Source organism: Populus alba, chromosome 8 (assembly GCF_005239225.2).
Source record: "Populus alba chromosome 8, ASM523922v2, whole genome shotgun sequence".
Lineage (NCBI taxonomy): Eukaryota > Viridiplantae > Streptophyta > Magnoliopsida > Malpighiales > Salicaceae > Populus > Populus alba.
This window is the reverse complement of record NC_133291.1, coordinates 9,800,377-9,917,630: the sequence shown is the minus strand read 5'-3', so window position 1 is coordinate 9,917,630 and position 117,254 is coordinate 9,800,377. Positions and strand designations below refer to the sequence as shown.

Sequence of the window (117,254 nt, the reverse complement as noted above, 5' to 3'; positions counted from 1 at the left end):
CTTCGATGAAGTTAGGTTTCCAAACATCCTAAATGGAAATCGCATGTCGATGCATGGTTTTCAAGGTTGGTGTTAACTTAAACATATTTTTATGTTAATTTGGACTGATTATTAAAATTACTAAAAAATTTCTTTTAAAAATTTTTATTTCAAGGTAAATTTTGAATAGGAAAGAGCTAATGATAATGTTGCAACGAGAGTTTTGAAGAATCACGCTACAGTTAGGTCAAATCGAATAAAAGATAATTCTTTTTTTATTCTAAATATTAAAATTTTATTTTTCATTTACTAACATATAATTAATTTGTACCATATAGGTTGCATGATTTTTGGTACAAGACACAAAAAAATATAACAATATAAAAAAAAAAAAAAAAAAAAAGCTTCTAGACTGGAATGACATGGTGGTCTGGAAGCATTTCAGACCATCATACGTCTCAGAGGCTATATGGGCGGAATACTTTCAGTATGTGATGTCCGTGCATTTCACTCAATGATCACAATCCAATATGAATAATTAGAACAGGCGTGTTCACGGTTCCATTACCATGCACACCAACAAGTTTGTTCCGTTCGTTTTGCATGCAAAACGAATAGTATGATTTTTTTTATTGCTTACAAACATATTTAACTGACAATATTTTTTATTGCATGCTATAGTTCTTGGATACGAGTCAAGCCTAATGTAGCTTTTTGTTGAAATACATGTGTAAAGTGATGACTGTCAAAAAGGAGGGCAACACTTTGTTGATAGCCGAGCTCAGCACTTTGTTATATGTTGGTTTTCAATCTTTTTTTCTTAAGTTATTATTTCTTTGAATTTGATGAATTTTTTTTCCATGATACATATAATAGTCAATTGAATGAGAGATACTTGGACAATCATTTGACTCGTCTAAATATCAATCCAGATTTGTGATTAAAGGCATGATCGTCTGGTGAGCCTGATAGAAAATTGGTTGTACAGTCTCTCTAATATTATGGCCAAGAACTTGTGAACAACTTGTAGTGCTTTAATAGTTGGATGCTCGCGATTGATTCTAAATGTTCAAATTTTAGGGTTTGCTGTGATGTTAGACCAACAGGTATAGGATCAGATGGCTCATCTTATTGATAAATATGAACGACTCACTACTGATTATAAATAATTTTACCGATTGATAAAAAAGACAAGATCATAGATGGGTGGTTCGTGTGCACCCCCTAATTATCCCCATAGTTTTAGTGCCAACCAGCCTCCTCCTTCAGCGTCGTCTCTATTTTATATTTATTGTATTTGAATGTATAAATGTTTAAATTTGTAATAAGTATTTGATTTTTTTACTAATTTATTTTAAAATTATAAAATAAATTTATTTTAATTATTTTTCTATTTCCGCTCAATATATTTTTAAAATATTATTAACAGGGTTACTGATGAAACTAAACCGTCAGTTTATTCCAAAAAGTTAGAAAAGAATTACTAAAAATGTTATTATTACTAGTAGGGTTACCGAAGAAACTAAACCGTCAGTATATTATAGAGAGTTGGAAAATAATTATTGTAGATATCACTGCTACTATTAACGCACTAATGAAATTATAGATAGTATTTTATTGATGATATGTTATATTTACTGATGGATATACTAATAAAATAAAGCAAGTAATTTTTTTTTTGGTGTGCCTTGTCTGTTTGTAAATTCATCAATATTTTTATCACCAACAGACTCACCGACAATCCATAAATTATCAACCAAAGTTTTTCTGACAAACCATTTCTATTCTCTCTCTCTCTCTCTCTCTCTCTCTCTCTCTCTCTCTCTCTCTCTCTCTCTCTCTCTCTCTCTCTCTCTCTCTCTCTCTCTCTCTCTCTCTCTCTCACGTGAGCGGATTGACTACTTTCCCTTATTATATTCCATTTCCTAAGGCAGCACACACAAGGAACTTACAAGTAAACCAGTTATAGAGATTGCGACTAGGGTTGTTATTTCCATTATTATATAATAAGAAAAAGATAAGAATTTCCAGACCACAATAAATCTATTATAAGATCATTTATTTACAACGAAATGGTATATAAAGTCAACAGATCTCAGTTAATACAAAAAAAGACACACAAAGCGTTGAGGGGAGTCCTAGATCTAGTCCAAGACAAACTCTATATATATATATATATTGTTGAATCAAGATTATTACTTTATATATAACAATGTTCATAAAGCATAAATTTAGAATATGCTTTCAATGTTCCTAACTATACTCTCTTTAGCCAAGTTATCAGCTACCTGATTAGCTTCTCTAAAAACATGATTATAGCCGGCTGATTTCAATAGACTTAAGTAACATAGTTATAGATTAAAAACACTACCTTAGAATCTCTCAGAAATCCTCCAAAACCAGATAAACCAGGCTAATTCCCAAGAGATGAGCCATGAACATTCCAGTTTTGGGTACCTGCTGCCGGCTTCTCCCATTCTACTACCCCCCTATTTCTGACTAGATTACTCTGACACTTTATCCCTTATGAGTTTCTTTCCAAATCAATAGCCATATAGACAAAATGATAATCTATATTCGTATGGAACCCATAAAGCAACTCTGTGACGGATCAAAGAAAAACATCCATCCCATTGTGGTTCAGCATTATTGAAAACTTTGTCATTGCTGACTTTCCAAAGAGACCATTTATAATGCTGAATATAAAACCAAACACCACACCTTTTCTGCACATCACCATGGCTGAAATAACAACAATTTAGGAATAACTCGTCTACAGAACCTGGTATAGCCCAATATACACTCCACCAATCTATAATTTTTATCCACGCTGCTTTGGCAATGCAGCAGCAAATGACTTGCCGTTTCTGCATCTTCATCGCAGAATGTGAAAATCAAGGTTGTCTGCAGCTCTAATGAATCCTTTCCGTGCTAGAAAATGCTCGGTACACAATCTTCCAAGAACATCTAACCATGCAAAGGAATCTGATTTTGGAGGAGCAAACGCTTCCACACATTAGCCTTGATTAATTCATTAGCAAGTAGAACTCCATCCAACATTATCTTACATGACTTAACCAAATAGCAGCCCCTGGCATCATGAGTCAAAACCAACCTGTTTATCTCATCACAGTGGAGATATACACTTGATACCAAATCCAGCAACTGTTTTTCCAGCATCTACTCAGAATTATGCAAGTCCCTTCTCCAAGAAAACCTTCGGGTCCAAATTGAATCAGCCCAATCTCCCATCTTAGCGGCCCTAACCTGCTCATTCACTGAAAGGGCATAAAATGAAGGAAAAGATTGATGTAATGGCTTAGAACTCACCCAGAAATCTTCCCAAAGAGGACTGAAATTCCATTGCTAGCAATAAAGTACCCCAACCTATCTTCTTTGAGCAAATGGTAGAGCTGTCGAGAGTTGAGCAAATATCCAGCCAGCAAGGAGACAACCAACCTCTAAAAAATAGTAAAATAATTCCATGCAAGTCAAATACTCGTCTTTAATCAAATATTGATAAACTTTGTTAAATTTAGTTAAACAATATCTTAAATTGATTGATGAGTATGGTATGAATTTAGCGAGTTTAATACGATATGAATGTCTATTTAGATAATAAATGGGCCATAGATGGATAATAAGTAAGCAACACCCATATTTAACTCCACGATAAACCCACACGCATCCATGTATTCTTAACATCTACGTACCAATTTATTAAAGGTGGGGTTAATTTTCTTTAGTAGATATCCTATTAATGTACTGTCCACTCACTCAAGGTTATACGTAGCAAGGAATTTTTCTTTGCAATGGCTACCCAATCTACTTGGAAAGTAGGCGATACCATGCTAAGGTCATTGCTATTGCTCTTCGAATTATATTTCAGCGTTTCCTTTTCCTTTTTCTTTTTTTTTTCAAAACTCAAGATCCAGTCCAATTTGAGCTCTACAACGTACAGAGATAGAATTTCCTCACCTGTGTTTTTCAAAATTTGAATCTGATAAATCAAAATAAAAACGTCAAATTAGCAACCACTCGGCCGTTCTGTTAGGGGCATATATCTCAGAACTCTAGTCTACACACATACAGATCGGTCAACTCAGTGACTAATAGGCGTAATTTTTCAATTTTATTGTGGGGCTTCACTTTATCCGTTGTACTGTTCTTTCTGGCATCTTCTGATGAAATCTAGACTTGCTTTAGGACTGATGACTCAAAAGATGTACGAACAAATTATTATTGATGCCTCTTGAGTTCTGTCAAGAAAAAGTGTTCTCTTAGGGCCTATGTGTTTTGACAATGGATCCAAAGAAATCCAATAAAACGGTGTTTTGCTTTCTGAAGAGATATTTGAAATCGACACCGCAAATCTAGAAAGGGTATAAAAATGGTGACATTTCGGTCCAGAAAAAATGCACTCATTGTAATTGCTATTTAAAAAAAAAAAACACTCAAGGTTTCATGTCTACTGAATGATTCTCTAAATCAAATCAGATAGAAAATACTATAAATTATATTTTAAAATTTTATCTAATAATTTAAATTATTAAATTAAAATAATTATTTATTATGATATCAGAATTTTATTAATTAAATAATCATAAATTTAAATTATATTTATACTAAAAAATAATATAAATTATAATTTAGAATTTCAAACTCACCAGCATTATCCTGCAAAATTTTCTCTAGGAAAATTAAGCTACAACTTCCAAGCATATGTATGGCATGTATATAAGTTGACCCACTATATCATCTACGAAGCACACATTTATAAATGAAAGTTCGTGAACTGTTCTATAATAACATTACTGCTAGCTATTAGAAATCCAAAGTAACTACTGCACCATGTTTCCGAAAGGCCTTTCTTCCATGAAACAAATTACATTCCCTCCTGCCCTGCAGAAAAACCAATCCAAACTTTGTTGTTAATGTCCATTATCATCATATATATGTTTTCTTTCTTTCTTTTTTTTTTTTGTTCCTAATTAAAAAAATTGCAATCAGAATTAAAAAAAAAAATCCATTCTAGATTGGGGTTGGAGCTTTTGTTGGCATATATATGAAGAATGAGTTTACCATACAGCGGTGGAGAGTGTCTCTTGTGGTGGGGCTTCTTGCCAATAAATAAATTAAAAAATTGGTGAGACTTCGAATATGTGACAATTTCGATTTGTAATGTTGCGCCTAGTAAACACAGAGAACTAGGAGAGTTACTGTCAATGCATTGCTCCTACCATGATGCTTATCCATGAGTCCCTTTTTTATTAAAAAGAAAAAAGAAAAAAGAAAAAAAAGAAAAATGAGAGAGAGCACTGCTTGATATTCATAACCCATAATTATTTTGTGGATGCATAGCCAAACAGAAAAGACATTTCGTTAGAGCATCCTAAGACAAGCAGCTCCCGTGACTCTGGCAGGTATATGTGTCGGGAAAAAAATAATGAGGAAATAAAAACAAAAGGACAGGAAAAGAAACAAAACCCCATGTATGGACTCCCCTCTCATGACTGCTCCCCTCATGCAAAGAAATTAGCTGGCCAGACAGACGCCCAATATATATAAATATAATAGAGAGTAGAAATTCTTTTTTCCAAAACCCAAAAGGAAGGTAAAAACATCAAGGACACATTTACCAATGGAATCAGGAAATTTTACTTTTTAATCATGAGGGTTCTAATCATTAAAAATGTCACTGGACTGTAGAAGAGGGTTTTAGTTCATGTACCGATACTTTGTCATCTAGCATTTTTTTTCTTCACTGAAAACTCCCATTTCCTCCGAAAGATTGGCTTGTCGGCGCCGCAGAAATATTAGTATTGTGCCTCTCTAAATCCAAGGAGGAGTCACCCATATCCATGCCATGATGCTGATGTTGTAGCTGCTGCTGCTGCTGCTGCTGTTTTTCTCTTTGTGAAAACCCCGATGATCCACTCATGCCTCTCACTGTTTGAGGACCAACACCCAGAAAGTCTCTTGTCAGTCTATCAGATCCACCGATATTGCTTGCATTGAGACCTTGGTGCAACTTTGCTTCATCCATATTAATATTGCCAAAATTTGGGCCATGGTGTTGCTTTTCTTGCTCCAGACTAGTCCTATTTGCAGTATATCCACCGTAGGGGTTTTCTTGTGCATGTCCAGAACCAAAAATGGAGGGATTCCCAGGAGAAAATGAGTTCATTAGTTGATGAAGATTATTCTCGTTGTCGCTGACCATGCCACCAAAGTTCCCACCAACTAGCGCCCTATCTGATTTGGTTCCACTTGAAGAAGAGCTACCAAAACTTCTTAGCAATGAGGCACTATTGTTGCTTGAAGTGGTACCCATTTGAGCAGCCTTTTGAAGCAGCGCAGTGGCAGACATGTGAGAGACCATGTTATCATTCTGAACCGCAGAGCTAAAGAGAGAAGGAACACCAGAGGTCATTTGATTACCCCTTACATTGTTTGAGAAGTTATTAGTCCCTTCACTCCCACCACCAACACCATTTTGGTTATTGAAATGATCGGATATTAGCAATCCTGAAGTTGGTAAGTTGCTGTTGGAATTGTTTGCGTTGTTACTGTTTGTGATGCTACTGTTGGAAAGAAAGCTAAGGTTGAATAGATTGCCAGCAGAGGGAGGGTTGCTTGTGGTGTTGTGAATATCAGCAAATTGCATCAGTCCATGATGAAATGGCTTATTTTGCAACAACTCTTGCTGAGATTGGTTTTCATCATGATAAATATTCTGGCTTGTTTCTTGCATGAAGAAGGCAGATGAAGGCACTTGCTGTCGAAATGAAAGATGATGATCCAATTGATGGAGGGAGAAGATGATCAAATTGTCCAGTCCGGACACCACCACCAAATCGTAAGACGTCAGTAGACTGGTTACCGTGGTCTTGTAATGAAGAAAATTGAGTACCTACTTGAGATAAGCCTAAGGTCATGTTGCTACTTCCATACAAATGACTCCCAATTGTGTTCAAGTTGGGAGGAGGGTTTCTTGCACTTTCTTGAGCCAAGGCGTCACAGAATGCCCTGTGAGTGATAAAGCTGTCACGTCTGCAACAATTATTAGGTATAGAAGCCATTAGATCACCTCAAAGAGACGGTAAAAGTACACATTGACGAAAGGAAAGTTGAAAACAAATATAACAGGAATTTATGTCTGCTAGCTCTACGACATCAAATTATACAATCTTGAAAAATATATAGTTTTAGATATGAATGATTGTGAAATATGATGCCAGCTACGTCAAGGAACATGTGCATGTCCTCTACTGTTATAGAAACTATGATAACATATACGATTCTAAAACGTTTATATAGTTAATCCAGATTATAAAGCCACTAAAGAAAATGATGCCCATCTCCTTGACTGATGGCGTATGAAGATTTCACGAGTTCCTTCCATTTTTCTTGGCTTTCCCCTTTTCTTGATGCGTCCCATCTTCAGTAAAAGGAGCTCGAAATGTTTTTTTTTTTCCAACAATACAATGGTAATGGCTGCGTAGCTCCTGTACTTACAATAATTGTCACCTCAAAATAATAATTAGGGTTCCACTTTCCCTGCTAAAAAAAAAAGATATATGGAAAAATCGGTACATAATCTTTTGTGTGTTTTTTTGGCAAAAAGATGAAGCATGCGGGAGGAGATAAAGAGAGAGATTTAGGATGGACGAATCATCAATAATGGATGACTTAAGTGAGTAAAAAAGGAAGAGTGTAGAGAAGAAAGTGAAAGAAAGTTCAACTATAATTTCCACAGAAGACAGAAACATAGGGTAGTGATTATGGAGGGGTGGGTGAAAGAGGTTTGGGCAGAAACCGAGTATTATTAACCAATCAACCATGTAATACCATTTCAAGAACTGGCTCTTCAATAAATGCAACAAGAGGATGTGTTTATCATCATGAAAAGCCATCAATCAAAGAAATTCCACTTCAGGACTTATTGTTAATGCGAGCCTCATGATGCGTGCTGATTTCCCACTGGGAATTAACTGTTCTAAAACGAGAAACTGGTCTGAAATCATCACATCTGTTGAAAGCCTTTCCTTGGTCAATCAACTCTAAACACCCCCATATATGTCACTGCAATTCTCTCTCCATGTCGTTAGACCACGTAGCTCTAGCAGAACTACAGCAATGGAGGGAGGGAGGGAGGGGGAGAGAGAGAGAGAGAGAGAGAGGAGAAGGTTGGTTATGGCCTAGAACGTTATCATGAAAAGGAGTACCTGCAAGAGCACAGACCTGATCACATCTAGCCAACCCATAAGAGAACAAACATGGTAAAACACACAAGCAAGCTCTACATGGCATAGCAACACGTGAATTGGAAAAAGGGATAAACAGCCAAAGGGGCGGTGGTTTCGAGGAGAGAAAAAAAAAAAAGCACTCTCTCTCTCTTCTTTTCTTTTTCTTTTTTTTTTTTTTTTTTTTTGTTCTTTTTTCTTTTCTCTTTGTTAATCTGCTTCTCACTGAAACCTATATGACCTTGACCATGGACGGCAGTTTCAATAGATTGATTGTTCACGTGCAAGCATGTTTTCTGCTCTCTCACCATCTACACTACAGTAACCAGATGAAAAGAGTTCAGCAAAAGAAAAACTGAAGAGAAGGAAGGGTAAAAGAAATGGGGGAAAAGTATCAAAACTTTTCTCCTCTCTTGTCGCTTGATCGAAGAATCTTAGCCCGAAAACAGACAAGCCAAGTAGCCGTACTAAACTCATAACGCTTCTTCCGTTTCTTCTCTTTCAACCTTTTTGTTTATTGTCGTAAATGAATTGAAGGAGGACAGTCATCCTCGTCTACAAGGAAGAAGATATACGTACAGAATTAACGAGAAGATTGGGTTATATAATTAATTAGCAGTTACCTTGAGAAGAGAGTACCACAGTCACATCTGTATTCTCTAGTGCCACAAGTCTTAGAATGGGCTTTCCAATCAGATTGAACAGCGTATCTTTTTGAGCACTTCTCACACTTCCATTTCTTCTCACCGTGTTTCCTTGAGTAGTGTTTTTTGATTCCAGTAAGGTCGCCAAGAGCTCTAGAAGGGTCATGGTGGACGCATGTGGGCTCGGGGCACAGATAAACCTTCCTCCTCACTTCTTTTGTAGTCTTCTGCTTTAGCTTCCAAGGTAGGTTGTGTCCTCTTCTGTGGAGCTGTAGGTTTTGCTCCCTTTGGAACCCTTTGTTGCATACCTCACATATGAACCTGTTTGTTGCCATTAGGGTCTTGGGAGATAGTGCTATCACCTCTGCGTCTGGGTCTGTTATGAAAAATGACAAACAACAAATTATAAGAAAATTCAAAATTTTAATTACAAAGGAAAAGGAAACTTGGGGGAAGACGTTTAAGACACAGTATCTGTCTATATAAAACCATGTCAATTCCACTATAAAATTTAGATTTCTTTCAATTGGATTTTTATGAAAGAAGCAAAACCGGAAAAGGGGAAGAAATTGTAAGAGATTTAGTTGAAGATAAAATCATCCTGTCACTTGTAATAGGTAGATCGGTCTTTAGATAAAATTGATGATACTTGCTTGGTGTTCCAGGTTGGTTTCTCTTTTTCTTTGGTGGCGGCGGAGCCTGGGCTGAAGATGAAGTTGGGGTTGAGGAATGCTGTTGTTTCATCTGGTTTTGATCCTCTTCCCTAATTCCAAAGAAAGGCACGGATGAAGAAGCCGCCATCTCCAACGAAGTCTTCTACCTTTTTCTTCTTCTACTTGAACTTCGCTTTGCTTCTTCTGCTGTTAGTCTTTCCAATCCTTTTCTCCTCACACGGAAAATAACAGTCTTGAAACTCAATACAGCCCCACATACAATTTAAGTACCTGTTAAATAGTCTCAACTCAAAAAAGCAAGAAAAAAAACAGCAAATTCAGGTTCTTGGGTATTATTGATTATATATTGAGAACCCTAAAATGGAAAACAATATCTGGGAGAGAACCTGAAATCAAGCAAAAGATGAAGAGAAAGAAAGGAGTTACAGCAACCCATGGCATTTTCTTCTGTTCCCTTTGTTTTAAATGCCAGATTTTGAAGGAGTGAGGGTACTCTGGTTCTTCTTTGATTCGGTGTCATGTAGATATACTAACACATATACATGCCATAATTTCCTTTTCTTTTTTGCTTTTTTGGGTCTTCCTAATTTGTTTCACAGTTGTTTCCTTTCTTGATTTTGCTCAATAATTTCCTACCTTAAAATGATGTTGTAAGATTAATTGAGAGAGTGGGGAGTAAGGCTTCCAGGTCGGTGGACCCAATCCATCACACGTAACGACATAGGATGGTGCGTGAAGGTAGCATGAACAGCTACACCTTCTCTCTCTTTGTATTTCGTATCTTGTTATTCACTTCCAGACAAAGCGTCCCTCATCACTCTCTCTCTCTCTCCCTCTCACAGTGGACCTCACAGTCAAATATTTGGTATTTTACTTAACTAATTCTCCCAACGGAATCCCATTACTGCATAAACAAAAAAAATTGGAGGTTTTTGTTTTCCTTTTTTTACACAAACAGTGAAGTATATTTGTTTTTTAATTTTATCACTGAAGATTTTTTTAACTTTAAATTAATTACAGTAAAAATTTAAAATGAGAATACCACAATATAAAATACATAAAAAATATATAGTTAATCTCAAAAGTTTATTTTATTTATTTTCGGTTCTTGAATTAAAAGAAAAAAAAAACCTGCAAAAAAAAAAAACTAGGTTATTGTTTGGCCACAATCCAGCTACCACAAAAAAACAAATGTGCCAAAGGGTTCCTTTTTCATGAGAAGAGTTTAATGGAGGTTTTTTTTCTCTGAACATGGTGGAAAAAGTTTATTAGAGTTGGTTTTGATTTTTTGAATTCGATTATTTTTTTAGCATTTTTACAGTATTTTAGGTTGTTGGATGATTTATATAAGTTTTTATGATATTTTTAAGATATTTTAGATTTCTTAATTTTTTATAATGGCCAAATTTTGGTCAGCAACCTAGCAGGCAATCCGTAGCCGAGTTTAAATTAAAGAAAAAAGAGAGAGGATAACGTGTATTTTGCTCCTAAGAAAGACAATTAGGCACAAGCTTAGGCTTACAAGCTCGTATTCATTTTCTCCATAATTAACAAAAATTACTTCATGTACATTAAATTTTCAGTTTATAGTGACGTCAAAATCTCACACTTGCAAATAAAAAATACATTAGCACTTACATATTTTTTTCACGTTTAAAAAGTATTCTATCTGATATGTAGCAAAGCATAGATCAAAATATTAACACGTTTTTTTACTACGAAAGAAATTAATGAACATATATAAAACGGTTGATTGATTTTGTGTTCACTTCGACCACATCCTTAATAATTCAGTAACAATCAGTTAGTTTCAACAAGATATTTGTAACATGTGAAGTCACTAATACCAATTTACTCATTTTTAAAATATGATGACCAGAGAAAGTAAATACCTTTTGTCTCTCTGGTTTTTTTTAATAGCCAGACATGGAAGGCAATAATGCTAGTGCAAAAGTGAAATTAAAAAAAAAAAAATGGATCCGTGCTCGGTTTTTCTATGTATCTGAAAAACCAGGGTAGCCCACCTGAAGATTTGGCTGGGGAACTCTGCAGGCTGCAGCCTTCGTTAAGGTGTTATCCGGCAGTGAATCAGCTCAGGAACTGCTTGGGACTTCCAGTTGACTGGCGTGCGAAGGGCGGAAAAGGGTCAGCAGCCTGGCCTTTCTTTCTAAGGCACACGCGCGGGAGTTTATACAGTTACATGCAACGGAGATGGCTATCACATCAAGGTTTGTGAGGGTATTTAAGTAGTTTCGAAAGAGGTAAAGAAAAGAAAAGGAATCGGACCACCGTAATAGACCATCGCAGCCTATACTTTTATCAAATCCCAATATTCTTTGCTAGCTTCTCTCTCGTCCCCATAATTCCTAGTCAATTAGTTACCACTGGATTTTGGCCATGGGGATTTAAGAGAGATATTCACATAATTCGCGTACGTAGTCAGGGAGATGATGGTGTAATAAAGAGAATTTATCTGGTTAATATGGAGTTTTGAAGCCTGGACTGCGACAGCTCCATTCTATTATTTTTTTCTCGAACAAAAACGTATAGCGATTAGGATTACAGCTGTCATTCTTTGTAACAGTGACAGCTTAACTATACCCATGCATTTCATTTTCATGTTTATATCATGCTGATAATGTCATATTGCAGTAATCTGTGAGGATGATGCGTTAATTTGAACTAGCAAGAGTCGTTAATTAGCTGGCACCTCTAAATTAGACGGGTGGAAACTAGTTTTCATATAAACAGTGCTACTGGGCTGCTGTTGATGTTGACTTCGGTTATTGGTAGGGGTACTATTCAGATACGGGGGCTGCCCAGTGCCGGAAGGTGAAGGATGATGGTGACCTCATGACAGGGGGGCCGAAGCCTCGGTGAACGGCGGCGTAGCTATAACGGTTCGAAGATAGCAAAATTTCTTGTCGATTAAGTTCTGGCCCGCACAAGAGTGTAACGATTTAAGTCTTGTCTTGGAGGGAGGCTAGGTGAAATAAACATGACTCGGCTAAAAATTCAAGTTTATATATATTATGTAGAAGTATGGTAAAAAATTTATTAATTTTTTTTAAAAAAATTATTATTTTAATAATTAAAAATAATTGAAAATTTATGTTAGCCTGTCCAGCGCTTGACCTACGTTAATCGAGTTTAATAATAACGCAGGGAACTTGGATGCCAATTCATAACCTTAACCTGGTGATAATATTGCATGATATCCATGGCGGAAGAACCCATCGATGCATAAACACAGGCAACAATATGGCCACTTGAGACGAATTGAGTTGCGTGATTAGGCAACTTGTAATTAATATTAGTGGAAGTGGAGTACTATAGTTATGGTGGTCAAATAGCTCGTTTTTTCGGATGTGTTTGTTTTTTGATAAGTAATTTTTTAAAAATTATTTTTAAAATTTTTATGTGTTTATTTATTATTAAAAAAGTTAGTTAATAGAAAATACTTTTCAAAAAATTTAACTTGATTTAAAAAAAAAAAATTTATTTTGGACGGAATACTTTTTTTTTGAAAAATTTAGAAAAATTATATTATTTGTTAATTATATCAAATTTGATTCTCAAACTTTTAATTGTTATATATATTTTTTTTTTGAATATTTGTTTTTCAATTTCATCCCTTAGAATTTAATTTTTATATTAACTTTGGTCCTTAATTTTTATAATTATTTTTTCTTTTTTCTTATTATTTTTTAATTTTAATTTTTTATTTATCAAATCTGATTTCTCATTCTTTTGATTGTTACTTATTTTATTTGAAATAATTTATAAAATATTAATTATTATTATTATTTTAATTTCTTCATCTTTTTATTTTTTTTATTTTTAGATTTAATCTTTATTATTTTGATTATTATTTATTTTATTTGAGATAATTTATGAAATTATATTTTTTTCAATTGTATTCTTATTCAACATTTTAATTTGTAAGATTTACTTCTCGTTGTTTTAATAAACTTGAAAAAAAAAATTATTTTTCAGTTTATTTTTCTTGACATAACAAAATACTGAAAAATATTTTTAATTTATTTTCTATTATACTACCAAACACAAAAAATTATTGTTTTTTTTTATAATTTATTTTTTAAAAATTTATTTTCTTGAAAAGAATTACTTTCAAGTAAATAAACGTAAGACAGATTAAGAACAGTTATCCGTAAACAAAGAAAAACAATTAACCCTAGTCTAGGGCTAGTCTATCATTCACTGTAGCATGCAGTCTACTGATTAAGATTTAAAGCCTTCAAGTTAATACAATAGGAAATGCAAAACGTAACAATTATATCAAGGAGAATAAAAAAGAAAAAAGGAGAATTCTTGGTCACTTTGACGATGGAGATAAATATAGATTGTCAATTGAGACGAGGATTTGTCCAGACAATAAGACCATCAAGTGACAACACAACAGCGTGTTGGCATCACGAGGATGATAGTTCTGTTAGAACTGGACACACTGTGTTTTTCATTTTCAATAACGGCGGCATAGCACTATCTCATCCGTTTTTATTTTATTTCTTTATGCGCTCTCACCAACCCTTTTAATATTTTTTCTTTTTATACTGTCGGACGTCGAATTTGAAATGACAAATCCACCCAAGTGAACCAGAAATGCTACATTTTTCTTGGTTTGATTGGGGTGGAAGAAAACCCAACTTCATCGAGTAATTGTCTTACAAATAGCCAATCGATTTGGAAAGTTATATTTTTATTAAATAGGTGATATAAAATCAAGATTTTCATCCAACAACTTAATTTATTATATCAATATGGTTTTTAATTTAACAAATTTAATGATAAATGGGTTTATAAATAAGTTTATAGTTTGAATTTTAGACTGATTAATATTTGAATTTGTCTTGTTTTATGATTATTGTACCAGATATAATTTGTTATTTTTCATAAACTAAAAATAACATGGTCATTATTAATAAAACACAGAACATGAAAGTAATGTCTATAATTATGGGGTGATTGTTTTTTAAAGTATTTTTTTTGAGAATATATGAAAATAAAATATTTTTTTTATTTTTTAAAATTTATTTTTAATATCAATAAAATTCAAAATTAAAAAAAAAAAGCTATTGAAATCAACTAATTATTTTTATTTTAAAGCCACGCCAGAGGGCAAAAGGTTGACAAAAATAAGTTACCGGTCTCATAATTATGGGCAAGTTTTGACACGGTAACGCAGATAGTAAGGAATGTTGTTATCTAATTTGGGCTTCTCATAAAAAAAAAATAGAAAAGAAAGAAAAGAAAAAATAAAAAAATATTTAAAAAATGTTGGAAGAAAAAAAAATATATCAGTATTTGGAATACACCCCTTAAACTTATTTTTTGTAATTTTATTAAAAAAAAAAAGGTTTTTGCTAAACAAAGTCTAGAAAAATAAAAAGTATTTTCCCTATTTTTTATATGGCTAAAAATCCTAAAGTTATTTTTGTGTTTTTTTAAAATATAAAATACTTTAACATGTTTTTTTTTAAAAAAAATTGTTTGGATTTTACAATAAATTTGTAAAATTCCAAAGGATTTTAGTCTATATTTCAAAAATACAAAAACACACAAAAAAAAAACATTTTTGTTTCTTTTAATATATAGAATTATAAACTTATACATAAGACATGTTTTTAATATTAAATAAAAAGATAATTTATTTTATTTGTTATGTTAGCATCAGATCATGTAGGTTTTTAACCTGATAAAATAAGAATATCCTTATTGAGAACTTTTCTTCAACCTTAAACAAATCAACAATTAGAAAACACAATATTTTTGTGGTTTATATCAAAAAAATAAACAATATAACTTACCTTACATAAAGTATATTAGTGGTGTTAATATATTTTTTTTACACAATCAGTCCCCTTAACCAAATTTCAAGACTAAGTTAGAGTTTTTATTGATTAAAATACTATGCGACGAGTTTCATTTCCTTTTTTCTACTTATAAAGAACAATAATTTCTTATCTTTTTCATTCAATATCATTCATGACATCAGGAAGGATAAATCACCACAATGCAATATACATAAAACAAGTTTTATTATCTAGACTCTAAAATCAACTAGAATTTTTATGATAAAAATATTAGGTAATAATTTATTTATTTTAACTGATAAAAAAAATAAAAATTGATTGTTATTTTAATTGATATCATTCTTGAATATCCTAAACTGAAAAAATAATCATCTCGCAACGCCATAAACTTCCAACAATGAAATTCTTTTATCTTACCTATTGAGATGTAGTTTTCTGGCACGAGGGCGAGGGTACGGTTCAAGAATCAAAATGAAGAGCTCTGGGTAGCACCGGAAGTCAATGGAAAACAAGGACAATAGCTTCTCCCATCCCGAGAAGCCTTTTCTTTTCTATCATGGGACGGTCCTCGTGTCTTCAAAAACTCTACATGAGGAATTCAATAAATCACTTCAAATTAAAAAAAGTTCCAAATTTGATTATCTGTTGAATCCAAGAAGGTTTGGAACCCTAGTAGAAATATATACGAGTGGCTTCGAGTCAGATGCAAAGGAAACTTCCTGGGAAGGACCAAATAAGTCCAACTAGTACGATGCATGTACAATCAGGAAAACAAAAATAATAAAGGTGACAGGATTAATATGAAGAACAGCGGGTTTAAGCTAATGACGGAAAGGGTTACTCGGATAATGATCCATGATTCTTATTTAATTAAATATTATAAAAATAAATATGATATATTTATCATTTATACTTTATAATAATAATAATAATAAAAAAAACTTCAGTCGGTTATGAAATAAGGGATAAAATTAATGTAGTATGCACACCACCTCAGGAAGAAATAATGTCGGCAATGCAAAGGTCGAGATCGAATATACTATGGCCTTGCATATTTATATATATACACACAAGAAAAATTCAATTAACATCAGCATAAAAACCTGACTGAGGATTATCAGAATCTTGAGACCAAATTGAAAAACTCTAAAAGTTTGGGATCTAATTGATATTAAATATATATACAAGTTAGAGGCTAAGTTTGAGGCTTGTTGACATTGTTGTAATCTTGAAGGAACCGGGCCGAGGTCCAAGCGGGTGGTGAAACCGTCCCGAAAGAAAAGCCCCTCAATCTTACATAAATTACTCTCAATAGCTGAGTAATTGAGTTGAGCGGGCAACAAACAAAAATCTCTATTCCCTCCTCATTTTCTAAAATTCAAAACCCTCGCTGATTTAATTACATAAATGCAATAAATTCTTTTAAAAAAATAAAAATAAAATTGTCCATTTCCATGGATGTTCCTGTATAGACGAGCTGTCACTCCGTTTCTATCTCTTCGAAAACCGCCTAACTCGCTGCTGCTGCTGCTGCCGCCTCGTAGGAGATTGAATTGCAATGAGCGTTGTCGTCTTCCATTTAAAGCAAGTCCATAGAAGGATGGCGACGATGATGGTTCATTGAGTTTTAAAAGCGACGGTGTGAGTTTTTGGAAGGAGAACAATCCGGCAAAGACTTTGTTCATGTAACAAGCACTGGTAGCACGAAGGATGCCTCTGTTGATTTATTCTTCGACTCGCCTTTCCAGTTCTCGCCTTCGCTCCTCCGATCTTGGCATTTTTTTTCTTATTTTATTTTATTTATAGATATTTTTGTGTTTCTTTAAAAAAAAAAAAAATCGTGTTCATGCAGGAATGTTTAGATCAAAGATTCCTAGAATGTTCAATTACAAGAAAAGGTTTGTGTTTCTAATTTTCTTATGCTGGTACTGCTTTTCTTTTCTTTTTTTGCAGCACAAAACAAATAAAGAATAATCCAAGGGTTATGGAAGTTTAGCAGTTTGTAAAGTTTTGTTCAAAGGCCATTATCCTTGTTTGTACATTCCTTAACTATCACTCTCATATGTTCGGGCTGCTGTTAGTCTGATTAAATTGTTTTATATGCTAAAACTAAGCAATGAAGGGATTTTTAATAATGTATCTACACTGTTAAAGGGTGAAGATGCTGAAGTGCCTAAGAAGTAAGGAATTCTTTCTGTTTGTGCTGCATCTATGCTGGTAATCTTCATCTCATGAAAACAGGTTAAAAAACGCAAGTCGAGTTTTGGGTTCTTATTTTCTGGAAAGCCATTTATTTGAAGCAAGACACTCTGCTTGTACTGGTTAATTGTTGGAGTGGTCAACTTTAATTTTAAATGGAAAATCCTGTCCATTATCTTGTCAAACTTATCGTCTAAAAATGCTAGTTGTAAACTGGGATGTGTGGTTGATGCAGAAACGATAATTTCACTTAGATATTTACAGGCAACCATGAACCTGAAGAATTTTAGCTCTTCCTCTTTCTTTCTGGTAATCTTGAAACTTTCCTCTAGATCATTGAGATTATTTGATCTATTTCTGATCTGATTGTCTGATTTTCACACAGGGAGCTGAGCGAGATTCACTAAATAAGTGGATTCCTATTCTGGAGATGCAGTACAGCGGAGCTGTATACTGGGATTGGTGCCATGGAGGTCTTCCAGAAGGGAAGGTACTGATAGCCCTGAATTGTTCAGAGAATTGGTGATATTTGTTTCATCTGCAGTAGAAGAAATCAGAGCCCGCTTGCTTAAGTTAAATTTACACAGGGTCATCTGATCCTCGAGGATGGAAGAATGTATGATGGTATGTGGTGCTATGGTAAGAGATCAGGTCCAGGTACATTCTACTTCAACCATGGGGATGTATTCCAGGGATCGTGGAGGGATGATGTAATACATGGCAAGGTTGGTCCCATGTCATCTCCCTCATCCTCCTCCTAACTTGACTGAAGACTTTCAAATGAAGAGGATTTCTAATTTTCTATGACCAGCTTCATCATCCTCTAGCTTAGTACGAGGCACCATGTTTTGAGTCCTTTTCAGATAGAATCGTTCTTAGTGACTGCATTTAGGTCATATGGTGGTTATGTCTAGCACTACAATCTCCATTTTTGGATGGCTCAATAACATTAACCTTTCGGAAGCATTTCAAAGATTAAACTATACATATTTAGGTGCAACTTAGTCCTTAGAGATGGTGATTTTTGGTACACATTCTGACTGCGTTGGGAATCTTTTAGGAAGTTACTTTAGAAAGAGGCAATATATCCACTTGTGCCTGTGCGTGGTGGGCGTGTGCGAGTGGAGGTGGGGGTGGTGAGGGTCTATGCACTGTATCCTCTTCCCATTCATTTCCTCAAAAAAAAAATTCCCAATAATTTCAATCAGACCACCATAGATGTAGTGCACTTTTTTGCTCTACGTCCAGGGCCGTTTTTTTCTGAACTGCCATTTTACTTTTTTTTTTTAATTAACATAGATATCTTGACTAGCTTGTGTGTATGTTAATAACTATGTAAGTTTCTAGTAATCTTAATATTTATAAAATTCAAATTAATTATTTCTAAAACATAAATTTAAAATCTAGAAAATAAATTTCCAGTAGTCTTAATAAACTATACTTTTCAGGTCGCATTTCACCTTTTATTGTTGAGGATGGTGACGGTCTGCACTATATCCTCTTCTTGTCCATGTCCCCGCAAAAAAAAAAAAAAAAAAGAGAAAGAGAAAGAGAAAGAAAAGGTTCCATAATTCCAATCAAGACCAAATGGATGTAGTACATTTTTTGCTCTACATCCAGTTCTCATCTTTCTAAACTGCCGCTGCGCCCTTTATTGTTGGTGAGGAAATTATTGCAATTCAGACTTTGTTTTTTGAGCATTTCTCTGTTTCTTTGGACATCTAGGGTTGGTTTTATTTTCATACCATGGGATGGATGGTTTGCAAACTTTTGGAAGGGAAAGGCCAGTGGAAAAAGTTGCTTCTATTCAAAGTCTGGTGATCTCTGTTTTGGCCATTTCCAAGATGGGTGGTGATATGATCACTTCGTTTGTATTGATTTTGATGGAGCAAGGTCCGTGTACTCGATTCGCTATGGAACTCTTTTCAATCTCAACAGATCTACAATAGCAGTGAGATTTGGTATAGAAATCTAATTCCATGCCAATTCTCCATGTGCATGGGTGTGCTGAACATGGGATGAGGGTGTTCTTGCAAGCCGTGAGTAATTGGATCTGATGGTGGCTGTGGATAAAGCTTATGTACTCATAGAATATTAGTTAGATTTATCATTTTTTTTTTACTTGCCTGCGAAGCCTTTGTTTGATTCTCGAGGTTCAGCAGGTATTCCTTACATTTGAAAGTTATTTTCAGAACATTGCTACAGCCAACTCCGTTATCTGGTGGTATTCTTCTATCTCTCCCCCGGTAGCGTGTTCACTTGAAGGTGTAGTTTGTAAAGCATTTGTGCATTTAGTTTTTGAATAGTCAAAAGTTTTCTTCAGAGTTCGGACGGCTGACTTCGTATAAAGCAACCGGAGGCTGTTTTTTTTTATTTTTTTTTTATGGTATTTGCAGATTTGGTTGCTTGGTTTCGTGTGATTTCTGCCGGAATTTCACGCGAGATAGCGAATTCTTGAAAGCTTTGGTTGTAGCATAATCAGCCACATATATTGGGATGAAACAGTCGGGGTTCAATTCAGATTGCGAGAGAACTGGGGATTTATTCAAGGATTGAACTAGGGATTTCTGCCGGATGAATGATCTCTTGTGATATGTTATTTTATGTTCGACGATGAGTGGTCTCATTAGATCAACTCAAGACCTCTTATTGGTTGATTTCTAGAATGCAATTTCATCAGTTTAGATCCAAGATTACAACTTGGATGCTCGTACTTTGAATGAATGGATTTTTTAATGTGCTATAGAATTGATCAGAAAGATTTTGTGAGCCCGAAGAAAAGATTTTCACGAGCTCCATGCTGCCGAATTCCTCATCTTCCGTACAATTTTTGTTTGTTTATTATAAGCTTATAAAAACCAGAGTCCAAATGGGGGGGAAGAAGAAGAAAATCAATCTTTGTTTGAAAACTGCCAGCAGCCCCAACGCGAAGCTGAAAATCCATTCAACAAAGCAAGGAAAGCAAGCTGTCATATCCCCATATCAGTTGTCCCTCTTTGCATATTGAAGGGCAAAGATATAGCACGCAGGGGCAAGAACTTCGCCGAAACACAGAGCTTCAGAAGGCAGGGGGGAAATACCATTGCCCCTCCAAAACTTTACTACAAACCATTTACGCAGAGCATAGAATCAATCGACCTCGACTTCAAGCAAAAATGTTAGCTAGCAAGTTCTCCAAAACACCATGAAGAACATAATTAAACGCAGCCTGATAGCTCCTGAAGCGAGGAAATACATCAAACTAATTAACATGACTAGCCACCAATGATTAAAGCAATGTTCTATGCATGCCTAGGCCTATCTACTGGAGTAGATGACGAGTGAAGACAAGATTGGTTGCCTTGGACCAAATGTTCAAATGAAGACAGGAAATCTTCCTTCACAAATACTTTCCTTCCAACATTTTAGCAGCAGATTTTATCACAACAAACTTATAGATTGATCAGTTCAGCTTCATCAAAAGTTTTTCCAACTCCAGCATAGAATCTGTCAATGCACAAGGAAAATAGTTGGATATTGTTTTTAGCCATAAGGTTATAAAACCAGATGCTATCCAGTTTCTTGAAAAAGAAATGATCGTTCCGTAAAAAAAAAAAAAAAAAAAATGTTCAGAGCTTAAACAAACAGATTGACCCGGTACAGATCTTTACTTTTATTATTATCTTTTTATTTTGGAAACCCATCAATGTATCCTAATATATTACACATTTTCTCAATTGTACCTTGTCCAAAAAAATCAGTACTTTTAGTTTATCCACATTCTCTAAAATATATCCATTTGTCAATTTTTTTCTTTAAAACATTTCTCATTTAGAACAATCGTTTGTTTCTTTTACATGCTCTTGAAAGGGCACTCAAATGAATTCATAACAACATTATCATGTGCAATATATTATAACTGATTGATTTTTTTTACAACAGTACCATCGAGAAAACATGTTTGTATAATAATAGATTCCCCAGCACACCATTGACATGAAAACCAACATATCCTTCACTAAAGTTGTAGCAAGATGGTAAAGGTCATAAGAAGATGGGAAAAACAACAGCCTTGAGGATTCGATCGGGCCTTCTAATTCTGGATGAAAAGGGAGGCAACAAACAAGGTCATTGGAGTCCCGCTAAAAGAGAAACTAGTCACTTGGATCTCCTCTAGATCATAAAGATAAAGAGAGTTTAAACATGCATTTATATTTACGATCCATGATTTCCTATTCTGCCAATGCATCAATTGAAAAATTGGGATTATTCTAACTAGTGGATGACTTCATTAAATTTGGATTTGGCATGTCATTATATTGTAATGCAGGTGGTTGAGTTGTTATAGTCAAAGAGATTGAATGTTTTAAACGGATAACCTTTTGGGAGATGGCAAAGGATATTAGGTGATTGTGGAGGATAAAAGTTGTTGATAATTCTCATTGTTAGGGAGCATGCCATACTGGGTAGGAAGATTTCGTGACATAGATTGGTTTTAAGGTAAAGGATTTGAGGGAGATGCTGTTACGCCTAGTTCATGTTGGCCCACTAACAGTTTGTAGTTTACTCATTCGATTTTGGATGCTGAAAACAAGAAATGGGCAACAGAAGATCTCTCATTGTGGTATAGGGATAGTGGAATCATGGATCAGTCTTTTGTTGCCAACAGAAAGCAATTATCAATTTTCTGTTGAATTCATGGCATAATACATGGTGTATGGCAATGAAATGTTTGTTGGCTATTTAATTGAAGTATATATCAGCCTTGTAAGCTTTGAACAGATATCAGTAGGCTGGCGCTGATGAAAAGTAGATGATTAGATGGGGAGGTGTACAAAAAATGTCAGGTGAGACTTGGATGATAGTCCCACTATCTGTGCTTCAGGATGCCTATTTGACAGGAACTCCAAAGCCTTAAAGCGATTATGCATTATGCTATCAACCTCAAACATTCTGCAGAGTCTTCTTTCGTTATCGAGATTCAGGTAGGGCCCATTTTCTCTCTTTCTCTTTGATGTATCTCTTCTATACTTCCTTTCAGCTATTTCAATGCTTTATCACCCAACTATGTAACATGCAAAACACAGGAACATATATGTAAGACATCACTTGATGCATTAAAACAAGAAACCTTACCTTCTCATTCTGCTAGCGAAGGGGAAGTGTTCCTCAAAGTATCCCACGCAGTTCAATGTCCCACAGTTTGTTGAACACTCTTTTCCGGAGAATCATGTTGATGTAGAGAATTAAGACTGTATGCAGTTAATTGACAAAAAAAGTCCATCAAGGGGATGCTAAAAGGTCAAATTCAGACAGGCAGAGTCCGGTCTACTCACCTGCAGTTCTGTGGTACCCTCCAAGACAGAGACAGTGATCGTTTCAAGATTGGTGGCAAAGATAAAAAAGTTTTCCAATCCTGAAGCATAATTCCAAGATCATGGAGCTTGCTATCCAAACCAAAACAGCAATTTGCATGCATTGTACAAACTAAATTCAAATCCTTGCTGGGTTCACAAAGTCCCCCAAAGAAAGCAGTGTCCAAGAATCTCATCTTCAATCCAAGGCTCTCAATGAAAGGATCAAATTTGATAAAATTAAGGACATCCTGATCATGGAAGCCAGGATAGGTCTCCCGTGAAGAATACCAGAACTTGTAAAATTCTATTGAGCGTTTGTTGGACTTTACATAGTTAAAGCCTCCATTGGGTCTGTTTTGCATGTCACTGGAGTTGCCTGAGAAATGATCGCATGCAATCTGGAAATCAGCATCCAGAAAAAACCGTGGAAAGGGGTCCCTGAACCACATGATATCAGCATCCTGGAGGAAACCAACCAAACACATTGAATGTGCAGTAGAATAATTAGGAAAGGATGACCAGACTAGGATGAGACATGAATATGCATTCAGAAATGAGTATCTGCATACCTAGATTAAAGAAAAAAAAAAATAGCAGCATTGTTACAGGAAATGCCATTCTATTTTGAAAATACACAAAAGTACAGTTCAACCATTTGAGCAAAATAATTAAACAAAAACCAACCTTTCGTGATTGAAGAACAAAAAAAAGTGTTGCATTTCACAATGTAACATAGAAAATGTTTGCAGCATCACACCATCCATCTTATTCCTTTCTTTTACTATTGAAAAAAAGGTTGCCAAGACACCTCGGACAGCCCAAATAACCCCTAAAACCTTAAAACTAGTTTCAGTAAACTCTCCAAGTAAGCAGTGCACAAACATTTCCTTTTTCAAAATCCAATTAACTACACGTTGACTGTACACCTATTTCAGCAGAGAACTAATTTGCTTCAACAGCAGTAAAGTAAAACAACGATCCATCTCAATTCTCAGAGAAGATGAATTTGCACAAGCAAGAAAATCCCAGCCTCGAGCAAAATAAAGAGATTAAATGATAATAATAATTACCGTGAAAACAAAGTTATACCCCATTTCAAGAAGAGAGCGCAAGAAATCAATGCGTCTCCACATCATCTCCAAATAGACATGGGTCATAAAATAAGCCTCGTCATGAAAGTCAAGTCCTCGAGTAACAAGAGCAAAGCAATGCGTATGTAATTCCATACACCGCCTGTACGCCTTTTCATCCAACGCAACAAACACCAGATGATCCAAGAGCCTGCGCGTTCCCTGACCAATTCTAAAGCTTTCAAGGAATAAATCAATAACTGTATTTGGAGCTGCCCATGCTTCATTTAATGTAGCAATTATTACTGTCTTATCTTCCATTGCAGCTTCTTGCAGAACTTTCTCCAGCTTATTATAATCATCACCACCATTAATCTACATAATCAATCACATTCAATAATCCATCAATTCAATGCAAATAAACATGTTTGTTGCCGAGCTAAAATGAGTCGTCAGTCATTTGATTTGTGCTAAAATCCGCTGAATAGTGATTTCAACATTATTATTATTATTCACTCACTGGGATTTTAGAATCGCTGCCGCCGAAGAGAGAAGGGAAGATGTTAAAGGAGTAACCGGAGGAGGAGGAGGAGGAGGAGTGGAAGCGGGGAGAATCAGAAGCGCCGTAGAGGAGCAAAATGAAGACGGAAATGGAAGCGAAGACGAGTACGGCACGGGGCACGGTGGATTCAGACAACATGGAGGCGTCGGTGGCAGGGAAGCTAGTGGTGGGATTGTTTGGAAGCTTACTAATGAAGTAACTGGATTCATCAAGTAGCACGGTTTTTAATTATATTTGAGCTCCTTGTGAGCTTAAAGATGAGGGATTTGTGGTTTGGAAATCAAAACAACGTTGGATTGGATAATGTGGGTCCGTCTATTTCTAATTACTGTGTCCCTTGCTGTCCTCCTTTCTTGTTTTAAGTGACATTCCAAATTAGGGGATTTCTCCCGGCACTAAAGTCTAAAACAGCGTGCAGCTTTCCATCTCTAGAACACTAAATAAATTTTAAAAAATAAAAAAATATAAGTTATTTTTATATATTTTCTAATAAAAAATCAATTTCAAAAACAATTTTTACTTTTTTATTTTATGATGGAAAGAACAGTAATATATATCAAAAACTCTTTATCATAAGTCATTCACAATTCAAGATGGTAATTTTATTGTTCACAAACTAAGGTGTGAGTGATGGTGTAATAATGGAAGATCCACATCTGGATAATATTTGAAGCACTCCATCCCTTTTCGCTTCTCTTATTGAATAGATAAATGACCTTAAAAGAACCATGGAGCCGCACATACACCTTTGCTAGGTGACGGTTTTGTTCAAATAAATTGTGAAATTAATGTTTTGATTTCATGCTTTTAATAAATTACTTAATATCTAAATTTATAGTTTTTAAACCTGGTTTGATGTTTAACTTGGATTCGGATTCAGGTCACGGGTTTTCACTAGATCATTTTAGGTTAATCACCGATTATTCTTTTTATTTTTTTAAATAAAATAAAATAACATCGTTTTTGTTAAAAAATAATAATTAACAAGTTACAATTAAGTAATTTTTATTTTATTTATCTTTATTTAAATTTAATTTAAATCTTTGTTTTTTTCAGTTAAATATTAAATGAATCCGTTAAATCTTAAATCAATTAACAAGTCAAGTTTTAAAACCGTAACCAAATCAATACAAGGGGGTCAAGACTACAAAACAAGAAAATAAATTAAAACAACAAGAAGCGGTACGTAATTATTAAAATGAAGCTGTGAAAATTGTACAGGATATTCCACTTTTTGAAAATAGGTAAAGACTTTTATTTATTTAATAAATAAAAATTTGAGGAGAACATTTTTTTGAGAAGCCGCGGGATTTCTCGATGTATTCCAAATTGTTAGCCCACCACCATCAATAGTCAAAAGCTTTTATTTATTTATAAAAACAAAAACAACTGATCTCTTAAACAAAAAGCCACCCAAAAAAACTTCACCGGTCCAAGATGCAGGAAGTATTAGAGTATGTTTGGGAATATAATTATAATTATTTTTTTAAATATTTTTTTTATAAAAAAATATATTAAAATAATATTTTTTTTATTTTTAAAAATTATTTTTAATATTAATACATAAAACTTAGAATCGAAGTCTAAAAGAATTCACACCTCCTATTCCCATTCCTATTCTAAGTTGTAGTATTATTTAATATGAGCGTCCTTCTATACAGGGACGGAGCTGTCAGTAGTTTATACGAGAGGTAAGAGTTAATATAACAAGTTATATTATTAAAAAATTATTTATTTAAAATAAAAAATATTATATATTTCATATTTAAATACTAAATAATAATAAAAATTCAAATGTTTTGCAGGGCCGGCCCTATTGGCCCTATTGCCCTATTGGCCTCCCCTTCTATGTCAATTTTCTAAAGGAGTTTATTGGTAAAACAATTAAAAAGTACGACGGATTTACCCGTTCATATAAACAATAAATATATCTTTTTACTTATTTAGCCAGAAGCTTCATGTTATAGGCTTATAGCTTGGTGGTTAAGACATGAAAAGACATCGAGGTAACGGTTCAAAATTGGGAGCACTTGAGGTCTTGATCTAGCGATTGAAAGAACTTGTTTCCTTTCTCTACATCCTAGATTCAAACCTCACCGTGCATGTTTGTCATCCCCGCGGTATCTTACATGCTCACTGGGTTTGCAGGATGTTCAGTGAACCATGGAATTAGTCGTGGTGCGCGCAAGCTGGCCCGGACATCCACATAAATTAAAAAAAAAAAACTAGGGGGGATGCCCATTTTAAAAGCAGAAAACAATATAAGTCTACGTGAACAGCCTACACAGCTCAACTTTTTTAACAGACAACATAAGTATTTTTAATTAATTTTTTTTATTATTAATATAAATATTTGCGTCACACAACTCCACTAATCTCACAAATTTTAAAATTAATAAAAGTCTTAAAATTAATCATATATAGTAATCGACGTCATTTTCTACCATTATGTTTCCTAAAAAATAATTAAATTTTGGTTCTTTATTAAACCGGTAAAGGATTGAATCTGATTCTTAACGTAACCACACGCAATTGAAAACATGGTGAGAGCACAAACCAAAGCCCTATCCTATACTAATTCCTCTTGCCAGTAACTCCTACAGAACCGACGAGCATGATTTCTTGTTCACAACATGGTAATTTTCTAAGAAATAAGCCTCCCAAGGTTGCTCGTAAGTACTGGTAAACATAAACACCACGCGACCATTTTGCACGTATATCTTCTATGAACTCAACAACTAAATCAAAATGAGATTAACAAAGGCTAAGAAGAATAAAGAAGGGCGAATGGAGATATCTGTGGAAAATGAGCGCTAGAATATTTAATTTCTAGAGAACAGACTTTTTTTTTCAAATATTGATTAGGCACCACAAAGAGCAATAGACAAATCTAAGTTGATGTCCCGTTTTCCAGTAGAAAAGCCAGAACAATCTGTTAAGTTAGACCTGGAGTATGATGAGAATGTCTCGCTGATCTCACTCGTCGAAGAAGCATTGCTTCTCTGCGAGGAAGGAGGAGGCAGGGAGAGTGCAAGTGACAATTCGCAAACACCAGGTTCTTCATCTTCTGCTCTTTCACTTTCAGTAACCTCGGATTTGTACACCTTTCCTGGTTTGCACATTCTATCCTCTAGCTTGGCGATCTATGTAAGGAAAAAAAACCTGTCATCTATAGTTTGCTGCATTACTGACACCAAAATGCAATGGAAAGATAGGACAACATTTATCAATGCTATTGAGTAGTAGCAGATATGAAGACCTGAGAGCATAAACAGCCATTGCAGCTGTCACCGGAATCTCTCAGTTCATACTAGTGTTACTCCATAACAAGTTGGAAAGGCATACAAATATCTACATAAATGGGGCTGGTGGTGGGCATCCCTCTCTTCTACTTATCCTGATAATTAATTGACACGAAATATCGTGGCCGTATTACAATCAAGCCAAGTCATATGTGGGCAGTCCTGCCACTGCTTGTACTGGCTCTAAGAATTTATGTTTCTTCAGTGCACTGAACGGATATTTTGAATCCCCTCCCTTTTACCCTCGAGGCGACCCCGTTTATCGAAGCGACAGAGGACCACAGTACGTTAAGATTACAGTAACACAAAGATTATACTGCATGCTTACCCCAGAACCTAGCAAAGAAAACCCTTCAAATTAAATCTCGAAAGGGAGGTTGAATACAAGTCCATTTTAAAATCCCCACAGTTTTAAAGAACAGAACAACCAAGGCAGGCAGCGGAGTTGCCGGTCAATTACCACCATCTAGGGAACTAGACAGGCCTACAAGGGTGGTTTTGATCCCAAGACATGAGCTTATTTGTTTTTGTATTTAAAAATTATTTTTTAAAAAAATTATTTTTATTTTTTAAAAAATTAATATTTTTTTTTATATTTTAATGTATTGATATCGAAAATAATTTTTTTAAAAAATATTATTTTAATATATTTCTAAATAAAAAATAACTATTACCCATGAGACCAAAGGTATCACACAGCCGGTCCATAAGGTGATAATAAAATATCGCCCTATTAGATACTGTACAAGTCCTAAGACTTTGCAGTAGCATGAGATACCACTACACACGTTTTTTACCTAAATTACGGCAATGAAAACACTGTAGGGCTATAGAGTGACGTAAGTTGACCAAAAAAGCACGGATATTCCATCCTACCACTGGTCATAAAGCCCAATGCATAACTATTTATATACATGTATATGGAAAACTAAAAAGAGGCCAACCTTGCAGAAGTCAGCAGACTTGAAAAAGATGAAACCAAAAACCAACGTTACACTCAACCCCATTAGAAAGGCTGGCAAAAGAAATAGAGAGAGAGTTTGGTTTAAATTTTCTACCTTGACGAGGTCAGATTCTTCCGCTTCACGTTTCGAAGTGTTGAAGTAATACAGGTCAAGTGATAGGGAGAAGGCTGTCGATTGAGGCTTAGAATGGGCTTGCTCCCATTTGAAACCACCTCCATTACCTTCCTCCATTATTCCCATATAATCATCATAAGAGTACGGATTCGAGGCTGTCTCACATGTTCCTTGATGACTGCATTGCAGGTTCTCCTCAGATATTGAACTCCTGGTCTCGATTCTGGCCCTGTAGAAAAGAGAATTTAAACAAAAAGGAGCTTGAAAAGAAGAAAAAGTAAAGGGCTGAAAGGAAAAGATCATGCAATATTGCTAATCTTTTGTTGTTTGTTTCTACATGAATATATCTACTTTTCTTTTTTATATTTGGTACGTCTGAAACCACAAGGTAAAGCTAAGCTGACCTTTTTGAAGAGAAAGGCCTGTACATCAAGTGAGAATCTGATTCTTCAATGGGTTTTACGTCTTCAACACACTCATCATGGTCATCAAAAGATCGTCTCTTTTGATGGGTGGAGCTACTATCTGTTCAAAGCGACCAACCCAGCAACATAAACCCAAACGCATACAAAAAGATGTCAATTCCATCAAATTTGGCTCTTTTATAATTGAAAAAAAAAAAAAGGGTAAGGGAAAACAAATGGGCCTGTAACTTATAAAAGCAGGAATTCGATGCAAGTGATGCTGTGAGTTTCATCAGAAATGCTAATATTAGAAGATTTGCAAGAGATACGAGGCTTCTTTTGTTCTCAACGCTTTTGGCATCAAACTCTAACAGTAAAGACAGGTAATAAATGAAGGGAGGCAAATACCCTTTTCCAAAATGTATGTTCACATGGGAACTTCACAATTCTTGACTTTGAGCAGTTGATAAGAACCACTAGAGGAAAGTATAATAGTGTCTGTCATCAATGCATGTACAGACCCAGACAATTATGGATGACATAGAGCTTGAAGGTTAGAAAATTGGAAGTTTTGGGATTCCTGGACCTATATGTGATAGTTGAGAGATAGAGAGCCAGAACTATTAACGTGTACCCATCAAACAAAGAGGGTGGAAACTAAAAAGCTTTGGATACCTTGTCCCCTCAGGTCACTCCTCATGCTTCTATACATCTGATCAAAACAAAGAAAGCACATGTAAGCAAACCAGTAAAACAAACGGTGCTTGAAGATACAAAAGACAAGAATTTTGAATCGAAGGAGTAGGAGAAAAACAATACACCCCAAACTAAAGTAGCATGGAGAAGAGAAAGACTAACCTGGAGATGGCTTTTCACATGTGAAATGGTGAGTCCTTTCACATCCATCAGCTGAAGAACCAGTTTAGGCGTAGCCTCTACAAAGAAGAGACGGGAAAAAGAAAAAAAAGAAACAGAAAGGAGCAAAATAAGCACATAGTCAACATAAGTGCCAAAATGGAAGAACCACAAAAAACTAAAACAGAAGAAAGCAATAATCCAACAAGAACTGTGCTCACTATCTTGGCCACCGAGCCTCTCAATGGCATGAACAAAGCAGCGATGAAGCTCAGGAGTCCATCTCAAACGAGGCACCTTTGATCTTACATATTGCCTCACAGCTCCACTCCTCCCACAACTACCCATTTCTTCAGAATCTAAATGGGTATCCCAAAAAATAAAAATAAAAAGTTCCTTTCCTCTTCTAGACAAGGTTCCACCAGCCGGGCTCTCTTTAAAATTTCTCCCTTTTCACTCCCCTTTGGCTTGTCTTCTCGAAAGGAGTTGTTTCTTTCTTTCCTTTTCTTTCAATCTTGTTGGAAGTGTCCAGGTATAAAGGAGCAATATGCACAGGTCGCAGAGGCTTAAGACAAACTTACACATATATACTCACTCATGAGCGTAGATTCTTAACAATGACGGTAGATAAAACAAGTTTTAAGAAAGAGAAAGAAGGATCACGCGAAAAGGAATAGACGAGGCTGTAAATTCCTTAAGAAGGACTGATAATACCTGACTGCTGGCTTTTTTCGGGTGTTTTGTATTGAGTTCGCCTGTATTTATTTCTTAGAAGGGTTTTTTGTTATTTTAAATTAATAATATTTTGATATTTTTTTTAAAAATATCTAAAAAAAAATTAAAAAAATTAATTTCAAATATTTTTTTTAATAAAAATACTTTAAAAATAACCACAATACAAATACATCTATTTATTTTTGTATTATAAAAATGTTTTAAAAAAATTAAAAAATTTTATTTTTTTATTTATTTTAAATTAATATTTTTTAAAATAATTTTAATATATTAATATAAAAAATAATTTTTAAAAAATAACCTCAAACATAATTCAACTGACCTGCAGCGGGGAGGGAGAGAGAGAGTGTTAAAATAAATCTGATCTGATGATCACGAGTTTCTGTCTTCTGATCTTCACCGAAAATCATTACACCTATGTAATAGCAATACTACCAATAACATATAATAGTAACCAACTCTGCACGCGCAGCACCAGCCAACTGCTTCGCTTTGACCTTTGTTCTCTCCACTAATACGTGTGTTCTTGTTGTACCTTTTCGGGCGTCTGATAAAGTAAATTTTATTTGAAAAAATATTAAAATAATATTTTTATTTTTAAAATTTATTTTTATATCAATATATTAAAATAATTTTAAAATACTAAAAAACATAATTATTTAAAAAAAAAAACATAGTTAAATTAGACACACTTTTCAAAATTATAGAGCCCTCATGGTTGGTTTGAAATTACATAGAAATTATTAGATTTTTTCGAGTAATTTAAAAATTGTAAACAGGTTGACATATTCAGAGAAATAAACCCTACAGCAATAGCTTCAATGAAAAGTTAAAGAAAAAATCGATGGACCTTAACCAAGAGCTATTCTATAAGATGAAGGATTTTTTTACAAGTATTCTCATACTAGCCTACGTATTGGTCAAAATTAAGTTTTTTTCCTGGTAAAATGCACGTCTTTTATGCTAAAATGATGTGTTCAAAATAATTTAATAAATTACTATATATAGGTTTTGAATTATAAAAATTAAAGAATGAAATATATTTAATTACCAAGAGCATGTTTGAAATTGCTTTTCTATATGCATTTTGGATTTTTAAAAAATATATTTGACATTAAAAAATTAATATATTCTTTTAAAAATTATTATGTATCACAGAGTTAAAACTCCTAAAATAAACACGTAAAATTATTCTATCAAGGCTAAAGTGTTTTTGAAAAATTTAAAAATATTTTTTTGTTTTAAATTAATATTTTTTTTTAGTGTTTTCAGATTATTTTTATGTGTTGATATAAAAAATAATTTTAAAAAAATAAAAAAAGTATTATTTTAATATTTTTAAAAAAACAATATAACTACATTCAAACTCCCAAATGGATCCAAATAAACTTGGCAGCCACTTAATGCGTCCATGTGAAAGGAAATAAATACATAAGCAATAATAAATGAGTAAAATGAAAAGAAATAAATTCTCCTTTCCTGTACAGTACAATACGCCAACGTCGTCATGATCGCAAAACGCTCGTCAGCTATTATTATTTTCTTGTTTCCAAAACAAAGCACAATCGTTTCCTCAGGCAGCCCATTCGATTGCACTGTATTCAGAGGGCACCCTCTTTCGCTTGAGTCCATTTTACCCCTCTTGTTTTTTACCATAACGAAAAGACTGATTATTTATGTGAAAAATAGGGATGATTATTTTTTATTTGGTTTAATTTTTATTAAAAGAAAATTTTGTGGGTTGAGTCAGTTTTTTAATTTTTTTCTTGCCTCCATTAAAAAAGAATCTAACTGCATCTATAATTACACTAATCATATATACACTCAATTCATTTGCATGAAGATAAAGTTGCAATTATCTAAACTTTAAACAAAGAGGTTAATAAAAATTAAACTTCCGGTATATTCTGAAAAATAAAATTATATTAGTTATAGAGATTAAAATACTCGTAAAATATGGCCCACGTTTCAAAAATAATTATTGGATATGAGATTTATTGGGCTGAAGGTTGCCTTGTAATAATTTAACTCGAACTTATTTACATAGAGCCAGCCATGATATCATAAAACTTACTACAGCTTCCTACGTGCATCTCAATCCTTGTAAATATTGAAAAAAAAAGTTTTTTTTACACAAATAAACACTTTTATAACATGTTTGAAATTGTAATAATAATAATTATTGAAAGTATTTTTTACTTAAAAATATATCAAAATAATATTATTTTATTATATTTAAAAATTAATATATTAAAATAATATAAATACGTAAATAAAATAAATTTTAATAAAAAATAATTTAAAATTTTTAAAAAACACGGCTTTCACCGCCTTCGAACGAGTTTTGAAAAAAAAAAAAACGTGATTTTAATCTTTCATGTCAACCATTTTCAATAAAGTCAACTCTATGGGCACGTAAATCAATGGTGAAAAAGCGGGAGCCACATTATTAAATATTCTATTGAATCCATACCGTCCATTTCTTGTTGTCAGGAGGGTTCCAAGAAGACAAGTCGGAAAGCGGGATTTCCGTACATGGAATTGGGGGATTAGGAATTGAGAAATTCCACATTATTAAATAATACTCGTTTTTTTCTTTTGGTAAAGGTCTTTGTAGCCCCATGAGCGCTCACCTTATCTTTTCGATTAGTTGAAGGACCCGTAGACAGGGGCGGAGCTAGAATTATTTATTAGAAGGAGTCAAAATTCATATAATAAAATATAATATTTTATTTTAATTTATTATACATGAGTTATAAAAAAAACCTGTATAATTTAGTTTTATTCAAATAATTTATTACAAAACATATAATGACTTTGTATAAAGTAAAAGGTTCAAAGCAATATCAAATTATGTCAAAGCAACGAAGTTAATTTCTTCTTCATAATATTTCATCACTTTAATGTCATATAAAGTATATAAGAAACATTAGTTAAAGCGAATCGTTATTTATGTTTGATAAACTTTGAAATAAAGCAAAAAATAATAAAGAATGATTCTCACTGATCACGCAGGTTTTTTTGTAAACTGAAGCGCATTGGAGTTGCTCAACCATAACTTTAACATTACACATTAGAGTTGGTTCATTAGGCTACAAGTTATCAATATTTTTTTAAAAAAAAAAATCAAATTCTTCTGATTTTGTTTATGGTTTAACCTAAAATCAAAACATATATCGTGAGAAAAAATTGATAATTTTGATGGCTTTGCTAAAAACAAAACATTAAAAAAAATCCAAGTATAATCAAAATAAACCAATAAAATATATCTAATTAATTAGAAGAAAAAAAAAAGCACTATAACAAGAATTCAAAAAACAATTGGTAAAACTAGCATATCTGAGAAAAAAATAAAGCAAAAATGATAGAATTATATAAAAAAAAAAAACTCATTAAATTATTAACAAACATCTCAAAAACAAACAAAAATATATTTTAAATTTAAGTTACCTTATTTTGTTTGATGAAAAATAAATTAATTAGTGATTCTGTTTGAATTTTTCCATTGAAAAATTTTACTTGTGATTTATATTTATATTTTAATTTTTGACCGGTTACAGAATTTATTGTGCAAAATAATAATTTTATATTTATAGGATTTATATTAGGGTTGCGTAAAATAATTCAAAGAAAATTAAATTAAAAAATCACATTTAATTATTGTAAGAAAACTCACCTTTTTAAAATAAAAAACCTCCTCCACACTTAATTACCCCAAAACACACACACGTATGTATATATATATATCTCTTTTTAGGGGGGGCCCGGGCCCCTGCCTGCCCCCCTTCCTTCCGCCACTGCCTAGAGCCGGTGCCGACTATAAAAATTATTTTATTTTATTTTTTATTATTTAATATGCAGTCTATATTGTTTTTTTAAAAGTACTTTCTAAAAAAAAAATATTGTTTAAAAAAAATATCTGACATCAACAAATAAAAATCATTAAAAAAACTAAAGACAAACAAATTTTTTTTTTAAATGAAACATACTTTTAAAATCAGAACTCAAAATTATTCTTCTCTATTTCACAATTTTTTATATTTTTGGTTCAGTTAAAAAATTAATGATCGACTTGGCTGAAGAACGGGTAATGGATTGGGGATTGATTCCTGGTTAATTCAATCAACTTAATCTTTAAACTCTTGTAAAAAATCCAAAACAACCTTGTCTTGGAAAAATTAGGTTTCTCCATTGATCTTACACAAGTCAAGCCTCAAGTCAACAAATCAATATATTGACCCGTACAAATGGCTAGACTTCCGTGTGAAATACTTTAGTAATATATCAAAAAATGCATCCTGTAATTTTCTTGAGATCTCACATGTACTATGACATTACATCACTCCCAAAGCTATGAACCAGTCGTGAAAGGCGGGTTAAATTGTTAGAGGATCAAATTAAGAATATCATGAAGTTTTTAGATATATCGAGAAATATTTTAATGATCTCAGGGGTTGATTTTTGAGGGTGTGATCATAAACTTTATTTTAATCCTAGAATGCATCTAATTTGGTTCTTAAAATAACATTTTCAGTTTCAAAAATATTAACTTAAATATTTTAAATCATGCATGAGAAGGGAGGGGAAGATGCTTTCTCTTAGAGGCAGAATTTGACCTGTCAACGTTCGCTCTCCTATATCTTGTTCATCACCTTTCTTTCCTTTTTTCCTAAAATATTGCCAAAAGGATTGGCAAAGAAACTGACTTCTTTTCAAAGATGGTTTCTTCGGAGTGGAGAACTGGAAACAAAAAAGGCTTGTGATGTTGCTTAGAGCTTTGATTGCTCATCCCGAGAGAAGAACTGGGTGGACTCTGCGTTAACAAGTTCTTCTTTCTCAGGTTCGTATATTACTGGTGCTAGAAACGGGTGAATGGCATGCCTCTGCATGGACATGGAAGCTTAAGTGGACAGTACAGTTGTAGGTCTGGGAACTGGTTCAAGAAACCGATGATGTATGGATTTGGATTCATGATGCAACTGGAAACTCCTCCGTCAAGTAATGGTGCTTTGTCTTGGACTTGGTTTTGCTGGTTAGTAGATTAATTTGTTCGGAAATTAATCTTTGGTTTTGCCAAAGGTGGAAGCATTCGTTTGGTTAGCAGCTTCAGGAAAACTACAAACTAGAGATTATTTTCGCTCTCGCTCTGGGTTAGTTGATCAACAAGTAAACATGCGTTCCTTTTGTAGCATCTGCCAAGAGATCGTACCGCATATCCTCCTCCTACACTGCCATGGGGCTTGGCTACTGTGGTCTCCAATTATCAGCTGCTGTGGTTTTTCTATGGCCATTCCCTTGCTCAGTGGATGGATTGTTTCAGAAATGGAACTGCTTTACGTATAGAGAAAGGCAGGAAAAGTTGTGATTCTTACTCCTCTTCACGATTTTATGGTCCATTTGACTGAGCATCTTGTTTGTTCACGTTTTTAGAGTTTATTTGAGAGTATAGTTGATATTATTTTTTAATTTTTTAAAAAATTATTTTTAAAATTAACAAATTAAAAAAATGATTTAAAATACATCAAAAACATATTAATTAAAGTAAAAAAAAAATTTAAATTTTTTTATAAACGCTTTTAAAAAACACTCCCAAAATGCCCTTTTAATCTTATACGAGAGCTCTGAAGGAATTGAGAGGGAGTCTTGCCTTGTTAGAATAACACATTGTTCGTTTTGTGGCCATGACATGTTTTTTTTTTTTAATTTTAAAGCTTTTTTAAATCATTTTAAGATCATATATCATGAATAAATTTTAAAATTAAATAAAAAATATTATTTTTAAAAACAATTATTATCACAATATTAAAATATTATTAATTTTTTATTTAATACTATTGTAATTATTTATAAAATATTTTTTGTTTAAAAAAATTAAAATAAAAATTTATTTTAAAAAAATATTTTTATAGTATCACATCAAAATAATTTAAAAAATAAAAAACAATATTCTTTCAAAACATAAAAATAAAAAGTTATAACTAACGAGGATTTGAGACGTGCTGACCGCAGGCAGATGGCTGTTTTTAAAAAACAAAAATTATTGTTAAAATTTATTTTAAAAAAATTAATACTTTTTAATTATTTTAAATCACTACTATTAAACAATTTAAAAAATAATTTCAACGCGATCTCAATCAAGGACCAGTACTAGGCTAGCAGCTACTACAAGTAACAGTGGTGAAAAAAAAAAAAACTTTCTCTCTCTCTCTCTGATTAAAAGAATATCCAAATATTTTCTGTCTGACAAGTCAAAGGGAATTATCATTACTATCTTTGGGATACGCGCACTTAAAACGTTGTCCCACTCTCATTTGTTATTTCTTTCGTTTTCAGCCTGCACCTACTTTCGAATGCCACCCTTACCCTCCCCATGACGCGCGGCATGTCACGCTCTCGCTCACTGTTCTCGAACCAGAAGCGTTTCCTGACTCTGCTTTTGGAGCTACGGTGTCAACTGTGGTGCGTCTTTTTTTTTAATTAATATTAATATAAATATCTGTGTCATTTTATTTGTCCCGCAATTAATTTTATAAATTTTAAATTAATAATAATATAAATTTTAATTATCTTGAGATTTATAAAACTTGAATTAATAATTTTTATTAAATAAATCCATTAAACTTCACCCCTTATACAATTATTTTTTATATGAATAGGTACATGCCATTTATTGGATTTAATTACGATATAGGATTTAATTACGATATCCAAAAATAGTAAAATACGTCTTGGCTTTAAGTTGGTTGATGAATGGTACATGTTTTCGTCGCTCTTCCTTCCAATCGTGTGCTTTTAACATTAAAAAAAATCCCTAAATGAACATTTTCCTAATCCAAATCCATTTATAAAATTAAAAAAATGAAGTTAATTAAAGCAGCGAGGACAAAAAATCATAAATGATGATTTATTGGAGCACCAAAGTTGGCCCTTGTTGCAAAAAAAATAAAAAAGAAAAAAGGTAGAGAAAAGAGCATGGGTAAGAAAGGAAAATAAAATGTTGGACCAAGGAGCACGCGGAAGGGCAGAGACTGCAGAGGGTCTGTGCAGACATGGGAGACCCTATGAAGTTTGTTTTCGCTCCCACTGGTCCATTATGATGATGATGATGGGATCAGATGGCAGGGAAAGGGAATTATGGAAATTCCTGCACAGATTGAATGATTCAAAAGATATACATCAGAACGTACAAAGTCTGGGTGTTTTTGGTAACTTTTTATCACAATTAACAGATATTTTTAGTAAAATAATATAGGTGAAAAAATATTTAGGTATCTAGTAAATAGCATATAGTATTAGTAATTGGTATACGAGACATTGCATGTGTCAATTACTAGTCGTGTGCTTTAAATACGACCTGTGACTGGATAATCTTTCCTACCATTAACTATTTATAAATAACAAAAACAACAGTAATTCATCCCATTTAAATAGCTAGTTTTCTAGCATTAAAACAAAATTCACATAATCAATACATAATATATTCAATCATAAGTAATAAATTTAAACCAACAAATTAATATAATATGATATTTTATTAAAATTAAACTAATTATACATCTATTCATAATTTTTATAACATATAATAATTATCTTGACTCGTAATAGGACCTGAAGCACTTTGTATACGAGTCTGTTACATCACCCCAACTCGATGATAGATCTGTAATACCCATGTAGGTGTGAGGAGGACCTGTATTAGTTAGTGGATGGACTTGGATCACTCGTTGACAGGTCTAAGACACGTTCATGGACAAGTCTAAGACACGTTCGTGGACGGGGGGCTGTGATGTTCCTGGACGGATCAACATCCCAACATCCACCAAGCAATTTCATCTCCCACTGATGTTATTTTAAGATGCTCAACCTCTCTAACCTTTTAAAGTCCATCAAAACATAAATTAAGTATAGTGTTGGTCACAATAAGTCTCATTTCATTGATATCTTCATAGATAGTTGTTGTTACTTTTCATTATTCAACATAAATAAACACCACTCGAAAACATAGTTTTATTAATTCACAATCAACAATAAACTAAAATAAATTGATTATTTAACCCAAAATATAATTATAAATCAATTAACAGCTTAAATAAATAAAAACATATAATTAATCTAATTCATTATTCAAAATCTTAAACATTAAATAAAAATCAAATTAATTAAACATAAAATTTATATTAAATTAATTAAGGTAAAATTCAATAAACCTCAAAATCTTAACACCTTCGCGTTTCTTAAATAAAATGGCCGTTTGTTATCAAATGGCTGAAATTAAAAGCACAAAATGCGGCAGGACACACTTTTAAACATAAATTATATTGAAACTGTTCACTGGTGAACAGTGCAATTCACAATTAATGTATTAATTTTACAGTAAAAAAAATTTTAGAAAAATATTTTTCCAAAAAACTTAGTATAAAGTAAATAAACCTCTAATTTAATGATTTTATTTACACGCTCAAAAAATTATGAAAAAGAGTCGATGAATTTTGACGCAATGGTTAAAGAGAGAGGGAGATGGGTGCTACCGTAAACACACTCTTAGTGTTGCTATTAGTGTTTTTAGCGGTGGGAAGAGAGAGAGGGGGGAAGGTTCTGGATGGTAAAAAGAGGGGAGAGGCCGTGGCTATTGGGAGAAGGAAAGAAGAAAAAAAAGGAGAAAAAAAGAAAAAGAAGTATTAAGGTTAAAATTCAAATGAAATCATAAATGTTATCTATAACACGATGAGTATGAGCTATGTTCTCTATGCCTAAAAAAATATATTATTTTTGAATTGTGTCCCTTTATTTATTTAAAAAAAAAACGTAAAAAAAAAACTCTAGAAAGAGTTCACATTTCACGTAAATACAAAACCCGTATTTATTTAGCTATCTGAAATCTGATTTTTTTTACACCAAAAACGCTTTGCCACACAAAATTCGTTTTTATTTAATTTAAGGTGAAGAAAAAAAAGATAACAGGTCATGAGAACGAGGCCTACCTTCGAGGCCGCCGGGTACTTTTTGGCGTTTGCGGCAGAGAAATTTTTACTGGCTAGCTTTTCCTCGAAGAATGCAACAAAAATTTCTGAGGGGATAAAAGGATATTGCGAAATCTGCTTTGATCCCGATGAATTTTGATTTTGGCTGTCTCTCCCTATTTTTCTTTTCTCTCGTCAAATCGCCCAGCTAAAATTAAAGTGCATGCGGGACGCAGACCGTGTTTCGGGTATTTCTGTTGTATTCCTTCCTTCCTAATTCAGCTAGCTAGCTGTATACGTATCTTGAGTACACACTAATTAACATTATTTGAAAAACAAAACTAAAAGAAAATGGGATTTTACTGTTCTTGTCTTCACATTACAATATTTATTCTAACAATGTGTTTTTTTTCCCCATATATATATATATATTATTTTTAATTTTTATTATTTCACATTAAATTTATTAGAAATTGAGATTCATAAATTTTTTAATTTAATATTTACGAGATTATCCTGAATCATAAATTGACTAGAGATTTTTTTATTTTTATTTTTTTAAAATTTTATCATTTAATATTAAAGTTGATTAAAAATTAAATTTTGTGTTTTTGTTTTAGTTTGCTTTCCATGAAAGTATCATTGTTTTTTGACTCGAGTCATAGGTTTGGTGGGTTAATCATGAATGATTTAAGTTGTTTTTTATGTTATTTTTTTATATCTTTTTTTCAGCTTCATTTTTCAACTCTAAGTTGATTAAAAATTGAACTCCATAGATCATGAGTGGTGCAACTCAATTGGTCAGGTCCTAAGTTTGCTTTTTATAGATCACCAATTCAAGTCCCACAAACCTCAGAACCACTGGAGACTTACATGGTCGTTAACTTCAAGGCCTGTGAGATTAGTCTATGTGCGCGCAAGCTGACCTTAACACTTATGTTAATTTAAAAAAAATAATTAAATTTCATAATTTATTTCAATTTGTATTTTATTGAGTTATTTTAGTTTTGCAACCCAGATCTTGGGTTTCACTAGTTAACCAAAGCTGATTTAGGTTATTTTTTGGGCTATTTTTAATTAATCTTTTTAATTTTATACTTTAACATTAAATTTTTTAAAAATTTAGCTTTATAATGACCTGTCATCGATCCAATATGTTTTTATTTTGATATTTATTAAAAAATATCATTTTAAATATTTATTTTGAATCAAAGTATATTTTTACATGTCATTTAGGTTGCCATTGTACCTGTCAAGATGATCAAATCTCATCGAATTAATTCCCTTACAATTTAATTTAATTTTTATTAGAAAAAAATTGTAATGCCTAGATATATTTTTATGTTAAAAAAATGATCTGCCCACAGCACATAAGCCAAATAATCTATTCATTACAATTTCAAAAGAATTAAAAGAGTTAGAGCAATTAAAAAAATAATTCTTAAATTAACACAGCTAAAGCACACATGCAAGTTGCATCTATGTGAGACAATACGTGCAGGTACTACGAACTACACGCGTTTCATTTTTTTTTTTCCCTATATACATGTTTAATGAAGTTCAAATGCCTATAAAAAACAAAAAAAATAATTCAATTGCTAAAAGAAAAAATAAGATGACAAAAAAGAGAACAAAACATGAGAGATATATTAGAGCTTTGATGGTGACACTCCTAACAAGAGAAAGATTTTGACATGATGAATCCACATATATCATAAAAAGCCAGTTTTAGAGTTGGTGTTGAGATGCTAGTAGGTGAGTACGTGGCTGACTTTAGACAATGCGTCTAGCTCACCAGCAGCTTCAAATGTGCTGTCTATAAATTCATCCCATCAAAATCTTTTTTATTGTTTTAGAAATGTGTATTGCGTAAATAGTGCATGAACGTCTAGGTATATATATATATTTTTTTTGGATTTGAGGAAACCCACTCTCTGGAAAGCGTATTTTATAAGCCCAGATAAGTAAGTAAAACCCCAGCTGTCCCAGGCTCTTACAAGAAGTGCACGCCCTGACTCGAACTCAAGATCTGCTGTACAGATCTCAAGTCCTTTGACACCACGCTACACCCCACAAGTAGTATCCACATGTATTGACTCGTACAAATGTGACATGCGTGAGTGTTTTGACCGAGTTAATTTAAGAATTTTTTTTTTTCAACTTTGATAGTTTGAAAAATATTATTTCTAGCTATGCCAGTCAGGGAAAAAACTCTAATTAAAATATAACGAAAATCACATGTGTTTCTGATGAAGACGGATGATACTTGTAGGCAAGCCCTTCCAACAATTCACTTCCAGGTTATTTGGAATGCATTAAAACAATTAAAAAGTTCGATGAGCTTAATTATAAATAAAAAAGCTCTATCCACTACAAAATTTAACCGCTAACATCCGTCAAAGCGTAGCCTTTGCCATAGCAGATCAGCATTCTGGCGAAGTCAGATCAGCATCCGTCCACACTGACATCCTCTTCAGATGAACCTTCTCTGACCAAACGTGAGCCCTTGCCATGGCAGAGACCCAAGGCGTGGAGTGGGCTCCCTCATCAGCCAGCATCAAGTTAAAATCAGGAAACCTCGGCTTCTCTTTTAGCATCACTGATCGGATTCGAGTAAACCGTAGCTTGTTCTGTTTTGAAGACACTGCGCAGCAGTTGTTGACAAACAAATCAGACCGGTCTCAGCCTCGACCTGGGACCATGACCTATTAGTTACCAACGACAAAAAAAATTTCACATATAATTTAATTATTTTATTTTATCAAATATTATTCATGAGATTGGTTTTTCTTTTGTGTAATTTGTTATAACAAATACGAGCCATCCACGTATGTCTAATCTGACCATTTATTTCTTCGTTACTGACAAGGTGGGATGCAGGGTCAAATGTGATCAAGAATTGTGAGTACAAGGACTGTTATGACCAAGTCAAAACCGAAGGGGTCAATATGATAAAAAAAAAAAAAAACCCGATCCACTGAAGAATGAAGCTAATATATATACCGACTTGTTATTTTCTTTTCCTTTCTTCCATTTCTAGGGCCATCGATACTCTTCTTGATACATCATTTTCCCAATAAACTTGTAAATTATGGAAATTCCACTAGATATTGTAATATTTAATGTCAAAGGATACACACCACACAAGCTTCTAGCAAATTTACTTTCGAAAATTACAATTTCTTTGTAAGTTTTATGAAAAAGGTAGTTGGGCTGTTGGTGAAAACCGCGTATATATGTCGTTGTTCTTGCTCCAACCGATTTTTTCAAGAAAAATAGTATGGGTTGGAATTTGACCATTCCAGTGGTTTATTTTGCTTTGATATACATATATATAAACAAGAAAGCTCGAGCCACGTCAAGGATCGGCTTCAAGCTTAGGTAAAAATAGAGAGGACTTGACTCGAGTCTGACCCGTTCGAACCTATGAACTAATCCAGCAGGGAGTCTCGGTGACCAAAAATGGACTGCAGCCTATGGAGGAACCTAGTTTCATGGAAATCCAGCATTCAAAAATTGTTGCTGAGGCTAAGTACAAGCCTACAAGGTGATCGTACGTAAATGCTACCGCAGAGCTTTCATGGTTTCGGTCTCTTTTCTATGAATTGGGCACAATTTAGGTGATACTTGTATGATTATAAATACGGTGTTTAATGAATGTGCTAAACACATGGAGACAGTCCACTGTTTTGTTTGAGAAAAGGTTGCAGCGAGGAGTTACCTGTTGAGTTTATCGGTTCAGAAGTTCATGGATATTCTAACCAAGCCCTTGTCTGCTAATTGATTTGACTACTTGAAACCCAAGCTGAGCGTCGTTGCTCATACCTCAATCAATTTTTTCAATTTATTTGCTTAGAAAGATCATTGATTTTTTTTTTTTAAAAGAATGAAAGTCTCAATTTTAGGATGGGATTATTGTTTGAAGGTGTTAAATGCAAGGAATACAAGTTCTTTAAATGATGATTTTGAAAGAAAGAAAAAACTAGACTAATATCTCATATCTAACTTAACTAGATTAAAAAACTGTTTATTATTATGGTAATTTTTATTTAATATTTATTTTATTTTAAATTAATTATTTTTAAATTATTTTAATGTGGTGTGATGTTAAAAATAAAATTTAAAAAGTAATAAAATGATTTAAAAAATAACCTATAATTAAATAGTCTCTTAGTCTATCTTGTCATTTCTCAGGCGAGTTACACTTTTTGGACCAAGTTAGACATAATGTTGTCCTATTAATTGAGAGTTTTTCCCTGTCTTTCCATTTCTTTCTTCTGACAATAATTTCTTTATCCTACGTACCCACATGGCCTGCTTTGCATAATTGAGCTGCTACCCACGTCAAGCTTAACTAATCATGTTTTGAGTTTATTTTCTAGATAATACTGGTTTGAGTTTTATAAATCTTAGAACCACTACAAGCAAGGATGTAGTCATGAATTTTTTTTTTTCCTGGGTTATTAAATAAATATATAAATATTTTTTAAGATGGATTATTAACTTCATGTACATGAATTTTTGAAATTAATAGTAAATTTTTAATTCAAATACACTATCCAAAATATTAAAAAATAAATTTGAAAATACATAAAATTAAAGCGAAAATAAAAATAAACTCACTATTAAAGTTACATCCTTTGATATTTTGTGTAATATAATTCATCTATAATCGAATCTGAATCGATACTGTAACAATCCTTTAACCGGGATAAAATAACAATTTCATGTCAACTGGAAAACAAGGTAATTGTAATGCTAGCTTAACACATCTAGGCCGCTTGGCTGATGATCAAACCATCACTCTTCTAATTCAAAAACCCTGTAAGAAAAGTACTGGCACCCCATCAATCTTCTTTTGTTTGTGAGGAGCTAGCTAGAGATCATACCAGATCTTGATGGTTGGAGATCATATATATCCTACAATAGCCAAGGAACTAGCGAAGTGCTTGGCTCTTTTTTGTGGCATTCTCTACTCTCGTTTACACACACACACACACACATATACATATATGGTTGGAGACGACTCCCTGAGAAAATTAAAATAAAATATCATTAATTGACAGAACAAAAAAAGGGTGCCTTCTCGTCTCAAATTGGCCCCGAGAATATGTGATGATGGAGGCAGCAGGACCCGCCATTGCTGTCCACTGCTTGACTTTTGAGTCTTGATAATTGAAGATTGGAATAGGGTTGTTGAGGAGTAGAAGGTCTATTTTCGTTTTCTCCTTTTTACCTCATTGGCTGGCTCTAGCCTCTGGTCATGCACGTAAACCAGCCATATGGAATGATGCATTGCCTGAGTGCCTGGCAAAGAATATGGCAACATTCCTTGGCATATACGTTCTGGAATTACTCTTTTTCGTCTACCACACTTTTGATCCAATTCTTCTAGAGCATCACAAACCAGAAGAAAAAAAAAATCAATGTGTTAGGTATTTTCGATCCCATTCTCACCAATGTTAATTGCATTTGTTTTTTATTTCTTTCTTTTTTTGAGAAGTAGAATATTGCATTAGAATAAGACGCAAAGATCCAGCGGGGAAGACATAGAAAAGTCTGCTTACAGCTCCAGTTTAGCAGATTTATCAAATGAAATGACCAACAAAAACAAAAAACCAAAATAACAAAATAGCAGCCAAAAGATTTGTTTATTATTCTCTTTCTTTCAAGTTTCTACTTAATTCATCATTGCCATAAGAAGTCTTGTTTATAGGTGTCGTGTCCCTTATTATAGGCCATATTTTGATGATTTTTATTTACAATGGGTCATTCTTTTGTTTTTTCCCCCAGTAGACTTTTTTGATATCTCATACATTAGTAGAATTTAGGAATCATCATGCACCCACTATTGCACAATTAATTTCAATCCATAAAATAAAATAAAAAAAGGAAACTTTGACTACCATTAAAAAAAACACATCTTGTGGAAAAAAATGGTTGTGTTCCTGTGATTCTCCATAACCAGTACGACTATATTTCACTTTTTAGTAATTTTGACAATTAGAAGATCAGGAAAATCGAGATATATAAAGTTTTTTTTTTTGTTTTTAAAGTATTTTTTTATTTGAAAATATATCAAAACAATATTTTTATTTATTTTTGATATTAACACATGAAAATAATCAAAACCCACTAAAAAATATTAATTAATAACTAAAAAAATAAAATTTTATAAAAACACAATTGAACCACACAATAACGAACCGTTAATATTAATGTTATAATCATGTTCGTTAATTTCCACGTGTGTCTAAAGACGGATTCGGAGAGGAGAAAAAAGAAGAAGATGGTACTACCCATTTTTTCAAACTTTGAATCCGAGAAAGTAGTTTAGTCATTGCTGTAACTTTTAATATAGTATATCAAGATCACCAACTCATGCTACTAATTTTAAATTGAGCAAGAGCATTAGGGTACTGCAGATCACGTTTACCTCTTAAGCAAGAGTATTAATTAGGGTGCGAATCGTCTCTACGTGTTCTTGGGTTACCATATTAAACAGCAATTAATTATGTTTCAAAAAGTTCGAATAACAGGGACAGGTTCTTCATTCCATGCAGTTTGTCGAATACATCTGGAAATTAAGGTCCTGAATCGCGGGATTGGGATACGTTTCACACCTTCACAACTTGAAGGTCAACGACAATGGTGGGAGTACAAAAGCTCAAACAACCATTTTTTTGAGTTATATAATAAATTTGTGATATTGTTCTCGTCTTCATCATCACCACTGCTATAATAATCAATCATTATCGATGTTGCTATTGTCTGAACCTTCGCACCATCTTTTTACCGGTGCCATCAGTACCGTTAACACCATCGACTGCACAGCCATGGTAACCTTACGATTACCGCTACAATTTCCATGGCCATCCTCTCAAGTCTCAACATATATTTTTCTTTATATACTAGGAAATAATTGACAGCTAGTTTTCATTAACTCAATCAAATAATAGAATCGATAATCTTGCTGGAAAATATTTTATTCAGTGCTAAAGATGGGACTATGAATTCTCCTTAGGTTAACAGGATTTCTTTATATAACTTGCCACAATTATATAATTGATCAAGAGTAATCCCAAGAAGTTTTATTCCTTAAAAAGACTCTAATTAAAAGATGCATCATCTTGATGCTGGTAATTGTTGCTAAATCAATGACATATTGTTTTGTTATTACAAAACATTTAGGCTTAATAAATTCTTCTTAATTATTGTCTTAATAATCAAGGTATTTTTGGACAGATTTTCGGATTTAGGCTGTTGGTTGGGTCTTAAGTAGACCATTACATGAAAAATCGTTCTTATTTCCAAGTGCGCCACTACAACTATCAGTGCATGATTTTCTTTTCCCTTTCTGTTTCTCAAGACCATAAGTATTTTAGGATCAGCTTTCATCTGTAGAAATTAAATCGCTTTCTTGATCGGTCAAATGCATGCCATTTATGAAACCATAGTACTAGTTTTGCTACTCTTTCTGTAAATCATGTCAGAAACTCTTCTCTGCCATGTAAATCAAGCAAGACTGCCCTCGCAGGTCCAACGGGCCTTCTCCATCGTTCAAACCGTGAAACTGTAGCTGCTCGCGGGCCTGGTCAGTGGTTACATGAAAGAAGAGGATGGTGGCGCTTGTATTTTCGTTGTTGCAAGTTGCAAGCTCAACTCTCCTGAGATCAAACAATTCATTAAAATCTCAGCTGGGTTTCGTAGTTTTCTACTAGAATAATGAATGGATGGGTCCATATCACAGAATAAAATCGAACACCTTGGAAGAATCAACTTCTCGTCAAAAGAAAACTCTCTTCAAGAAGTTTGATAGTGGATTTCAAATTAGATTAGGCTTGATTTAATTGAGAAACAAGCAATAGCTATTAGCAAACCGGCTCATGTGAAACTTCACCTCTCAATTCCCATCCTGTCTCCAGTTCTCTCAAGCGATTTGGTGGCCATACGAACAAAGCAGCACCGAGCAAACAATTGCATACAGCTTAATCATGTTTACTCTCCCTTCAACTTGGGTCCCTAACGGACCATGATTCCATTTTTTTTCCAATCTCGGAATCCACTGCACCATAACAAATTAAACTCAGCCCAACAGCCTCCCTCTTCCCAAAAATTATCACACATGTTCAGGTCGTTCACACAGAAGCGATTTGAGTCATCGGCTCCGTTGAGCCCCAACGGCGGCATGATTGGTTCAAAATATGGATTTAAGTGCACGGAATTTATGAGCCTCTATTCCTCAATTGCAATGTTTGGTTCAAAATACCAATCACATTATCTGTGAGTGGGAAGAACCCATACAGAACCAGGTATTTACGAGGTTATGCTATGTTTCGTTTAAAGCGCGTCCAATTCCTTCCCAAGAAAGTTAATGGGGATGTCCTGTAATTTTTCAATTACATTCTTCACGCTTGCGATGCAGAGAACGGAAAGATGCATCCACAGTCAACTTGATTTAATCGGTGCCCAAAAATCACTGGTGGAAATCCAATCTCACATCTTTTGCTGCAAAGGTCTCTTCTGTGCTAATGAAGCGTAGCCATGTCACCTGCTATGTCTGTTTGCATACTAGCTTCCACCTGTAATGCTACTGTCACGAGTATCATCCATAAAGTTCAATTTTGCCAAATTCAAATACAGTAAAAGATGATAAACATGAAATATCTGAGCCAGTTAGGAACTTATTGCATGAAAAAGAATAAGAAAATTATTGAGTATTTTACATTTGACTCCACAAACAGTTCCCAGTGAAACAATTTCCCACCAAAAGCAGCCAAAAAATCAAACGATCCATTTCTCGTGATTTCAAAGCTTCCTGTCATTGGTATCATGGACAGAACATGCACAGTAAAGTAAGAACCAGAAACCAAAACAGAAATACAAGAGTAGGAATTAAGCAGTAACTGCATAGAGGAAAAATAAGTACATGTATAAAAATAACAAGTAGATTAACAGTCAAATTGACAACGATGTCTCCAGAAGATTGGAGTTGATGAATTTTTACTATTCTTTCATTCCAAAAACGTAGCAAAGAAAGTTGTCACTAGCAACAAGCCCAATCATTACAGGTATGGATCATCCCCATCGACGTCCATGTACATATCTTTCCACTGCATGTGCTCCAAGAATGTCTAAGATCACAAGTAACATGTCCCAAAAAATCGACTTGTATGAAACATTAAGTGTCACAAGTCCTACTTTGTTAATAATTATAGCAAGTGCAGCAATATCTAAATCAATTTCAAAGATGAACCTGTGCCAATACATGATCAAATGTAGTATGTCCTTTAATAACTTCACTAGTTGAATTAAGGATTTGCTTTCAAGTTGTTGATTTGATAATTTTAATATCTTTACTACCATGTTCCAGGCTAAATGTGCTTAGCTGCACCTCTAGAAGGTATGCATGTTGTTATGGTCTTTCATGTGCTTCATGTCAAGGGTGAGAGTTTAGTCTCATGTAAGATACAGTGAACCAAAAAGAAGGAACCCGTGGAGAAAGGAATGGCAAGGGAAACTGCTCGTTAATATTTTCAAAGTGAATAATAGATGAAATGAGAAACGGAAAAGATTTTGCAAGGGACACGTGTCTGCACTAAACATTACTGTCCCGAACTTGCTTCCAATAGTTTCCCTACATCCAAACTTATTATGGAATAATGTACTGATGTTGGCGGCTCCTGACGGAGATTTCAAAGGCTTCCAGTCTATGTTTATCTTACTCAATTAAAAAACCAAACAAGTAAGCTAGAGATAATCAAAATCCCCCCCTTTTTTTTCCCATGCAAGCGGGGCTTGTTCATATTACATTAGATTAGTTTTATCATACAGCAAAGGCAGCCAAGTAACAAGAGTCAGGGGTAGGTGGTGATTTAAATTATGATACAGGAAATGGTTCCAGATGCAAATAATAGGTACCTCTTCGCTTAATAATTTCTTGCAAGAAAACATAAATCATTAGAATTGAAACAGAAAGTTCCCAATAAATCGGAGACTTTACAATCATTTGATTGTCATCTCCCATAACTACCACTACCATAATTATGTTCCCTAAAGGAAAATGGAGAAGTGATCATCAAGTAGTTCTATCTTCTATGTGAAGAGGGGATTTCCTAAATTTGATACCAAGTAAAATGATTGCCTTCCATATACCAATGTATAATGTGTTTCAAAATTTGAGTGTCTGGACTTGGAATGGCACTATTAGTTTGAACTAGTTGGTCCATCTAGATATGAGCTACCCCAACCTATCACAATATCAACTGGGGTCTGAGACCCTACCAAATTCCCATTCTTGTTCTACATGTGATGCACACCCTATATTTGAACCTTAACTTGGCAGAAGCAACATTCGCCGCTTCACAAACAATCAAATACATTGAATAACTGACAAGGCCACGGAAAAACTCAGTCATACTAAAAGCTACTAAGAAGATACCAAGCACTTCTATGAGCCAATTTCAACACCTAACTATACTGTTTTGAGAGAAAGGTCACAGGAATTGTGGAGGACACCCACAATACCCTGGGAAATGTATGCTTCCGGAAAAGTATTCATGGTTCAAAAGTTGATATACACAACAAATAATCTCATGCATTTTGAACAAAGTTATCATTTTAAACTAGCTGATCTTCTTGAATCACCCTAACATATCACATTAATAAGCTTTGGGCATCCTTCCACATTTCAATTCCATATTAACATTCACCACTTCACTACCATTCAAACCTGATTGATTGATTGACCATAAAAAAAGGAAACCCCTTCCAACTAAAAGTGAATCCTGGACTCCTAGTTCACTAAATCATTGCAAAATTATGAGTTAAAAGAGGCTTTAGATTACACACAGACAAATCGACCACAACAAAGAATCTACCATCATCAATGAGAGGGAAGCAAAGGAAGCCTCCAACTAGACAGTTCAGAAACTTCATAATGAATTAAGCTTAGAACCATCAATTACTAACTGAAAAAAACCACAACCTAGGTCATATAATCAAAAAACCAAATCTCTAAATTCAATAACCCAATGACAGAAACCCAATTATTAGTAACCTGCCAAATTATAACCAGAAAACCAAGAAATGCGAACAAAAGCCCCTAAATTACAATGAAACTCTAGACTCGTCCAAAATTTGCCCTGATAATCTGAAAAACTTTAGCTCAACATAAACCCACCTTGGATAAACACCACCAAAACTTATTAACCCACTAAACAAAACCTCCCAAATTTCCCAACAAAACCAATATACCAAGTCCAACAGAAAGCGATCAAGGTTACAAATTTAAGAAAAACCCACGTACCAGAACATTGAAAGAAACAGAGACTAAGCATTTGCAGTCTTGGGAATGAGAGGGATGGTTCCTTGTTTGTGGGATTGCTTGAGTTTGGCCTCAGCTTCACGGATCTTCTGCATCTGAAGCATTCGCTCCATGACAAGCTCATACTCACACTTCTCATAAATATGGCGCTCGTTCTCACACTTCCATGGAAGAAAGAACTCGGCGTGCCTACACTTGTTGAGTGGGATCAGCAAATGGGCGCATTGGTCTCTATATGGAATAGGGACCCTTGCCTCCACCATTTCTTCCTGTGTTGCTATCATTGGTTTCGATGATCCTGGCAATTCCATCTCTTTCTTTTCTTTGATTCTTGGATTTTGCCTGCTAAATTAAAATTATGCCTCTCCTCTCCTCTCCTCTTGTTTCGATTCAGTTCCGGCAGGTGTTTCTCGGACTTCAGTTCTCATGTTTTGGAGACTGTAGCAGCCGGACCGGGGGAGGATAGTGCTGTGGGCTTTTGGTTTAGGTTAATTTTCATTGGGCCACTGTGGCCTTCTCTTTCCTGCTTTTCAATTTTGAGTGATGCACTCTGTTTTCTTCTTCTTCTTCTTAAAATTTTGTCTACCTAAATAAATTTTGGAATTAAGTTCTAAGAACCTAGCAGTTTGTATTTTTGATCTTTTGGTAAATCTTTATATTTATGAATAAGAAAATACTTTTCTCACTCATTTTTTAAAAAAGTTTTAAAAGGTAAATTTTTATATTTCTAAAGAAATATATATTAATTATTTTACTCACTGAAAAAAAGCATTCAAGTTTCATGAAAACCTGTATCCATTACCGTCCCTACTCTAAGATTAGCCTTTCAATGAAAAATAAAAATAGATTACCCTTTCCTTTCAAAGAATATGAGCATTTCAATTCACTTTTTGAGCTTTGCAGCCGACCTCATTTAACAGGCATATGCAGGTGCCATGTATAATAAAGAAAACGAAGTTCTGCTAGCTTACAGTTTCGAAGTGGTTGCAATCAAGGAACGAGAAGAGCATGTAAGAGTAAATTACAAATCTTTTGTTCTCGGAAGAGGAAAAAAAACAGTAAACTATAAACCTTTCAATAAGCACCACTAGTTTTTAAACATTAACCTTTCATTAATCTCCATAATTATTCTCGTCTCTACAAATCTTGATGTGCCCTTATATAATAAGCATGCAGTTTCCAGAAGGCATTTTCGGTATGCCATGGAGCCACATATTGCTCAGAGGCATGGTGATGATGTCCAGAGGACAGCTTCAAAGAGGTGAGTTCCAACTTTTATGATCTCGATGACCTTATGGAGATTGTCTTTTGGCCAATTTTTTCCAAGAAAATCAAGTTTTGAAAACTTTTTTCTAAGTGAGATTCTCAAAGAATTGAATACCAACTTAATCTTCTTTGACAATTGAGCAGGTATGGATTTTATCAAATGATGGTTTATATTCTATCTAACTAGGCCTCATTACACATATGGGTTCTTGCAATCTCACTCACGTGTAAGCTGTTAGTAGATCCCAAAAACCAAGATGACTGAATTTTGCTTGTTAGGTTGATGGGCAAAGTTGCAGTCATAACTGGTGGTGCTAGAGGCATTGGGGCAGCGACAGCAAAAGTATTTGCAGAAAATGGAGCAAGTGTTATCATTGCTGACATACTCGACGACCTAGGGACCTCCCTAGCTGATTCCATTGGAGCCCGATACATACACTGTGATGTTGTTAATGAAGCTGACGTAGAATCGGCTATAAATCTTGCACTGGCATGGAAGGGGAAACTAGACATCATGTTCAACAATGCAGGGATTTCTGGCACTGAAGGGAGCATCACCAACTTAGACATGGAGCAAGTGAAGTACTTGCTCTCAGTTAACGTCAACGGAATTCTACATGGAATCAAGCACGCTGCAAGAGTCATGATCAAAGGCCAAGAGGGAGGGTGCATCATATGCATGTCAAGCTCTGCAGCCATCATGGGAGGCCTTGGATCACATCCATACTCACTGTCCAAAGAAGCTATTATCGGATTGATGAGAAGCACTGCGTGTGAGCTAGGGGTGCATGGAATTCGTGTCAATTGCATTTCCCCTCATGGTGTCGCCTCAGAGATGCTTGTTGGTGCCTACAGAAAGGTCCTTGGGAAAAAGGATATGACACCTGAAGAAGTGAGCAAGATTGTTGAAGAGAGAGGGAGTCTTTTGAAAGGAAGAAGTCCAAGACTGGAAGATGTGGCACAAGCTGTAATGTTTCTTGCCAGTGAAGAAGCTGGATATATAACAGCACACAATCTCGTTATTGATGGGGGTTTTACCTCTGCCAGTAGTAACATGAGCTTCATCTACCAGTAGTCAAAACAGAGGAACAAATGATTGCAGGAAATTAGTAGAAAAAGGAATTGAAATGGAAAAATGCAAGCTACTTTGACGGTTTAACTTGATTTAAAGTTCCAATCCAAGCTATCTACCAACGAATACACAAGAAAATATACCGAAAATCAGGATAAAGTTTCAGTAACTTTAGGTTCGTAGCGTTTCTTTGCTGTTTCATCCATCATTTTGAAATAGATAAGATTCATCAAATTGCTACACCTGCCACTTCCTGGGGGTATGGCCAAACTGCAATGACCGACCATTCCCATTTACCTTCATCAAGTAAGAATTTACTTGGAATCTCCAAGACTCTTAACAGAACATCGTAAACTTTCACATTTTGTCCAACAAGAGGAGTAAGTAAACTGCAGATGATACTCCAATTATCATTTCCCTTGAATTATTGAGCCAAACTGGATATGAATTAGACAGGCATATTATAATATACACTCGGTCAACTAAATTCGCCCTTCAGTTATCGGACCACCCCCAAGTACCGGCTGCCTCCTTGAATGAAACATCCTGAATCATCTCCCGATATCATGTGGCGGAACTGCTACTTTTTAACAGTAATTAATAGATTGGCCATCAAGCCTGACCAATTACTATATCCATTCACAAGTTGCAGAAACGTGAGTCTAATGGAGATGTGACTCCTTCTCTAGGTTGATGTGCATACATTCTTGGTGATTAGGCCTGAGATGGCTAGAAAACTCGTGAAACAAGTAACATTGAAAGATTGGGGATCCTAAAATGCTTAAGTCAGCAAGAACATGGGAGGAAAAGAGCTTGAAGAGGCTGTATTATGTGATTTGGCGGGTGAGGGTGATGGTGATGGTGATGGAGTATTGAGTATTGATAATTCTTATCCTGAGGCTCGTAAGCCTCGACAACTTGCATAGAGTCATGACAAGGGAGTCAATTCCTCTGCCATCTATGATTTTTTATCATCATTAAGAGATGAAAGTTTTAGGAAATGGTGGGTCACTCTTGAGGGTGGATGCTGGTGACATGCACTTTGTTCCCTTGATAAAAATAGCCCTTGACAAGTACAGTTCAAGAGGCACCGCGTGCTACGTAGACATGCGCACATTTAATGCATGTATAATCTGTATTTGTCGCGGGTAAGAGGCAGTTTAGATTGACCCGGAAAGCTTTTGTCCGGTCATATTATGGCCGGATTTCTCTGAACAGTTTTAATCTTAAATCAGATTTAATAACTATGCATAGGAGAACACTAACCTGGGGGAGCCTGCCCCTCAATCTATTGAAGTCCAAGTACAGGCAGCAATCTAAGGATGTTAATTAGCTCATGAATTATGCTAAAGCCAAACTAATGCATTAGATTAATTTTCAGTTGAGATGTTACAAAACCCCAGTATAAAATATTTTTTAATTAAAAATATATCAAAATAATATTTTTTTAATTTTTAAAATAAACATATCAAAATCATTCACGAATACTTACAAAAATATTATTCTAATATTTTTTTTTTAAAAAAAAAACTTTGTAATAGAAGAATAAACACTCACATAAGAAGATGGTTATTTTTTATCAATTACATAATTTTTAATGTGTTTGTTATCCTTGTAGTTTTTATAATTATAATTTAAAAAGATATATTTTTAATTATGATTTTTTAAAAAAATATATATTTAGTTAAAACTGCTGTGAGATTGATTTTTGTATGAAAAATAAATAAAAAGTAAGTTTTCATAAATAAATAAAAAGTAAGTTTTCATAAATAACAAATTAATTATTTTATCTTATAAAAAACAAAATTTGAAACCTAACTATAAATATATAAAATCCACTGTGAAGTACAGAAAATATTTAACTAGTGTTGTTGTGCAAAAAATAGAAGATAACAAAATATCAAACAGTATACTAGGAGGATACATCCAGTTCAAGCAAGCCCAACCAACCATTTGTCTTTCATTAGATTTTGGGTCAAACATACTGTTCTTAAGAGTAGACAGACACAAAGCTTCGTGGATCACCCCGACCTCTTTATTCAACGGTCGAGATCATTTCTCAGAAGTGTATCTCAAGATCAGTATTTGCTCTCAAGTCGTTGTCAGCTGTAATAAGATGGTCGGTTACCCAGCAAGGCATGGCAGAACCCATCGTGATCCGATATTTATGAGTTGATTATGTACTGCACTCCCCTTTGTACTAACACAGCAGATTCAATATTGTACTGCGCCACCTCCTGTACTTACAGATCGTATATGTTTAGTACAGGGAGAAGCCCTAGAAATACGTCCCAGGCTCCAGGCGATGCCAATGAAGCTTCGTGTAGCTTTTCTCCGCCTAAAATCCAAAAGAGAAATAACCCGGTTACATTTCATTGATGGCTGGCTAGAAACAGGATTTATCAGATATTTTTGAGTTTATCACTTGAATATTGACCGAATATGGATGAAAAGTTGTTCTCTGTTTCCTTTCCTCCACATTCGGTCAATGTTCCAGTGGTGAGCATGAATGGTTGGAGTTTTGCCAGTTTGAGCTGAAATGGCTAATCTCAAAGCTTGTGTCCCAGAAATCCTAGGTTTGCCACTCGGGAGTATCGGCTGCAGAGCCCCTTCATAACACTGACTGCCATCTTTAAAAAGAATTGAAAACTGAGGGGATAAGGAATTGAAGAAAAATGGCAGACAGAAATTGCCACCAGCATCGCTACAGGTATGCAGTGCACAGGTAGGGCAATAGCTAAAAATGCATCTAGAGCTAAACAGTAGGGGTGTGCAGTGGGCCTGAATAATTTGATGGCACTAAGGGTTTTGGAACATCAAATTCTTTGTGCCAAGGCTTTTGGTAAATAACATGGTAAAATGGCAAGTGAACATGCATTTCTTATTCGACAATTGATATATACATTTTAATTGCCATGAAAAAAAAAGTCTAAATTTAGAGTTGGAATACCAGCTCACCCCTTCACTATTCATATATAAACATGGCATTTATGAACATGAGCTCCACTGCACAAGTATGGCTGTCCATCAATTTGCAACTGCAGAGCCACAAAAGAGCCCTACGAGCTACCTCAGCTTTAAAAAGAAAATTAAGGTACAACATCCTTGCATCAATGTGAATCGTTTCAAAAGGTTCCCGTTCATGCAAGGATGGGCTCTAGATTAGATAGCCACTTACATTTGAACCTATATGAGCTCACACACACACACCCACGTTTATGTACATACATATATTTATATATAAGACAAAAGTTTGTGTCTGCAATAAAAGAAGTAAAATATCGGGCTTGACAGTCTAATATTGCTTTCTTGTGACTTGATATAGAAGATTTTCAGCATTTAAGATTTAGGTCACAAAGCCTTTCAAGAACCCTGCCAGTTTGAGTTCTGCAGGAAGTCTCCAAGAGCATATTTTATGGGACGGTGATTTTAATTGAACACTTAGTCTCCTTGGTATTGGTTTGTGTCCATGAATAAGCATGAACCTATAGAATTTCTTGGATTTTTTCTATGATCTGAGTGAAATGACCAGGTAAAAACAAAAATTAAATGGGTTGTTCAGGCATGGAGGCTACAGCAAATCAATAACAACCACTCTTGTCACCTGACGAGCCCAGAAAACAGTGGTGGCATAAGACGACGAAAATGGATACTATAATCGATAACATTCACTAATAAAATCAGGTTCCATTAAATGTAAAAACACAAAAATAAACAGCAGTAACAAGCAATTCCACATTACAAAAAGAGAAGGAAAATTATCTAATCTGATAACCTCTAATTATCAAATCGATCTATTCCATTCGTCATCTCATGAATTAATGGCAGACATCTAAGATCGACAGAAACAATGAGTTGAAGTGTTACCTGATACTGCAGTAATGTTCTGGCTCTTTTAGAACAAGGGACCATTTTGTCTTAGATTACTAAACAATCCTCAAGGCAGCTGCATCTTCTTGGATTTCAGGATGATCAGACATAAAACCTTGCCACGCTTTTTTCTACCTGTGTCTTACATACAGCAAAACCCACCATTTAAGAATCAACAAGAGAATATCAATTGAGAAACTGTCAACCATATACTCAAAAGGAACCTCTACCTTGTTGCTCACTCAAAAGGCCTTAGTTTACCATGCTTTATCCCCATTTCTATCTTGTCCAGATGCAACAATGCTCAAAAATAAAAGTACGGCTCCAATCCATGACAAAAGACACGAGGAAGAACAGGTTTCATGGATCAATCAATGAGGTAGGATAGATGAAAGCTAAAATTTAATCTAGTCATATCTCACAATTCAGGTCTCATAGGCGGGGTTTTGTCACAGACCCTTCAAGCCTACCCTGGATATAAGATTCAAGTGCCAACAGATTCAGTACCAAACACCTAACTCCAACAATTTCTATTTCTATGCCATTCATCAATTACAACAAATGCTGTCGTTGCTCCTACCAATACACCAAGAACAAGAATTGTTACTCCCACTTAGATTAATGTGATGAATTACAAATAGAACACTGCAGGAAATCCAGAGTAACAAACTGGGTTTCCCATTGTTTAGGCTGGTCAGAATCAGAATCTTTCTACAGCAGTGATCAACATGCTACAACAGTTGATTTATAATCATATCTCAATATCGACACGTAACCCTCTTTTTATATTTTACTTAGCTTGATAACTCCCCAACATCTCATTTGCTTAATTATTTTCCACACATCACATACAAATAATAGGAGATGACTTCATCAAAAGTAAAGAGTACCTTTAACAAGGAAATTTAGAATTAAAAGAATATCTTCATCCCTCAATTATATACTAAATCAATTTAAGTTCAAAAAAAATATTGACGATTTTTAAGATTCAAGTTCTAATAATCCCTCAATTTAAACAAACGCCTTTTTTACATTTCCTCCAAAACCAACTTAGCTTCTTTAAACCTCTCAAACTCAATCAACTTACTCCCCAAAATCCTAAAATTCTCTCTATCCAAACCCTCCTCTTTCCCTCCAAAAATCATAACAAATTTAACTGCTTGATCACGGTACCCTTGCTTCAACAACGCCTTGATCACGTGCGCGCGTGTCAAGTACAACACCGGCACTCCATCACCACCAACACCCCTTCCACTTTCCCCTTCTTACACGCGTCCAACAAAGGCATGTCATAAGCACGCGAGTCCACACCAAGCCCCTCCTCTTCAATCCTCTTCACAACTCCGCTTGCAGCCGTTAAATCCCCTTTGAAACAATACGCCGTTAACAAATAATTAAGCGTCGTTCTATCCGGTGAAATCCCAAGGTCTGCCATTATCTCTATCAGGCGCCACGAGCGTTCCATATTCTTCTTTCTCGTTAGACAGCTGATTACGGGGTGAAAGGCACCGGAATTTAATCCAAACGCGCCACGCGCCATGAAATCCACAGCAAGTAGAGACTCGTCCACCCGGTTGAGCTTGCAGGGACGGCGATGAGTGCGTCAAACGCGCTCTTGCGAGGGAACCCATTGTCGATGCGAGCTAGGGTTTGGATGAGGTCGGCAAGGATTGAGAGAGAAGTTTCGGAGTCGGTTATGAATTTGAAGGTGCTGGTGGTGTTGAAGCAGTGGTCTCTCACTCGCTTGTTGAGGAGGTAACGAAGCTTGCTGAAGTCTCTCTTATGTCGGGAAGTGTTGGACAGATCGTCGTAGTAGGCGGAGGTTGGCAGCTTGGGGAAGGTGGAGAAGGGAGATGCGATGGTTAGGCAGACGAGAGATCGGGGAATCAGTGATTTTTTAGCAAGTTTGCGTAGATGGGAGATCGACAATCGACATGGTTTTTACAGAGTATAGGAAGGATTAAAATAATAGTGGGCTCGGTTCGATAAGGCCCATAATCATTGGTCTTGGTCTTACTTTGGGCTATTAGGGGCTGCTTTTGTGGATTTGGTACCGATAAGCTACGAGGATCAGTGAGCGCAAAGCCGCGTGGACAGTAAAACAAAAGAGGGGGGAAGTTTTTGTTATTTTATTTCACTTCTACAATTTTTTAAAACAATTCACTTGGCGTAAAATTTAAGCCATCACTGAGCAGCGCTCTCGCTCTCTCTCTCTCTCTCTCTCTAGTTTCTAGCGATCTTTTCTTTCTCCGTGTCGGACATGGAAAGTGTTGTCGAGGACAACTCTTCCGACGTCGAAGCCATGCTTTTCTGTTCTATTGATGATAACAATGATGCAACATCTTCTTCTTCTGAACAAGTGCCAGACCATGTCTTTTCGTTGTCCGAATTGTTCATTGAAAGCCCCGTGTCTTCTTCTGAACAAGTAGTAGACCATGTCTTTTCGTTGTCCGAATTGTTCACTGAAAGTCCCGTGGAGAACGTGTTGAACGACAAGAACAGGAACAAGAATAAGTTCAAGTCGTCAAGTTCGTTGGGAAAGAGAAAAGGAAGGAGGGAAAACAATGTGGGCTCCTGCAAGAAAGTAAAACAGAGTACAGCTGGGGAAGAAATCCGGGGTTTTCTTGATTTTTGTGAAAATCAAAATCCGAGTACTTTTTGCAGTGGTGTTCTTGATGATGTGACGACGGATTTGGATGATGAACAGGCTTTATTATTGACAGATATTCTAACACTGAACAGTGGCCTAGAAGAAGGTGGGGGATTTGATGAAGGGTTTTGGTCTCTTGAGGGCAATCTAGGGTTTGAAAGGGCATCTCATCAGATGGGTATACTAGATAATACATCTACGGAAATTCTAGACTTGGAGGACGGGCTTAGTTATGACGAGATGCTTGAAATTCTATGCAGTGATGATGATGGTGACATGTCTATTGAAGAATTTTTACAGCTACTTGCAGACATTCGAAGGTTTGAGGGCCATGATGAAGAGAACGAAGGAGCTCAACTTTATGGCTATTTAAACCACAAATGATGAGTTTGATGAAATCGACTTGTCTTTCTTTGGACATTATTATTGCGATCACCCAATTTTCTGGACATGGGAGCAGATCAATGTTACGCATTCATTATAAGATTAAGATATTAGCGTTATTATTTTTGTAAATCTGTTGGTCTTTAAAGGTTGTCTGTTTATACTTATGGTTTGTGCCCATCTCGGGTTCGTTATATTGGACGAAACCAATTTGCCTTCATTGAATTAAGAATCGTAGCTTGTTCATTGTCTCTTGAATCTATTTCTTCTATTCACCATAAGACTAGTCAGGAATGCCTTGCTTGAGCATAGAGTAGTCTTCTAGATTATCTTTTGATTGGAAATTCAGCATCAGGTTCAGGAAATATACAAACTAGGTTAAAAAAAATACTAAACCGTTATCTTGTTTATTGTCTCTCGCTCTGTGAGTTGCTGCCCAGGCAATTCAAACATTAATCACTCTTTATTTAGCAAACAAATTAATCAGAAAAAATAGAAATGAATTTCACTTCTCTGCACTAGCAGTAGCGGTAGCAGGCTATGAAGAATAAAAAGAATTCAAATCCGATATTCAATTAGAGCACCGAAATTTAAGAATGTTAAGTGAGTGACAAAATTAGAACAGAAAGAACAACAGCACGGAAAGGTTCTCTCGATATTCAAAGGCCTTCCGAATTCTTTCAAGAAGCAACTAGTAATTGTAGCAGGGAGTCAATACATAAGCATGAAGTTGTGTGATCTGGTGGCTACCAACTGCAGGTTTTGAACCGATCACCATCTACATGATTTTAATGAAGAATTCAGCGCAGAACTCTGTGATCATAGGACGTTGAATCCACGATCATCTCAGTATACAAGGAGGAAGTGGAACGAACAAAATCGTGTGTAGAATGGTAATTTCCTTTGAGAAATTTGTGACTCGACACTTTGCACCTGAAATTGATTGCTATCATCAGAATTAATCAACATCATCATTTCAGTATAGGCGGTAGCAGAATTGAAGTCAAAAGGTGGAAGACGATGGAAGAGGCAAGGCCAGTGACGGGCTATCAGTTTTTTGTAACATAGAATTGTAATCTGAGTTAGTCTGATGACGACACAAGTTGTTGAAGTCGTTTCTGCAAGAAGAGAAATCAATGGTGGACTCAAGAGGCTGACCAGCAATATCTTTACAACTTTGTTCTTCCCATTCACCCAAATTCAAACTGTCATTAGAATTCGCCACTGTCATCATTGCAGGATAAGAGGAGAAATAGACGTCGTTGGCCTTGGCAGAGGAAGAACAGCGTTGGAAGGAGTGGCCTTGACACAAAAAATAGCACCATCACCATCCCTCCCTGATCTCTCTGGCTCGTCTCTTCGAAACTCTGGCTCGTCTCTTCGAACCTTTAGATCTATACCATTACAGCTCGACTTGTTAATCACTTTCACAACTTTTAATATTTCGTGAAATTTTTTTATTTTTCAACATCTTTTCAAATTGTAATCGAGGGTATTTTGTTACGACGAGGTTTTATAAAGTGTTTCTTGAAATCAAAAGGGCTTTCAATCAAATTTCCGAGATCGTTGTAATTTCCCAGTCGATATAAATTATGTAAAGATCAGATCTCGTGAAGTTAGTTAAATTTGAACGGTCACCTATATGCTTGATACTTAATTCCATTCTGAACAGGCCTAGGAAAGCAAGACAATTCCGAAGAGCTGTTTAAGAACCCAATTGCCACGACAGCGGACCAGTTCAATGATTAAACTGTAAATCAATTGTCAGGTAACAAATTTGCGGAGACAGTTGTAGAAATAAATACGTAATGAAAGGAACATTGAATCAACAAAAACTCCTTGCTCATAGCTCCAAAAAAAAGAAGGAATAAATCCTTGTAAAACAGAAGGAAAATCATAAGCATGAGCACAAATATAATCTTGTGTGGCCCTACGCCCCAAAATTCCTTATAATCCTCCACTCCAAAGCTAATTTAGTCTCTATTAGCTAGATTCTGGTATTGATACATGTTCTTACAATCTATATCTTTATGTTGAAGTAATCAGGATCGAAGTGATGCAGCCTCACATAACCGTCCTCGCCTCCACTTGAGAAACTACGTTTGAGCCAACATGTAACAAATACATCAAACAAGAAGCATTCAAGGGTAATTAAAAGCTTTGACAATATATGAGCAACAGAATTCTGCTCACATTTCAGAAACATAACAGGGGTAAGGCAACAGCTATATGATGTTCATCAATTGAAATTATTAGTCCAGTTCAGCACAGTAAGTTGAATAATGAAATTATTAAGATGTATAATGTCACCAAAACTTGAGGTATATTCTATTAAAGCAAGATAATTGGAGTTGAAAGGAAGCCAGGTATTTGAATGTCAAAACATTTTCTAATTTGATTAGCACCAATGCACATACAGGGTCAATTAAGCAAAGAGTGCAAAACACCAGAAAATAATCTTTGCCAGATTGCTGAATAATTGTGATGGTAATACTGCTCAAATCTTTTGGGCAGACTAATCAAACAAAATGTTAATTTGTTTAAAACTACATAAAAAGAGTGTTGCCTGTGTAAGAAGATGTGAATTAAAAAAATGGAATTTCATTCTATATGATTAAATTTATTGACACCGATTTAAGAAATATGACAGAATAAGGTAGCAGAAACTATACCTTTTCCCATCAGGGTTAAACGCCAAAGCATTTATAGGTCCGAAATGACCTTTCACACCACCAATTTCTTCTTGAAGAATCTACAAAAGAAAAAAGTCAAATATCAGAAATTCAAAATGTTCCACAGCCACAGATCTTCGTATCATAAAAAACATTCATCAGCATGAAGTAACCTTGTCGTAGAATTTGGCTTCAAACTTCCCAGCACGGTGATCAGTTGTGGTTACAGATGATGCATCCTGACCACCTCCAAGCACAACCTGCAAGCACAAACAGCAGTTAGGTCGTAGCAAAACAAATGAAAAAACAAGGGAAAGTAATTAAACAAGTGATCAGTTTCTATTAATCTAGGTGCACAAAATGGTGGTCCTCAAAAGGTACGCCAATAATCCCACCAGTTTGTTTTTTTGCATGAATTAGATGGCTGCTGTAAGGATAGAGTATAAATCAGTAGCTAAACCGAAAAAAATGACATGCTAGCCCTCCACAGGATAAGCTTACAAGGTATGAGGTGATGACAATCATCTGCTTCCCAAGATTGATGATTTACAAATTTTGGTCAATGGTAATTATGCATACTTCATGGTTATTACGGAAACAATTCATTTTTACCGAAATGATGGCCATTAAACATTTTTAACTAATACTTCATTAGTTGGGAAAATTTAGCTTTTACTGTAATACTTGGCTAAATTTATGGTGGGCATTGATCAACAAGATAGCTTCATCACGACATAAAAATAAGATGTTTACAGGAAAAAGGAATAACAGGGGTGATGGGTTATAAACTATAAATGGAATCCAAAAGAATGACAAACAAAGTTACAAAGAACACAAGTACAACATGAAAGCAGTAAAAGAAAATGTTTCATTGTACATACATGATCAAGTAGCGGAGACATTGCAACAGCATTAACTGGGCGTTCTGTTGTGTAGTTCTTGATAAGAGTTAAAGTTCTGGAGTCCCAAAGCTAGAAAGTTGCAGAAAAACAAGCAATGCAGGAGATTGTCAAACCACTTTACAGCAAGAAAATATCAGAATAGAAATTAAGAAAGTAAGACAATCAACCTTGGCAGATTTATCTAGAGAACCAGTCAGGAAGTGAGAACCATCAGCAGATTTTGTGAGTGATGATATCGGCTTCTTATGCCCAACTTCTGGTTCCGACTCTTTCAACAATTTTCCAGTCTGCGAATTTGATAAGAGAGTACAGAATAAACTCAGTCATGAAACCAACCAACAAAAAGAATGCAGCAAAATGTAAGACCAGGTGGCAAAAATCAAATGAATTTAAAACTTCAAGTATCTTTTTTTTTTCTTATACTTTCAATCAAAACAATAACAGCTCAATAGATAAACAAAGCGCAAAAAAGCATGCAGAAGAAGGGCTCTGCTCACTTGTATGTGAAAACAAAAACAAACGCATGTTGACACACATTAAAAGGAAAGATTCAGCAACTGCTTTACAAGGAAATGCCAATTCAACCAAGATTCTCTCTTTCCAAAAGATTATTTATTGCCCCAATCTACAGACACTTAAGCCATCCTGTATAAATTTGAAATGGTATAACCTGATCGAGTCCAAGTCACATGGCAAATTCCCATCAATGACCTCACAAGCTCTCCCAAATAGCTGTATTCCTAGCCACCTTAAAAAGCTTTGGGGAGTTGTGTCTAAAACAGCAAATTACCATACAGAATACTGTGCCAAAATTAACACTCTATATAGGGTCAGTGAGTCTAGATAGATGTCCGATTACAAGAAGTATCTCTCACTCTCTGAGATCAATTTGACAGAAACATTGGAAGCTTTTCAGCTCTCTTTTAAAGTTCTCTAATGCAATAATGATCAGAGCAATATGCCAACAAAGCCTACAGCACGAAACTTGAACTACTGTGTGGAGTTGAATTTAAACTTGAGTTCTCAAAAACCAAGATCCACAAATAATTCTAAACCTTGTGGTCTTAGAATTATCAGGAAAGAGACAATCGTTTGTAGCTTCTAGATTAATTCAAGGAGTTTATCCTACCTCCAAGTTGTCCTACATCACAAAAAAAATAATCCAAGAAATAACTAGCGAGTTACCTCAGAATCCCAAATGCGGACCACACAATCCTCTCCAGCACTTATGATAGTCCTGTTCAGGGGTCCCCAAACAGCTCTATTAATTCTTCCCGCAGGTCCAGTGATGGTGAGCTCGGATTCACCACTCTCTACAAAAAAAAGAGACATCATTTAGCAACATAACGAAAAAAATAACATGATCCCTTTCAACGTTCACTGACTTACGCTGGGAAGGATCGTCAGCAATGCGTTTGACATTAATGGCAGAAGTGACTCCCATGAAAGGATCAGTGGTAATAACAGCAAGCTTGTCACCTACAGAAAAGTCCACAGACCGAGCCGGCGAATTGAAACTAAATGTGTACAATTGCGCTCCAGTTTGTACATTCCACAGCTTCACCGACTGATCCGCACTAGCAGTAATCAGCTGCATCGAATCTCCTAAATTGTTTTTTTTTAAATAACAATTAACATTAACATACAAAAACAGCAAAAATATATATAAAATGGGAGCGAAATTTATTTCCCGAGAACAAAAAAACAAAAGAAATGATGATAATTCAGGGGGGGGGTAGGAACTTGCTTGAGACATCGCAACACCAAACGGCGCCGTTGTGACCACGGTAAGTTCCCAAACGTTCGCCGTTATCGGCGAACCAGACGGTGGGATTATGATCTTTAGCGCAGGAAAACAAGAGATCCCCTTCTCTGTTGTACTTTAAGAATGTTAAGGGCCTTTCATGCCCTTTCATCAAAATTGGTCTCATCTTTTTTATCTCTTTTTTTTAAGAGATTTTTTTATTTGCTTGTGTTTGCCGATTCGCAGGAGGAAAACGAAGGCAGCAAGAACAGCTAGGGTTTTTACCTTCCTTCCTATTAACAACGAGAGATGTCTCTGACGGTGTGACTTGCTGGGCCACTGCCTATTATTGTGTCCTTTCACTATGAGCCCAAGTTCAGTTTGTTTAAGGACTCGTTTGTTTGTCTGAAAGTATTTTTCAGTAATGTATTTTTCTTCATATTATATAAACTGTAATTTGTTTAAAAATAAAATAACAAAGGCAAAGAAAAAAATAAATAGATTATAGGAGTATCATTGTAGTACAAACATATCATATTTATAGACATAGGCACATAGCCACCACATGCCACGTGGATGAAGACAAAACGAAGACAAATAATTTTATATACCATCAACACAACTTAAATGGTTAGGTTAGGTTTAACTGTTTATACAAAATAAACAGTAAATTTAATTAATATATTTGTTTATAAATTCTAGAATAAAGTGGTGTTTTAGATCAATTAGTTGAAAGGAAAGCTAAAGTTTGCGGGTTTAAGATATTTTTACATATTTTTATATTTTTATATTTTATTATTTAATATGAATTTTTTATTAAATTTTATCATTTAATATTTAATTGATAATAAATTATTTTTTATTATATAATAAAATAAAAAATTAATTTCATAACTTGATTGGTTTTAGTTAACTAAAAATTAATTAAAAAAGACCAAAAATATTCTGGGGCCAGCAGCAAAAGTACAGACGATAAACTACTAATTAACTATACCGTATTGTACATGTTGGCCTTGTAACTCCTATTATTTTTTAAATAAACTAGGGAAATTATCTTCCCTTGCCAAGATGGTGAAACCTGACCTCCCTTAGCCACTTGTCCTGTCTTACATGGTGAGTACAATAGTAGCAAGGTTGGAATGTCAAATATCAAACAAAACGGGAAGGAAAAAAGAAGAAGACTTGGTGGTCGGAAAAAATAAAATAAAAATAGAAGAGTAGAATTGGGGTTCGGATCTTATTTTCCTTTTTGGGCCTCCGTAACTGTGCATAAAATCCTCATAAAACTGCCAGTTTCAACTTTCAACACCTGAGTGACCATAGACAAACAACTGTACATCTAAAACTGTTGGATGATTCATTAAAACCCAAACTCTGGTTATGGTTCATACAAAGCGAGTGACCCAGATAACCATCACACTTATACATCAGCCATCTGTATCAATACACTAGTCCATTTGACATTACTCAAGAACCTTGAACAAGAATATCATCACAATCCACAGCTTTGGTTTCTACCTCTTAACTATTTTTTATAAAAACAAATTTACTACGCGAAAATAGTTACATGGTGTCAAATTCTGGCTAATCAAACATATGGCCAAAATGAAGTAGCAAGTGTATAGATGAACGAAGGGGAACAGCAATAAAATCATACTCTTCCAAGAATGTTGTCACGATATCCATCTAGCAAGAGAAAATAATAACCAAACAGTGATATTCCGTGCATCCAAGTAAGAAAAAATGTTACCAATTGCACACAATAATCAAGACTGAAGTTCAAAAATCGGCATCCAGAATTATCTAACACAATAATAAAAAATATAGAATAATGTTCAGGGGTGGGGAGAGGTGTTAAAGGGATAAGAGCTCCAAAGCATTGGATTACCATGGAATCAAAGCACGATCTAGTTTTACAAGTAAAAGCTTTAAGATCACAAGTCCTAGGCATCAACAGTTGTCACCTGTTGCCATTCCCCATCTACGGCTTCTTTCCACAACGTGACATTGTTGTTCCCATCAGCAACAGCCAGTATGTTTCCAGTTAGGGACCAGGAGACCCTCCAGACAGGAGCCTTGAAGTCATGTAAAACCTTACCTTCCCATTGATCACCTTCCTTAGCCACAGTCCATATAATAACCTTACCATCCTGTGAGGCACTAGCAATGGTAGATTTGGGAAGGCCCAAGTTGGGTGCCCAAGCAACATCCCTCACCCAATCAGTATGCATGTTGAGAGCTGGAAAACAGTCCAGCTTCCAGTTCCCGTTGTAAAGTTTCCACACTTTGACAGTATTATCACAGCCACCTGAGCAAAGCTTCTGAACAGGGTCAAGCAAACCAGAACCAACAAGGGCACCAGGTGCAGTGGATGGGGCCCATGAAACAGAGGTTACACCAACCGGGTGAGCTTGATCAATCCTTGATGTGTCCCAGTTACCATCAGCACGTGCAGTAAAAACAGATATATTCCCATCAGATGAACCACATGCCAAAGAAAGCCCCAGTTCATGAGGTGCCCAAGCAATGGAATTGACAGATGATTTGTGATCGTCAAAAACATGAGCCTGTGTCCAGTCATTCTGATTACCCTCCTTCCATATTATGACTCGGCCATCATAAGAACAAGAAGCAAGTAAGGAACCAAATTTCGGGTGAGCCCATGCTAATTGCCAAACTGGGCCTTGGTGCCCAGTCAGATTTGCTAGATGTTGAGAAGTATTGTTGTTAACCCCAATTATTTTGATTGAATGATCCGATGAGGCAGTTGCAATCCGCTTTCCATAGTAATCCATTGCCACATCATGGACAGTGTCCTCATGACCAGTTTCAATTTTTTGAGAAGGCATTTTGTAATCAAAACCGTTCTTTTCTCCTACCAAGAAAACCCAAAATAAAGTCAAGCAAAATTCTTTTGTTCGTTGCCCAAAAAATGCAATCCAAATAATTTCAAAATGAATGAATAAAATCACCATTCACATGAGAAGGATATATGTGTGTGTGTGTGTGTGTGTGATCCAAGAAGAAAATATTCAGATGCTGCTAATTCACTAATGCAACTAAGCAAAACAGATCAGATTTAGATCAAATTAATAATAACCACAAAAATCTGATGGAAAGTTCAAAAAGTCAAAGCTACCAAAATCACATCTCAGAAACCCTAATCTTAGAAATAGATTTGCAGATTTCACAAAAAAACACGATAAATCCACTAATGAAACGGAATCAGTTGAGCTTAATAATTCTCGATAATCAATGAAGAACAACGAATGAAACATGTATGAATAAATAAAAGGATTGATTAGATCTGAACCAACAATTCCTATCTGCATAACGTACAAACAAATCCAATTGTGTGTTCGAGATTCAGACCTGCGGATTATCGATCTCAAAACGATGCCGTTATTGGATCGAAGAAGCTCTGCCTGTCTCACTTGAATGCCAAGAAAAAAAGAATATGTTTATAATGGAATTCGAGTGAAGCCACTGTTAGAGACAACAATAAGATCATCGTGTGTTATAGAGCTTATGGATATGCAAAAGTTAAAAGACTTATTTAAGCCCAACACAGTTAGGGTCAAAGCCCATCCACAAATCCAAACAAATCGAGCACTTCGGTTTCTTCTGGCCCATTTCCATCTCCGTCTCTAAAATTTAACAGTCCCTCAAGAATCTTCCAGTTTCGCCCCTGTTTTTGTACTGTTTCACCAAAGAAAGCACCTATAATATTAAGTGACCCTTTTCAAAATAATTTTAGATCTTCTATTTTCAGAAATATTGAAACTATAACCATCTCTTGTAAACTCTATACATTTAGAGCTACTCAAAGAATCCCCGATCACCTCCATTCACAGTGGGATACAAGTGTTTCAATGACTCTCTTTCTTCTTTTTATCACTGCTCCTTTTCTTTCTAAAAACACATAGCAAATTAGAAATGATTGCTTTCGATTCGATTCGGTGTTTCAAGGACTCTCTTCCACTTACATTCATATCCGTCAAAACAACACACAACATGTTCTTTACCCAGAAGAAGAAAAGACACAGCATGTAGTTGCTGCAACTTGGGATAAACATTTTGGTTTTCACTTTAAAAATACAACAAAACTAAAATTATTATTTTTTAAAATTTAAAATTGAAACCGGATCGTATTTAGTTCAGTTCAATTCAATTATTTAAGGTTCAAAACAAGACAAAAAAAACACGATAAATGACAGGTGCTTCTGCAAGAGACAAAGGGGTTCAGCAATGGGGGCAGCTTTATCGGCCTTTGTTTCTTTTTCCAGATGCAACTACTAATAAATCGTTATCCCTGAAACAATGTAGTAAATCAAATAAATTAAAGAAAAACAAAAAGTCTGACAATAACTAAGAAGTGTAAAAGGAAATAACAAGGGGTTGCGACTGGGAAGTCACCAGGGGCTTGAGGGGGGGGGGATTCTTATCCCTCACAGGGTAGGATTTAACCCAACGCGACCATGATCCAAATCTGAGCAAAGGTGCCAAATGTGTTAGAATGCAATAAGAGACAGATATATTGATTCAGATTGAGAGGTTGAGAGGGTGACTGGGGAAGGGGCGGCTAGTTTGCTAAAATGTAATTTTTTTATATTTATAGTATCCCTGGTCTTTTAGTAATTTTTTGATTGATTTGATTTAGACCGATTAATTCAGGTTTAATCATTTTTTTATATAATTTTGTTATTTTACTCACTCCTAGCTATAGCTTATGGGGCCACTCTTAAAATTAGTGAAATACTATATTTTTTTGCCCACTTTACGCTGCAGGGTGGATTAAATTTTTTAATTTTCAAAGCCACCCACTCAAATTATAAAACCGAGATGACCATACATAAAACCAAAAAAATCTTAAACAAAATTTTTAACCATCAAAAAATAAAAATTAAAATAATAAGGATCAAATCTAGTATAAAAAATAACGAAATAAAATAATGAGAAAATTAATTAAAAAAATAAAAATAAAAAAGCAATTAAAATAACAACAACCAAGATTGGTTAAAAAATAAACAAAATAAAATGTTGAGGGAAAAAATTAAAAGAAAAAAACAAGTTAAGAAAAAGATAAAAAAAAAAGTGCAATTAGAAAAATGATGACTAAATCTAGAAAAAAAAAAGAAAATAAATAAAATGTTAAGGGACAACATTGAAAGGAAAAAAAATAACAAGAAAATGATTTTAAAAAATAACAATAAAGAGAATGAGTGCCATATTTTATATAAAAACAAAATAAAATCAAATGAAAAATGAAGAAAAATAAAAAAAAAATCTTAAAAAAATTTAGAACAAAGAAAAAACAATCAAAAGAAAGAGGATGATAATTGAATTTTTTTCTCCATTATTTTTTAATAAAAATAATACGAGTTTTACATTTCAAGTGAATAAAAAATCAAGCGATTAGTTAGGGAAAATTATGTCAATATTCGTTGATTTTTTTTTTGTTTCCACTGTTTTTTATCAAAATAATATCATTTTTACTTCTTACACAATAAAAAACCCAATTGACCCAACCTGTGACTCGAGACATGACAAAGGTTAACTCTCAAGCCCGGTTTAAAGCATCATAAAAAAATAATGATCAAATATGAAATTAAAATCCAATGAAATTAACCAACGAGTGATTAAATTGCCAAAAAATAATTAATTAATAGGAGAATTAAATTGCAATAATACAAATGATGATCAAATTCAGTGAAAAAAGATTTAAAATCAAATGATTAGGATTAAATTAAAAAATAAATTTCAATTGGAAAAAAAATTAAAAGAAAAATTAATAGCCATCAAAAGAAAAGGAATCAAATTTAATTAGAAAAATATAAAAAATCAAATGCCAAAAAATAAAATTGAAAAACAAATAAATCAAATCTGATATAATTAAAAGATTGAGAACCAACTTGCAACTTTGCAAAACCAACACATCCCTTGAAGGAGAGAGAAAATAGGAAGGATGGGAAAATTTTTGTTGGAGCTCCACCGTGTCGGGAATGTTAACACGTATCGGGCCATTGTGTGAAGGGTGACATCATTTTTTATAAGGTCATAGGTGTAATTACACCATGCAACAAAATGAAAAATACTAGTCCACCTCTATATGCATTTTATTTTTTGATATTTTTAAGAACAATTCATAGTAAAACACCGATGTCAATTTAGTTGGATGTTAAATTATCTTTGCTGGAGTCTTCTTATAAACAAACCGAAGTGCGTGTACTGATCTAGAAACTAGAGAGTGACTATGACCATGATGTTTATTTAAAAGACAATCTTTGACATAACATTGCTACGTGTTAAGAAATAAAGACTGGCGTAGCTACAAGAAATAGATACACGAGGGAATGCATTGTATCTTAAGATTCTTAACTTTGATGTGAAAAACATTTACTAGAATTTTAAAATATAAAGTACGGTCAAAGTCAAACAATATACACAACACAGGTCAATTCAAGGATTAAAAAATTCATATTTTTTTTCTTGAAATGTTCATGTTGACCTTTCAATATATTATTTTGACACCCCTTTATTTTCTCTTTCTTAAAATGTGTGTTTTTTCTAATTATTTTCACTTCAGTTTTTATATATATATATAAAAAACTAAATTGAAATTAAAAAAAATCAAAATCGGTTCAAACTAACTGATTTCAGTTTGATTTTTTAGGATAAAAATCAATTTGGCTTATTTTTCGGTTCAGTTCGGTTTTTTTATTTGGGTTGGGTTCAGTTTTTTTTGGTTTTAGGCTTATAAAATCAAAAACCAAACCTGTCGAGTTTTTTCAAAATTTTAATCGGTTTTTTTTCACGGTTCGGTTTTTTTGGTTAATTTTTTTTTCTCCTAATTTAATCAATTTTTTAGTTTTTTTGCTCACCCCTAGTTTTTCATGTATTTAGACCCATTTATTATTATAATGACGGTTATTTTTTAGAATATTTTTCAACTTAAAATATATTTAAAAATATTTTTTTATTATTTTTTATAACAACACATTAAAAAGTTTATGAAACACCAAAAATAATTAAATTAAAACAAAGAAAGAAATTAATTTATTTTTTTGCAAGACAATTTTAAAAGATAAAAACAAATGTATTGTTAGCATTTCTCTGTTTGACACTTGAAAATGAGGGAGTTTCAGCGCAAATCAAAGAAAAGGACGTAACAAGAAATATATTCATCCCAAATTAAGGGAAAACATTGGACAGTGAAGTCTTGTATATGACCTATTCGCATACATACACACAATTTTATTTTATTTTATGGTGGCTGATAGCAACATAATTAAATATTAACATACATTTGCTTTTTTGAAAAGGAACATGCTTTCAAGGTAGGTGACATGATCAGAGATTGAAAATACAAACAATCCTCGAAGTCCATGTTAGCCACCGTTGGCCGTGTCTTGTTTTTGACCGTGACCACCGTGGTTTCCTTTTGAAAGGAGTTTTTCTTTGTCTTTGTTTTTTAATAATGATGACAAATATTTTTAAACCAATTTGCATACCAATATTGTTGGACAATATTAAGTATATAATTCTCACTTCGACTTGATATTTTAAAAAATAAATGATCTCAAATTAAAACTTCAAAAAAAAAATGATAAAGAAGTAGCAAAACTTCCATTTGAGCAAATGGTTTATGTATCTACTTCTTGACTTAACCTCCCACAGAGTGATTCAACGTAGGAGAAAAAGAGAAGAGAGAGAGAGAGAGAGAGAGAGTTGCCGCGTCTGCCATGGCGGATTGGATTCGCCGCGTCCGCAGTTTGATGACAATCAAACCGGCCTCAGGTTTCCCTTTACCATCTCGGGGAAGGACCCCTGAACCTATCAGCTTTGACTTGCAACTTTATAAATGCTCGCAGGAATCACCCTTTGCCAGCTAATTTATTGCAAAAAATCTCCAACGTTCAAAGAGTGCTAAAGTGAGTGTATAATAATTAGAATCAACAAAAGTTATTATTTCTTATGAACACACCAGGTAGTCAGTGTAAAATTATATTAAAAAAGAATTTGATTTTGATACATGAAAACTAAATGGAATATAACTTTATTATTGAAATTTAAAAAAGTAAAAATGAAAGTGAAGTTATTATTACTTGGCATACACATAGAATAACCCAGAGAATCTGACTAGAAACCTCTGTCCTCAATAAAATATTATGAAGATTAATTTATCAATATACCTCGAAGTGAAAAATAAAAATTAAATCTTCGATATCATCTGATCAACTTCTTTTTTTTTTTCACCGAAAGCGACGAGATTAGAAGAAGATGAAAGATGCTTGAAGGCTTCGTTTCGCTACTAATGCTATGTAGGCGACAGTTTCTTTTCCTAGCGTGCATGCCTTTGTAATCAGCCTAAGAATTAAAACCACTTGTCAAATGTTCTCCTCTTGCTTACAGAAACTATTGATATGTTATTCATCTAGAAAGGGAATAACTTGATTTGCCAAATACATAAAACGTTTCTTAGATACATGGATGATTTTGTTACGTGTTCACTAATATAAAATGAAAATTCACTAATACAGATTCGGTATAACTTAATTGGTCAGCTATTAAATTTATTTTTTAAAAATCATCAATTTAGGTTTCACAAACCTTAATATTACTGGAGACTTATAATCTCATTAACTTCAGAGCATGTAGAATTAGTCGAGATGCGTGTAAACTGATTCGGATACTTATATTAATAATAATAAAAAAAAATTCACTAACATAACATATATTAAATTAAAAATATTACTTACATGGTCATTAATTTGTCAGATGTTCTCCTCTTAGCTTACAGAAGCTAATGATATATTCTTCATCTAGAAAGGGAATAACTTGATATGCGAAATACATGAAAGGTTTCTTAGATACATGGATGATTTTGTTACGTGTTCGCTTATACAAGAGGAATTTCACTAACATAACACGTATTAAACTAAGAATATTACCTGGTTTTGGATTATTATTAATCGTAAAAATTTATTTTCTTTTCCTCTCCCTTTTATCTTGAAATGATGCGAAAAAATCAGAGTTCTCTATGATCTCACTTTAAAATTAAGCTGGAGACAAAAAACGTTTTGTGTTGCTAGGGACACGTTGACAGAAAAAGGAAAACAATTAATTATATAAAGAACAGATCGAGAAGATAAATTTGAGCTTGCTCGGTTAGTTTGAGGAACAGAGAGGATACTTGAACCACCTTTGTCAATGACTTGAATAATTAGTTGACAGTCTAGCTACAAGGCTTGTTTTTCAAAATCGGCTAATGAAATGATGAACATGGAAAAAAATATTTCAAAAAGATACTGCTATATTATATTTACTCTTCGTTAATGTTAAGCTGAAATTTTATATGTAGATCTATAACTATTGACGTAATTAACTGATGACAGAGGTTTTTTTATTGTTCAAGTCAATAGAATTCCTCCGACCCAATGATTAAAGCCTTCTCTCTCTCTCTCTCTCTCTATATATATATATATATTTTTTATTATTATTACAGAGATCCTTCTATTTTTATTTTTAATCGTGACAACATATATTTTCTTACAGCATAAAAAAAATGAATATGTCACAACTGACATGATAAAACTCCCTGTCATGTACTGAGTTGAAACTCGAAAGAATTTCTGGTGTCTTGAACAAATAAATTTTTGTTATTTAAAAGTCGTGACTTGGAGTAGTAGTCTTCTTTTTTTTTTTTTTTTTTAGAGAATAGAAAAAAGCGAAGGGGGAATCACTTCATCATCTGTATTCACACCTCCAAGACTTAAATAGGAGAAGGCAATTAATTAATTAATAACCAGCGCCCCAGTACGTAGCTAGCTATAAATACCACGACTTTCTCCAAACTCTAGTCCAAGCAAACCAAGGCAGAAAACACCTCTAAATCTTTGAAGATCTTTTGTCTGTTCTCAAACCCAAACAATGGTGCTCTCTAAAATTTTTTCCCAGTCCGATGTCTCTATGCACTCCACCTTCGCCTCTCGCTACGTCCGAGAGTCGCTGCCAAGGTATAATACGCAATCATCACCTTCCCCCTCTTTTTTTTTCTCATTTCTACTGCTATATATGTGTGTCTGTGTGTGCCCGCGGGTGGTTGCGAGCTGGAACGTATAGGATGTTGATATATGCTGGCGGTTGATATATTATGATATTTGCAGGTACAAGATGCCGGAGAACTCGATACCGAAGGAGGCAGCGTTCCAGATCATAAACGATGAGCTGATGCTTGACGGGAAACCGAGGCTGAACCTGGCATCTTTCGTGACTACTTGGATGGAGCCTGAATGTGATAAGCTTATTATGGACTCTATCAACAAAAACTATGTTGACATGGACGAGTACCCCGTTACCACCGAGCTTCAGGTCACCCAGCCCTCTCTTTAAAAATTACTTGCATGCTATATGTAGGTGTATTTTTTACGAGCTCTGTACAGATTCCTTTTTAGCATCCGATGCCCAAAGCAAGAATTAGAGAGTTCGTGCTGGTGATGCATAATTTTCCTCTGTTTCCGATGCAGAGATGCTACACCAGTGGACACTTTCCCATGGTTTTGTTCCTGATTTGTTCTCGCTTTTGTTTTGGTTTTCTTAGACCGTGAAGTCAGAAAAGCTGAAATTTGACTTTTCAGCTGAAACTCTTCCCTGTCTTATGGTGCTTTGGTCAATATCATATCAATTAAATTAACGAGCATAAACAGAGGCGGTCAATAGACTGGGAATTCCTGCTTACAGAAGATCTACGCAAACCATGAGCAATAAACGGTCTGCTGGGAGATTTTTCAGCAAACCTTGTCTATCTATACCATATCATTTTCAAACAATTTTTTTTGAACACCGATCACACAGTTTCTTGACGTGCTTATTACTAAATCGTGGGGTTGGACAAATCAAAATGTGTTTAAATAATAGAATTTATATGACTGACACAAAATCACTTGATATTTATGTGCAGAATCGCTGTGTGAACATGATAGCACACCTTTTCAATGCTCCCTTAGGGGAGTCTGAGGCTGCTGTCGGGGTTGGCACCGTAGGATCATCAGAGGCGATCATGCTGGCTGGCCTTGCATTCAAGAGAAAGTGGCAGAACAAGCGCAAGGCCGAAGGGAAACCCTGTGACAAGCCTAACATTGTCACTGGTGCCAATGTTCAGGTATGACCCATGAATCAACCCTCACATCATTTTTCCCTCGTTTCTTTTCTTTTTTTTTAATAAAAACCATGTTTTCTTCTTTTTATAATAATATAAAAGGCAGCAGTATAAACACCAGAGACAGATTAAAAAAAGAAGTCAGAAGATCGAATCTTTTTTGTGATAAAGAGGAGGCTTGGGCACCTCCAAGACCAGGGCTCGTTATATTAGGCTGGGCTATAGCGTGTCACTGCCACCAGGCAATAGAAACATGAAAATAGCAGTCTATCAGTCAGTCCATACTCCATATCATTTGGGCATCAAAACGTTTCCAATAAAATGCAATTCCATATTATGCTGTCGTAGATTAATCAAGGTTTATGTATTTATTTCTCTATCTATGTATGTATGTAGGTATGCTGGGAGAAATTTGCAAGGTACTTTGAGGTAGAACTGAAGGAAGTGAAGCTGACCGAGGACTACTATGTGATGGACCCAGCCAAAGCCGTGGAAATGGTGGATGAGAACACAATCTGTGTTGCAGCCATCTTGGGTTCTACACTCAATGGAGAATTTGAAGATGTCAAGCTTTTGAATGATCTTTTGCTTGAAAAGAACAAAATCACTGGGTACTTATCAGTACTAGATCACAATCCTAAACAGAGCTCATTAATTAGCTTGAATTACCTTATATATATATAAACAGTGCACATCCTTTATATGCATAGAGTAAAATTGCTGTAATTTAATTTTTTAATCCTTTGCTTGGCAGATGGGATACCCCAATTCATGTTGATGCAGCTAGTGGTGGATTTATTGCACCATTCCTGTGGCCAGAGCTTGAATGGGATTTCAGACTTCCATTAGTGAAGAGCATTAATGTCAGCGGCCACAAGTATGGCCTTGTCTATGCTGGAGTCGGGTGGGTTATTTGGAGGAGCAAGGAAGACTTGCCAGAGGAACTTATCTTCCACATAAACTACCTTGGATCCGATCAACCCACTTTTACTCTTAACTTCTCAAAAGGTGATTGCAGTTTATTCGAATATATAAGGCACAGGAACTTTCTTACACCTTAATTAACATGGAGTTCTATCGCTTTTCGATTTCAGGTTCTAGTCAAATCATTGCTCAGTACTACCAACTAATCCGCCTGGGCTATGAGGTGAGAAAGCCAATAGGATAATGTAATCCCATCTCTTCTAATAAGTTATTTTTCAACAAAAGAAAAACTAAAAATTTTCTGTGTCGTCATCAGGGTTACCGAAATGTGATGGATAACTGCCATGATAATGCTATGGTGCTAAAAGAAGGACTGGAGAAAACAGGGCGCTTTAAGATTGTGTCGAAGGACATTGGGGTGCCTCTCGTGGCCTTTTCACTCAAGGACAAAAACCGGGGACACGACGAGTTTGAAATAGCAGAAACGCTACGTCGTTTTGGCTGGATTGTGCCAGCCTACACCATGCCAGCAGACGCGAAGCACATTACAGTTCTTCGTGTTGTTATCAGAGAAGATTTCTCCCGCACCCTTGCTGAGCGACTTGTGCTTGACATAACGAAGGTTATGCATGAACTTGATGCCCTCCCTGCGAAATCCTCATCTAAAATGTCTATCAATGGTGAAGAGAATGGAAAGATTAGTGGCTCTCTAGCAGGAAAGAATGGCACTGTGGTCAAGAAAACAGCCATGGAAACGCAAAGGGAAATCACTGCTTACTGGAAAAACTTTGTCATGGCCAAGAAGTCCGACAAAAATAAAATATGTTAGATCTGACTGGCTACTGCGTAGCTACAAATTACAATTTTCACTGAGAAGGATCCCTTTTTAAATTTCTCATGCTTTATTTAACTGACATGATAAAATTGTTTGGTCTAAATATTTAGTCCTGTTTCTAGCCCTTCATTTTTCCACGGAGGGAGTTTGTAAACCTTTACGGCTACTCTTTACCTGCAGTATTCTACTATTGCTTAAGTGCTTTAGTATTTGATCCGTCGATTCACTTCAATTTGATTGCCGACTTTATATTTTTATTACAAAATTGAGATGGGTCACTTCCAAGTAGTGCTACTTGGGTTGCTTGCTTTTTTGTTTTTCTTTGTTTGGACTATTTTGTGTGCGCTTTTCTTGGCTGAATAGAGGGCTTCGTTCGAAAAGTGAAATCGATTTATATTTGAGCACAATACATTGGTTCTCATTAATTAAAAAAGGGAGTGATTAAGGCCAAGCACTATAAGCACAAAAGCCTACACAGAGCTCTATCTAGCTCAGGAAAACAGCGCAAAAAAAGAAGAAATACAGATCAAGCCCGGCCTCGTAAAATTAAACCCAGGGAAAACCAAGGAGATTGGAGAGATCTGACAGAGCGTCACTTCCACGAAAAAACATTTGTACGGGCATGTTACCCTGTGGTTCTTGATATATATATATATATATATATATAAACTTCATTGCATACGTATGCCACACGCAATTTTGGAATATAGAAAGCACGGAGGAGCATATCATGGAACTCTCAATCATGTTAAATTTAATGATAATTCCCGAGCCTCAATTCTTCCGTTCACACTATTTTGTATCTAACCCGCCAATGGAGTTGCATCATCTGTGAAAGGAGGAGAAAATGCTTGGATGAGAAAGAGAGAAAGAAAGGGTATTGTAATTGTGGAAAGATATCTTCTGTGTCAACAATAGAGGCTACTGTTTCTCAGTGGAAGTGAATCAAATCATTACATTTTGAAAACAATATTCAGGCACAAAACCGCATCCTTCCTCCACGCCTCCACAACCACCGCACTATCAAAAGATCAGGAACTTGCAGTGCCTATATATATGGGCTACATACTCGGTAATGTATGTAGCAATTAGAGTGAAGTTGCCTTATTCAAGAACAGAAACAATGAGGAGCAACATGAGAGCCTGGGTTGTGGTTATGTTAGCTTGTTTGGTAGCTTCAAATGTTTTCATATGTGATGTTAGTGCGGCAGGAGAGTGTGGGAAGACACCAATTAGGTCAGCAGCGGCTAGCTTGAGCCCATGCTTGAGCGCGGCAGGCAATGCAAGGGCCGCCGTGCCACCGACTTGCTGCTCCAAAGTTGGTTCCCTTATCAAGACTGCCCCGAAATGTCTCTGTGCTGTATTGCTGTCGCCTCTGGCAAAGCAAGCTGGAATTAAGCCAGGAATTGCCATCACCATTCCAAAGCGTTGCAACATTGGAAACAGACCAGCTGGAAAGAAGTGTGGAAGTAAGTGACAGTATTTACAATTTGTTTCGAATTGATTTTTATTATTATTATTATTATCATCATCAAAATCACTCTTTCCCCCTACGCGTCTTGCCCTCCTCATGTTTCGAAATTGGTAGATTAACACTAAAATCAATAAAGCATTTCTCTCCTTGTCTCTCAATTTTTTTCTCGTTTTGATTCTAGGAGAGAGCCTAATGGTCATGGACTTTCATCAACATGTCAAGTAACTTTAGCTGTGAAGTAGCTAACACTAGTTAATTTTGAACTCATTTTAGTAATTTTCTTACAAAGAAGAGGTTAAATCTGAAGTTTCTGGAAAGAGAATACTATCAACTCAGTTACAAGTTAGATCAGAGACTCATTTTAATTTTTGCGCCTTATGAATCACTACTGCCTGATTCATATCAGCAAAATGGGAGTGTCATTAGTAAAATTGGCATGAAACGAGCGTGCGTTTAAGAGGACGCTACCGGAAGTTCTTGAGAAGAAATTGCATTATGCAGCAGCAGGATCACTGGAAAGCCCAGATATCCAAACCATTTGCTCTTGATAAAAACAACGGCTAATCTTGCTATCGTCTCTTTGCAGGGTACACGCTCCCATGATGGAAGTCCAGAAAATAGACAGGAGGGAAGTAGCAAAGCCCGCGTGAGAAGAGCTGAGATTGAGTTAATAAGAGCTGCCATTTTAGGGTCATGTTCTTCTGTATAATCATTGACCCAGTAGAATCAAAGGCGGCGGCGGCGGCGGTTGTTTAACATGCCGTCTGTATCTTCTTATGTATTCTTCAGCTTTTGCAGTTGAAGTTTGTCTTTATATATTGCTTACAGAATCTGCTATCCTTTCGTTTCTTGGTTCGTTTTTTTCCATTTACTCTCCCCCTTTCCTTCTTATGTTGAAAAATACCAATAGTTTTTATATGGAAAGACTCAATCGAGGATCTCTGCTATGTCAGGGATGGATCGAGGATTTACATGAGATTAATATATGGTAGTCTCTTGAAATCTGGTCTTCATGAGCATCAAACTTGGAAAAATATATACTTTTTATATAATATTCTCCTACAGCTAGTTTCAATCCTAGCCCTACCTTTCGGGTTTACGTGATACCATGAGCATCCGATTATCATTTTTCAGTTAGTTTGATATTTACTTATAAAAATAATTAAAGTAAAATTTTATAAAATATAAAAAATAAAATTAAAATCGGTTTTCAACTGATTGGTTTCAGTTCAGTTATTTTATATTAAAAATAAAAAACTATATTGTTTTGGGGTATTTTTTTTTTAATTTCTGATAGTATTGGTTTCGGTTCGGTTTTTCAATTTGATTTGGTTTATTTTTAACTAAACTGGTTTGATTCAGTTCGAGATTTTTTAATTTCAGGCTTGTGAAATCAAAATCAAACCAACCAAACCAAATATTTTTAAAAATATTATAATCAATTTAATCAAATTTTTTTTATGATTTAATTTTTTTTAATTATTTTCTCAATTTTACCAACCCCTACTTCAAGCCATATGTTCTAGCCCAACTTAGAGAGAGATGTAATGAACTGTTCGATTTCATCACGCTATTATTTATCCCGTTATATTATACACTCAGTTCAATTCCATAATGGGCTACCAAGCATTGCCCCAATATATAGTAACAAAACAAAAACAACCAGAGGGCCCTTTTATGAAAACAAAAGAGAAAAAGTGAAATATAGCTGTCAATGGGCCTAACGCCCAATTACTTTCATGGGGTCTATGACCACTCCCAGCATCAAGCCCAGCCCACTATCTCTCTTCATCTGTTAATATCTGCTCGTCACTTTTAGATTTTTTGGCGCACACCACCATAAAAAATAAAAGTGTCATTCACACGCCAAGTGAACTTACACTGGTGATCTTCTCGTGCTGTCTTTTTTTTAGTTGTAGTAGGATATTACCTGACCAGTTTCTGATATAGAATGTTTTTTTTTATTACATGATATATTTTATGAATAAGAAAAATTATATGTGAAAAATGTTGTTATAAGATAATGCAAAAAATGATATATTATGTAGTGGAGTGACGACAGGAGTGGTGGTAATGGTGGAGTTATGTTACAACAAAAGTGGTGATTGCAATTAAGATTATTAAATGATATCCGGTATGAATTAATATCTAAACTTTGTTTTGATATAATTTTATAAGCTAAGAATGTTCTATAACAAATTAAAAAATAATTATAAAAATGTTACATTAATTATTTCTTTTATAAAATATTACAAGAACAACAAATACTCTCTTAAACTCATTTTAATCGGCACTTAAGAGGCTATCTACACCTGCATGTTATAAAAATTAATGTTGTCGTGGTCGGAAATTCCATCTCTGCGGTTTGATCAAGACGTCAATCATCAAATACACAAAGTTTCAAATCAAGTCAGGCCCCACAGAAGGGCGTGGCCCCACACTTCTCATCCTCAAAATCCTTACGCCGGCCCCCACCAGAACGCCAAAGAAATGGACCCACTAGCAAAAAAAGCCCAACAGTAAATAAATAAATAAATAGAGTGGTGGAGGGAACTGATTTGACCCACAATTGGTGAAGGATGTGTGAAAAAAGTTCCACAAAGGGAAAACGGTTGGCAACAACAAGCACCGGAGGGGAGAAGGGGGGGAAAAGGAAAAAAGAAAAAGAAAAAAGAGAAAACTAATAGAAAAGGATGGAAAGCTGAAATTTGAATTGTGTGTCTCTGAGCAGGGGTTCTTGTTCTCTCTCTCTCTCTCTCCACCGCAGAGACATTTACATGCACCAAACAATAGCAAAATGATAACCTTCGCCATAATTCGGTTCTGGCCCCCCCACCATGATTAACCCTTACACGTATACAAACACCAGGAAATAATACGAAAGAGCGACCCCATTTCCCATATCCCAAGAAACAATGGCTTTTCTCTTGCTTGCCGTTGACTGAATGCTGCTTCTAAATTCATACTACCATAATTCTTACTCTTTTTCTACAAGCACTACGTCAATAAATAGCACCAATTTGCATCATTCTGGTGTATATGGCTCGCCAGGACACCAGGTCACCACTGCCCCGTATGAAATGATCGTGTGTCAAAATAACTATACAGAGACAAAAATACGGGCTTGTTTTGAGCTTCACTCCATGGCTTATTACAAAAGCATTGGTGGTGCAGGCCTCTCTTCCCTAGGTTGGGATCTACAAAGCCTCGGAGTTCTCAGAGCGGACATGTCTTTAGGTACGTACGATGTCTGATTCTGCTTTTCTTTTTTTTCCGTTAATTATTTGTTCCTTTATACTACAGTTTTTGTCCACAACGCTTATCTTGGGTAATTTAAACCCTACTCATGATGTGAATAACGTGTTTATGTCACTGCCATGGAAACAAGAGCTTTACCATTTTTCTCTTCTCCAGAGTCTGATTTTTCAACCGGGTACTTAGAAGATGCTCTGCTTGAATTTAACGAGCCATCCAAACGAAGACGCTTGCTGTTGTTCGCTACCGATCATGATGATCAATCCGAAAAATCAAATCACCTTCCAGAGGTAATTTATTTCACAATTTGAATTTAAATATAATGTATAATTAGCTATATAGGGGTTTCAATCTAATAATATCCTGCGCTCTTTAAGATATAAGGTTCGTAATGGTTTAATATTATATAATGAGTGGTTTTTAATGTTTTGCGTACGAGCAGAGCAACTGGAATGAAGAAAACTTTGACGACTGGGAATTAATGTCAGAGAATTTTAGTTGCATGAGCCACATTACTGGTTTTCGTGGACCTTCAGGTATGATTTTCAGCTGCTTGTAATTTGTTCTTAAATAATGTTACATGGATGAATAACGTTTATCCTTATTAAATATTATGGGAGCCGGATATAATTTGTTTCTCTTGATTAATTAATATAGTTGTAGATGAGCTCGTGAGCACGTCAGTGAGCAACACTAGTGACGAAGCAAATGTTATCTCTGAGATAACAACACCAGGAGAGAAAATATCAGCCCCGGAAACTCTTGATTATTCATCATCATCTTCTTACAAAGACTTGGCTGCCACAAACTCCTTTTTTGAAAAAGAAAACTTCCCTCATTCTGCCGGTATCTCTCTCTCTCTCTCTCTCACACCCAGATAACCTTTTCTTCTTCTTTTTTTTTTTTCCTTTTGTATATTAATTATGTACTGTCGGTTTCCATTTCTTGGGTTTTAGGGTTAGCTGGGTATCCCCGGGGTTATTTTTTTTGTTTCCTTTTAAGAGAATTATGGTTGAATTATAAGGCTATTGTTAACATTATGGTTAGTTTCTTATTATTATTAGTGTTTTGTGCTTTAGATGATCGTGAGAATAAGAGAAGGAAGAGGGTGGCAACAAGGGTGGTGTATCCATTTGCACTAGTGAAACCAGGTGGGGTAGAAGGGGACATGACCATAAACGATATCAATGAGAGGATCTTGATGCCACCGACAAGGCCGGTAAGACATCCGGTAGGGGATTTTGCGTGTAGGCCATGTGTATCTGCTGATGGCCCAGGTCTTTCTGGCAAAGCTGTAGTAGCCCTTACAAGAATTCACACGCAAGGGAGAGGCACAATCACTATTATTAGAACGAAAGGTTAAAGAGGAGAAGTACTAGTCCTGCTGCTTATTTTCTGTGCTTAGGTCATGCGTTGTCTGTTTGAATTGTATAGAAAATGATATGCTTGTAAAATGGTTTTCTTTTACAGAGTTATGGTCACTATTTTCTGTATATTGGCAGGATGGCTATGCTAGTGCTCAAAAGTTGCTGAACGCAACAACGATACAACATTTTTATGGTCTGAACTCAAATGGAAGAGTGTAAGGGAAAAAAGGAAAAAAGTGAAAGGAAGAACGGAAAAGAAATAAGAGAGAGAAAAGTAAAAGCCATGTCCATTATCCAAAACCAAGAGTGGCTATCTTATCTGACAAAGACACTCGAGCAATGCGTTCTGCTATTCTATTTGGCATGGTCTGCTACTACTGCAAAGGTCCTAGCGACGAAACAATGGCAGCTCGGTGCTATCATGCATCACCTCTAATATTACTTAAATCTACGATTCTTAACAAATAACTTAGGATTAATTAGCTTTCTTAACCAATCCATATTTCCTTGCAAATCATCATGAGTTCATCTCTCAATTTATGATGTAGCGTTTATTTTGGCTTCTGTTAGGTTCTGAATTCTACAAAACCTACCTTCTATAACGCATGCATGCTTTGAAGTTCATAATACAAACGATCAATAGGACAATGAGATTCAAATATAGGCTGATCGGCAGATTATTATACTGATACTCAAAACATCAACATTGGAGAAATCACGATGGGTGGAAAAGGGGGCCGGTATGATTGAGAATTAAGTAACGGTTCCTTACCTAATGTGTATATTACATTTTCTTCAGCAATCGGAATAACATCTGATCTTTTGACTTTATGATAGGAAAGAAATAATTGGACTGGTTAAATATTATTCCCAAATCTGAGTGCCTCTTGTATTATATATATATTAGTCTATTATTCAAGTTTAATATCAACTCTTTCTTTATAAAACATGGTCCAAGACATATCAGATCATCGATGGCCTCTCTTCTGTAAAAATATATTAAAGAACAATGTAATCAATATCTCATGCTATCAAGTACTTATCCACACCCATATTCTTTATATTTTAGCTAGATTTTAGCTAAAAAATCTTTTTGTAGTGGATACAGATTTCTAAGCCAGACTTGGGAAGATAGGTCAGTAGTAGCTTATAAAATTCATATAGGGCTTCAATCATTCGTCAAGTATGATTTGTGGTAGTTAGATAAATTCTTCATGTGCTATTATATCTTATTTCTACCTAGGTCAACACCTACCACATTCAAAAAAGTAACGAAGGCCAATACAACAGGCAACATCTGGAACCCTTTCAATGACCTAACTGTCCCATTTATCTCTCGTCACAATTTGTAACCTAGATCACCACCCTTAAATCCCTTTGACCTCCGAATATCAGAATTTGTAGCAGCATTAGAGCGGTGATGACTTGAGGCAGACGGAACACGACTAGCTGGGGACACTTCACAGCTAGCTGGAAGGCAAAATTCCCACCTCAGTGGTTGGAATTTAGTGGGGTGTGACAAAGAGTGATGTCGATTAGGGTTTTGTCTCTTTATCGCAACAATGATCTCTATTGGTTGGGTGAAGAAGCTTGACTTTTATAGGCATGTTTGTTTTCATTGCAAAAAGACCTGATTAAGGTAGACCCCTGTTAGATTTATGCCCATCATGCCTGCTAATTAACTGTCTGCTTAGTTTAAATTTCAAACTTTTTATTTGTTCTGTCTGAATGCTATGCTCGTCCAATGAAATTACAATCTTTCTAGTAATCTATAAGGTGTCAAATATTCAAGCAAGAAGGGATATTTTGGCTTTCGAATTGTAGATATCTTGCGTGACACATGGAAAGGGAGCAAGTACCATATTTTCTTGTGACTTGTGATAAAGTAAAATGTGAATTTCATCAGGAAAACTGGTTTATAGTGTCAATAAATCTGTTATAATTAAATTGAAATGTTATTCATTTTTAATCCACTACTGCAGTCATGAGAGGAAAAGGAAATCTTCTTGTAATTTTCTTAATCCTTAAGATGAAGATATTTTGGATCATACTAAAATTGTATCCTTTTCCAACATGTCTTTCAGACAATTCGTTCATAATTGAGTCTATACATTTATGAGTTTTTCTGTTCACCACTCCGAACTAAGCATTTGAGAATAATTTTCTTGTAAACTGGTTTAAAAGAAAGTTGTTCAAAGCATGTAGCCTTGTTCTTTATTTTTTTCTCTCTTTATAATTTAACTTGTCGAAAGGAGAGGTGGAAAAACAAAAGAAGAAAAACCTAGGTATACGTGAGAATATTTTCCACTTTCTCCTTTTCCAAATCCCAAACGAAGAGGATTTGATTCTTTTATGATTTTGTTATTGCAATTGGGATTCACCCATGAAAAATCTCTCAGGAAACAATAATAATATATGTTAATCAATCTCCTCATTTTACTTTGTCGATCGATGATGTCAAAAAGGCCTGCCATGATGACAGATCAGTCTTGGAGTAAATGTAAGAAGGCCGATACGTGCTAGCTTGGGTCCTAAGCATGTAACAGCCTCTCCCATGAGCACAGGGGGCCACTTGGTGGTTTTCTACTTAAGCCCAAACACTTAAGGGTAAGAAGCCCAGTACTCGGGATATGTTTCGAGACCATAGATCCTCGTTCGATCGTTTGTCCAAGGCTGAAAGAAATTGAAGGGTTTCCGGTCTCTGCATTACAACAGTCCCCGAAACTCTTCTCTGCGTCTCACGTTGTTATCCTAATCCGAGGACGGGTATCTCTCGAAACCTCTTACTGCTTCTTATTATGTTTTCTATCTTGTTTTAGTTAGGTGAACTGGATTGTGTTTGCCCGCTGAGAAAATGTATGAAATGCTAAACAGCTTAATTATTCGCACCACAAAAACTATCTATGATTCAATCAAAATTGGATTCGAGGGTTAATTTAGAAACCCAAAGCTTGAAAAAGTTGTTTCGCTACAGTAGCTCAGGTTTCTCACCATTACAATCTAGGGTGACATCGTAGAGATGTCTCCTTTATATATTTATCTGAGGGTGTTAGTCCACTTGGCAGTGGTAATGGTGCTCCGAGCTTGGTTTATTGTCTAGTCGGAAAGAGATTGAATTAAATGATTCGAACATAAATTAAACAAGATACTGAACACAAATTAGTCATTACTCATTCATGTAATATGATTCGATCGGAATTAAATGTTACACGTAATTGATCCAGATTCAACCCGTCATCCCTAAACTTCGAATTTCCAATTCAGCTCGCGTGCACACACACTCGTGATTTGGGACTTGATTTCTTCTCTTTATTTCACCCTAGAGAGTCTAGTTTGGGCATGTGATGGAGAATGGCGAATCTGATTAAGCACCATTTGGATTCCACCAGAATCAAAGATGACGGCAAAATAACTTTCTAGATAATTTTCACTTTTCCGCTTTAGTTTGTTCACCAATCGCTGCTTCCCACGTGGAAACCAAAATGACTGCATGGGTTTTCAATGCTCCCGCCGGAAACAGGGTCTGCTTCTAAAGTTCTAAGCTGCAATCAATGCAACAAGTCGGGAAAGAAAAATGCAAATTGCAAATTATTGTCATCAGTGAAAAACAATCAACGTTACAGGGGATAAAATGTTTGAACAGGGTTCCCTGTCCAGAGCATTCCTCGTTGAAAAACAGGACACCAAGTTCATAAGAACCTCATTGGTCCTCGAGCAAACAAGTTCAGCAAAAACTTAACTAACATCTATCTGTGACCCCCAAAACCTCCCAATTGTTCTTCATTTCCAAGCACCTCCATTCCCGGGATCGGAGAAACGAGTGAGATTGCTTTCCTTCTATAACTCCCACGATAGACCCATTATTAACTAATCAACTCACTTTGAAGACTCATTGATCATTATACCTAGCTAGTAGCTAGAAATCGAAAAACAAAATTCAAAAAAGGCCTACAGCAACCAAGTTAAAGAAACGCCTCTCGCAAAAATCGAAGAAGTAACGAGAGCAAGATGGCATCAAGAAGAAACAGCCCTTGTTGCTGATGAATGGAAGAGGCTCTACTTTCCAAAACAGAGTCCAAAGAAAGAGGACATTTTCCTTAATGAATCCTTCAGAACTTGGCCTCGTTTAGGGATCCAACGAGGCGCCAGACGTAACGGTGGAGTTGGAGCAGGCATGTCGAGTGGCATTATCAAATGGTGACCTCGTTCTTGTTTTTTTGTTTTGTGTGTGTGTGTGTGTGTGTGTTGGCGGCTGCTGCTAATGGCAATTGATGGTTCGACGCAGCAGATGGACAATTGTTGGGGAGCTAGGAGATGGCCGACATAAGCTATATATATAAATTAAACCGCGTGCCTAACGTGTAAGAAGCCGTGTGTAGCATTTGAGATTAATATAAGAGACTCGTTCTAAAAAAGTGAGAAGGAGATGCCCACCCACTTTTAAAACTCGCTCGCTCTTTTAGCATGGATGTCGCTCAAGGCAGACCCCCCGGTCTCCTGTTACTCTTGTCTTCCGAGTCTCTCCTGGTTTTGAACGCGTCCCTGTTTCTGCACACGCTTTGGCATAGAAGGTGAGTCCGCCAGAAGCCATAACTTAATACAAGTCTCCGCTTCTTGACCTGTGACTTTTCTTTTTCCTTTTACAAATTATGAACAGCTTGTGGAACCCTTCTGCGTCAGCAATTTGCTTGGCATTAATAACGTGCTTTGTGTGCCTAATATCATTATCAGTTATGGGTGTTTTGAGATTATGGTTAGGTTGGTTTTTAAAGTGTTTTAATATAGAAAAATATTAAAATATTTTTTTATATTAATCCATTAAAATGTTTTGAAATATTAAAAAATATTAATTTAAAATAAAAAAATATAATTTTTTTATAAATACTAAACAGGACGTTAACTTTGATTGGACTCATTACGTGACTTGTGTTTTTTTATTTTGTCGACCTGCGTTTTTTTCTTTCGTTCCTTTTCCTTTTGTTTTTTTAATGCTTAAACGTCATTTTCCTAATTAAAAACAAGGTAATGACTTCTGGGAGTAAGAAATAATTACGACTGGATCCTTGAAACGTTGTCCAAAATTAGTATAATCCCTTGAACCTCGGAGGAGTCGTACAAAATCAAAAACCATTTTTAAACTCGAATTAAATGCAAGAAAATTGGATTTCAATTTTTATATCTGTAGTCTCGGGTTTTAAAATATATAAATATAGTGATTGATGGTCTTGAAATATATACGAGTGAACTTGTAAAGTGGTTGAAATTAATGCTGTCAATTCCGTATGGTTGAAGTTTTATTTTTTTTAATTACAACAATACATTTTGGCATGTTGTTTTTGGATTTAAAAAAAACAGAACGGGACAATAAAAATAAAACTAGTGGAGGATTGGATCCAATTAAATATGCACAGATCATGTATAAAAAAAGTGTTGTGGGGTCAATCAAACGAGTCATTAGTCTACCTCTTAGCCAGTAAACTCTTTTGTCGTCTCACCAAGCCACTTGCTCGAGTTGGAAATGCGAGCCCAGGAATTGACTTCCTATAAGCTGGGTCATGCCACTATCTAACTTTGAGGGTGTCTGTTTACGCGGTAGTTTTTAGTTTTAAAATAAATTATATAAATAATATATTTAGTTAATGTTGAAATTAATTTATTATTTGTGGAATTCAATTATATTTATGTTTTAAACACAAGTTCGTGTGGAAAACAGCTTCAAGCTGCTTCTGCCCTTCTCCTACGATCCTAATAACGAAGAGTTTCACTCTCCATTATTTACGACTAGATTGGATCTAATCCAAATTTAAATATATTAGATAGGTTTGATTTGGAAATTTTTTTTTAATTTTAATTATATTTTATTTAAAAAATTAGTTTTTGATATTATTCAGATCATTATGTAAATTACATAAAATAACATTTATAAAATTTGATACAATCTTAATTTTGTTCAGAATAATATTTTATTTTATATTATTACATGCTCAGGAAACCATAAAAACTGCAATCCTTGTCGAATGTATTTTATACTTGTTGAAATTGTAAATAGTTTAATGAAATAATAAAAAATATTTTATATAAAATATTATTTATTTTATAATGTAATAGTCCTAGCTAAATCTATAATATTTAAATTAAAAACTATCAATGTTAATATATATCTTTTTAATTATTTTATAACTCAATTTAAAAAAGTATTTTTAACCAAATATATTAAATTATTTTTTATTTAATTTTAATTTCAACTATAATTTTAATAAAATATATATTTTAACCCATCTAAAATTACTTTTTATAAAATAATTATTTTGAATTCTGTTATCAAAGAAACTCCCGTAAAACTAATCACATTTTCAAACGGAATGAAGACAGCAGGGCTCCAGCACTGCGAGCATGAAAAAGCGTGATAACGGGCCATGTTATCACCCATTAAATTTTATTTTTTAATGGACACAAATGCGTGTGAAAATTGAAACCACTTATTTAAATCCATCCCCTCTTTCCTGGGTGAGAATTGACCGCCTTGTCAGTTCTGGCGGCGCCACATGTTCATCGCAAAATTTAGCGGAACAACAAGGTAGTTGAGAATTGAGATTGTTTTAAGGTTGTTTTTAAAATTATTTTTTATTTAAAAATATATTAAAATTATTTTTTTATAAAATTATTTTTAATATTAATACATTAAAATAATTTAAAACAAATAAAAAAAATAATTAAAAAAAACACTTTTAAAAAATACAAAAAATAAAAAGCTCTTAAGAGTTTGTTTGCCATTATTACCAAAATTTTTTATTTTTATTTTTTAAAATTTTTTTGAATTATTTTAATATATTAATATCAAGTTATAAGTCAAACCCAAATACAGGGTTTGGCAGATGGCGTCAACCCAATGTGTAAGCTTGGCAGTACAAGAGGCACATGCATCATCTAGTCCGGCAAGAGCTGTTATGTCCAATGGTTTGTGCATTGCTAAGCCAACATGGTAGGCCTAATGTGTGTTTTTTCCTAAAAGTGCCAAGCCCGGAGTCTCTTGCCATCGCATTCCGGGCATAGTCAGATTTATAACACTCACGGATTAAAATATAATACATGAATCTAATGCCATTAATTTTATAGATTTTTATATAAAATTTTGAAAAATTTATTTCTCAATAAACAGGCTTAATTAAATAAGTTTTCCACCATCACCATTAGACATATTAAAATCTTTCATGACCTGACATGTATTTTTTTTAACTGAATTAAATAAATAGAATACAACTTAAAATATTACAAAAATAAAATTTACAATCTGTCATCTTCACAAAAAACAAGATTTATGAGTTATAAATACAATAAATAACCTTTAAACAATATATATATATATTAATAGCATCTTTCTAGAATATCATCATACCACTTATTATATGCAGGTGGAACGTTTGCTTGGTACTCATTGCTCTGCAGGAATATGAATATTGGCATCCTTTCCTCCAAACAAGTACAGACAAACTCAAGTTTCTCGCACTCTTTCTTGCATGAAGGCACTGGGAATAAAAGTAGGCTTGGATTTTTTTTTGAAAGAAGCATAGTAGCCAGAAGGGCACTACTTTTCATTGCCATGTTAGGCACATGCATGCTGATTGGGGATGGTATACTTACACCTACAATCTCAGGTTTTTCTTCTTTTTTTTTTCCTTTTCTTTTCTCTTTACATGGAGTAGTATTTTTCATGGATTGCTTATTTAAACTCTTAAATCTCTTGACAGTGTTGTCGGCTATGGAGGGTATAAGAGCACCTTTTCCCTCTGTCAGCAAATGTAAGTATTAATGATGAATGTTATAACTTGCAAGTTGCAGTTACCGTGAGAATCTTATTCAGCTACCCCTAAGTATGAAGATGCCACTGCACAGTTCTTGTCAAGACGTTCCATGTCCATAGAACATTTTAGTTGTCACCTTCAATGCTTTTGAGATTGCATTTTTGGCAATTAATAGATATTGATTATATAGAATTGTTTACTACTTAGTGTGTTGCATAATATTTGTGAGCAATAAAGTGGATTGGGACAAGTTCAATCATGGAGTTGAGCTCAACCCTGTTTATGGGCTGTGAGATTAGTCCATACACAACTTGCATATAGATTGAATGATGGCACAAACTTCTTGTAAATTTAAGAAAACTAAATACTTTAAGGTTGATTGAACAAGTAAATGAAGATAAAAACAATAACTCAAAAATACAAGGCCAAAGGAAACTTCTAGAAGTCATTTTAGATGGAAATATATTTTCAAATATTCTTGTTGCTTTGCCAAATTATGCTTGAATGCAGGATAATGAAAGTCACAATTTGAGTTATCGAGTGTTATATCTGTCTCTCCATCTCAAATGAAAATTCTCTCTTTTTACAATTTAATTTTTTATCATGTTGCAGCTTCAGTGGAAGCACATTATGCAGTAGTTCTAGTTCTTTTTCTGCTACAAAAGTTTGGCACTTCTAGAGTGAGTTTTATGTTTTCCCCAATAATGGGTGCATGGACCTTGTGTACTCCGTTAGTAGGGATTTATAGCATCATTCAGCATTATCCTAGCATATTCAGGGCTTTGTCTCCTCACTACATATTCCACTTCTTTTGGAGAAACGGAAAGGAAGGATGGCTGTTGCTTGGTGGGACTGTTCTCTGTATCACAGGTGGAGCTTTTTCCTGTTCTTAAATTAAAAGATTGAATATTTTTTTCTGCTCTATTGATTGAACTTTATGCTGTTCAGAACTTGAATGTTTTCAAATAATCCTAATTATCTGAGTTTAGATATGACAGCCAGGTTTCTTTCCAGAAACTCGTTGCTTAAAATATTAGAAAAAATTCACTTGATTTTGGTGAAGAAATTACTATTAGCTTGTTTTTGTTTCATTGGGTGTCTAGACTTGCTCACGCCCTGTAACAGTTTGAAAATGCTGATAAGAGTTTCAGAGTGAGTTTCCTACTTCCTTTCCACATATCAAAACTGAAACGTGCATACTTTTTTTGGGTTTTCCACCATAAAGGTTCTGAAGCACTTTTTGCTGATCTTGGTCATTTTAACAGAAGTTCAATTCAGGTAAACATCCATATCACTTTTTCAGCCCTTTTCTATTTTTTTTATCAATAGCCTATTCCACATTGTTGTCCAACCAGATCGCCTTTTTGCTTACAATATATCCATCTCTTGTTCTGACGTACGCGGGGCAAACTGCGTACCTTATCAAGAACCCAAATGATCATGATGATGGATTTTACAAGTTTATACCTCCAGCGATGTACTGGCCAATCTTTATCATAGCCACGCTAGCTGCTGTTGTTGCAAGCCAGTCACTGATATCAGCCACCTTCTCGGTCATCAAGCAATCAGTTGTACTGGATTATTTTCCTCGTGTTAAGGTGGTGCATACATGTTCTAACAAAGAAGGTGAAGTCTACTCCGCAGAAGTCAGTTACATCCTCATGATTCTTTGTGTTGCAGTGATACTTATTTTTGGAGATGGAAAAGATATCGGGAATGCTTTTGGTATGTTAAATCAGTAAACTCAGCTTTCTTTTGATCACATTTTCAACAACCACCAATTGCTGTCATTTTGTAGATCTGGTTTCTTTTCACATCACCTAAGCAGCTGTTGTTATAAGTTTTACTACAGCATATCCGAGTGTGCAATGGCTGATTAGAGGCAATTACAATTCTCACATGTTTGTTTATTATTAGGTTTAGTGATGATATCATCTATCATAGTGTTATAATACTGCTAATTTTTCTTTCAGATCAAAATTTAATATATAAATTTCATGGAATAAAATGTTGCCATTTTTTTAAAACAAAATGCTAAAATGTAGGTGTATTTCCAAATTCTTCAATCTAATTCAAAGGAAACACAATTGGATAACGCCTTTCTCCAAGTTGGCTCTTACTGTCGTAAAGCTGTGTGTTGTATGAGGTTGTTGGGGTCATTATGTGGTTCTTCATTTTGGCTTAGACACCCTCATACTTTCTATTTTGGGGAAACAACCTATTAATTTATTATGCATGCTTGCAGGTGTTGTTGTTAGTCTAGTAATGCTCATCACCACAATATTACTGACGTTAGTTATGATCATGATATGGAGAACTCCACCATGGCTAGTTGCAGTTTACTTCACATTTTTTACAATGGAAGGGGTTTATTCCAGTGCGGTTTTGAGTAAAATACCTGAGGGTGGATGGATTCCTTTTGCCATATCTTTTATCCTTGCTTTCATTATGTTTGGCTGGTTTTATGGAAGGCAGAAGAAGATAGAGTATGAGCTGACTCACAAGATAGACTTGGGAAGACTTGGATTGCTATTATCCGAGCCAGGTATCCAGAGGGTTCCAGGATTGTGCTTCTTTTACAGCAATATTCAAGATGGCCTGACTCCTATCCCTGGACATTATATTAAAAACATGAAATCACTACACAAAGTCACTATTTTCACAACACTTCGATATTTGTTGGTGCCTAAGGTTGCTGCACATGAGAGGATCGTTGTCAACAAACTTGGCCTCGAAGGAATTTATGGATGCGTGATTCCCTAAATCTCGAAGGAGATGACATTGTAAGTCAAGTTACTGATGGCTTGCAGGTGTATCTACAGAACTGCTCTAGCTGTTTAACATCTGAACATCACGAGGTACAGGAAGAGATTTCTGCTTTTGAAGAAGCAAAGCGGGCCGGAGTGGTTCACATTCGAGGGAAGACGAGGTTTTATATAGGCAAGAACTGTAGTTGGTTTGAGAGAAGCATGCTTGCATTTTATGAATTCATGCACAGTAACTGCAGGTCTGCACTGCCAGCCCTTGGGGTGCCGCCACCGCACCGAATCGAAGTTGGAATGCTTTATGAAGCCTGAACAGATAATTAATTATTACTTTCAGGTTTATTTTTTTTATTAGAGCAATACACACACACACACAGCAATATACGAGGAAAATCATTGGAAGTGCATCATGGTTTTTTTAGCCGAGAAAAGCCCAATATAGCTCATGTTAATGCTCTGTTTTTGTAAGCCGTCTGAAAATCGAATGAATAAATAGAAATCGAGAGATTTTCGGATAAAATTCTCAGTTTCATTTGTCGACAAAACGTGTCGGACTTTGAATGATCAACGAGGTTGCTTACAACGTCAGCAATGTTACATCTATGCCACTTCATCCAAATCTAATGATCTAACATACATCGGCGTTATGCCATGCCAGTATTCTTAGACTTTACTTTTACTAATGATATGATCATCTATCTCTAGGCGGTCAATAAACCACACGGTTGAATTTTACTTGAAATTGAGTGCTGGAATAAAAGCTCTCAAGTGGCTTCTTGGCGAATTCTGAAATCAGAGATGGCTTTACAGGATTTTGGAAGCGATGAAACAATTCTTCGTGAGGATTTGTCACCGTAAGTCCTCATTTTTATTGTGCCAGTTTCCCTAAAAGTTTTCTCATTATTGTTTGGGGCTTGAAGAGGATCGAAGTCCAGTTTTACGTGGATTGTTTTTTAAAAAATGACTGTACTGTTGTTTTCTCATAAGCTTTACATTCGTCTTCTTTTTGCAAAGATTGGTTGACAGATTGTTGTATTTTGGCATCCTCTATAACAAGGCATCTAGCAAAGGAACTAGTATATCTGCTGTGTTAAAAGAAATCTCAGCAGCTTTATTAAACTTGGTATACTAATTCAAACTTGAAAAATCTTTACCTAATATTTTAATGTCGACAGAATTTTTGTCAATTGTTCAACAAGCGAACAAATTGCCTTTTCCATTCTCATTCTCATATTTCAGTGTTGAGTCACTCCCAGGATTTCAAGATCACTATTTATAGGGGAAAGGATTACTCATCCACGTGAACTACAGACATTTCACATCTTGTTTACTACGGTTCCTTGTATGCAAAAACACTTAAAAAAAAAAAAAAAAAAACACCCAAAAGTCACATAATTAAACAATTACAACAGAAATTGTGACAACGGCAAACTAAGAAGCATGATGGAACGAAAGCCTACTAGGCGAATCAATTCTTACCACAAATTCATCTTCAGCATCAGATTCATCACTGTAATTATCAATGATACAAGTCTCATTTGTGCCTGTACTCTGCACTGGGGGAGCATGAGTTTTTCCAATCAACTTTCTCACTTCAAGACTCTTCCTAGCATAAGTAGCTTCTTCTGATGGGACACGAACTTGCTGGTAAGATGCGGTTTTTAAAACTGACAAGCTGTGTGATCGCTTGACTTGGCTACCGGAAAAGCTGTGGGCATGCCTCCGCATGTCAACCTTATGAAATGAAACAACAAGCCAGAAATTCAAAATAATCAGGACCTAGAATAGTAAAGTTCCATTATCAAGAAATATGATGAATTCTAATGGCCACAAGCCATGATTTGGAGCTTCCTCTTTATATATTTTCATAGCATGGAGGCACAATGAACTATATCAAATAACCACATGAAAGATTAAATTGTTAAACAATAAAGTCTCTGAGCCTGAGTTATTCAATATAAAAATTCCAGAGTTCTGCATTTTTTGCAATGATCCCAAGAAGGAGCTTTGCAACATAGCTTTGCAAATAGATGTATTGAACATACCATGCTGCCAAATATGCTTAGTTGCATTGCTCTCACAGGCAAGCTATTTTCTGATCGACAAGTCCCTACACAGTTCTGCTCACGTTCCCTTGGTTTGTACAAATTTTCAGGCCAGCTCATTAGACCACCATGCTCTCTAGTGAAAGATCTTTGGGGATGATCAACCGATACTAATGACGATGATCTTCTCCTCAATGCACCATCCGCTTCAAATGCTGCAATATCAAAAATGATTACCCTTGCTCTTGCCTCAACTGATACTGGGATCCTTGATGAGAGAAACTGGCTGCTTGGGCACCTGTAAACCAACAATACCAGTGACCTGGTTTAAATGCCTTCTAATTGCCACAACCAACAACCAAAAAGGACATGATTGAATAAGACTAGTTTAACACATCAACAATCTATGTCTACATAATGGTCAAGTAATATGTGATTAACAGTAGATGATTTATGTATTCAAATGCAAATTCATCAAATACTCTCATTCATCATTTCACTCAGGATCAATCAAAACTCTTCGTGTTTAATAAATATAAAAGAAGCTCACTTCCAAAAGAAATCAAATTTTGTGCCTACCTCGTATGATTTTCCATTTAGACTTGTAGGATGATTTTATAATTCTTCTTGGATTTTGATTTTTCATGCATTTGTTTGAGTGCCAAAAAAAAATTCAATTTTTGATTGAGGGAAAAGGTTCAGGTTTTCTCAAACATGCATTAACTTATACAGTCTTGGGGTGCTCATGTTGATGTAGGAAATTGATAAGTTCTGTATTTTTAAAACACATCCAATTAAAATTGATGACTTGATTATTAAAGTAAAATAATAACAAACAATAAGGGTAATGTTGATCGAATCAAATGTTTTCACAAACTTCGTATATCTATATAGATTATAGGCATGGATAATTCATACGGGGATGGCAAATTGAATTCACAACTTCAAAGGAACTAATTGGCTTTCTAGTTTCAATTGATAGCCACATTAATTAACTTGTCTCTGAAATTAAGGTGTCAACAAAAACTAAATCAAGTATGGTCAAAACTATACCAAAGTTGTTAAAGAGTGTTATATATAATCATGAAAAGAACTGAAGTGTGGAGGTCATTGAAAAGAACAGAACGAGTGATAATATAGCCATTCTGTTTTTGAGTGGCATAGTGCTAAAACGTTTTCTTCTCTCTCTTTTTTTCCGTATATCCTATACATAGAGCATTAAGAATAGTTTGATAGTACTCTACCTTAGTATTTGTCTTTTAAATTTTAAATATATTTTGTTTATATATTTAAGCATATTTTGGTTGAATCAAATGTTTCAGTAAAAGTTTGTGCATGTATTTATATATTTATGGATTTTCATGGATGCACAGATGACGTTGACATTAACATAAAAAAAAGCATTTGATGCTCACACTCACTGCATTAATGTATTTAACATTCATTTTGGACCTATTTACAAGAAAATTAGAACAAAAACTACATTTTTTGGAGGAAAAAAAAACTGTCTCAAGTAAGAAATTCCAGACAAATTCAAAGACTAATTTTGACATTATCCTGAGTGAAATATATTCCTATTTGCAGCAGTGGCTTGATGATTGGTACCCAGAGGGCTTATTGAGAAAGTACAGTGTTAGATGAGAAAGTGTTTGAGCCATGATAGGCTATCGGGTTTGGGTTTGGGTTGTGACTAGACCTCTAGTTCTCCTGTGTACCAAACAAAGGAATTTGTTTGATGGTTCAACAGAATGTATGCCTCTGTCTGTCGGTGTCATTGTGGTTGTCCTAGGGACCAAAGTAACAGAGAGGTCCAAGTGTAACAGACACACTTGAAGGTCAGTGGCTGTTTTGCAATTTTTCCAAAACTACAAACAAATCCGTTAACTTTGAAACAAACTGAGCATAAATTACCTGATATCCCTATCTTTTGAAAGCTTTGATTTCCTTGTGGAGGCAAAAGTACTGCAGGTGATGCAATCAATTCATCTTGGAAACCATGGGCTTTTATGAATCCTTCTAATAGAAAGCCAATAGAATGATGAGGTATTTCTACAGTTTCTCCCCTGATGTATGTGGTCATCACTGACCTTTCTGCTACAAGGGCTCTCAATTCTTGCATTGGCAATTTTTCAAATACTTGAGGAAGCAAGAGTTTGGCAATAACGATTGCACTTTCCTGGAACACCACACAAGAAAAGGAAAGAGGAATAAAGCTTCAAGTAAAGATCAATAATCATACTCAGCATACCTCAAGTCACTTTACCCTCTTCCAAAGTAGGCGGACATTATAAGGCAACTAGACACTGTGGATTGGGGAAACATCCAATTCTTGACTCATTCAAAATCTTAATCAAAGTGAGTAATTTCATTAATGGAGGAGAAATGTGATGAATCTAAACCAAAATGTATAATTATACCTGCCACAGGAAATCTTCAACTGCAGGGTCTGACCCTAGCAGAGAAAGTATTTTCTCACTTTCAATAAAAAAGCATAGTACCACAGAATCTGTTATTATGTCACATATGCAACGTTTCCCAACTAGCAGCTCGTACAGGCCTAGTGTGCTCCCATGTGTAAAAGTTGGATGCAATGAGTGTTTGCTCCTAACGCTCTTGCTTGTCCACTGCCAAACAATGATTTTCTCACTGGTAAATTGTGATGTGTTTGTTCCCAAGGAAAATAATAGTACTTCTGACTTATTTCTCAAATCCCAAACTTCCCATATAAATTTTTATTTACCTTGACAACACCATTGGAAATAAGCCAGACACCATTTGGCTTGGAGCCTTCTTTGTAAAGGGGCACACCACGTGTTTTCATTATTTCTTTGGAAGAACATTCAAGGGGTTTACGCACCATAGAAGGAAGGGCCCCCAACAGAGGATGGGAACTAATCAAGTCAGTTATTTTGGGAAGCATTACTAAAGGAGGATTCCTCAGAAATCTTTTCAAGTCAGTCTGCATTAGAAGATTGAAACATTTTAACTCAAATTTACAAAAACTGAAGTGCATTGACCAGAGATCATAGAATTGGTAAAGGATGAAACCAAAATCACCTGGACAGCATCATGAAGATGCAGCATTTCCTTTTCTTCCAATAACCCAGCCTTCTCAAGATTTTGGACATAATCAATTAAATGGTTCAGCACTGAATATGTTGCTTGTCTTGTTTTCACAACACGCAAAACCTGAAAAAGTATTTAATAATTAATTGTGTTCTAACATCCCCTGATTTAGACGCTATATCAACAATAAACTATACAAATGAAACAAACCTGATGACCCACAGACCTAGGTTAATCAATTCCTACCAGAATCCATTATACCTGAACAAATATACGGGGACAGTTAAACTTACAAACCTGAGGAAATGTAATACGGACATCTTCCAAGAACTTTCTTGCTTCTTCTCCTTCTGCATCACTTTCATTAATGACTATAGAAGCAATACCACTGTCACCTAGAAGTATAAATAAATGGGAGAAGTCAAACTTCTCACAAAATTCTACACTATATACATGGAAAACAGTAATGCTCTTTCAAAAGGAAATAAATGTCACTTCACTGGAAGCCACCGAGAATACATTTAACTCAGGTTGTTATCAGAAACATTTTTAAAGTGGTAAGAAGATGTTTGATCCAAGGGAAAATATCTTCCCATATACATTATGACACAGAAGAAAAAAACTATATTGTAGGTATCATGTCTGAGTCTAACTACCTCTTACTTGTCATACCTAAATCAAGATCATCATTTACTATTATCCAGGTATTGCAGGGCATCTCAGAGCCCCTACAAATTGGACTTTCCAATTCATCCAAGAAACAACAGAGAGAAAAATTAAGGGAGATGGAGAGGAGAGGAGAGTGGACAAACAGAGATTTTGGAAGCAATTACAAAACTCAATGTTCAAAAGTCAATTAATCATCAATAGCAAACTTGACTCCTATGGCTAATAAGGTGTTCTTCCGTGCTCCAAATGCATTCAGAAGGAACATGAATTCTTTGCCCAACTAAGAACAGAACGACAAAATAAATCAAGTCAAAGAACTGAAATTGAACTTCTAATTCTAGATTCTAATTTTATTATTCTTCCTAGAATAAATATACTAAACTTCCTTTGATGGTTCTTAATTATTTACTTTATCCTTGTCAAAGAACCATTTTAACCCAATAACTTAGTTGTTAGGTGAGGTCCAAGAATATTTTTATATTACTCTCTAACACACCCCCTCAAGTGAAAGCCTTTTGGGCTTGAAATTGACACATGCCCAGATTACCTTGTGAAAGGCTTTGATGCCATGTTAAAAAACCATCTCAACCTAATAATTTAAGCTATTAAGTGAGGTCCAAGAATAGTTTTATATTACTCTCTAACAATCCTAAAGGAATTTCATCAAAGCTAGATTCAAGATAAACCAAAAGCAATAGAACAGTAAAATAAAACCTAAGTCAAGGAGCTGAAATTAAATTTCTAATTCTAGTTTCTATTACTCCTCCTACAAAAAATATCCTCAAATTCATTTGGCTGTTCCTAATTATTTCCTTTTTCCCAATGCAATTTGATTTCAAAGAGTTATACTGCAGATAAACCAATAGCTCAGAATCCGCAAAAGAAGTCCTCTCTAGTGCAGGTTGCATTAGAATAGAGACAACCTCATGACTTGAGTCGAAAGCTCAAAAATCTACCATTAGAATAAGCAGCAATCTCATCATGAACTATCACTTCAATTTTATCTTTGTGCCATGGAAGAATATAGGTGTTGGACATGTGATTGCCTGCTGGAAACTAAAAGGCAAAGTAGGATTAAGAGATTGAAATGTTCTACTTCTTGCCTAAGAAAGAGCTACAAGACTAACTTACATGTATTCTAAGTTCTTCTCCAAAGCACACATTTACCAATATAATCCCAGTTTCCTGTCTTTTCTTTTTTCAAGAAAAAACAAGACATGCTTTTAATGTCAGTAAACGTAATCATAAAACAATCAGAAAAGGATCCAGGAAGAATTCAGTTTTGACTAAAAAAAAAATCTGTCAATAAATAAAGCCATAAGACTAGCTTCAACATCTTAAAAATGCACCAAATACATCTTCAGAAATGAAAACTCTAATGCAAATATTTAAGAAGCATGTTCAATGCAGACCACAAATCAACAGTGTGGCACTTTCAATGATCTTGTGACTGCATGTGAAAACCTTCATAAATTCACAAGACTTACTTCCACCTGGTGTAGAGATTGTCTTAGTAAGACATGTTTGGGAGATGACTGAACATGGATTAGAAAGAATTTACCATTAACATGGTAACTAGATTTTTGCCACCACAACATACCTTTACAACTAATATAACACGGATACAAGATTCCTCGAAATTGATATAAGTATCTCTTTAAAGAAAATTACTAGAGCATTATATGGAATAGCCATTATAAATTTATGTAAAGTTTGAAGCATAATAAATCACAAGAAGCACACGGATTCAAATGATAATGACCATGTAGGTGCAATTTTCCTCTGTTAAGATTGGTGTACAAGAAGTTGGATAGTTTTTGATCTTATAGCCAAGAAGGATTTAGAACTATATGAACAGAAAATATAACACAATCCATGTACTGCATTAAAGTAAAACTGTAAATAGAAAACCAAAGAAAAAATATTTTAAAGAAAAGGTATTAAATCATGTAAAATTTTGTCCATCAGAAATGTACCAAATAGCCTAACAAATTGAATAAATTACCAATGAAGTCATGTAGTTGTCTCCGTGCAATTCTATGGGCACGTAGAAATGCAGCACAAATGTAGCATGCAGATTCAAGCCTCTCTACAGTGAAATAAGTAACCATTTTTTTAGGGAAAATGCTTGCTCGAAGGAACTTGTAATAATTTGGAAAATGAACATTGGATTGCAAGCCCTTCCAATCACATAGAGGTTCATGGGAAGCCAAGTCAATTGCTTCATCTACTGATTGCATCAAAATGTTTGCAGTTGTTTGTGCTATCCTTCCTTCATCAAGCATCCCCCAATAAGCAGCCTGAACTCCTGGTAAGGAAAAATATTTTAAAAAAGGGCATTCACTTGCATATTTCAGCTAGAGTTGGTTTAAGAAAAAATTAGTCATGATAATCAGCTCAACAAAAAAAAAGTTCTACAACAGAACTTTGATGCATTGATAACAATAACATCTTCTTTGTACATCCGCTAGATAACATAAAAAGCTTTCATGTGGATTTATAAACTCGCAACCTTTGCTTATTGGAGTTGATGGTCCTTTCAATTATCGATGGATTTACTGATTGATGCAATGCATGTTTTTCTTTTCTTCCTTTTGACTTTAGGTCTTGTATGAACTTTTATGACAATATTACAGTGAAAAAGTTATTGTTGTACTTCGAGGGAAATTTATATTTTCAAATTTTTTTCCTAAAGGCACATAGGAGAGAGAAAAGAATTACAACTGAGTTTCTTCGTATAATCTAAAATGAAATCCTTAGGCAAACTACATGGGGTACAGTTCAAATTCAAAGACGCTAATTGGGCATCATTCTTGTGAAACTAATTCTTTCCCGAAAGCTAAATGTTCTTTCTCCTCTCTCTTGTCTTGTATAATACTTTTCTTTAATGGTGTACATGTTTCAACATGAGTCTAGAGGTGATCATGATAGATTGGCCTAGAGAAGAGCCTGTCTCCATCTAGATGGTAAATTCCAAAAAAAGGATGCTTAATACCCTGATTATCCTTATCTTTTTGTTTTTATTTTAATTAAAAAATGAAGTAACAGCTCTCACTATCTAAAATAAAATACAAAGTTATTTCTATGACTCAAAACTAACTCCATTGCTAGCTGATAGTTCTCAAATTTGCACAAATTAAATCCTACACAAACTTATAGGCACCCCTTTTTCTACAAGCAAGGCAGCTTTAATCCAATTCCCTATGCCATGAATAAAATAACATACATCCCAGCAGACAAAATTCCTTTTCCTTTTGGAGATAGAGAAAAGAGGCAGGCTGACTTAAGGTTATTTCACTTGTCAAAGGGCTGAACAAATCCCAGAAAAAAAATCAGCAAGTAAAATAATATACCCAGTAGCAATAAAACAGCACATTTACCATTTAGAAGGCGTATGCGAATATCTTTCAGATTAGTTGGGTCTAAATTATTATCAGCTTCAGATGCATCATGAGGGTGTTCGCATGACCCTTCCAAATTATTTAAGCTTGTAATGTATCTTTTAACTGTAGGCCAGTCAACTGGTCCAAGTTCCTCGTCCTCTCCAAGATCACCAAAAGCCTCTAGTGCTTTGTTCAACATTTCATACTTTGTGAAGTTCAATATACGCTTCTGCAGAAGATAGATATGTCACAAATGACAAGAAAAGGTAAACATATACAAAAACAAGATACATTGAGTAGTATTTTCACTAATTTACAGATCAAGTTATTTCTTCATCAAAAAATAAGAGTGTCTCCTTGGTTTTTTTCAGCAATATTGGATACATCCATGACTTGCATAATTCTCAACACAAATGCTGTAAAAGAAAAATATAAATAGTGATTCAGGACGGGAATAGAAATGGAGGGAAGTGAAGAGAAAAGAGGGGAAAATAAGAAAAAAAATAATGCAGCCAGAGAAGAATTATAAACTCTAATCATCAACCATCAAGTCAAGTTGTCCAAAACATAATAATAGGTACTCATTTACATAAAGACAAGCCCTGGTAAAATACTAATAAAAGAAGAAGCTAAATTCATAGGTGATGGGAAAAAAATTTTGAACTCCCAATCAAGACTGCCTTAAAAGGAAATACACGATACACCAGAAAATTATGAAATTATGAATTCCATAATAACTAAAACTCTGAATAATATATAAGATTAAACAATCTAATAACAATCCTAGAAGGCTTGCTTCTTTATCTTATCCCCTGATCAGGAAAAGGAAAAAATTCATCCTCAAGTTTAAAAATCTCAAAGTAGTAAAACCACTTGTGATGGCTAATGGCGTTAAACTCAAAACATGGACTTGATATACTTCTTTATTGAAGAGGTTAATCATCCTTGCATTTCAAAACTCAGATTAATTACGAATCATAAAATTAGAGATTCGGAAGAATCCAGCCTCAATTTTAGTCTTAATTTGACTTCTGTGCTGTGATGGCCTTGACCTGTTCTTCATTTTAGTCATAAAATTAAGTTAATCATCTCCAGACTTTCTGCAGCCTTTCCAAGAGAGCATTTCTCAACAGTCTGTTCTTCATTTTCTAGAGAATTAGCTGTTTCTGCAATTGTTGTGTTGTTACTGGCTGCTTTTCTTCACAATCATCGTGATAAATTTATGAGACTTCTATTTGCCCGACAGCTTTCTGAACTTTATTGAAGCATTTCTTCAACCTCCTTTTATTATCTCCAACGTTTCTAACATAGATCTTATCTGCTTTTCGCTAAGGCCAAAAAAAAGACTCAACTTACCCAGCCATTAAGCTGGTTCATTCAAGTAAAGTGGTAACATATGCCAGAAAGGTTGAATTCCTTGTTGACCTTCAAGGGAAACAAGGTATTGGAAGAGCAATAAAAGTAAAAAGTCACTGGAAAGTGGTCAGGGAACTGGTGTTAACAAAATTTATGATGGAAATGGAACAGTTTAGGATCTGGTCTAGGAGCAACAAAGTTGGACATGAGGAAACCAGTTCCAATCTAGTGACCTTAAACCAGGTTAAATCCCAGGAATAACAAGCATATCAGTAGAATTTAACAAGGTATTTGTCTAGTACTAAAGGTTTTAACATGGGAGTGGTAGTGATGAAGGACAAGTTTTGACTTGTGTCCCACCAAAAACTTGTGGCAGCTAGGATTTTTTGGGTTGCTGTAGTAGCAACGCTTTTTAAACAAGAAAAAAGAAGAGAAAAACAAGAAGAAGAATAAGAGAAGGAGGAAACCTCTAGGCACCAAGGATTCAAAATAACTCTAAAACTTTTATTCCATAGCTCAACAACAACAAAAATAAGAGAACACATCTCCATTTATAGAGATGATGCAACCAAAATAGAAAAAATTGATAAAATATTTTAATTTGATTTTTTTTTTGGTATTTCTTGAAAGCCTATTTCATTTAGGAATTCATCTTACTTGGAGATATTACCATCTAGGAATCTTAGTATATTCATTCAAATGTTAATTGGGAGTTTTCAAATACTTGTAATTTTTCTTTTCTTATTTGATGTTCTATTTCCTACTTAGGTTAGAACTACAAGAATCTTTTGGTGCCTACATCGCCTATACTATGTAAAAAATTGACAATGGAACGGTGAGTATTGAGCTTATACATGGCATTCTTGGCTTTTGTGGATAGCTTGCCTGATTTATTTGATCTTATCAGGATAAGGGTAGAATTTCTATTCTTTCCATCTATATCACGCAAGCTATATGTGTTTGTTTTTCTATGGTTGGAATTTATTCAAAGCTGGAGATTTCTTTTGAATAATTACAAGCACTAGCTGTTATAGAAAATCTTTACTCCATGTTTGGCAAGATTATCTCAAGCAGAAGATTCATGGAAGCCAGAAGTCAGACTTGGGGGGGGGGGGTGTTGTGAGAAAGGATTCTGAAGAAATAAATTGCTACATTCATGGTCTACTTTTTCGTTGGAACCATATTAAATGCAAAACAAAATCATCAAGATTTATATCATTCGAGAACATCAATGATCATATTTTTGGAAGCCTGTATCTTCTATAAAATTCAAATAAAAAATGGCTGTACATAAACAGAGAAATTCGAAGCAAATAGAGCAGATTCTTTAGAAAGATCAACTTAAAACCTTGTGCTATCGATTGAGCAAACATCAATTTTACTGTCTCTTTCTAGTAGTAAAGCTATATCCTATATCAAAAGATAAAACTCCTAATTGGACTTGGACTAAATAAGAATAACAAACTAGACTTATCATAACTAATCCTAATCAAATTAGGATAGCAACTCAATATATAGAAGTAATAAATTAAAGAATAAGATTCCAATTCTCAAAATAAAGCCTCATCTTTGGAGCTCTTTACAACCTTATTTCAAACCTATATACTCTAAACACTAATTTACCACAAATCTTTAATGGGGCAAATCCAAAGTTTCCTACATTAGATTGTCATCAGAACTCAGTGATTCCTTCCCTCCCCTCTTGAACTTTGTTTCTAGCATATACCATATTCCTAGTCATCATCTTGCACTTTCCTTAGTTTGAAATGGTTCCAGAAGAATTTCAATTCTTCGAAGTCAAGGTTACATCAATAGAATCAACTATGGATGAGATAAAAACAAAATTGGCAAATAATGGATGAAATAAAAAAAACAACAATGGACAGGCTATTGGTTGCAACATTTTATAAGAAACTTCTTGTTGTGGAGTTTCACCACCTCCAGTGTTGCTAATATCTCTTCATATCATGAGGATCGTGAAGATTTGGACTTAAGGGCAAGTCCTCGTCAATCAAGGAAGATTGATGCATGACCTCAAAACAAGTCGTTTGGGGCATCTAAAGCTGAAGACCATGTCTTTTTTGCCCAAATCCAAGACTTGGTACATGAAATAGCTTTTTTTATGCGTATTTCCAAAGGTAGAATCCTTGATAAGGACAATCAACAAGTTGTAAAAACAAATGATTTGCAGCATTTTCCTCTCAAATGCAAGCTTTTGATTTGACAGCAGCCATTTCGTTTCCTTTCCAAGAAAAGGGTATAAAAAGCTGCTTGAGTATTTTTGTGTTATTGGTCTTTAATTAGGTATAGGAAGCAAATCAACACAATTTTGCTACTTGTTACATGTTTGCAGAATTTTGAAACCAATCAGATTGCAGTTCCTATTTCTGCCATCTCACTTTACCTAAACTTTATATATTGGCATTTATTTATTTATTTATTCAATGTGGTCCTTAAATAGAAGCAAAGAGAATTGGAGAAGGAAGAAAATAAAGGAAATGGAAAGCTAGAAGAACAATTGGGATGACTTCAGTCTCCATTCTCTCTAATCAACTATCAATAATCAAAATAAATTTTCCTCAAGCATAACAACAGGTGCTCTTACATAGAAACCAAATACCCAAACAAAAAAGGAATAAAAAATTTTAAATTGAAAACATGAATTTTGCTCCAACTAATAGTAAATAATTTGAATTGCCATATGATGATTTTAATATGACATTCACAAAGATTCCTAATAATTGATAAAAAAAAATACTAAATAATTGAGGCAATAATCCTAGAATTATTGCTTTGTCCTCCATGAGATGAGATAGGTATATCAATGTTGTATACAGAAAAAAATCACAAACATCACTGAATTCAGAATATTGGATTCAAATTGAAGTTTCTTTTATAGACATTAATGTAAACATCACCTTGGTAGCTGATAGCTTATCCATATCTAGAAGATGTAAAATAAACTGCGTAGTTGACCCGTTCACAATAAGTGTCAGAAATACGATTCCGCCAGTGAAGAAAACAAACTGTGACAGTGGAGAATAAAGCATTAATCAAATTGCAAAAAATAAGCTACTCTATTAAATTTCTATATTCTTGAAATGGTCTGATCCATATATTTGACAAAGGACTCGATATAAATTCAAGGAACAAATAAATAAAATAGTTTTTATGTTCAATGAACTCACCAAGGTTCCTGTATCAGAACTAAGATAAATTGAGCTGTCACTAGTGCGCTGATACAATCAAGTAAAATCATTAGAAGTAAATTACAGCATGAAAGAAGCTTAGATATGATAGAGAGCTTTATGGACACAATTTTCTTCAGACAGTTCTGGATGGACATCAACCATCTATATGCTTGGAATAAATGTGTCATGTAAGTCATCTTTGGTCATGGGAGCTATGAAGAAACTTTTGGTTCAAAAACACACTTTGTACTCGCACATTTACAATCTCATGGTCAGTAAGGAATTTCAGACATAAACAAGGATCCAAAAGAATTAAATCAAAGAATGTGTGGAGATATGATGTTACAGCAGCATGGAAAAGAAAATTAAATCAATAGCTAGCTGAATCAATGAAAACTTGCCTTAACAGATAATGAAAGTGATAATGCAACAGCCCCTCGAAGACCTGACCATATGACAATGGTAGCTTCCTTCCAATCCAAACCATAACCAAAATATTGTAAAAATGGATACAATGCTCCAACAACTATAAACCGGGATAGTTGCACAAAAATGTATAGAAGAAATAGGTAGCCCCATGTATGCCCTGAAAAAGACCAGGACACGTGTATATTCACCTTTTAAAAAAATATGAATAGTGCTGGACATAATAAAAAAAAATGAAAGTTTTACTAACTAATGTGGCACCTCGTGGTGAGTGTTATATCACTTTTTTTAAACCATCACGTTAAATGCCAAAAACTGCATCGCTCTTCATATCCTTAGCTTTACTCTTACAAAAACTAATAATAATGCATCACTAACAAGAATCCATGATTCAGACTTGTTACCACTGTAACAACAGAGAATTAATAAAATTCAGATGTGCATCAGAGTATCAGACATAAACTAGACTCGTATATTCTTAAGTCCAGTCCTACCAAATTTCTTGGAACAGAAACTTGGGCAACTAACCATTGAGTGTGGTCAGTTATATAATTGAACTGGTAAAGTAAATGACCAAGTGAGACCAGTTAGGAAATTGACCTGATGAACCCCGTGCATGTTGAAACAGGTCAGTCCAAGCCATTACACTCATTGATGTCATGGATGGTGGCATTTGAATGGTATGGCTATCACACCCATGAGCAGGCAAAGGTGATCTTGTTTATTCAATTATAGCAACATATGCATATCACATGTTGCTAAATTCATATAATCAAACATTTCCTAATTACATATAATCAAAAATTTCCTAATTATGACCAAAATACGTAGTAAGGAATTTTATTTCAAAAAAATTAATAGAGTAATGATTGATAATAAAATATCCCACACATTTGACATTCAAAAATTCCAAAAATAAAATAAGTAAAAATAAAACTATATGTTTTTTGTCCCCGACCTTTTGCTATTTTTTTATTTGAATGCTTCACCTTTAATTTTATCTATTTGAGTTACCAACATTTTATTTTATTTTATTTTTATTTGGCACTCTAAATTCCATCCTTTAAATCCAGTCTTCCAAAGCCACAAGGTATACCAGGCTGATTTTGGCTGACTTCTAAGGCTTTGAGCCTTGATCAATCAACCCTAAAGGTCCTGTATTGATTGGTGGACTTTAAGTGAACTTCAAACCATGCTAGCTTATCAAAAAGGGTCTTCAAGAACCTTATGACCTTTGGGGTGGGTTTTCACATGTTCACAGTGGCCTTCCACCATCAGCTCAAGTGCATGGGACCTGGGACCCATTAATATATTCCATCAACATTTATCAATGTTAATGAACTTCGAATCAATCTGTAATATCAGAATTTAAAGACATAGAATATCAAAGAAAACTAAAAAGGGATGAGGAACCATAGGAGATTAAATCTTGGTTAACTTATGTATATGTAACTCAAGGGTGTACATGGCTATGAGAAATTTTATGTTACTTCAAGGCTATTTATACACAAAATATGCACTAAATAGGAATATAATTACAATCTCATGGGTTGAACCTCAGGTCAATCTCATAATTATTAGATAATTTTCTAATGTAAATGAGTAATATTTCAACAACTAATAAACTCATAACCACTTCATAAAATGCAAAACCTTCTCTTCTACATTATCGACCCTGCTGACCTAGCTCAAGCCTAGCTACCAGTAAATCATGATAAGCAAGTTGTGTATCAGTCGTGCATGAGTTTTGTTGTAAAAGGAAACAGGGATGTGTAGTTTAAAGGTGAAAATACCATGGGTATGAAAAGCATTGCCACTGCTCAGAACACCTTCTGCTATAACAACACCACTGCGAAGGAAAAGAGCATTAAACTTTAATGAATCTCACAATTAATTATGAATATTATACTCCAAAATAGCAATAAGATAGAAGCCAAAAAAAAATACAGCAACAACAACAATCATAAGTAGAATAGCTCAAGTCAAAGTACTTGAATGGTATGCCTCATCAATTAGTGTGATACCCAATGACAACGGTTTAGTATTGAACTGAAAAGGTATACGATGACTTTGACAATCTCATGGCTCAGTTAAATGGATAGTCTCCAGTGGATGTTAAAGTTTCCTTTATCTCCCTCAGCCAAAAAGACAAGTATTCTTTAGCAAATAAACATTTTCAGTAATTAACAATCAACAATGATAACTTTTTGTAAAGGCTAAAGTCTCATTTTGCGTGGAATAAGCATTAGGTAGAAAAGATGCAATGTACTTAAAGGATTTTCCTTGCTCTGATAATTGAACACCAAAGACAAAATTCCAATTTAATTCAATAGTTCAATCATCAAAAGCATAGAGCATACTACTCCCCTTTGTTGAGGTGATTGGCAGTCCTTTGTGTTCTTTCTTACCTAATGTAGTTATTAAGATCACAACAAAAATTCTCCGTTAATCTCATTCCCAGACTGGAAAGAAAGTGTGGATTTAAGGGCTTGTGCATCACGAGTTTTATATCGGTTTTATGATGTCAACTAGTTTCATCAACACTTTGTGGTTTTATGGTTTTCCTGTCTCAATAACATAATCATTGACATCTAACCAAAAATAAATTTAGACTTGAAATCCATCCAAGCATACATGAAGTATAGCTACAGCTTAAGGATATGCTAAATTGATTTCTTACCTTAAGATGAAAATCAATGTATTTGCAATATAAGCAACCATTTCCCTGGAAAAAAAATTATGTGAAATGGATTAAACATGCAATCTTGTTGGAAAGTTCCATTCACATGATAACAAGAAATTTATTCATTGGGATTATCAATCCCACTCATGTTCTGGCATCAGCAGATGGCTATATTATTTTCAGGTTTCCCTTCAGAATGTATCTGTTATCTTCAGTTTCTGCAGTGACTGTCAGAAATTTAAAACTGTCATGGCTCTAATTAGGAAAAAGGTTATATTAGTAGCAGCAAGTAATAAATATACCATCTGTTGATTTTAAAAGTGTAGCATCTCAGATCTTTTGCAGTCTGCCTCAAACACCCAACATCCTCAAACAAAACTTATTTGAAAATATAAAGAGCCCATGTAAATACATCCATTATCCTCTATTGCGATATACTAGTGCACCATTTCTTCTATGAATATATAATATCTCAAAATATACTCATAGAAGTTATGAGAGATAATTCTTATCACTCTATTTATCCTTTCTTAAGATTGAAACTGTACTGTCAGATTTTAGCTACCCAGATTCTTTAATCTTCTGGAAGATTCCATTTCCACTTTTGTCTTTCTCATCTCCTACCTCACCTTTTCATTAGTGTTAAAATAATTTAATCTATTAGAGAGTGGTGAATCAATGTTTAAAAGCAAACACATGCAGACCAAGTACAAAATATAGTTTTCTACAAAATAATCTCCCCAAAAAATATTTAACTTGCATTAATAATCCAAACTTTTACTATATGCTAAAACCAATCTCATCATGCAAGGTAAATGGTTTCTAATGGATTAACACAACAGTTTCTCATCATTACATGATCATCAAAAAAGACATGCATTACTTTGACCCTCGTAGTCTTTAAATAGAGAGCGAGGCTACTTAGATGAAACAAGTGAGCATTAAGCATACCAAAAATGATGCAAGCTCTGTTGGCCATCACCCTTGAAAGCAGTCCTGGCTACAGCAGCATAAAACCTGTCCAGTGATATATCAAGAGATACCATTTCTCCAAGTTGCTAAGAAACTATTCATAATTTATCAACTTACATTCCTAAAGTCATCACTGCCAAAACGCCAGAAACAGCAGCACCCTCTTGAGCCTGCCAAATAAAAATGCAAGTTCAGTTTCTTATGCACAAAAGACAGGATATAATTTTGATAACTGGTCGTAAGTTTGTAAAGCCACTCTCTGCAGTTACAGTTTCAGCTGTATTTTGATAACAGATGAGCAGGATAAACATGCTGAATAACACCGATTGAATAAGATGGCCATGAGAATTATAAACATCGAATCCTATAATTTATCAAGATTACACAACAACAATCATGCCCCGATCCCAAACTTGTTGGGGTTGGCTATATGGATCCTTTTGCAACATTCCATGTGATCATACACCAAATCCGACTCAAGATTGAAAGATCTTAAATCCTTTGACACGATCCACTAAGCACCAGCCTGAAATTAAATTTCTCATTGAAAGCATTTCTTACTTCAGATAGAAAATCAAGCACTGGTATAATTTGTTTCAAGGAGAAACTTCGCAACAAAATAAAACAAGCACCATTGAAATGGCTCCATCCTTATGAAACTTCCTCAACATTAAATCTTGAAATGGAAAGCTAGTTAAAATCAAGCTAATCAATGAACAAGGAGATCAATTTTTAAGCATCATCAGGATTAACGGATGCTGGAACCTATCCTTGGGCAAAAGATAAAAGTGATAAGAAACAATAAAACCAGCCAAAAATCTGAACAGGGATTGAAGACCAACCAAAGTCACAGACAGAGAAACAGAGTAGGAGAAAAGGGAATGGCCAAGAAGACATCAAATTCATCACTGGATGCAAAACTAAAGCTTTCCGATAGACATTATTCTGTCACTTGCAATTTGAAATAAAAGACCTTGCGATGCACTCATTAGAATGGTAGACTTCAAAAATGTTTACTAATATATTTTGCAAATATGGTGACTAACACTTAACTAGCCATTCAGAAAAAGAACAGATAAATTTAAAAGGAGTCCTGAGTTGGAAAGAAACATACAGTGAAGTAAGTAATGTAGCTCACAGCTAGTGTCAGCGCAATCTCTATCACAGTGTCATTGAAGATGAACCCGAGCCACAAAACAGATGCAATTCCAAAAGCAATACCAATGCCTACACTGGATCGAGAAAAGGTTTTCATTTCAAGAGTGAAATCCTTCATTCAGTGCATATAAAAGGTAATTGATACTTACGCTCCAAGCGAAACTTGAGTTAGAAATTTGATTATAGCACCCGAGTTAAAGCTCTCCCCAAGGACCATCCGATAGAATAGCTGATAGACCACAATTGCAGTCCTGGACATAGAAATTAAAGGCAATCAAAGATGACTGAAGATAAGAATAATAATAAGACTGAATTTTTCACAGATGCATTTATTCTTAGTTTGCTGGTTTCAACTGCTCAGATTTGTCAAATTATCTATACAGACTGTCAGGCACCAAAAAAAAAAAATTAAATACCCATCATTCATCAGGGATTCTCCTTCGATTATTGTACTCAATTTTTTGCTTGCACCAAGCTCTTTCAACAGAGCAACAACAGCCACAGGATCAGTAGCACTCAGAAGTCCCCCGAGCAACAAAGAGGTTGTCCAACTCCAGTTATATGGGAAAATGAGCTGCAGCATTAAATGGCACAGTAATTTTACAACAAGCGGGCTAAATTGCACAGTAATTTTATAACAAGCAGAGTATAGCATATTAAGAAAACTGTAGTCTTGTAGGGTACCTTCAAAGCACATCCAAGACAGCATGTTGAAATTAGAACTCCAGGAATAGCAAGTAGAAGCATTTGCACCATGCACCTCTATAGAAAAATTGCCAAAAAGCAGCTGGTTCATTCAAACCAAAAAAAAAACATTGACAGACACGTAGCTTCACTTCGCTGGCAAAATAATCAATAGAATCAACAGAATTTTTATTAGGAAATTAAAACTACAATGAGGTGTCGAAGGAACCAAACCAATTAATAAGGAGATAAAACAAAGAGCCAGAAGAAACTATATAATACTGCCAAATAATGTTTGATTTCAAGACTGGCCATTAATAATATTTATCAATCCGTAATTTTTGTTGGAAATTTTTCCTCAGGGTACAAAACATTAGAAACCAAAATAAACTTATCTAACATAGGGGATTTCATTAATTCAGCGAAGTTATACTTTTTTTAATTATGCTGTATGATCAAATATGAAGTATAACGCATCGAACCCTAAACGAAAGCAACCAACTTTCCGTTTTCTGCAACTTTTAGACTCGGATCAACTTCTAGGTAATACTTTAAAGAGAGTGAAAGAAACCTTAATTTGGTGGACTTCCATTGAAAAGGAACTCTCGAAAAGAAGGGCAGGAAGGAAAACAGCCAGTAAAAGGTCAGGATCAATATGTGCCCCTGCATCATTCAATTGCAATTAGGGAACATCAACTAAACTATTATCATAAATAATAGTCTGTCAAGGCTTAATAAAATGAACTTACAGAGCCGAATTCCATCCCCGATCCTTCCCAGTCGATGACTGGTACCATATTCTGCACAGCCAAGTAATTACAATAACAATAATAAATCGAGAACGAGAAAAGAAAAAGGCTATGATTGGAACTACCGTACTAACAACAGCATTTAATTACCTAAGGATCCAAGAGCGATGCCGACGACGAGAAGAGCAACAGTGTAAGGGATTCGGGTGCCTCTCAACACATGCCTGCACACAATCCCAAGCAGCAGACTTAACGCAAAGAAAAGCACAGTGTCCGTTGGATTCCAATCATCTGAAGCAGCAGATGAAGAAGAGGAGGACTCCAATATTCTGTACGGTAAACCTACTCCTTTTTCTATCGCACTCCCCATTCAATTACTTGCTCCTCCACTGAAACTGGTTTTGGTAGAGGAAGAGAATCTTGTCTGTTTTCTTTTCTCTCTTTGAAGGAGGTTGGATATGCTCGTGTGCAGCCCAAACGTTCTATGCGAATAGGGAGGATACGGTCAACCGTGCGATGATACGTGATGAGGCCGTTCGTCGTTTTTTATTTATTTCTAGTTGCATGCATCACTTTGATTTGATGGGTCACCGGCTTTCCAATTTTTTTTATTTTTTTTTAATCATCATTATTATTTTAACCTTAAAAAAAAAACAATTTACCCTTCAATAATTAACACCTCGAATAATTTAGGCATGTTAGTATAATATTGTATTTGTTGTTATCTATAACTCCAAAGCAAACTTTGTCTTCTGATCGGAATATAAACATGACAGATAAATGCAAACGCAGCCGGTTCAGATTGTTATTAAATTAATGGTTATTTACCTGAATGATTAAATTAATGTTATTTTGTATTTTACAATAATTTTAGTATATTGATATAAAAAATTAAACAATTATATTATTTTAATAAATTTTTAATTAAAAAATATCTATTACAATACCAAATACACATCTAACATATTTTATTTTTTTTTAGTTTAACGTGGGTGTCCGGGTCAGCTTGCGCGCACCTCGACTAATCCCACAGATCCTGAAGTTAACGACCATGTAAGCCTCCAATAATCATCATTATATAAGCAACCATAAGGCTCGAATCTGAGACTACAAATTGAAGCAAATTTCTTGATCCCAAATTCTTATCACTGAACCACCACCCGATTAATCTACCTTATTATGAAGTGTGTGAATGGGTCTGGTGGATGGTTCATGCCTTATGTTTTCTTAATATTGTAAGATTTAGATGTGGTGCAGCTGTATTGGTATATGCGCAAAGCTCACATAGTCACATGCATCTAAAATCTCAAATTTACTTTTGCTGCACCGTCCGACTGAGTCGAAACGTGTTGGCTCAATATCAAATAAATACGTAGCGCGGTGTATATTTAAAACAAGCACAGCAAGTCTTGAATCAAGCTGGTGTCAAAATGCAACACATTAATTATGTGTTGGAAAGATTAAAAAAAAAAGTATAGTTTATTTATGTGGTTGTAATTATTTTTAAAAAATTTTTTATTTTTAAAA

The 117,254-nt window shown here is 34.7% G+C and overlaps 12 protein-coding genes and 2 pseudogenes across 16 annotated transcripts; 6 read left to right on the top strand and 8 right to left on the bottom strand.

Annotated features, from left to right (window-relative positions):
• Positions 1-4,612: 4,612 nt before the first annotated feature.
• LOC118054841 (protein indeterminate-domain 5, chloroplastic-like) lies at positions 4,613-10,193 on the bottom strand (annotated as a pseudogene).
• Positions 10,194-16,632: 6,439 nt separating this feature from the next.
• Positions 16,633-20,275, top strand: LOC118054833 (uncharacterized). Of its 2 annotated transcripts, XM_073411143.1 has the most exons (5): positions 16,634-17,124; positions 17,230-17,885; positions 17,962-18,066; positions 18,164-18,301; positions 19,302-20,275. In XM_073411143.1, the coding sequence occupies exons 2-5, from the start codon at positions 17,847-17,849 to the stop codon at positions 19,395-19,397; spliced, it is 378 nt and encodes a 125-aa protein (XP_073267244.1). In that variant the 5' UTR covers positions 16,634-17,124; positions 17,230-17,846; the 3' UTR covers positions 19,398-20,275. The 2 variants fall into 2 exon arrangements, 1 of the variants encoding a protein (XP_073267244.1); XR_012170628.1 differs by having other exon boundaries at positions 16,633-17,124; positions 17,230-17,275; positions 18,164-20,275.
• Positions 20,276-20,633: 358 nt separating this feature from the next.
• Positions 20,634-24,807, bottom strand: LOC118054823 (uncharacterized protein At4g15970). Of its 4 annotated transcripts, none has more exons than XR_004688561.2 (5): positions 24,503-24,807; positions 23,983-24,357; positions 22,892-23,373; positions 22,692-22,807; positions 20,634-21,062 (listed from the first exon to the last, which is right to left on the bottom strand). XR_004688561.2 is itself a non-coding variant. In XM_035066576.2 (4 exons), the coding sequence occupies exons 1-4, from the start codon at positions 24,680-24,682 to the stop codon at positions 22,744-22,746; spliced, it is 1,101 nt and encodes a 366-aa protein (XP_034922467.1). In that variant the 5' UTR covers positions 24,683-24,807; the 3' UTR covers positions 22,356-22,743. The 4 variants fall into 4 exon arrangements, 1 of the variants encoding a protein (XP_034922467.1); XR_004688563.2 differs by lacking the exon at positions 20,634-21,062 and adding an exon at positions 21,440-21,654; XR_004688562.2 differs by lacking the exon at positions 20,634-21,062 and adding an exon at positions 22,356-22,620.
• A 2,533-nt stretch (positions 24,808-27,340) lies between these two features.
• On the bottom strand, positions 27,341-30,897 carry LOC118054822 (myb family transcription factor MOF1). Its single transcript, XM_035066560.2, has 6 exons — positions 30,406-30,897; positions 30,188-30,264; positions 30,005-30,041; positions 29,330-29,450; positions 28,905-29,154; positions 27,341-27,687 (listed from the first exon to the last, which is right to left on the bottom strand). The coding sequence occupies exons 1-6, from the start codon at positions 30,530-30,532 to the stop codon at positions 27,406-27,408; spliced, it is 894 nt and encodes a 297-aa protein (XP_034922451.1). The 5' UTR covers positions 30,533-30,897; the 3' UTR covers positions 27,341-27,405.
• A 17,590-nt stretch (positions 30,898-48,487) lies between these two features.
• Positions 48,488-51,799, bottom strand: LOC118054817 (NADH dehydrogenase [ubiquinone] 1 beta subcomplex subunit 7). The gene is made up of 2 exons (XM_035066546.2): positions 51,188-51,799; positions 48,488-48,697 (listed from the first exon to the last, which is right to left on the bottom strand). The coding sequence occupies exon 1, from the start codon at positions 51,514-51,516 to the stop codon at positions 51,211-51,213; it is 306 nt and encodes a 101-aa protein (XP_034922437.1). The 5' UTR covers positions 51,517-51,799; the 3' UTR covers positions 48,488-48,697; positions 51,188-51,210.
• A 924-nt stretch (positions 51,800-52,723) lies between these two features.
• On the top strand, positions 52,724-53,836 carry LOC118054809 (short-chain dehydrogenase reductase ATA1). Its single transcript, XM_035066533.2, has one exon. The coding sequence runs from the start codon at positions 52,755-52,757 to the stop codon at positions 53,544-53,546; it is 792 nt and encodes a 263-aa protein (XP_034922424.2). The 5' UTR covers positions 52,724-52,754; the 3' UTR covers positions 53,547-53,836.
• A 1,553-nt stretch (positions 53,837-55,389) lies between these two features.
• Positions 55,390-59,354, bottom strand: LOC118054805 (pentatricopeptide repeat-containing protein At3g56030, mitochondrial-like; the record flags this gene model as incomplete). Its single annotated transcript, XM_073410905.1, is given in 2 exon segments — positions 55,390-58,900; positions 58,984-59,354. Coding segments are annotated over 2 exon segments (663 nt in total), but the record flags the coding sequence as incomplete, so codon positions are not given.
• Positions 59,355-62,274: 2,920 nt separating this feature from the next.
• On the bottom strand, positions 62,275-66,096 carry LOC118054796 (eukaryotic translation initiation factor 3 subunit I). Its single transcript, XM_035066508.2, has 8 exons — positions 65,769-66,096; positions 65,411-65,626; positions 65,207-65,334; positions 64,189-64,308; positions 64,001-64,090; positions 63,293-63,379; positions 63,120-63,199; positions 62,275-62,543 (listed from the first exon to the last, which is right to left on the bottom strand). Exons 1-8 carry the CDS (start codon positions 65,950-65,952, stop codon positions 62,468-62,470), a joined length of 981 nt encoding a protein of 326 aa, XP_034922399.1. The 5' UTR covers positions 65,953-66,096; the 3' UTR covers positions 62,275-62,467.
• A 1,403-nt stretch (positions 66,097-67,499) lies between these two features.
• On the bottom strand, positions 67,500-69,295 carry LOC118054788 (protein transport protein SEC13 homolog B). The gene is made up of 2 exons (XM_035066496.2): positions 69,138-69,295; positions 67,500-68,640 (listed from the first exon to the last, which is right to left on the bottom strand). Exon 2 carries the CDS (start codon positions 68,612-68,614, stop codon positions 67,709-67,711), a length of 906 nt encoding a protein of 301 aa, XP_034922387.1. The 5' UTR covers positions 68,615-68,640; positions 69,138-69,295; the 3' UTR covers positions 67,500-67,708.
• Positions 69,296-75,611: 6,316 nt separating this feature from the next.
• Positions 75,612-78,898, top strand: LOC118054778 (glutamate decarboxylase 4). Its single transcript, XM_035066470.2, has 7 exons — positions 75,612-75,781; positions 75,932-76,136; positions 76,726-76,926; positions 77,320-77,534; positions 77,678-77,931; positions 78,018-78,070; positions 78,164-78,898. Exons 1-7 carry the CDS (start codon positions 75,696-75,698, stop codon positions 78,674-78,676), a joined length of 1,527 nt encoding a protein of 508 aa, XP_034922361.1. The 5' UTR covers positions 75,612-75,695; the 3' UTR covers positions 78,677-78,898.
• An 844-nt stretch (positions 78,899-79,742) lies between these two features.
• LOC118054783 (non-specific lipid transfer protein GPI-anchored 15) lies at positions 79,743-81,005 on the top strand. Its single transcript, XM_035066485.2, has 2 exons — positions 79,743-80,151; positions 80,743-81,005. Exons 1-2 carry the CDS (start codon positions 79,758-79,760, stop codon positions 80,757-80,759), a joined length of 411 nt encoding a protein of 136 aa, XP_034922376.1. The 5' UTR covers positions 79,743-79,757; the 3' UTR covers positions 80,760-81,005.
• A 1,855-nt stretch (positions 81,006-82,860) lies between these two features.
• LOC118054768 (uncharacterized) lies at positions 82,861-84,915 on the top strand. Its single transcript, XM_035066457.2, has 5 exons — positions 82,861-83,393; positions 83,571-83,701; positions 83,854-83,947; positions 84,069-84,257; positions 84,491-84,915. The coding sequence occupies exons 1-5, from the start codon at positions 83,102-83,104 to the stop codon at positions 84,772-84,774; spliced, it is 990 nt and encodes a 329-aa protein (XP_034922348.1). The 5' UTR covers positions 82,861-83,101; the 3' UTR covers positions 84,775-84,915.
• A 6,738-nt stretch (positions 84,916-91,653) lies between these two features.
• LOC118053874 (probable potassium transporter 17) lies at positions 91,654-95,752 on the top strand (annotated as a pseudogene).
• Positions 95,753-96,600: 848 nt separating this feature from the next.
• Positions 96,601-116,252, bottom strand: LOC118054753 (sodium/hydrogen exchanger 8). The gene is given in 24 exon segments (XM_035066455.2): positions 96,601-97,079; positions 97,391-97,644; positions 97,647-97,688; positions 99,302-99,566; positions 99,808-100,014; positions 100,131-100,349; positions 100,448-100,579; positions 100,754-100,851; positions 103,131-103,433; positions 104,506-104,737; positions 108,783-108,890; positions 109,053-109,100; positions 109,457-109,641; positions 111,275-111,330; positions 112,162-112,206; positions 113,116-113,181; positions 113,254-113,306; positions 114,251-114,368; positions 114,444-114,545; positions 114,711-114,868; positions 114,979-115,056; positions 115,550-115,641; positions 115,728-115,778; positions 115,878-116,252. Coding segments are annotated over 24 exon segments (3,435 nt in total). The 5' UTR covers positions 116,098-116,252; the 3' UTR covers positions 96,601-96,776.
• Between the last annotated feature and the right edge of the window lie 1,002 nt (positions 116,253-117,254).

What these genes read in the sequence shown, in the direction of transcription:
- LOC118054768 (XM_035066457.2), top strand. Translation starts at nt 83,102, where the DNA reads ATGCTGCTTCTAAATTCATACTACCATAATTCTTACTCTTTTTCTACA. An exon ending in TGGTTTTCGTGGACCTTCAG is followed by an intron (nt 83,948 to 84,068) that starts GTATGATTTTCA and finishes TAATTAATATAG; the next exon opens with TTGTAGATGAGCTCGTGAGC. An exon ending in AAACTTCCCTCATTCTGCCG is followed by an intron (nt 84,258 to 84,490) that starts GTATCTCTCTCT and finishes TTTGTGCTTTAG; the next exon opens with ATGATCGTGAGAATAAGAGA.
- LOC118054788 (XM_035066496.2), bottom strand. Translation starts at nt 68,614, where the DNA reads ATGCCTTCTCAAAAAATTGAAACTGGTCATGAGGACACTGTCCATGAT.
- LOC118054796 (XM_035066508.2), bottom strand. Translation starts at nt 65,952, where the DNA reads ATGAGACCAATTTTGATGAAAGGGCATGAAAGGCCCTTAACATTCTTA. An exon ending in TGTCTCCGCTACTTGATCAT is followed by an intron (nt 63,380 to 64,000) that starts GTATGTACAATG and finishes TTGTGCTTGCAG; the next exon opens with GTTGTGCTTGGAGGTGGTCA. An exon ending in TTTAACCCTGATGGGAAAAG is followed by an intron (nt 62,544 to 63,119) that starts GTATAGTTTCTG and finishes GCTCAAACGTAG; the next exon opens with TTTCTCAAGTGGAGGCGAGG.
- LOC118054823 (XM_035066576.2), bottom strand. Translation starts at nt 24,682, where the DNA reads ATGTTGTCTGAATCCACCGTGCCCCGTGCCGTACTCGTCTTCGCTTCC. An exon ending in GCAGCGATTCTAAAATCCCA is followed by an intron (nt 24,358 to 24,502) that starts GTGAGTGAATAA and finishes TTGATTATGTAG; the next exon opens with ATTAATGGTGGTGATGATTA. An exon ending in AGGGTACCACAGAACTGCAG is followed by an intron (nt 22,808 to 22,891) that starts GTGAGTAGACCG and finishes AACTGCATACAG; the next exon opens with TCTTAATTCTCTACATCAAC.
- LOC118054822 (XM_035066560.2), bottom strand. Translation starts at nt 30,532, where the DNA reads ATGGGTAGTTGTGGGAGGAGTGGAGCTGTGAGGCAATATGTAAGATCA. An exon ending in ATGTGAAAAGCCATCTCCAG is followed by an intron (nt 30,042 to 30,187) that starts GTTAGTCTTTCT and finishes TGTTTTGATCAG; the next exon opens with ATGTATAGAAGCATGAGGAG. An exon ending in GAGTGACCTGAGGGGACAAG is followed by an intron (nt 29,451 to 30,004) that starts GTATCCAAAGCT and finishes CGCTTTGAACAG; the next exon opens with ATAGTAGCTCCACCCATCAA.
- LOC118054783 (XM_035066485.2), top strand. Translation starts at nt 79,758, where the DNA reads ATGTATGTAGCAATTAGAGTGAAGTTGCCTTATTCAAGAACAGAAACA.
- LOC118054833 (XM_073411143.1), top strand. Translation starts at nt 17,847, where the DNA reads ATGAACCTGAAGAATTTTAGCTCTTCCTCTTTCTTTCTG. An exon ending in GCTCTTCCTCTTTCTTTCTG is followed by an intron (nt 17,886 to 17,961) that starts GTAATCTTGAAA and finishes ATTTTCACACAG; the next exon opens with GGAGCTGAGCGAGATTCACT. An exon ending in GAGGTCTTCCAGAAGGGAAG is followed by an intron (nt 18,067 to 18,163) that starts GTACTGATAGCC and finishes AAATTTACACAG; the next exon opens with GGTCATCTGATCCTCGAGGA.
- LOC118054817 (XM_035066546.2), bottom strand. Translation starts at nt 51,516, where the DNA reads ATGGAATTGCCAGGATCATCGAAACCAATGATAGCAACACAGGAAGAA.
- LOC118054809 (XM_035066533.2), top strand. Translation starts at nt 52,755, where the DNA reads ATGGGCAAAGTTGCAGTCATAACTGGTGGTGCTAGAGGCATTGGGGCA.
- LOC118054778 (XM_035066470.2), top strand. Translation starts at nt 75,696, where the DNA reads ATGGTGCTCTCTAAAATTTTTTCCCAGTCCGATGTCTCTATGCACTCC. An exon ending in TCACTGGTGCCAATGTTCAG is followed by an intron (nt 76,927 to 77,319) that starts GTATGACCCATG and finishes GTATGTATGTAG; the next exon opens with GTATGCTGGGAGAAATTTGC. An exon ending in GAAAAGAACAAAATCACTGG is followed by an intron (nt 77,535 to 77,677) that starts GTACTTATCAGT and finishes TTTGCTTGGCAG; the next exon opens with ATGGGATACCCCAATTCATG.